We start from the raw sequence: 144,179 nt of genomic DNA, 5'->3' as shown, positions 1-144,179 counted from the left end.
ATAGTGATGGAATTTATGTTTCTTTTGTTAATCCTGCCAGGTTGCAATGGCACAGAGGACAGACTGTGTAGACTTGATAGTTGAAATGGACAGGGTAGTCTTTTAAATCCACTCACCAGTGCACAGCAGAAAATAATGGAGGTGCTTTTAGTGATTTACAGTTGTTAGTAAGATTTTGTGGCTGTATCAAATAGCATTTAACTTTTACATCACAGCAGTGAGATGGAGACTCAGAACATTAGAAGAGCATCTAATTTGGTTTAGTTAGCTCTCCATCATTTGGTATGGATCACAGTATCAGACAGAAGGTTTGAATAGTTAAAGGACCTCTTCAGTATGAACAATTTCCTTTGATGGTTGAAAATATACTTTTGTGTTGAAAAATGCTTAAGGGACTACATAGAGAGTAGAGTGGGAATAATTGCTACAGTACCTTTTTGGAAAGCCATATTAGCCGTTCTTCATATCTATTTTATTTCAGAACACAGAGACTTAGAATCGTTTAGGCTGGAAAACACCTCTAAGTCCATCAAGTCCAGCCGTTAACTGCTGCTCATGAGTGTGAAGGAGCTGGTACAGACAAGACACAGGTATAGTTCATGATCTCTCCTCTGGGACTCCCAAGCTGCTCCAGCTGTTTCTCCATCCAAAGTTCCTGAAACAAATAAGCAGTGATGCTCCACAGGTTATCACAGTATTCATTGCCAGCTACAAAGCTGACCATTTGTTTATGCCTCATGATACTGATTTCACTGCATTTTTACTGAACAAGAACAATCCTTCTGCTTTTTCTCTGTGTGATTTGTGATCATAACAGATTTGCCATGCAGCACGAACCTTTGATATAGAAGAACTATAAAGGACATGGACAAAGGCCAAGAAAGGATGGAAAGAACAGTTTGTTAAAACTGAAAAGACAAAATTGGACACAATATTTAGGTTTTGTAAAACTACATTTTACCAGTTATGTCTATTTGTTATGTATATGTCAGCTGGAATCAAGCAGTTTCAACATAAACAGATTCCACCATATTGCTCTGAAGCACACGTAGCAGCTCTCTCTGGCTCTGTTAGCCCTTGGTGTCAGCTGTGGCCAGACACAGAAAAAGGAAGCTCATGAAAGAAGAAACAGTAATTCAACCAAAAATGTGCAAAGCATGATATACAGGAAGAAATAATTGAGTGCCCTATATTTAACAATATGATGTGGTGAAGGTAGACGAACCAACACCCATAAATTGTGCTGGTAAATCTAGATTAACATATGGAAATAGAATCTGATTTTTTAGCAGTGAGTGCTCCCCCTTCTCAGGAGGTTTTGTGTTGGATGTAGCCACATCATTAACCAATTCTGATGTTGAGAAAAAATATATTTTTGGTAGCTTTTCCTAGGATTGATCAAATTCTTTCTGTTTAGAGTCTGATTCTTTTAATCCCTTTGCATTCTAATTTGACTCAGGTCATGAACTTCATTACTTTTCCCTAATCTTCAGGAAGCAATTTACTGCCAGCTACTGTGTACCAATACAAAAACTACAAAGGTATTTCTTTCAGATGACAAGGCCACATAAAAAGCTCCCATTTCACTTTGACTGATTTTCTTTTCACTAAAAATCTGCTTCTACAAAAATGTACTGCCAAAATTATCAAAATGCCAGAGCCAAATCCTCCCACTAACTGCTTCAGCATGTTCACTACCTCATTTAGAATGAAGGACAACAAAGCCACTGGAGAATGGTTCATCTGCAGCTAAACAGTCTTTTTCTTGCTGTTTATAGCCCTTGTCATTCTACAGCTCATGCATTCTGGAAACTAAGATTTCTCCCAATAAACATTTTATTTGAAAAAACATCACCCAAGAAGTAACTGAAAATACTGAGTGGAGTAGTTAAAAAATACATTTTGAGAGCTAATCTTCTCTAGAAATTCTGGAATAAACCTTTTCAAACTTCATCATTTTTGCATGGTATTAATCTGTCCTGCACCAGAGAAAGCTTTTATTTGATTTTTGTTTGTTTGTTGTTTTGGTTTAGTTTTGGGTTTTTGCTTATTTGTTTGTTTGTTTTTGGTTTCGTTTTTTTGTTGTTGTTGTTGTTTGTTGGTTTGGTTTGGGTTTTTTTGAGAGATGAAATTACACAATTTCAACCCAGTAGTTACCTCTTTTCATTCTTAAGGGACCTGTCAGTGTTTTATTTGTCCAGTCTTTTTGACAGCTGAGACATCTTTTACCTGCATTTCAGTTAGACATTTAGACATTATCTAGCTATCTACAGAGGGGACCCAAAACAAATGGAGCAAAATAAACCATCTCTTAAACAGTAACACCTGAAAACTGCTTTATAACGAAATCACATTACCTTTTAGAAATATTAACATCATGCCATGAATGCCTTACAGTGTAAGACTTCACAGATGATGTGGGTTGTTACTACTGCTATTCCAAACTTCATGTCAGAAGTGAGAATAGTTTACAGATGCTTTTGTTACTGAGAGAAGGTTACAGATACTGGCACATGACCAAAGAGGAAGGGAAGAGATACCACAAACCAGCTTGAACTCTTCACACAATAATTTGAAGAAGTTACAGGTAGTATATTTGAATCCTTCTGTAAATGTATTTCTGGTGCAAACTGTGTTAATAAACCAGTTATTAACTAGTTGTTAATAAAAGAATTTAGACGTTACATTCACAGACTAAGGCTGCTTTTTTTCCTAGTGTTTGTGTGTAGCAACAAATCTCAAGAAGCAGCTGAACTACATCTCTCTTGCTCTCGTTTTTTACTGTTTACCATTTTCTTGTCTCACATGTTTTTCCATTCTTCCATCTTCCAGCAGGTTCTTTACCAAATCAGGGAAGTAAATGCTACTGTAACTATTCTGTACAGGTTCAAGGTAAAAACCATGCAGAGATATTAAAACCAATATGTTTGGGGAAGGGGATTCTTCTACCTGGGTCTTTCATGTTACAGGTAATTTCATAATGGATGAGTTTGGAAAATACATGTGATAAAGAATACTCATATATAATAAATATAGAATCCATGGAAACCAGATTTTGAGCAAAACAATAGAAAAGAGGGGATACTTATACCAGCAGCATAGGCTATTTTATATCTGTTCCATTATTATTTCCTTACTTTCATATGTCTTTAAATTTATTTTTCTAATAATTCTAATTTGAAGTAGTCCAATCATTTGGTTAAATCACAGAATCATAGAAGGTTCAGAAAGGACCATAGAGATGTCCTAGTTTTAACCCCACTCCCATGGGCAGGGACACTTTCCATTAGATAAGATTGCTTAAAGCCCCATCCAGGCTGGCCTTGAACAGGACATCCACAATTTCTCTGGCCAGCCTGTCACAGTGCCTCATCACCCTCAGAACAGAGAGTTCTTTCCTAATATGTCTTTCTGTTTAAAGCCATTTCCCCTTGTGCTGTCACCACAGATCTTGGTAAAAAGTCTCTAGGTGTTCTTCTTCTAAGCCCCGTTTAAATAATGAAAAGATGCAACGTGTTGTCCTTGGAGCCTTCTCTCTGCCAGACTGAACAGCCTCAGTTCTCTCAGCCTTTCTTCAACAAAGAAAGGTGCTCCAGGTGGGGTCTCACCAGAGCAGAGCAGAGGAACAGGATCACCTCCCTCAGCCTTCTGGTCATGTTTCCCATGCTTTCATAGAGCCCAGGATACACCTGTTTTTCAGGACTGCAGTGCACACTGTTGACTCATATTTAATTTTTCCATCTACAAAAATCCCATGGAGCTATATTAAAATCCATAGGGTTTTTATATTTTTATACTGCTAGGGTTTTAATATAATTTATTGAAAGCAAAATAAATTAAAATACATAGACCTTCTTTGAAGGTAAATAGTAAATAAAACAACTCCTCCCAAGTTTGTGAGCAACCTGTATTTGTTACTCCGTGCAGCTTCTAATGATCTTTAGAGAACATACTTCTGATAAAAACCTATTAAAGATCAGCTCAAATTATATGCTGTTTACTGACTCCATTCTACAATAAAATGATAAAGAAAATTAAACATCACGTGAGCTGCAATAAATGTTTATATAGCAGCAAGAGCCTTTGCTAGTAATCACCAGTCAGTCATTTGCCACCTGCTTGAGCCAAACAGGCTTGAGTCCTTTTCTTTCACTCCAAATGGTGTTCAGGCACTTCAAAAAGTCATGTGCATAATTTAAATACTCAACTCACTCTAAAGAGCAATTTATTTATCACTTACGAAACTACAGGTAGTACAAGGAACTTGCAAAACTGTGGGTGGAACATTTTTCCAACAATGTGACTTAAATGTTGATGCAGTAAAATAAAGTGAATTCCATCCTCTTTTTGCAGGGGACCAAACCAGAATACTGAATTACTGATACACAAAAAATTAAAATTCTACTGCTATAAATAGACTTACCATCAGTATATTACTGCTGTTCACTTATTTACCAAAGAGACTAGATTTAGTTCACGTATAGTATTTCTTTAATTTTTTGTTTCAAGTGGGGAAAAAACCCAAGATACCCGATACTGATGCATAATTAAACAGAAATTTTTAAACCAGCACATTAAGACAGTTCATATATTAGTTTCCTTTGATAATTTTTGAACCTTTAACAGGAAAGAGAAATAAACTTGTTCTTCCAGTCAGAAATTTCTGTCACTCAAAATTACTAGAAGGCACATTAGCTGTAGAAATGTGAAGCATGAATTTGTGGCATGGTGTGAACTATTGCACTCAATTTATATGTTAAGAACATGAGCATCTTGCTACTGCCAAGAAGAATGTTGTAGACTATCTCCCATCTTAGTGGTAGAATATTTTTTTATTACTTTTCTGTACTTGCTTTAAGATATACCGTCCCTACTCCTTTTACTTAATTGCATTTCTCTCTCCCTTCCTAATACCTTCAAATGTGTGCCAAGTACTCATCTTGTGTGCATCCACCACAGGGAATGTGCACCAAAGGCCAGACCCTCAATACATTCTCAGGGAGAGGCAGAGTATGCACACACGTAGCAGAATGGTGACTTTGAGTTTAGATGTTGGTTTGGAAGGCTGGTGACTACAAACAATCAAAGGAAACAAACACCCTTGACAAATTGTCCATGGATTCATGTTGAACCAAAGTGAAAAAGCTGAATATGGCATGATTTTGAATTAAGGTATGGTTTCCCTCTAAGCATGTGGAAAAGTGAATCTCAGGGAAGATTTGCAAATCAAGGCTACATTATGTGTTTGAAACAAAAGTCCAAGGTGGATAAGGTGTGTGCAGGGGTCCATAATGGGACTTGCACAGTTTCTGACTCGGTTATCATGCCCCTCGGCCGGGAGTGCAAAGAGCCCCTGCATTCACCCTGGACCCCATCTTTAGCCCTTTTACAGACAGCTGTGAAGGCACAAGCCGCCGGCACGACCCGCAGAGCCCGGCGAGCGCTCCCCGGCAGCATCTCACCGCCCGCATCTCACCGCCCGCATCTCACCGCCCGCCTCCCTGCCCCGACGGGGCGTGTGCGGCCCGGGGAGCCGGCAGCGACAGGGACACGGGCTGCGTCCCACGGGCTGCGTGTGCCCCACGGGCTGTGCGGAGACTTTCTGCAGGCACAAACGCTCCCAAGCGCTTTAGGTGCCGGCAGCAGTGAAAGGCGAAGGGGCCCAAGGCTGTGCCTGGCTCCGCCGCCGTCGGGGGCGGGGAGCGCAGCGAGAACCGAAAGTGAAGGGAAGGCAGCGGCCGGCGGGGCATCCCCGGGGCTGCCGGCGGGGCCAGCACGCCAGGCTGAGCGCTCCCGGGCCGCGACTCCAGGGCGCTGCCGCCCAGCCGCCCATGCCCCGGGCAGGCGGCCCCGGCCATGCTGTGCTGCATGCCCGGCGTGGCTTTCGTGCCCGCTCTGCTCGTCAGCTGGTCCTCGGCCGCCTTCATCATCTCCTATGTGATCGCCGTGCTGGCGGGGCACGTCGAGCCCCTCGTCCCCTACATCAGGTGAGGCGGGGGAGCGGCCGAGGTGCGGGGCTCGTGTGTGTGTGAGCATGGGCGCTGTCCTGAGGGGCTTCCCGGAGGGTCCCGGGGCAGGAGAGGCGGTGGCGGCGGAGCCTGCCGGTGACAGGGGGACAGCCGGGCACTGCCGGCACCCATCACACCTCCAGCACCTCTGAGAGCCGCAGGACACAGACGCTGAAGACACCATGGAAAGGACGTGAAAGTTTTCTGCTGCAGCCAACGCAGGCCTGATCCCAGAAAAATGTTACAATTACATGGTGGAAGTGTAATTTTGTTTGTATAAGTCGAGAATTAGGCCAAAGTACGCTGGACGATGACTGGACTCGAAGCTCTGTAATGGCTTTTGCAATACACACATGCCCACAAACACGAATTATTTTCTATTTCGCTATAGAACCAATGGGTTTAAAATACTTTCCAAGAGATGCCTGGCATCTCTTTTCTATAACTTTTTCATTTAAGTGCGATTCTGTGTAAATCATTCTTTCTGCATGGCTTATGTTAACATTTAAAATACATATTTCAAGATATATCTAGACCTAATTCCTGGAAGGACTTTTTGGACATGCATAATTTCAGAAGACTGCTAATCTGATTGGCACATAAAAGAAAATTTGATTGAAAATTAGGGCTTATCATCATAGGCAAGAGCAAATGACACCACAACCCACAAGACAGCTGAGCTACATTCACATTGAGCCAGAGAGTGTTGGGCTTCATGCTTATATTAGCAAAACTTTTTAAGAGTCTCTGCAAAGACCTGGAAAGCTCTTGAAAAGCCTTCCTCTTGTACTTTAACAAATACCCTGCTGCTCATCCTTGATTACACACAAAGCTTTACTAACATGAAAGTGCTTGTGATCAGTGCAATTTATCCATTATTAACTAACAAAAATAAATAATATGATGTAACTGTACATGGTTTGGGTGCAGAAGTATTTTGAGACCCTGTAGTAAGAAATCTGACAAATTATGTCTCCTATGTTGAATCCATGTCATAGAATAAAATATACAAGAGATATGGATGTGGTTTTTATGTATAGTTTTGTTTGCAGCTAAGTTTTTGACAGCCCAGATATCTTAATTGTGTCATTCTTTCTAAAAGGGATGGACCAAACCTTTAAGTCACAACTGTACAACTCTAATTAATGTATCACAGCTGCTGTAGTTATATCAACTTAATGGAATAGCTCCCAGAAATCATCATTCTTATCCTTTAGCTATGGAATCACAATTAAAGTCCATATGCCCTAAAAAACCTAATCAAAACAGACAAAAGAGGCTGCACCAGTGATTCCCACTCACATCTCAGACCTTCTGCATTTACTAGTAAAGCTATTTAAAAGTCTTGTTTATGTTACATCCTTTTAACACCACATTTGGACTAAGGATATACTATTGGTGTTAATCAATTACTATTGACTATTGGTGAAGCATCTGCAATAATCCTAAGGGCACATGGTCTAAGCTTAAGAACTTCATAGAATATGCACTTGTGAATAATACAAGGTTTTCTTCTAAGTACTCAGGCCAGTAGTCATATCATATTCATATTCTTAATTTGCAGGTCGTTGCTTTAGGCTACAAATTTGAATCATATGATTGAGAATGTGATTTAGTAAAACTAAGAATGTTAAAAAAGAGGAAGAATGTTGCAACATTTCAGTTGTGCAATATCTGAAAATGGACTATAAGAATTAAATAGAGCTCATATGGGGAAATTCCAGTTACACAAAGGAGAAGAATACTTACCAATTTTAGTTCAACATTTCTGTAATTCTTATATACATTCCCCAAGTACTCTGTGTATACCTTAAAGTCACATTAATTTTATTTGCTTCCAATGTAGCAGTTGTCACAGCAGGAGACCACACCTAAATTTGTCATTGAGGCTGTGCTAATGTCTCATCAAGTAAACCATATAAATACGTTTCATGGTCGATAAAATGAATATGATTTTGTGTTTTCTAGCAGCTGGGTCCTAAAAAATGATGAGGCTGTGCCCAAATTAGTGCTATTACTCATACTGCTCAAAGTCCAAAAAATTTGGCTGTTTGCTCGTTTGGATTCTTAGTGAAAGAGTAATGAGAATTTTCCTGTAGGTATTTGTGATCAGTTGGTACCTTTGGAGAAATCAGAATCCCTGTAGGTGGAATAGAATCTTCCTATTTTAAAAATTTGGGACTTCAGTTTGAAGAGAAATAGTTCGTGATAGCTCTGAAAAAAAATCAATTATGATGAATCTTTTGGCCCTAAAATATTTATTGCTTGTCTCCTTCATCTTCTTGTCTTTCCACACTTCAGAAGACTGTTTTTATAATTCTACTGCATGAGATGGTGACACAAATGCTGTCATCTTTTCTATGGTGGTGAGCTCACCTATGCACCAGCTCCAATAAGTGAGCACCTTTTTGTTTCAAATACACCATTTCGGTTTTTTCTTTTTCATAAAAAGGAGGAGACTGTAATCAACACTTCGGTTTTTTGGTAATCATTTTATCCAAAGCAGCAGACTTGAAGAAAAATTAATATGAACCCAAGTCTTCATTTAGCTTCAGAGATTTTTTAATGGAAAATATAGCATTAAGATGATTGTATCCTTTAAAGCTAGTGCAGTACTTTATAAATGGATTGTGATATAATAATACTGGTATTAATTTTCTTTACAGCATAATCTAAGATTGTTGAGTTTAAAAATCCACAACAGCAAAAACCACCTACAAACCTTTAGCTTGAGAAAATATATTGTTAAAAAATTGAGTTCAGTGTAATTTCAGGTTATTTGGATTGCTCTTATGATGTGTTCCAAGAACTTCAAATGGTTTTCTATGTGTGTGCCAATTCCATTCTCTTCTCACCTAAAGCCCTTCAAAAGCTTTGAAGTGATTACAGTCCTGTACTTATCACAGAGTGGTTTCTGATTTGAAAAAGTCCTTGAAGATTGTCACAAGTGGCCTACATTTTAAATGGACTCCTTTGTCGTGTTAATGAAAACATTCCAGAAACAAAAAGAAAATATGAAGTTCAAGGTTAAAAAAGTGGCTAAATGAAACATGAAATAAGATGACTTTTAGCTGTGTCAAACAAACAAGAAAATATCTAGTTTACTGTTTTCATCAGTTCCACTGTCAAAGAGAAACAAGATTAATACAGACTACAAGATGGAACAAGTCTTCAGAAAGCATTACAACAAGAAAATCCAGGTCAATAGGGATTCCTAATGCCTGACAAGTTGCAAAAAACTTGTCTAAAAGCCTGGTCCAAATTTTGTTGTCTGAGAATTTAGAACCTATCTAGTAACAAGAAATACATGAATTTTCTCTATTTTTTTTTGCATCAGCTGTTCATAGAAAAAGATCCTACCTTTATCCTAAGCTTCCTGCTGTTGCTGATAAATCATCTTAGCAACGCTTGTTAAACAAATCCTTCTATAACATAGAAGGGGCTGGAGAGCAAACATGAATTTCTAAAATAATCAAGTCATTTGAGATGGTCACATCTTCTGTCCTGAGCTTAATGAAATTGTCACAATCCTTGAGAGTGATTGCTTAAGTAGAGAGTTCTTTCTCTTTTGCGTGTGAAGAGCATTCATGCTGAGGTCATTTTGGCTGTACTCAGTGGTAGCTTCGGAATCTTAGCACTGAAACCTAATTCAGCCTCACTGTTGGAATGAAGAGTATTCATCTTCTTGAATGACATAAAAAAATACCCCTAGCTAGTAGCTACTTGTCCCATTATACACAGAATTACAGAATCTACATAGGATGGAAAGACCTCTGAGGTTACTGAGTACAGCTTATGACTGAACTCTACCATGTCAACCAGACCATGATACTAAGTCCAGGCTTTCCTTTAGCATTTCCAGGAATGGTGACTCCAATACCACTCTGGGCTGTCCATTCCAATGTCTAAACACCCTTACTGTGGGGAAATTTTCCCTAATATCCAATTTAAATATCCCCTGGCACAACTTGAGGCCATTTCCTCTTGTCCCGTTGCTTGTTACCTTCGGAGGCCAACCTCCACCTGGCTACAGCCTTCTTTCAGGTGGTCTTAGCTAGTGGTAAGGTCACCCCTGAGCCTCCTCTTCTCCAGGCTGGACACCCCCAGCTCCCTCAGCTGCTCCTCACAGGACTTGTGCTCCAGACCCTTCCCCAGCTCTGCTCCCCTTCTCTGGACACGCTCCAGCCCCTCAGTGCCTTCCTTGCAGTGAGGGGCCCAAACTCATAACAGCACTCGAGGTGTGGCATCTCCAGAGCCAAGAACAGAGGAACAGTCACTGTCCTGCTCCTGCTGGCCACACTGTTGCTTATATAAGCCAGGATGCCATTGGCCTTCTTGGCCACCTGGGCACACACTGGCTCATGTTCAGCTGCTTCCAGCCAGGACCCCCAGGTTCTTTTCTGCTGGGAAGTTTTCCAGCCACTGCTCTCCAGGCTGTAGCACTGCCTGGGGTTGGTGTGGCCAAAGTGTAGGACCCAGCCCTTGGTCCTGCTGAACGTCCTGCCACTCATCTTGGCCCATCAATCCAGCCTGTCCAGATCCCTCTGCAGAGCCTTCCCACCCTCCAGCAGATCGACACTCCTGCTCTAGGAGAAAGGTTTGTTCTCAGTATCTTTGCTCAGTGTCCACTAAACTTTGGCATTAGCTAACACCCTTATGTGTTCACATATCTGATAGAATATCAGATCTGGTAGAATTTTTGGGTGCCTCAGTTCAAACACACTATCCTGCCTCTTGGCACTGCCCAATAGCTGAAAACTTAGTTCACATCCAAATTACGTAAATATTTAAGAACTAGATGTTTTTCATTGGCTTGACCAACAGAACCTGATCAAATAGTATCAACTGGTTGTATGTTAAACAAGAAAAAATAGACATCAGAGAAAAAAATATAGTGCAAAGATGTGGCAAGGTCATAGTACTGTTCTTTCAACAGAGCACTCACCTTCCACAGAAGAATTCTGCTTGAGGGGTCTTGAGCCCACATACTCACAGGAGTATGTTCATTCTGTGAGGAAAGGGCATTCTCTGGGGTGAGTGTTTGCACATAGGGAAAAGAGGGAAAAGGATTCTATGTTGAAGGTGTTCCATTTTCTACAAAACAAATATTTTTTATACATTGCATTTTTTCATATCCATAGACATGCAAGTAGATATGTATATAAATTCTGTATATATTCTCACACTCATGCTCCCTCTCTCTGTCCCACTGAACTTCTAATTGTTCCCTAGAAGGGTGAAGTGTTTCATCAGAAGAGAGTTACAACACCTTGGAGATAGAGTACTCTTAAGATGTATCTACATTAGTAAATTAAACAGTTGCTAGGAACATTCCTGGTCATTGGAACAAAATTTCTCTCATAGGGCAAAGTCTTTTTAAGGAAATTAAGCCAAATTCTCTCATATCTTAAGACAGTGACTGCCATTTTACTCAATCACTGTTAATTCAGCAGACAAAAGAAACATTAATTCTAAAATGTCATTTATGTAATGTCATTCATAAGCAAATTACAGGTCTGTCACATCTTTGCATATTGCATACAGAAATAGAAGAAATACAGTTCAAAGAGTATGCTTTCAAAATATGCTTTCTTTTTGGAAAGAAGTATTCTCTACTACAAATGGAGACTAAGTGTGCAGCAGAAGATGAATTGCCTTACACACGCAGCAGGAGTTCACACAAGTTGTATTTCTCCTGAGATTTCAATTGTCTCATTTATGTTTCAATTAACTTTTAATTTGTCTCTCTTTCCTGCTTTAGCGACACTGGAACTAAACCTCCTGAGAGTGGTGTCTTTGGTTTTATGATTAATATTTCAGCACTTCTAGGTATGTATAAGGTATTTGGGTTGACCAGAATAAAGAAATGAGAATTAGTGACAGCTACCTGCTTTAATTACAGAAATGTATTCATTATTCTGCAGAAAAACTTCACAGTCAAATGGCTGTCAGGTAGATGTAAGTAGTACCTGGAGAGCTGGGTCCTTAGGAGCAGTTAGTGCAGGCTTAGAGGCACTCGAGTCTCTTCAGAGCACCTCATCAGTGCAAAGGAGTCAACACTCTGGAAAGAAAAGTGGAACAAAGATGGCATAATTACTCGGCAAAATCTCTGATATAGGGAAACTTTAGGTTCTAAGATGCTGCAACAAAGTGAAGAACAGTATTGAAGCAACATGCCTACTTTTCTACAAAATAACTGATGTGAATCAGGAAGTTTGGCATTTTCTATTATCTTTTAAGAGGATGGAAGATCAAGAGCTGTGTACCCCTGTACATATACATGTAGCTATGACAGCCTTAAGGCAAAGTAAAAATCACATATTTTACCTTTTATAAGAGCCTTGTTCAGTCACACTATCTTGGAGTGTTTCATGTAACCTCATAGTGCCTGGGCAAAGTTACCTGATTTATTTTTCCAACTGTGGATAGACTGAAACTGTGTTCTATGTTATGGAACTGTGAAATTCAGTCTACAGCTTATTATATCCTGAAGAACCATGATTTCCTAATTCAGGTTACAGGTATTTTCCTGTAACTGCATATTAGTCAACTGTATATTAGGGCCAGACATGCAGTGACTACAAAAAGGAATTAATTCTTCAGCCCATCCATTATAAGGAGTTGTAGTTCTGGTACAAGACTGCATCTCAGAGCAGAATAAAGCCTCCCACTTCTAGCTCATGGTTCTTATCTCCCTGTAGCATCTTCTTCCTAATGTGGAATGGCAATGCCTCTGTGCCCAAAACACCCAGGAGAATGGGATTTAAATTAGTGCTTTTCTTGAACTGATGTGCAGTTAGTTCTAGATGGCGATGATGTGCAATTTTAAGACAAAGATAATCTTGAAGTTCTATCCGAAAGTTCATCTGAATTAACTTCTTCATTCCAGTAAAGGTAGTATTATTTATTGTATAATGTTTGCAATTTTATTCTGCATGTTGTCTTACAGGAAAATGTGTTAAAATGTAATCAATATGTAATTATTGAACAAAACACTTTGGGTTTTTTTTTCAGCTGCAATTACAATGTACATCAGATATTTATTAATAGAGAAGCAAAATGAATCATCACACTTCGTCAGGTCTTCATGCAATATGTTTACATTATGTGTGGGATTGATGGGCTGCACTGGAATGGGCATAGTTGCAACTTTTCAGGTATGACTGTAAATTTCATAACAAAAATGAAAATAAAATAAGATTGTTTTATCATTAAAAATTTCAACTAGGTAACAGTGATTAACGTAATCCCCAAAAGGATCCTTGGAAAATGAAGTAAGGATGCCTTTCTTGCTCTTGCCTTTTTTCAATAGCTTTACAGCAATAGATTTGTTTCCTCTTTATGCATGAGAATTTTTGCTTGTGCAGTTATGCCATTAAGGAGTTTTCTGTGTGCTTGTCTTGTAACAGGTCTGTACCATATGGGGTTTTTTGATGGAAATTTTTTTCTGTGAAAATTTGAATGTAAAAGACTTTGCTATTCCAAGTTTTGCTTATAATCAGGTGGGGCAGAATAAATCAGACTAACAAAAGCATCTGCATTTTTGGCTGAATGATGCCACACTCGCAGCATTTTCTACAAATCTTATCTTTCTACTAATCTTATCTGACAGGTTAGAACATTGGGCACAATATCAGCCTGTTAAACTTTTGAGTCTGTAGGAGATGGCATAACAACATGTTTTATCTTTTGATAGAGACATGTAGAACTACTGCTTGCTTTGCAAGAAAAGGTTAGACATCTCATTACAAACCAAAGTCCACCCCTCAGTGTCTGAAAAAAAAATCAATAGGGGGGAAAAAAATACTGAAACAGATTATTCACTTTACCTTTTCTAGTGAGGAAGTGTATAATAAGATAGATTCTGACACATGTATATGACACAATTGCACTGAAAGCTTCAGCCTAGAATCAAGTTAAATTTAATTGGCAGGCAGCTTGAGATATTGCCTTAAAATCTATGAAAATAGCTGCATTATTTATTTTAAAGGATGGGCTACCTTGGAACATTTTGTTAAATACTGTTGTGCTCATATGGTGACATGATGACATACAGAGAAATTGGAAATAAAGATTGTTGGGGCTTCAACAGCCAGTACAGTTTTACATGTAATGGAAATGGTATTTTCAGATGAAAAAACCCTCTGCCTTAGCATGATAACTTGCTCTTTTTAGCTTTGCATCCAAGCAGTGTGTGTGGATTGCAAACACCACAGGTAGTGCAGTCTATTCCAATAATATTTTACTTTAAAATACCTCTGTTCTTATTGATAGGATTTATATGTGGCAGAATAAAATGTTGAATGATGCCTGAATGAAATAGAAAACAAACTCGGCTTCAACAGGGAAAAGACAAATCAGGAATCCAAAATAATTTGTGAGAGTCAGGGAAGCAGAAACTTTGATCCTAATGTTTCCAAAGGGATTCCTTGACAGTTCCAATACTGATTCTTATCTAATCTCTGTGTCTCATTGCCATAAACTCCTTCCTCACCTAATTTGTATTTCCTCTGCTTTCACCATGCTTGCCATGTTAAGTGCAACTTGTAGGAAGGGTTCTGAGCATGATAAAGATCTAATTTAGCTAAGCATCCGATCTAGTAGATTTTCAAGCATCTTTAATTGCCCAGCAAGCTGGAAATGGTGGGTTCAATCTTTTCACCGTGTATGTACAACTAGTGAACAGTACATTCCCATCCCCATTTGCCAATAAGATAACAGACATGAAGAGGATGTGAGATTTGCTCAGGGTCAGGTGATGTTTCAAGTCAGGAGATCAAAGCAAAGCTGGAATTCAAAATTATTTCTTTGGTATTCAGTCTAGTTCCTCTAATCAGTATGTCATGCAGAAAACTTAAATTCATGTGCACTACCTGCTAGTTTCTTCAGGTAATAGCAGCTAACCATTGTGCTGATTCTCTTTCCAGGAGCTGGCTGTTCCCAGTGTCCATGACATAGGAGCTTTGGTGGCATTTGGCTCGGGTGTTGTATACATCACACTTCAGTCTATAATCTCTTACAAATCCTGCCCACGATGGAACACTTACTTTGTGTGTCACATAAGGATGGCCATATCTGTCTTATCATGCATTGCTTTCATTCCCAGTATCCTTTACCGTGTGTTCCGTGGTTTTCCCTTTATGATTTTCCTTTTAAGCTGAATCATTGCTGATAAGGAATAAAAATGAGGTCACTCTATTTACTTAGGGCTCTCTAATGTATATAATACATGTTGAGACACCATTAACAGCATAAAGATGAGTTTTGGGGGCTTCTAAAAAGCTTTATCTCATATTTCAGTGGTATATTTAAAAACAATGCACTAGTGTTCTTTACAGAATCATACAGTAGTGAAGCTAGAGCAACTTTCCAACCTCCTTCACTTGAAGGAGAGTAGGGAGGAAGGTCTGAAAAAGAGAGCCACTGCTTCTACAATGAACCAAACACACAGAAGTTAAAAAAACAGGTGGCATACAAGCCTAGGCAGATGATTTTGATCATGTTGCTTGGTTCTTGACCTCAGTAGTCACCTCTCTTAAAGTCACACTGCACAACTTCCTGGCTTTTCCCTTGGCATGCTATAATTAGAGTTATCTCACTTATTTTATTGGCCTTGGGTGATCTGCCAGTGTTGAAAAGTGTTTGCAGCAGCTCATCACATGAGTCAGCTAGCTACAGCCTGCTTTTGATTTCAGCAGCTGTGAAAGGGCTTTGAAAGAGGGCCTCAGTCCTAAGAGGAAGGTGTACAAAGAGATCAAGGCACTTCTTGTGCATCACTGGAAACCAACATTGTTCCACTTCCAGCACTGCAGGACTCTGCTGCCAAAGCTCTTGATCACAAATGTCACCTAAGTTTTGGAGTGTCTCCCTTACTGTCTATACTTTGAAAGAACTTACAGAAACCTTCATTTGTGCAGAAATGTTTTGATTGCTGCCAGTACTTCCCTTGTAATAATACTGTGTTTCATATACTTGTATTCTTAATACCTTGATTTGATATTCTAGTTGTTTAGGATCTCCTGTGCTACAGAAGGGGAAGATGGTCTGGGTTCTTTCTTTTTTTTTTTTGTGTAAGCAGACATTTTCACTTTTACTCACTAATATTGTATAGTTTCCTTTACACTGTTTTTCCCAGTGATTGTGTTTGCTTCAAAAATTTCCATGACAAAAATTGATTGGACTCCAGGGGAAAAGGTAAAATCTTACTAGGTAGCCTACTTACCTTGTGTGATACTATTTGGGAATGCTGTTATATTTATCTTAAAGCATTACAAACATGTCAGAAACTTCAAATAGTACATTATCATGAACAGTTTTGTGCAATGCTGGTGTCCAATCACTTCTTCATTAGAAAGGTATTTGTGGTGTGGGTAAGAAAACTTGTGATGGATGATCAATCTTCAAAGACTTAGACCTTCATTTTGACCAAGAATTTGAAAATTTCCCATAGAAAAAGACTACCAAAGGAAAAGGTATTCTGGAAATTGGTTGTTCTACTTTCTTTTATAGTCAATTTTCTTGAAAATTAACTTCTCACATGAAACAAAAAGTGCACCAATTTATTTCTGTAGTTTTTGAGGCTTTCTACAGCCTTGGTTTTCTCAGCTTTTTTATCATTCTTTATTACATAGTCTTTAATACTGTCATAACTATTTCGAGTCTGATGTAAAACATACTAACGTTAATTTTAGGTATTTGAATTTATTTCAGTGTTTTCAGAATGACAACTATGAAAATTAATTTTTCTTTTTGGACACATTTTGCTTAAAGGAGGCATTCAAAAAACAGATTAAATAATGCAGAGAGTATATCCTGCTTGAAGAGCTTGATAAGAGCACACTTAGCAAATGTACTTCAACCAAGCAGTGCCAAGGCAGCTGCGAGATAAATCTTTGCAAATTAGACAATCTTAGTAATATCTTCAGGGGTTTTGTGGGTTTTTATGAGATGCTAGAATGAAAAAATAGTTTTACTGAAAACAGATGGCATATTTGTTGATGACATATTAAGAGACACTTTGCATTCTGTTTGTGTTATGTGACATAGGTTTTCTATGACAGTCTTAAAAACAAAAGTTTTGTCAGCTGTCTTAAAGGGTAGCATTCCATTTCAAAACATAGTAAGAATTTGCTCAGATTTACTGAGCTCAGTGGTTCTGAGTGAAAGCTTGGAACATGGGCACCTCAGTAATCTTAATGTAAAAACTGAATGTTTTCAGGTTTATATGATATTCAACCTTTCTTTTGATACTGTGCTAATTGTAGTTTTCTTGTTCTGCCTTTTATGGTACTGCAGAAGACTTAATGTAACACATGCAACCTTGATAAATTTACTCACCATTCTGTAAAAACAAAATGTGAATTCACTTTGATACAACAGGGATGGTGAGTCATAAGTCTTACTTTTTGAATTTACAGAAGGAAATGTCTGTATCATTCCACCCATATTTTGTTTAGCTGTTTTATCCGAAAATTTGATTTCTGTCTCGTTCCATCAGGATTATACTTACCATTTCATGAGTGCAATCTGTGAATGGACCGTGGCCTTTGGTTTCATCTTCTTCTTTTTAACATTCATTAGAGATTTTCAGGTTGGTGGCTACATATTTTAGCAGTGACTAAGTGCTATGAATTGTATAACAGCAAATGCTATGAAAAATTGCCATTCTTTACCTAGATAGATGCATCAAAGCTCTACAGAAACAAATTTTACCAATCACAGAATTGACTTCTGTGTACATAACAAATATTATCCCCTTGATTATAAAACATAAAATTCAGTTTAATAGTTCCGTTTGTCTGTTCTTGAAAATTAATAGCAGTCAAATAATATATTCTTATTATTTACCAAAATTTTGTAGAAAGAGGCCCTCTAAAGGCAGCATAATAACAAAATTAATGATGCAAATAAAACTTCATTTCTTTCCACCTGAGGGATTTTACATAATTATCCAAAGCATTTCAACCATTGATGTTTTACACATTTATTTATATGTTTCCTCACAGTGCAAAGAATATTAAATACTTTTTGGAAAAGTATTGACACAAAAGCCTTCTGGTTTGGGTAGCTGGATTCAGAGTTAACATATATTTTGCTGACCTATGGCAAACATTTCCATGACTGTTTAGTTTTGACTTAGTACTGAATACACCATGGCTTTAGGGCTATTCCTTAATTATAAATAAATAAATAAATAAATAAATAAATAAAATAAAAAAGCTAGTTTCAGCAGAAATAAACACTTCTTTTGGAAAAAAAAAATTGGTTCAAAATTACGCAACACGTGATCTTAAAGGTACATAATTGCCTTCTAAAACTGACAGAATTATTGAAGAACTATTAAAAAATGTATGCATCATTTAATGCTTCATTTTTTGGGGGAGCTATTTATTGCTAGTCCATCACTCTCTGATGTCTATGTATATGATGGTATCTCTTTTATGAAAGGTCAGACCCTTTCCTTGGAGATAGAGATTTGCAGGACAATGCAGTAATTCTCAGAATATTTATCAACAATCCTTAGTTGATAATTCTGCTTCAGACACATAAAGACTTTTACTAAATATAAATATTATGAATATAAGATAAAATTATTAAATTAACCAAAATGGAATTGTGGACATTTTAAATTGCAGGTTATAAAATAGCATGAATCCAATGTTAGTGTTTGGTAATGACAGAAAAATCTTTTAGATTCTACCGTCTTTTTGTCATAACCAGCGTTCAGAGAAAACCAAACTATTAATTCAGTAAAAAAACCCTGCCACACTCTAAGAAAAATAATGCATTTTCCAATTTTCTCACAATATTTGTTTCACTTTAACACTTTTTTCTTTTGTTTTGTTTAATCTCCTTGTACTTTATGTTGCAGCACTGTAAAATTAAATTATTTTAAGTTGATCTTGCTTTATTTTCTTTTAGAGATTTTCTTTAAGGATATCAACAGAAATACATGAAGACACCTGATAGTGAAAAACCAATATTTTATATCTATGAATATTCAAGGTTTCTTTTTACTTATAGAAAAAGTGGCAGAGGGACAGTGATTAATGATGTTGTAATAGGAAACTCTTCCATTAACTCTGCACCTGCAACCACTAAAAATTTTTTAAAACTCAGAGCAAGGTTCCTCTTGGCTTTTTGAAATATTTCTAAATTTTTTTAATGGTTTGGTATATTAAAAATAATGTAATAAAAGCAATATCTGGAAGTACCAGAAAATCACTCAAGGACTTGATCTCCTTAGCTCTTCCATTTTGGACATATCTGTACTTTTTAATTTGCTGTAGTGTGACTAGTAGCATTAGTTTTAAACTTGAGAAAATACATTTTGCAAAGAGGGAAGCGTAAAGGGAATGAAAATCACTTGGACTCAATTCCTACTCTGTTAAGTTGCAAGGACTCAAGAAGATGGTGAGAGCAGGAGTGAGCATCTTTGTCTGAAGAAATGTGAAGGTAGTAGATGGCAACACTATGTTACATATTTCTGATACTGGGCACTGTAATGCAAATGCAAATCCTAAGAGAGATTTAAACTATGTTGCTTGAAAAATGTTTTCTAATCATCACTGCAGTACATATTGTGAAAATCCACCCCTTTTTCCCTTTTATGCACTGATGGCCACAGGAAACAAAAAACAGAAGTGGGAATAGAAAGTAAATTTACATTTAAGCATGATGTAATAAAGAGAAATCTTATTGCCATTTGGTTAAACAAAGCAAAGATTTCCAGCCCGTGTTTTAATCTACAATGGAGTGAATAAGGTCTCAAAAAAAGTCCTTGGGAATGAATGGAAAATAAGAGGCACCAGTAGTTTTCAGGTGCTTAGAAATAAATTTATGAGTATTATATACATAAAACTGAATTAAAAAACAAACCTGGAGAGCACCTGTAATGAAGATATTTGCTGCTATAGATTTTCTTCTGTAATTAAAGGCTTGGAAAGGAACTAATTGAGAAGTCAGATGTTAAAATTATCTGCAGGCAAAAGGTTCTTTCATGGTTGATTCATCACCTTCATTCAGTGCATTAACCACTTGGTTGTCAATTACGTTCTCTGAAAATTATATTTTCCACACTCTATCATAGTTTATGCAGAAATATTGATGATTTTCAGTTGCTAATATCCACTAATGTGTGTTTTGGAGAATGATGTCTTAAGATTATTCATCTTTTGATATTTCCTTTAATATGTATTTTGAACCGTATTAAATTCAATTGTTTCACAACTTAAAGAGTTGATGCTTTCTTTATAAGTTCTTCCAGATAAAAACAGTAAAAGTGTTTTTCACTGGCAGGTTTGCTTTCCATAGTATTCAGGTTATCTTGCAGAGGCTCATAGCTACAACCAAATTAAAAATCAAATCTAGTACTGGCTAAAGGAAGGACCTTATATCTTGCTGGTTGGGTATCCTGTAAGGGAAACATATTCCTTCAAGTGAAGGTCATAAAGAAAATGTGTACAAACCACAAAAAGTGACATCATGTTATTTTCCAGACTCTGTTAAGAAAAGACCCTATTTCCTAGTGCATTGTGTGTTATTCTTTTATTGCTTCTTATTTTTAGCTTTCATAAACTAACGTATAAGAAGCTTGAAGTTGTTATTTCAAATGATAGCCAACCTTTACAGTATCCTAAAGGGAAGAAAAAAAAATTTCAGAGAAAGTGGCTGAATCAGGATCACCTTGTTCCCTGAAGTCAACAGGTAAATTCAAGTACTGAATGAAATCTTTCCCATTTTTCTGAACTTTATTTTGATACATTTTAATATGAGTTATATTCATGACCAAAAGAATGCGCCAATAGTGCACCTTTTATTAAATCTGTTAGGTCTAAGACCTCAACTTGTATTGAGATGCAGACAGAGGCAATGGATTATTGCTCTTTTATTTGTGCAGTGAGCTATTGAAAACACTTTGATTATTCTCTGGCTCCAAGCAGATTTTCACTCAACAACTTAACTATTTTTTTCAGCTGAAATGTGAGTTGACAAATTGCAAGCAATTGCCAAAATAATATTATAGCAAGGTATAATTTAGCTGTGGCTGACTCCTGTTATGTACTGCACTTTAATTTTTTACAGGCAAGTGATCTCTAGGGGTCAGCACATATAATGTCAGAGCACATTTCTGTTGCTTTGCTACAGGTCCTTTCTTTCTATATTTTCATATTTCTTAGCAACAACAAATAGCTATTTTTGTTGGAAGCTATGCTAGAAATATTTTCATCATCTACTCTGCATGATATTCTCTATTTGTCAGCTCATCAGGAGTGATTGAGAAATTCCTTTTGCATAAACTACAGTAAATCACATGATAGTTGCTGTTATTTTTAGTGGTTATGCTAAATCATTCTAATGCTTCCAAAACTGCAAAAGCTAATTTTTCTAGGTTATGCAGCTTGATCTGCTGATGAAATACCACTGTTGTGGTCTCTGTCATAGTTCCAGATCGTGTAAGGATGAAACTTTATTCACTCAAAATATCTAAAACCCCCTTTGTTTTAGGACACTGTTACTTGCTCTGCTTTGCCTTCCAATGTGCACTAAGCCAATGATGACCTTATCATTGGCTTTTCTCATAGGCACTCTAAACTTTAATTTCTGGTCTGCTCAGTTTGCATACTGCCTTACCTGTGACAGCATCATATGTCTGACAGCAATACAATAATCTTGATGGCAAGGTATTTATTTCTTGCTTTTAATACTGGTAGCAAAACTTCCCAGCACATTAGAGGGATTATGGCAACATGTCAGTGAATTTTGGACATTCCAGCATGAAGTTTGCAAAGAAGTTCGAGAGCTTGGTATTTTAATCTTCTCTGTAAATACAGTCTTAGTCTCAATATTTTCACATTTTCACAAGCCTTCAGGCTTTAGAGCATCTGTTTGAAGCCTGTAGAGGGTTTTGAGTTGGTTCCCAGCGGTTTACAATGTCCACTGGAAATACTGTCTCTGGAAGAGGCTGGAAGAGCTGTTCTCCTCCAAGAAACAGTGAAAGGCAGCATGGTGTGTGTATTTTAGGAAGGGATAATGTTTGCTTCTTTGGAAGATGAGTTGATGCCCATTTATTTGGGATAAATGTAGGGAAGTAGCAATAGGCTTTAATTTATAAGTTCTCTGTAGCTTTGACTAAAACCTGTGAGAGCTGGGTCTGTCTTTCACTGCATTTGTGAGTTTGCCAGTGCCCTATGGCCACACATGCAGACACAGACAGTGCTGTCATGACGAGGCCTGGCAGGGGTCAGAGTCCTGCATGCTGCTGCAATACACAGAAATAAAAATACATGCTGTATTTTATAAGCAACTGCAATGATTTAATGAGCTCTTGCTATATTTTGGATTGGTAATGTAATTCAGAAAGAGCAGTTCTCTCATCTTAAGGAGAAAACAGGCAAGTCCTACATATGGTATCTGTATTTTTCCCTGTACACAATAGATGGCACTAGCAGACCACATGATTTCGGTTTATTTCTCACGTTCAGGCAAGCAAGTATAGTAGTTTTGTAGGTAGCTTTAGCTGAATTTAATAGTCATCTGGAGGCCCAGTTAAATGAGTTTTGTATTGTGCCTTTGTGGAAAACAAGTCAGATCTAAGTTTCTTTGCCATCCCTTCCTGCCTTCATCTAAGTAAATATGTTTTGCTACTGCAACGTGTACTTCAATTCCAAATTAATTTGTCTAAGTCATAGGAGTCACTTGCTGCAATTATCACTGGCACAAGCTGACATCCAGGTCTCGTTACTACACCACTTCTCTTGGGAAGTTTTTCTTACCCTATCACAAAGAAAGTGTATTTTACTCACTTGCTTCAGTAGAATCCTGCCAGTTTGTAGGATTGCAAAATACAGAAAGAAGATTTTAACATTTCAAAATTGCAGCCTGTCTGCACCCAGAAAAAGTGGCATGCCTGGTTGTAAAAAAAATTCAAAGGTAGCTACTGTATCTATTTTAAAATGAATTTTATATGTAAAATATCTTTTTTTTCCCCCAGTTATTTCCTTGCCTAACAGAACAGTTAGTATTGTCTTCTATGAAGTGTAGCAATAATGCAGGCTTTTGAACATTATCTTACCTGGAATGATACAAGTTTAGCATTCCCAATCTTAAATAAACTATGCTGAGCAGCATGGATGTTTCTCTAGAAACTCCCACCAAATGTTGCATGGATTTTTTAAAAATAAATGTAGAAAGTTCTCTGACAAAGTATGAAAGATTCATTATTGATACATCTTTAACACGGTAGAACTTTCTTACTCCACGAGCACTCTCCCAACACACACTCATAAAATTAATTACAGGTACATTTCAAAGAAGGTTTCTCTGATGAACATCTAGACTTTCATTATGACACCTGCAGGAACATTGTCTGTAGCTCTGCTTTTATTAGAGATATTAGCAGCTGATGGATCTCCATGCTGAGGTGTCTCTCCTTCCTCTCACACTGCATCAAGTGGCTGAAACACATTAGATTGTTTGCAGGGAGATTTTTCTTCTGGTTTGAATTATTCAAGAGGATTTTTTTTAATAATAAAATAATTTGTGGGGTTTTTTCCTTTAAAAATTTATAAATAGAATTTTATGCTCATTTGAAATTTCAATGGGATTACACATTAAATCTTGTCTACTACTTAGAAAGGATTTCAACATAGGTCTTGCTCTTCAGGCAAAAATGTAATGTTTAGAAAATCCACCAGATGAAATATCCCTCTTTTCTTATAGACATCTATTTTGCCTTTGAGCATAAAAATTCAATAGGAGATAAGAACCTTTACTTGAAGGAAAAGTTATCTGCTTGATTCTAATCAACTAAAATCAAATTACAAGCCTCCTACTGCCTTAACTGTTAGTATTTCTTGCTCTGCTGAGCAAGTGCATATGTTGTTCACACAGCCTGGGGATGTTTCCTGGACAGATTCTGGTATCAGCAGAATAATCTCAGGGATTAATTTGGAAAGCAAGTTACCTCCCTGTAAGCAGTTTGAAGGAGACATCAAGCTCTAAAATTCTGCTTGTTCTGCCTCTGCTCCTTAAACCCAGCTTGTTTTCTTACTGAAGAAACAGAAATTGAGGGGTCAAAATGAAGTATTTAGACCTGAGTTCTCAGAACCAATATAAGAAGTACAACAAGATGTAGTTCTGATTAAGCCTCTAATGACATTTAATTTGAAATTCAGTGCAACTGTGTGAAGATGGCACTGTGACAAGATCTGAGACATCCCCGAGTAGCTGTAGTCTTAGAAGCAACAGAGGAAGCAGGAGCCAAGCTTCAGCAAGCACTTGTTTTCTCAGGAGTGTGGAAGCTTTCCATTGGCTTGGCTTCCTCTGGGTTTTGGGGGCACAGAGATGGCGCCATTTCTTATTTCTCCCTTTGTCCTCTGTCCTTCTGTGTTACCTAATACTCAATTCACACAAATTGTGTTGGCAAACAGCTCTCCCAGTATGTTAGTATTAGGATGTGGTTTCTGTGATTCTGTTCCAGAAATCATCTTTCTTCATGACAGTCAACAAATTAGCCTTACTTTCCTCCATTTTGTGGTCTCAGTCTGATGTCTGGGGAATTTGAACGTATGCAGGTAGTAAGTCATGGGTGCTCTCTGACCTGACTGCAGACCAAAATCAACTCTCAGCTGAGATCCTGCCTACAGCTGGCATGGCTGGTTAGCTTAAAAGTGTTTAAACCAAATATTTGGGGTAATTATAGTATTATAGCAGATTTTAAAGGGTGATTGCCAGTGCTGTCAAAGGGTGAAGCTGACATTTTTTCAGTACCCCTCCTTGCCAAATAGCTTTAAAATTTGAAAGCTATTATTGTATTAGCATATTTCTTTAGTCTGAACTGAATTTAAAACATGCTTACTGTTTAGGGTAGGCAATACAAAATTTTGATCGCTACTTTCCTGGAATTTCAACCAAAAGGAATGGTACAACATTATATAATCATGTTTTTTAAAAATCAACTTGCAGTTTTACATGGCATCTTGTGTCTGCTCGTGGCAGCCAGAACTGAGCGTTGCCATTGAAAACAGAGAGTCATGGCAGTATATTCACTCCAAAAATACCTTCTGGTTGCAAAAATATTTAACAATGTTAAGACTAAAGAGGAGTGAGAGGAAACTAAAGAAAGACAGGATTGGAAACTGTTCATTGCACTGTCAGATAAAAATTCACCATGGAAAAATGCACAAACAGACAAATAAAAAACAATTTCTGGACTAAAAATGCAATCCAGCAGACCACTGAATCTTCTTGAGTAGGGTTGGAGGATGAAAGGGGGTGCCCTCAAACCACCCGATTAAATTCAGTGAGCAGAAAGCATTGGGCATCCGGCGTCCAGCTCAGGACTGGGGACAGATAAGTCTCTCATGGATTTCTAGGAAGAACAGAAACTCTGCCTTTGCATGTACCTCTTTTGGAAAAGAGGTTTAGGAAAAACCAGAAGTCTCAGAAACCAAAATCCTAGCAATATCTTGGATGGGTTATTGAAACCATCCCATAAATCACAGTAGCAGTTGGACAGCAAGGCAAAATGGGAATTAGTGATGTCTTTTTCTTCAAGGGGAGCTGGAGATGGGTCTTCATCTGGATTGTGTAACCATGTTGCAGAACCAGCAGTTCCTATCTGTTTGGGCCAGTTTTGTCTGCTACTTTCAAGGCACACAGACTCAGAAACATGGCTAAAGTTTGGAAGCTGAGAGAATGGCCAAGAAAAAGAGGAGTCCATGTTTAAGAAAAGAGGGGAAGGAAAAAGTAGTTTACCTCAGTCTGTGGAAATGAACATGACAGTTATCGCTGGCCTCAGTGGAAATAAAGAAACACAGAGAGCTCCCTTTATCACCCTGTAAAGAATGACATTAAATGACATCAAATTACACAGAGCAATCAGGAAGCACTTTTCCTCCATTTCCTCAACACTAAGGACCAATACCTTGATAGGTTTCTTGGGAGTCAAGTTGTAGTTGAAACCTCAGTCCCAGGACCTGGAGAAGAGGTTCCTGCACGCAGATTGCAGCAGGAGGAGTTCGCCTTTCTGTGGATTTTCAGTGTAGAATTTGAAATAACAGGAGGTTGTTCTTACTTGTAAAGGTCCCCACATTGCTTCTGGTGGGAAGACACCAGATTGTTTGGCAGTCCCACAAGGAACACAGGGGAGATTTTTATGCCAGCAAAATCACAGACTACAAGAGGAACAGAGTCTCTGTAATGAAACACTGAGGAGTAGGCTACATAAGATGGTTGTGGTGATCTGCTTTTGTCCCCAGAGTAATGTAGAAGACTCTGAATAGGGTGTCCCTGTGGGTGCAAGGAGAGTTTGCTTGATTGAGATGGGTTCTCCATTCCCACCAAGTCGTGGCTGAAATACATCTCAAAGAAGCATGGGAAAACTGAAACCTAAGTGAGGAGCCCTTTGCTCATCACTGAAATTAAAAAAAAAAAAAAAAAAAGAAAAAAAAAAGAAAAGAAAACCAGGGAAATTGGAAATACAACAGATGCAGATCTACAAACCTCCGGTCAGTCCAATGGACCAGTACCAGTCTGGGGATACATAAAGGGAAGAGAACTCTGCTGATGCAACTGGAAGAGCCTCAAGCTAAATGATCACCCACCAAATAATATGTAATGAAGTCTTAAAATACCTGTTGATGATCAGGAGGACAGAGACTCCCGCAGAAAAGGGAAAAGATGGCTTTTCTTACCAGTGTTTGCACTGGCCTGCATTAAGATCAATCAAATATACAGTTATCCTTCTTCCAACAAAGCCTATGGAATTAATGCTCATCTATGAAATACTCCACACAGGAGATAGTTCTGTTGGTCTACTGCTAAACCACTGCTTAACAGAAAATACTGCTAATCTGAACTCACTCCTTAGTGTATGTTTGTTGCTGCTCTTATAATTTCTTTTTGGGTTGTTGCGAATTTTCGGTATAATTTTCTTTAAACAAGAGAACACATTATTCAGAAAGTGCCAAACAACATCTTTATAATTATTATGAAATCTCCTATAGAGCGTTTCCTGTTAATTTTCATAGTGTTTTGAAGAAAATTCTTTTGAAGGCTTTTATAGGCTCTTGTCCAACATATCTGGGGAGTCTGTTTTTCAACATCTAGTTTTACTCTTTAACATTTATTTATGGCCACTTCAGTGCCTTTAACTTCCTAGGATTGTAAAATATTTTTTTAACCACCTTACTGATCTTAGATTTGCACAAATTTGGACAAAGGCCAGCTGATTCACTAGTAATTAAGATATATTCACAAAATTGTTCCTCAAACAACTTTGTTTACTGCTGGTGTTCTGCTTTGCAATGCTGTATGTGAAGAGGCACACAAGGCTAGCTTTGTCTGGGCTGCCTACAGCTACACCACATACTCTTTGTGCAGGGTACAGGCAGGAAGCTATAGAGGCTGAAGTTCACAGCAGATATTGTGAACAGGACATGAATTACAGTGCAAGCTCCTTTGAGAAGCTAGTCATTTTTGTCACCTTTTTCCTCACTAATTTTTTTTACTTTGCTTTTATACCTGCTTATTTTTAAAGAATTCCAGTTGGTGTCATCTTTTTCCCATCCCCTTAGCTGTGAGTGCTTATCAGGGTTGCAATGTCAGATCTAGAACAAACTGGAATGATTTAGGCTTCTGGTACTTCCTGGCTGCTTATAAAAGTAGCTGGCAACTTCTTCTATCTGTATTTACAGTGATGGGAGCAACTGTTTTTATAATGGATCCTCTTAAACTTGAAATATAAGTGGAAGTGTCTATTCCCTTGAGATTATGTCCTGTTGGCTGCTGCTTTTCATTCTACATATTGTTCATGGTAATTCTTCTGCTGATGCAGTAAGAAGTGGTTCTCCCTTGCCTTTCAACTCTGCCCATAATAGGCTGCTTTGTACACAGCTTATTATTTCTTTATGTCTGCTTCTACACAGGGACAGGGATTTTTCAAATAGGGCAGGAATGGCTAAGCCCATCATCCTACAGCCCAGGTAACCTCAATACTGTGTGTCTTTCTGCAGATCATAGTACAGCTGACATCTGGCATCCCACACAGAAAGAGAGGATTCTTTGGGTGAAATGTTCTCAACCAATAAATACATAAAGGTAGCTGGAAATTGGAAGTATTTTGGGGGTCTCCTGCTAAGTATGACATCTGTCTGTAGAATATTCCAAATGAAGGCCCTAGGAAAGAAAATTATGAAGTGAGAAACTGTTTGTGTTAAGGTTAAATTGTTAAAAAAATAAGCATTGTAATTAGTTCTGAATTAGCTCCTCTGATGTTACATCAAGCCTTATTAGCCTTCTTTTAGCAAAAAACTGAGGTTGTTGCTTAACTTTCTGGAACAAGCCATGGATTCCTGAATTCCATTGTTTTTCAGAGGCTGTGGTTTGATTCCCAGAACCAAAATGAATCTGATTCTTGAGCTGGCATATACCCTTAAAGCATTCCTAGATCAGGGTTCTGAAGAGAGAAGCTTTGGTTTCAAAATCTCTTCCACATTAATGGGTTCCTTATGAATGATAATGGTGCAATTATGAGACATGGAGAGCCAGACTGAGCAGTTGCCCTTCTCATGTTCATCGGAGGGGAAGGAGTAGACACTGGGAGTCATGGGGGCAAAATTTGGCCTAAGGAGGAAAACGAAATCTTCTAACCATGTTACATGGCATCTACCATGTTAAGAAGGCTGTTTACAACAGGACTCATTCAACAACATCGAAATCTTGCGGAATCTTTCTGTGCTGCTTGAATTTAAGTTGCATTCTGTTCCTGTCATGCTCATGTGCTCAATGCCTTTAGGGAAATTTGCAGAAAAAACCCTGTTGCTTACTATTTTTGGTTGACAGCAACTTGTGAGGCAAGTAATCAGTGGTTACCAACACTGCTTTTATCTAGAGTTCTGGAGTACTCAGTGCTCAATTGTTACAGTTGGTGGGGCTGGGCTCTGTAATTTCTGTTTTCTGTTCGTCATCACCTGTCAAGCAGTTGAATGCATTAATGAAAATTTGGCTCCCGTTGTACAAATTTATATGGGCTTATCATGGCCCCTACATGTGTTTGAACAACTGGCCGTGAGTTCTGTACACTGCTGTGAAAAACAAACATGAGCTTCTCCTGGAAAGAATAAACAACCTGTACTATACAATGACATAATAGTAAGGGTATCACAGAGATCAACTTGGTTGGCACCATGTCCCTGGGCTATCCACACACTGGGTTAATTAGCAAATTACAACTGGCACTTCATGTATCATCATTTCCAATCTCTTATCCAGAAATGGTGCTCCATGTATGGCAAGACCAATAACAAGTGTTCACGTGCAAGAAGAGCCAGAGCCGAAGCCAAAAAAAAGTTTTATGCACATTTACGTGCTGTCAAAAACTAAAGGCTTCCCTAAGGAACTTGCTGATACCTTCATGGTAACAGTGTGCAAATGCCCAGCAGAGCTGGCAGGCCAAGGGTTTAGCATTCATAAAGCTGCAGATTTACAAGTCTGGGACAGCTCTCTTTGTCAGTCCAGCCTGCACATGTGACTCCTTATTTGACCTGGCTGTTGGAGCAGTGTCAAAAAACATGTTACCTCATAGGTACTTATCAGAACTAATTAAATATGTGATGAACATGTGCTGTGCATGTATCCAGATTCAACAGTAAGGACTCCTGGATGGAAAATTTCAAAATTATCCTTTTTAGTGACTGATCATCAGATGTTATCTAATTAGTAGAAGCTCGTCTTGGTTTTGTGAAATGAAATCTCCAAATGGTTGTTTTCTCCCTTCAAAAAAGAAAAAAATTAATCAGTCCTGTGTTTAAAATTATACTCGATGGAGGCAGAAAACTAGAGAATAGAAGCCAAATTCCAGTGTATATCAGCTTTGATGGCATACCCAAACTCCACAGACTTCCACTGTAGTTATATTAGACTGAGAAAATTCTTTTATGTGCCAAAATGAAAACTGCTAAGTTCCTGTCTTCTAAAGCTATTTTGGGTAGCAGGTCTTCAATATTGTGGAAGAAGCCTTGGAAGGCTGCTAAGCAGGTGGGCTTTGAATCTTTTTGCCTTTTCTTAGTGGGCATCCTGAAGAGTAGAGGTGCCTTTCTCCCTTACTCAGCACTTGAGCTCTCTTGCAGTCTCAGAACAGAGTCATGAGGCACAGGTATCCCCTGTGAACAGAGTGCCCTCATTCAGAAAACAGATCTTGCAGTCTTCTTGCACAAGGGTGGAAGTAGCAGTAAAAAAATTCACTCTGGTTGTTTGTTGCATGCAATCCAATGCCATTCGGTGCCAAACCTGTTCTTGTCATAAAGAAGAAAAATAAGGTAGGTGATAAACTTCTCTTATGAAAATCTGCACCGCCAGCCACCAGCACTTAATTACCCTAGAACAGAAAAGTGCAGCATCAGACTTATTAATAAAGCCAAGGAAAGTCTTCCCTGGGAATGAGGGAGTTTTTGGGAGGTGACAATACAAGGCTACACCTCATGAGACAAAAGAGGAAAGATGTCCTTACAGGAATCATTTTGGGCTTTTTGAGGAACAAGTGGCATCAATCTGGGCAGAAAAGTCTATTAATTCTGAATGAGTACACCTAAACCCAAGAACTTTTCTGGAGAAAGGCCAACCAGATGAAGAAAATCGAACTATAAACTCCGTGAACTTTGTATGATGCTGAGATTTGTTTTTTTATAACAAAATGGAGAAAAAAGAGGCAGGAACACCTATCTTGTAACATGAACTTCAAAGTGCAAGATAAATATAAAGCTAAGAGTCAGTCAAGCCCAGGAATCCAAAACAAAGTTTGTTCAAAACGTGAGCAGCTGTCACAATGCTGACTTAGCACTCTTCAGGTTTCAAAGGAAAGTCAAGCCCATCAATATTTCCATATCCAAGTAAATCCATACCTAGTCTTAGCTGTAGACATTGCTCTCATTCACCAGAGAAAAACACAGAATGTCAGTTGTCCTTAGAGATAAGAAAACCCCCAACAAAACCAAATCAACCAACATGTGAATAATTGCATAGTGATATCATTTATTTCTGCCTGCGATATAGAAATCAAATTGGACTTAAAAGTTGTCATAATTTCAGTTATTATTTGGAAAAGTGATTCCCAAAAAGAGTTTTTGAGCCACTAGTCATCCACAGCAATCCCCAGAACCACTGATAATCTGGGCTCCTGACAGACAAAATCTGCAGGTTGGCAATAATTCATTGCTTTAATTTTTTAAATTATTACTGACTTGGAATATTTATTTCTCTCAATTCTTTTTCATAAGAGCAATTTTTTTCTGCAGTCAGTTAAGTATTTCACTGAGTTTGATCCACAGCATGCAGTTTGGGGAGCACATTTTTTTGTCCTTACTACCTAAATGACTACTGCAAATTGCCTGCAGGAAACTTCTAGAAATAAGACAGTTTTTGGTAGGTGAGTAATGCTTTACGTGGAGCACACAGGCTTTATTTTGCACTATGTATGTAATTTCTTTTACTAAATGGATGATTCTACAGAGTGTATTTCCGAAATGCTAATATGCTGACAGGTCAGTAAATACAAAAGTTGAGAAATGAGATTTTGAGTGATTCACTCCATTTAACTGGAAAGAGAATTTGCTCCCTGACTCTCTTTGAAGTTAGAGGTCAGTGGGGTTATTTTCCACAGGCTTGCTGACACATGAAGGAGGACAGGTGTTTCCATGGCTAGCCAGACTAACAGTGGCAGGAAGGATGGAACCACGCTACATTGACTTTATCTGAGCTCACCAAAACAAGGTTCCAGCTGCGGTTTTGAAGAAGCAGAAAACTTGAATGGCCAGTGGCAGCAGCAGCTAATGAGAAGCAGAGCAGAGAGCAGCCTGCTGTGAGATGGATGGATAGATGCATAGATGGATCAGTGGATGGATGGATGGATGGATGGATGGATGGATGGATGGATGGATGGATGGATGGATACGTGGGGCTGTCTCCAGTGGGGTCTCAAAAAACTGTGTCTAGGACGGACACCTGTGGGCTCCCAGCTGTCAGAAAAGTTCATGCCACTTGTGAAAGATGAGGACAGGAAGGACAAAATCCCAAAGGGGAGCCATTCTTGGGCACCATGAAAAAAAAAGCCAGTCTTCCTCACTGCTGCCTTCATCCTCACTTCAGTTCATCACTATGGCAGTCTTGGCAGGGGAAGCTGTTACAGTGCAAGACTTAGCAATATTTCTCCTCTCAGCTCCCATTCTTGTTCCTTGTTGCTGTTTCCAGTGTCTTCCTGACAACACTTAGCTTGGCAAATTAGCACAACTGCTCTATAAATCTCAGGTACAGCTCTGTTGTCTGCAAGTTAGACCAAATGGTAGCTCAAAATCTGGCAAGTCCCTGCAGCCTGCCTGCAGGAGGACTCCAACTTCTCCTGCCTTTGGTGGATTAAAATCAGTGGGAGGTAATTATTGTTATTTTTAGCAGAAAACTAAAGTACAGGAATCATAAACTGGCTGGAAAAGTCTGAAATGTGGAAAATCTGAAATTATTCTGAGGCTTTTTTCCAGTCTCCAGTTATTATCATAAAGCAGCAAAATCTGATTATCTATCAGTAAACTTTTCTTACTGACTCGTCTGCCACATTTCTGCTGGCACCTCTCAGCACACATGTCCTTGATCCAGCATTTGTATCTCTGATTCAAACAGTAACAAAATAATGCAGGTATTTAAAATCTGAATTAGTTTGGATTGAATGTGAATTTTTGAATACTTTTGGACAGATTTCCTTCGAAAAGAAGCAACATAGAAGCAAGGAAAAAAAAAGCAGCCCCACTCTACCTTTTAAATTCAGTTTTCTGCACTGAGGTGGTTGTCTATCTCCCATCCCACTCCCCCAGTCACCCTGTGTATTTACTCTAGTATTTGTAGCACCACTTTGAGAGTAAGTTTCTCATGATTTTGCTTTATGGAAAACTACACACCAACTTTAAAACTTCTACAGTCAGTTTTTATTTATGAGTCATTTATACCAAAACCAGACACTTTTGGAACTGAATGTTGCCCAGTTAGGACATTTAAGGAAAACAAAAATGTAAATTTAATATTAAATCTTTTTAAAGTTCCTTACAATGATCTGACAGCAGGAAAGCCCCTGCTTCACTTGATATCTAGAATTTCATGTTTTGTCATATACTCACCTAAATATATTGATACAGGTAGACATGATAATTTCTATTTAGGCAGCATGTCTGCACTTTTGCAACAGCTTAGGCATTATTACACTTCCTATTTCACAACAGGTGATAGCAAGAACATTTTTGGAGCGCTCACCCTTTGGCCACACGTCCACACATGCTGGTGTAGGACAAAGGTTTTCTCAGCTGGATCTCACACTTTCTGCTCTACCCTTACCTACTGGGGATCTCAAAGAACTTTTATCATGCTGGTCCAGGTGCTCTCTCTCTCTTTCTGTCTTGCCACGATGGGTGTATGACCAGAGCAAGTGATGGAAAGAATAAAAAAGTTCATACCTGCAACACACACAGTTCCACTTTTTCCTCGAGTATTTCTCTCCCATGTGGCAAATCATCTTCTACATCGATGAGAAAAGGAATTAATGCAATAATCAGTGGAACTTTGTTAACCAGAAATGCCTTCCAGTGGGCAATCCAAGCCATCCTTTTGCAAGTACAAGCCTTTTTATTTTTACTGCAAGGGTGCTGGGGGAAGTTAATAAGCAGATGTTGCAGATCTTAGACTGAATAAAGACTAGAAAGCCTCAGTTTTTAAAATAGGGAAAATCACATGAATCACGCTACACTTCCATCTCTGGCAGTGTTCAAGGCCAGGTTGGATGGGGCTCTCAGCAACCTGGTCTAGTGAAAAGTATCTCTGCCCATGTCTGGGGCAGTGGAACTGGGTGATCTTAAAGGTTCCTTGCAACCCAAACCATTCTGTGATTCCATGACTTGATGATATTTCCTAATTGCATGTTTTAAATATGAGACAAAGTATGGACTCTCTTGATCATTCAGTTCCTCTTTGGTAATAAACTTCTGGCTTAAGTGTGAATTATTCTAAAAGGCTACATAGGTAGAATAAATATGAGTCTCTCTACTCCTATTTTTAAATTTAAGACAAGATTGAGATGAAAAAGAAAGCCAAACCAACTCACAGTATAACATAAAGAGAATAAAATGCATCATATCTTCATTAAAGCGATATTAGCAGCTTTACACAAATATTTCTGACTGACCATAAAGATTTTCTAAAGGGAATGTGACAAAAATAATTGTTTTAAAGTTTCATGCATATCAATTACACCTCCTTGCAAGCAGCTTTAAGTCTTTCAAACCCAGAAAACTGGTTAAAAAGTGTTTTCTTCCAGAGCTTTCTATTAAATCTTTCCATCAAATCTTTGAAACTCACTGAAAACAAAATAGCTGCACAACCATAGATGAACATCTTTGAAGTTGTGGAATTCAAGCTACTGCTCCTGTAATGCTCAGACAAATGATAGAGTCATGCTGGCAGTTGTTTTGGTAAATCTCTTATTTGTTTGTTTGTGTGCTTTGTTACAAGGGAAGCACTAACTTTTCATGTCTCTGTGGTTCCACCTAACCAATTAGAGAAAACTTGCTACCATATGGGGCATATGTCACCACTTCTGTGTTTAATTATTTGCTACTATCTTTTTTCCTCATCAGGAATCCAAGTTAATCATGTCAGATGGAAAAATACAAGTTTACTGACAGCTGCAACTGAGTTTTGCCTCTGAGGAAATGCAGTTCTAACACATTGCCTCAAGTGCCTTCCTATATATTTAGAGATGGCCAAGATACACAATTTATACTGTTCAGGCACTCTCCAGACATTCAAAGTGGAATAGAATTTTCTTTAATCCTAAATTTGCCCATTTTTCCACTTCACCAGCCAAAAAAATGTGTTTAGAGGATGCGTTGTAGGTGCCTGTGGTAACTGGGTATATTTATCAGGGCATCAGATGTTGCACCTTTTTACTGCTCTGTCAGAAAAATATTTCCTTTCATTACAATTGGAGTTTTCTGTCAAGAAACCCCTCCAATATTCAGTCAGCTTTTCGGGGTGTACTACTGGTGCCAGAAAATAAAGTTTTACCAGACCTCTTCCCAACATCTAGTTTATATGCATCACTGCCTATTTTTTATTAGGTGTTATTTGGTATCTTTTCCACACTATCCCTCCTCACACAAGAAGAATGAGTCAACCCTTTTCTCCCATTCTCTGCTGCATATACGTATTACAGTTTCAAGCCAAAACTGGGCTTTGAGATCATTATGAGGTTTTTTTTCCCCTAAACATGCAAGCTGTAAATTGTCAGTTTTACAGCTACCTCTGCAACAGTATAACCTGAGATTCCTCTGCAAGTGCAGTGCCATTTGTGTTTTTATTTTGCAATTATGCTCTGCATTCCCATAGGGAACCTCCAATGTTGTTATCTTTCCTGGGGGGTGGTGTATAGTAGGACCCACAGCTGGGACCTGGAGGTTTGTTTTGAGAAGTATTCTCTGACCAAGGCTGTTGGCCTGGAGACCAAGCAGAGAAGTAGAAAAGAAGATAACTAGGGAGAAAAAAACCCACAGCTGTGGAAAGTATTTTTAGAAAGGTCCTGGGAAGAATAGGGGTGGAAAGACTTTCCACCAATGATTGTTATGTTGACTAATTGTGACTAATGAAGAAAAATGATGAAATATAGGACACAGCTGTGAATCAGGTGAAGGGTGCAAGAAGTTTAACACATAAACAGCTTTATCCAACCTCACTTGAGGTAGTTCCCCTTTAGTGGTTCAGGGCATCTATTACTTCCATGATTCTTGTACATGGTGTTCCGATGCTTTTAAGCCAAGGGGAGCTCAGCAGAAAATGTTGTAGCAGAAATGGACAAGGAAATCCCTGCTGTGGGCTGCTGCACAGGTCCTGTGTCCCTCTCACTCCTGCTGCTGTGGTGCCAGGCTGGGGTTACCAGGGGCACTGTCCTCACTGCACAAGGGGAAAAGTGAGGCTTACAAAGATTTTACTGAAGGTTGTGAAGTTCTGATGGGGCTAGATCTCTCTGGCAGGAAAGAGACAACTGAGGAGGCCAGTCACCAGTCTTGAAGCTCTTTAAGAAAATCCTCTGGTCTGATTTTCTAGCTTGGCTCCCTCCACAGGACAAATGTGCTTGGTGGTCAGTGCAATGTGCAATGACTCGGTGTTCTCTGGACTAGAATGTGAATTGCAAAGTTGACTTCACTTCAAACCTGCCTTGCCACTACAGATTTACCTGTGATCTGGACTTCCAGTTCAGCCTGGACCCAGTGTCTGGACCCTGCCTGCTCTCCTCTTGCATGGTCTGTGGGGCTGTGCTGCTGCTGACCAGCTCTGCTCCTGCCTTGCCACCAACCTCAGTTCCTGTCTTAGCCTCCCTCAGGGGAAGGGAACCTGCCCTTGGTGCTGCCTGGCAAAGGCCCTTCCTCTGATCTAAATGTGAGAACACCTAAACTTTTAAAATGTACTATTTAAAAAAAAAATACAGAAAAAAACCTGACTGAGTTTTTCCCCCTAACTTTCTCAAGAAATAATTTTGAATCAGAAGTTTCAGAAAAAAATCATCCCAAGCAGGGCATCTGATCTGGAATACTTCACCCCAATGGCTGGAACAGAGCAGGTCTAAAATCTGCTCTAAATGGGTCTGAAATGTTTAGAATTACTTCTCTGGCATTTTGCAGGAAATGGATGCAGAGGATGAGAGAAGCATAGAAAGAGGAGACTAGGCAAGTCAGTGAGGCATCAAGGAGCTGAAGGAAACAAAAGGAGGAGGTCAGTCTTTCCTCTCCAGGAGCTCCAGTCATTCCATTTCATGAAAGAAATATGAACTGAAAATTGGCTCAAGTTGCTGCAACCAGCTCAGATTCACCACCACAGTGTAAGAGCTGGTGGGAATTTCAAGTGGCATCTTGACCAGTTGTGCTCAGAGCTGATATACTTTTAGGAAGTATGGATAAACTCTCTGGTTTAGGGAGTTAAATATTATTCCTGCCATTGCCATGGGACTGTTTATGCAAATTAATGTCATGCAGAAAGGGTTTAGAAGGAATGAAAAACGTGACAGCCTGCAAGACAAAACACTAGGGGTAGTAGAATAGCTTCTTAAGTCAGGCTTTGAACTTTAGCCTTTGTTTAATCTCAGTGACTCCCTTAACTATGGGGAAAAGAAAGCATTTGCTCATGATGTATTCTTTGTCTTCTACTGAAAAAGCTTCTACATATAAGACACAAAAACCATAGAGAAACACTGAGAAATAGTAGCACTGGTGTTTCTTATATTTGCAGTCAATTATAAATGGAATTTATAAGTATATCTTGGGAGTAAAATGGAGCTGATAGTAGTTCAAGCAGCTGTAACTCTCCCCTCCTCTCACACTAGAGAACCAAGAATTGGAGATGTCCCTCCTTGAAAACCAAATATTTTCAAAAATACTTTACTGTGTCTTGTTCAACAATTTTTTTGGTGCTTTTTTTGTTGTTGTCTTTTTCCCCCCATTTCTTCCTTCCTTGTTTCACATGCAGCAAAGACCATTTACAAAGAGAATTACAGGTGGCTTCTTGAGATTAATAATCCAGGAGAAGAGGAAAGGGACAGCAGCCCTAGGATCTTTTCTATTTACAACCAAGAGGCTTCTGTTCCCTCTCAACTTTACAAAGCTGTCTTGTCTTTGTACAACAACAACCAAACCACAAAATTATTCTGCTACTGCTTTCCCAACATTACCATGAAATAATTGAGATATTGAACACCCTAGTGCTTTGGGTCTTGTGTTTTTCTTTTTACTTGTGTTTTGTTAAAGAACATTTTTTGTAAGGCTGACCTAACATATCTGTGATTTCTTCTGGGATTCTTGAATGGAGGAGAAAAGCTTTTATGTGGTTTTGCCTTCCCCAATTCTTCTTTCCTGATCTAGAACCATCTGATCTTGGCTTGTGGCTTAAGGCAAATAGACCAAAGCTGTAACTGCAGTGTAATGGTGTCAGTGATTTTACGGAACATTTCATCACAATATACCCCCTTCTTCCCAAATCTTGAGTAAAAAAAGCACTATAAACCAAAGGAAAAACCACTTCAGAGCAAGGTGAGGAGAAGCCAGAAAATCGTTTGTGATGGCAGGAATTTTGGAGAATAGTAATGTATATTGCCTTCACTCCCTGACTTAATGAACTTCAACTGATTATTGTTAAAGGCTCTTGGGACAGCAGCAAGAGATTTTCTGATCTCTGTACACACCAAAGAAGTTTACAGGGGGTGGTTTCCATCAGCTTACCAGCTGCTGCAGTTCAAAACCAAACCTGCCATAATCTATTTTGTTAATTCTTTGTTTTTAAAGAAAAGGAGAAGTCCTTGTAGACAAAAACCTCATGTAGGTCACTAAGGTTGCAAAAAATACTGTTAAAATGCTGTCATAAAACCAAACAAAGCAAAATTATTCTGCCCTGAATAACATGTGGTTACCATTTGTATACGATTTAATCCAGCTATCAAAACAAGCTAAACATTCTGCTAAACAGCTCACAGTCATTTTACAAAGAACACAGATTAGGGGAGGTGAATGTAGTATTTGCTCTTCTGGTGTCAGCAGCGCTGCTGAAGCTCTGCTCCCTGAGCCCGGGCATCAGGCAAGGTGCACAGGCTGATGTGTTTGCTGCTCACTGCGCTGTCCACCGAGCAGCTGATCCCACTGTAGCCACCCCAACATCTTAAAAGAAAAGAAAGAAGTGCAATGAATTAATTCCCTCTTCTTTTAATATCATCCTTTACAAATGAAAGGATTTAGAAAGAAGAGTGGGGGTCCGAGGTTGACAGCAAATCATTTTTCGTAGTACACAAATGATTTAAGACCAGGAATTGTAATTTGTCTGGAGGATAAACAGGGAAATGTTTTGCACGAAAGAGCTGTTGGAAGTGATGTGCAGAAGGGGAATGTCTGGTTGCCTGTGGAGGCTGAAGGGAGGCCTGCTTCAAAGCCAAGTTTCAAATATCATCTGTTTTCACTATAACACTATGTAACAAAACAAGCCTCAGTAAAATTTTCATAAGTGGGGGAGAATTTAGTCGTTTTGCTTTTCTTCATTGCCATTTCTTCTCTGATTCAGAAAGATGTTTGAAGGAATTTTATTTGCTTGGATCTGGAACATAAATAAAGAATGTGCACTGCTCAGGAACAGATGAAGTGTTACAAATTGGAACTGAAAATATAAATATGTTGGGAAGTTAGGAGTGTGCATGTGAGAACGCGTATGTGTGGATGCATTTTTTTTGCGATGTGAAAGAGCTCATGTAATAAAACCTTTCAAAATCTGAAGATAAAGATTCTGTCCATAATGAAGTTAGCATCAATGAATGTTTTTTTTCTCCCCCAGTTCACTGTGTTTTGATATGTAAGACAGAAAGAAAAAGTCAAGCAAAACTATTAAGTGACGACTGGGACTAAAGTGCTACACAAACCTAAAATCAGAAATGATGTCTACCCTCTAGCTAAGCTGAGGTGCATTGAAGAAAGGACATGAAATGCACTGATGACGACTGCTTGCAACTGACAGATAAAAAACCTGGAACTTGGAACCTGGATGAGCAAATGACTGCTTATCATAAGTTCCTCTTGTATGACAGGGCATTCCTCTTGGCAGGTGATTCCTGTGTGATAAGGAGTCTCCCACAACAAAGATACATACTAGAAAATGCCCAAAGTATGGCATCCAAAACTGCATGGTTGCTACCTCCGTTGATTGTGTGACATTAATTGTGGCTCTAGCTTGACTGTGTGCCCAGTGTGTGAATGAAATGGTAGGTGAGCTGCTCAACAGAGACATACTAACAGCTAACACACACACACTCACACACACACACACACACACACACAAAAACCATAACCTCTTTTCAAAAAGGAAGCCTCTCAGGGGAAGGTGGGGCTCATGGCTCCTGAAGTCAAATTTTTGGGTCAGCAGAGCCCCATTGTGTGTCACCTGGCAAAGCCTGCTCCTGACAGCATGTCCATTACTTATCACACTGTCCCAGCAAAGGCATCTGACAAAAGAATCCAGTGTCAAATACTTGGGCAAGATTGAGCAATTCGGCCCCCAGGAGAGGTGAGATTAGCAATACAGGGAGCAGCAGCCAGCTGGGGCCTGATGATGGGTAACTGTGTTTGGTGCTGCTGGTGGCTGAGGCTCATTGCAATGCCAGGACATCCTGTGGAGAGTAACAGCATGTAACGGAGCAAAGGGATGGATGCCCAGGAGGGACAAGTCCTGGAAAAAACAGCTAGTGCAGGGTAGACTGATATGTGTGAGAATATAGACACAATAACTGAAATGGAAAAAAACATCTCTAAAGCAGAAAGACAAGTTCAGTTATGCAATACACTGTTTATACGGCAAAAGGAAAGTTTGTACTCCCACCTGATTTCCTGAGGATTGCCTTGCACAACACCAGCACAGCATGGTCTGCTTGTGAGCACAATATAAGTAATTCCCAAAGAGAACTGTCCTATTGTTCCTGTCCTCTCTGCCAAGGCTTTAGTCACCACAAAAGCATGGCATCTCTCCTGATCCAAGCTGGTCACATTTTGAAATGTTTTCCGGTAACTGTATACTTAGAGCAAGAAGTTCAGGGAAAAGAACAGAAATTGACTTCCTAGGGAGCTCGAGCATGTGCCTGACTTTGGTTTCTAAGATGCAAGTCCACGTGTGCATTTCCTACAGCAGGGCTACAGACCACACAGCCTTATGCTCATAAAATGTTACAGGAGATCCTGGAAACAGAAAGCTCTGTTTACTGCACCCCCGGGTCTATCTGCTGGTCAGACCAGTGATCACTGGTCACCAGTGGTTATAACCTCACTGACAATGAATCAGTGCTGTGGGGTTCTGCTGATTAACACATGACTTAAATAAAGAAAATCCAGGTGACCATGCTATAGCTGAGTTAGGGCTGTAACCAGAGAGGATTAATGGCTTCTGTTGAGAGGGCCCAACCTCAGAGGAAAAACATGAATGGGCTACTGGGTATGGACCACTCAGGGTGTAAGAAGGCTTCAGCTAGGGATGCCTCAGCTCAAATGCTGTTACACCATCTCTCCTTTTTACTTGGCTGTTTATGTTTTATCAAATCCATAAGAACCCCACTCTTTGGGATACCTTCCTCTCCTCCCTACCCAAATGTGACTGAAACTAGCCAACAGGTTCTGAAAGTTGAGGGAAACTAAGGACAGACGTGTGTATAAAGTGATGGTTTTTCCATAGTAAATCAAGCTAAACACTTTTCACAATTAAAACATGCAGAAAGAATGACAGAGTTATGCTGTAAAATGGAAGAGCTCAAAAGACAGCTTGGTTACAAATATGGTAATAGGCCAGCTCAACAATTATTGAAGAGCAAGGATGCCAAGAGGCTGAAAGAACAGCAACAAAGTCTCACATTTTCAACAGAAGAGGAAGCAAATACAAAAGTCATGTAAGAGGCAAGTAGAAGCTACAGTAACAAAAATACTATTAATAAACTCCCACCCATGCTATTTTAACTGAATTCAGCTGTTTTGAAATTATCTTCTTGACATATGCTTTTGTGCAGGCAGGCAAACTTCTAACATCAGCTTCCTAAACCACAACAAACACATGATAAAGCATTATGAACCATTTTCCACCTAATCAATTTTTTACAAAAATACTGGCTGTCCCCTGAGGAAAAAGCAAATGATGAAACAGCTGAGAAAAAGACAACTAATTTTCTCTGTTAATTTCCCTCCCTACTTCTGATCTACTTTAAAAGTAGGTGAACTGGATCCAGAAGACCAAAGGATCGTCTCAGCACACAGAAGTGCTTTTTTTTCAAAGAGTTGTTGGGAAGCAGTAAAGAGAAATCAAGACTGCAAGATGTTCATTGTGAACAGTCTGGCTCTCACTGGGGAAAGATTCCCCATGTCCTGGACTGTGCTATAGAAAATCACACCAGGATTATGCAATCTGCTGGGAGCATGGGGTCAACTAAACACTAGAGGTCATTTGTTCGAAAGCAAAAAGGATAATCACAGTTCTTAGGAGAGGTATTATTTAAAACGGGCCTTGGAAGTTTATTTCCACTGGCCAATTCTTCACAGCAGGTTGGTTCACATGTACTCAGCTTCTCACCACTACCAGTGACTTAAAGGATAAGGTTTATCAAATAGTTGATGGTAATCATCTATAAAAAGAACTGTTCATATAAATGTAAAAAATTCCTCTCAGATCCCTTTGTTCTGCCTTGTATTTTCAGCACTCAGATACATGCTCTTTGACAAGACTGGCCTAGCATTTACTTTACTACAACTTCTGATTCTACAGACCAGGGCAGGAGGCCAAAGTGAAACCCAGGAAGGGATTTCTAGTACATATTCTAGAACATACAAGGGCTTGAGAGGCAAGGAGTGTACTACTTAGATCAGAGAATTCTATTACTTACCATTTCATTCCTTCAGGGAGAGGGCACGAGTTTTGAAGTCTAGAGCAAAGAAAATCAACTATTTGCAAAGTGAATGTTTATTCAGAATTTTCCTTTAAACCTATTATGAAAATAGGAAATACACTGAATGAGAAAATAATCCACTAGTTTAAGGTCACAAGACACAGCCCTAACTTTTTTTTTTTTTAAAAGCAGATAAAACAGTGCTTTGTGCTGCATCTGTCCTCACTCAATGATGTGCATTTTAATTTATGGCTATTCAAACTTTTTTCTTCAGAATGTGACACATCCTATGCTACGTTTGTTTCTGTCACTCATTTTTTTGTATGGAATGAGGAATATTAATTTAAATTTCTGCTTTGTTACCCTCATAATGAACAAGCCCATGGAACTCCCTTAAAACAATATTGTATTAGCAAAGTTAGTGAGTGGAGCACTAAGCAGGAATATACAAAGCTTCCCAAATTAATGAAATTATTTTTGGATGCCCCAACAAACTTGCAATTTAGTACTGAACATCAATCTCTGCTCGTGGCTGGAATGAAGTCTTGGTGGCAGGAAAACGGACTGCAGGAACACTGCAGTGCTCCTCACATCTTCCCTTAAGGCACTCAGTACTTTCAGCAGAGACAGAACTGCACAATTAAGCAAACCACAGGCCCCAGTTAATAAGACAGTTCCTGTTTTGCTTGCAAAGTGCCCTGAATGGAGACACCATCACATGAAGCATCAGGAGAGTAACACTTTGGACACCAGTGCAGTCATTTCAGACAGCAGGATGCAAAATTGGCAGAATAATAAGAAAATACATGTCCTTTTCTGCAGACAAGTTCATTGCATGGCTGTTACCTCAGATCAGCTTTTCAGAGAGAAAACTGGATCTCCAGACAGACTGAGTCCATGATGAACTAAAGTTTCTTGCTATGTACCACTATGGAAAGCAAAGCTGACCTGATCACACACAGCTCAAAGTGCTGATCTTAGTGATATTCTCTTTTTCCAAGTACAGGCTATAGTTTGTAATTTTTTTTTTTTTCACAGAACGCCAAACTATAGACTTACTCACTGGTGTAAATAACACACACTGGAAAGAAAAATAAGAGAGAGGAAGAGACTCAGCTTGGAAAAAGAACCATCAATTTTCATTTCAAATGTAGCTGAACAGAAGACTTGAGAGGGAACACATTAATGATTACAAATACTAAACCAGGACTTCACTATAAAGTTATCATGTCCAGATGTTGTTTTTGCCTTTGACAGTTTCTCGATGTTTTACTTACAAAAATACAGACATACATCTAGTCTAAGGGCATCTACATGCATTTAAAATGCCTGTAACACCATTAAGAAACTGACCTTTATGCATTCTGCACTGCCATTCACCTGCAAAATGAGGACTATGGTGATGGGGCTAAAAAAGCTTGTTTGAACAAAGAATATATAGTTTACTAGTAGTACATAATTAGTATTAAGAGATGCATTCAGTGATTATTCCAGCAATGCTCTGCAGTTTTCATGCCTACAAGCTGTAATACTGCCCCAGATGATGAGTTTAAATCCATGCAAAATTTGGGTGTATTAGACATGTATTATTGACACTTCTTAATGTACACTGCATCGTCTAAGAGTTCATTGCTGTTAGAAGCTTTTAAAAATAAAAATCTCTTAAAATTGGGCTTTTTCCCTTGAAAGTATTACATATATCTGATTACTGCGCTGCCAAGCTGAAATACTCCATCTTCTATCCCAAAACAGATGGCAAATAACGAGCACTTTGGAATATTCTCTGCTTATAGTATTTAGCTTCAGGTTAAGGACTTTCCAGCTTTCTGGGTTAGCACCACATCTCTAGAAAACTGCTGCAGATCAAGGAGCCCCAGCACAGCTGACATAATTCAGTCTCAAACCAACTTTCCCATACTTAATAGCTCCTTGTGTTAGTGTGTGTCCTAAGCTGAAACATCTCAGACTGAATTTAGCTACAGCTTAAGAGCAAAGGGATGTGTTTAGGAACAGAAGACCCTAAAGTGGTCAGAGCTTCCAAAGATAGTGGAAGCACTATGGCTGCTGAGACACTGAATGTAAAAAGGGATGGTTTTATCTTTCTTTTCCCCCAGCTCCTCACAATTTAGACATTTAGATTTTTTCTGTGAAGCGTGTCACCATTCAGCTGGGAGAGGAGAAAAAGTGGCAAGATTTTTCTTAATGTTTCTGCAAGTTTACCAAGGTTGCACTACTCCAAAGTAAACTTCTACCCTGAAAAAAATAATCCAATTCTTAAGCAGTTAAATTCACAATCCCTATTAATGAAACCATAATTCTGTGATATACATAATTACTGATTAGTGTCTGTAGGCCAGAGGCTTTCTTTTTCATTCCACATAAAAGTGGACTTGCACCTGCAATGGTGTAAAAGACAGCTGAATTTAGGTTTTTTTCCAAACTAAAATTATTTTACACAGAAAGTTTCTTCAGAATGTTAAACAACTGAAGCTATACCTTCTTAAATGTCTTTTGGTAACCTTGCTTATTTCTTTAGAAAAGTAACTAACTACTATGCCTCAATTCAACCCTAAATCATGCTACTTCCCTACAGACGTTCATGTCAGTCTGAAAGTATCAAACCTAAAATACTCATTCATTTCAGCCTTCCTTAAATTTGCTTTTTACAACAATGGCTATGGGATATTCAGTTCTCCTGCAATCAGAGTGCCATCATGGGTTAACTTTAATTCCAAACTCCAATTTCCAAAACTCTCCCCTTAAGCTAGCAGGTTGATACAATTTCAGCAAAGTTAGTTTTGGAGAAATATGAATTGCAGAGACTTTGGAAGAATTTTCATTGTCTTGTTTAGAACAAGATATAGGAATAAAATAAAATCACAACTTTGATTTACAAAGGATAGCTTTTATTATACAGACTGCTTAAATGAGTTTTCAAATATAGATTTTAAAAAGTCATGAGTGTTTCAATATACAGATTGTGAAATAACATTATCACATTTACATTTGAAATACTTATTGCTAATATGTTAATATTTTTGTGTTTTACCAAGTGTTAACTATTAAATGTATTTTTAAGTGCTCAGTACTAATTAACCCATCTCTAGTAAATACCATCTCTAGACATTCTCTAGTGCATATATGCTTTTGTAAGGATTCAGATATTACTCTGATTTACAGGTTATGGAGAGCATAAATATTTCTGCTAGGCTGAAATGGGAGCCTTGCTTAAGTTACAGAAAAAAAAAAGCAGGTAACCTACTGAAGTGGCACAAATAACTAAGAGAAGGTATTGACTCAGTCATAAAGGTTAACAAACTTATGTACTTGGAGCTTCAGTTTTAGTTTTCTCTTAGTTGCAACAAGAATGTGAAATACCAGAGAGTTAATGACTGCCTGGCACACAGCATTCTGGTATAATCACAACAATCTGGGGAATTCAAACAAATTGCAAAGGATTTCATGTGGAACATATTCTATTAAAGAAGATTCTTTAATGAAATATCATTTTTGAGCCATGGAGTACATCAAGTAATTTTGAGTGGAATCTTCAGGGCACATCAGGCACTTCTTTATGCTGTTCCTCAATGCATGCTTCAAGAGGTGCCAAGGTAGTTTTATCCTTATACAAAGTGAATTTTAGCTTCTTTGTTGAAATAATCACCAAAGGCACCAATTTGGAGGTGATTTCTCATTCTAAGCAAACTGCTCAGCCACAGCTTCTTTTGAATAAGACCAATGAAGTCAGAAAATGGTTTCAACTGATCCACATATCAGTGAACAAGTAGTGAGATTCCATTAATGATCTCCCAGTCCCTTGGTTTTTTCCCAGTGTCATTTTCAAACCAACCTTGCCACGTTTGTACCTTTCTACAACACCATAACCTGAAACTGATAAATCAACCCTTCAAAAATAGGAGTTCCTTTAACAGCTTCAGACTCTAATGAGGCATTGAATAGATTCAAAATGGGTTTTAATATATTTTTCACTTGTATTTTATTTTTTCTCAAATCTGAGTATCACTAATTTGCAATCACCAGAAGAGAGCTGACTCATCTGTAATTCTTGTTGCATCATTGCAGATATAGAATATTGAGAAAAAAGTCCGGTTCATCAATGAAACACTTTCATTTTCCAAAGTTAATTTACCTTTAAGTTATGGGGAAGAAAGAAGGCAACACAGGTTAAATGTGTTACACAGAAAAATCTAACAATGATTAGAATGCAGTTTTAGAGACATGGAGGTTTAGAGGTGTGGAATTCTTACAGCTTTACAAAGTAATTTCAGCAGAATCAGAAATGAATCCCATATAATGCAGCATAAAAACTGCAAGGATCTCATGATTCATTTTCATGGGGGAAGGGTTCAGGTTGAAACACACTGCCTGTTCAAACTTTCCAGAAGAGAACACGGAGGATCTTAGTTCTTAAAAACGCCATCAGATAAAACCATTGTCTGCCAAAACTCCAAACACAAGAGAACTTAACAAAGGCTTCCAAAGGCTGGAATCAGTCTCTTCAGTCACTGAATGAAGATTCACTATCAGAACTGTCTTCTGCTTTGCCATCGTCTCCCCAGGCAGGCACAGGGGCATCTGGGGTCCTGCAGGCAATAAAAACATTCACTGTTGCAAATCCAGCTGAGAACACAAGCAGCTCAGCACGTAACACCACGTCCTTGCAGGACAACTGCAGGCACTTTATTGCCACAACATTTAACACATTAACTGTTTATAGTTCACAAACTCACACCTTAGTGGTATTGCTTCACCTACAACTGAAAGGCAAACACTAGAAACTGTAACTCATTGAACATCAAAACTCTGTAGACACCAGTGTGAATGCACGCCTTTGATGCCATCAGAAATGATGACAGATCATTAAGAAGTGGCAAACACTTGTAGAAAGAGTTGAAAGCAGGCTATAATGATTAATTCAATTTTTTTCAATCTTCAGAGGTTCTAGGGCTGAAAGGAACATTCTGTACAACACTGAGCAGTGTAAATAGTACATGAAAAAAATAAGACAGGAAATGAACAATATTTTATCCAACTAAAACTGCAGGGATAATTTAGTGAAGCAAAAAAGAATTACTCAGAGTGGAATTTGGCTAGAACATTGGGTTAAATTTGACATGCAAGAGTAGCCATGGGATTTTTATTGACTACAAAGGATCAGACCTCTTGTATTTAGTTTTAAAGAGAATATTTAGGATGGATCTTAACACTGTAGCAATGTTTGCTTGGGGAATCTACTGGAAATGAAGGTGAGAGAAGCAAGCCATCTAAAGACTAACTAACATTACTGCTGGCTTTCCATGGACTCTCCCTCCTGAGTATATAATGAACCTGACATACAAGCAATACAGAGCCTGATAATGGCTGAAAACAAGGTAGAATATACACAAATAATTATACTTGGGGGAAAATGACATTCAGAGAAACTCACTTCCTGTATGACAGTTACCACCTCTTGGATAAAATATGGCATTTTAAACCAAGCTGACAGTTGTATTAATCATCTTGTTCTTATTTATCTTGGGGGTATGGAGTTTCTTTTCCAACATTAGTTCTGTTTAGTATTATTTCTCTGTTGGGAATCCCTAAGGTAACTTTAAAGTGTTCCTAAACATTTTCAGTGCAAAGATGAGAAGTGTGTTAAAGAACTGCAGAAGAGTCTTCTCCGTCCCCCTGCACACCTCTAAAACAAATGAAGAAAGCATTTGCTTTCTCATGCAAATACCACTTCACAATATTATTTTTTGTTGCCACGGTAATGACAAAACAGAAGAGCTGTGCAAAGACATGCGATCTGGAAAGATCAGTGCAAAATCACTCATTTATTAGGAAGAGGAAGATGGTGCTGACTTCCTTTAGTTCATGAGAACAGGACAAACTCTTGTGGAACTGAAGACAGGCAAGAGAGGAAGGATAAGAAACAAAAGTTAAAGACATGTAAATTGGGAGCTTGATAGAACAGGCAGTTATCAAACGCTGTAAAAATTTGAGAAAGGAGCAGTAAAAGAGGTGGAAAAGCCAAGAGGAGAGTGTAGAAATAATATTGTATCATTAGAATTAGCACATCTACAGCCACAAATAACCCATGCTCAGCCAGTGACAAGGACCTGGGGGAGTCTGGAGTAAGTGACTGAGCACACACTATGTGTACATTAATTTTCCTAATTTTCTCTGGGACTGAGTGAGCAGACCTAAGGAAGCTGAACACTCAAGAAATGCAGTGTGAATGGCAAGATACATATGAAGGAAAAAGCCTATAATACAAGAAAGCATGAAAATTGAAAGGTCACCACTGACACCTTAGTATGTTCCACATTATGCGCCCTGCCAATTAGTTTGTTTAACCAGTTTTCAAACCAGTAACATTTTAAAGAAAATCTGACTAAGCATTACTGTTGCACAGATCTTTGAAGATGGATTTTGAAATTTAACCCCAAACATATTCTTTGAGCCTCAATCCATCTGTCTTAACGCAAAATAGACAATCCAAAAGCAGACTTTTTAAAAAATAGCTTTTGAAATTTTAACCTATTATCTTTTTTTTTTTAATCTACTGTAAAAATCAACACAAACAAGAAGAAATGGCAGCATTTTTAGAAAGGTATGGACTTGAAAGCATGGCAAAAAAATACAATACATTTAACACACAAATAGAAAACCCATGTTTGTTAAACCTATCTCCAACTTGCACAGGGTCTTTCTTTTATTTCTCATTCAATCAAAAAAAAAAAAAACCAACTGAGGAATAACTACTTTAGGCTTATCTAGACAGGAAGTAGCTAGGAGCTAAAGTGACTCATCATATGATGATACTTCAGGTCTATTTTATTTAACAAGTAGCTAGTTTCAGAATAAGCCTTTACAAAATGTAAAAAGACTTCACTGAAATGGAAAAACGGACTTTTTAATACCCTGACAGTTTCTGAAAAGAATGCAAAAATACTTCAAACATTTTGGTGTCTATAATGTAAGAATGAAAATTAATACTTTCATCAGTTTAACAAATTCTGAAATAATACAGCAGAACTAAATTAAATGTCAACTGCAAAATAAGACTAAAATTAATGGCCAGACAAGAAGCTTAGAAAATTACTATCTATTCTTTGTAGTTTTCACATCAGGTTAAGTCAATCAACAGACAAAATTTTAAATTGCTCACTTCAATTTACACTGTCAATTTTGAAGTCAAGTTGTACACTACATCTACTGCGGGAATCTGGAAACAACTGTGCTGTCCTTCATGCATCCAGCAAAATAAGATTTAGTTTGTTCTTATTATTCTACAATAATGAAATTTTCTTAGTGGAATGTGGAAAGCAAGTATCTGGGAAAAGCCTCATAGTCTAAACAGGGTGGTGAAAATGGCTACTGACCTTTTATTTGAGTCCTCATTGCTAAATGCACATTGTCAACACCTGTCAACAGCTCACAACACCTTGAAAAACCTTTTCTAACCACATGTTTTTCCAAGTTTTTTAAACACACAGTTGCACTGCAGCCCTACTGGGAGCCACGAATTACTTACTCGAGAAGGTCTGGATTGAGCCCCTCAGAAATCATTTTGTTTCGTATTGCCATTACAGGAACACCCTGTGTAGCACAAGGAAGAATTATAAATCTATTGGACACAAACAGGTAAGTTAAATAACATAGGCACTTTTAAACCACACTTTCATATAAATTTATGCACGTCACTTGTCAAACAACAGCATGGAACAACAATCTCAGTTGCCATCAATATGAACCTAGAAGCAAGAAATGATTGCGATTAGAGGCCCTTTAAATCCATCTCATATTTATGGTAAAACATCTAGAGAAAGTTCCAGGGAGAGAACCAAGACTGGATAGATATACTTGCAATTCGTGCAGACAAAATCATGAAGCTGAAGTGATCTGTACGGGTAAGAACGCAGAGAAAGCACAAAGTAGCACAAAAACAGCAGAGAAGTTGTGCTAGGAAAGACTTGGGCATGCTGAAGGTATACCCAAGTGAGAGAGAGGAAAACCAGGAAAGTGCATCTGCTACCACTCCAGAAGGATCTCTTAAGGCAGTGCTAAAAATTGGAGAAGTCTAAAATGCAGGGAGAAAAAGGCAAATAGGACATGAGAAGAGAAGCACAATTTAAAAGTGACTTCTCTGAATACAACTGCTTGTGCAGTCAGGCTTGAATCTTCTGTGACTTGAGGACAGATTTCAGCCAACTATGTATGTGTTAAAAAAATTCCTTCCCTTCACTGCAAGTCCTTCCACAGCTTCTGTACTTTATTTTATTCATCAACACCTAAACATTCTCTTATCTTGGATCACATATCCAAGACCCATGTCCTCTCATGAGATACATTCCAACAAACTGCTCCTGTGCTTCCACTAGAGTTGCTCAAAGGCAACTTGTTGCTTTGCCATCTCCTGTTGGAAACCATCAGAAACACCATCTGGATCACTCCATGCCAATGTAAGATAAGGGAAAAAAACCCAAACCAAATGAGGATACAATTTCTGATTTGAAAGGGACTGGTGGTCTAAGAAATTCTAAATGAAAAGTGGTGTAGGATTAGTACCTTTTGTCCAAAAGCAAGTAAAATAATGATAAAATAAAGGGTAGCCATGACTAATGTTCCAGAGAAAGATGTGATTCTAGTGCCAATTCCACAGTAAGAGTCACAATCAAGGCTTGTGCATGAGCATTGTGGAGCAGCACACACACAGGTACAGAATTCTAGCAATCTATCAGGCATAATGTCAAAAAAGGTCACTCAAATAGCTGCAATGTAATAGCTTGAAATAAAAGAACATCTCAGTACTTCACAGCTAATGTGCATTACAAAGGTGAGTATTTTGAATATTTATTTGAGTATTTCATGAAGGTTTAAAAATTCAGTTATTCTAGTATAGATCTGGACATCAGGGATTGTGTGTCTACACACCATCTTGTACTAATGCTTTTTCCCTGCTTGACTGCTCTTAGGGTACTTGTCCTCATCTCAGAAGTCACTGATGAGTTGTTTATGCACCAACTCAAACCAGGTGAAAACAGAATTGAGTCAGATCAGGCAAAGCAGAATTCATACTTGATTTCAATCAGAGGGAACTTGGTATAGGACTTCTAAGAATGGATTGGTTTTTATGTTCGCACTTGGAGTATGTTTTATTCCAACAACACTGTGTGCATTAAAATCTGTGAGAAAAAATCCTCAGTACCCTCATATATCACAGATTCACAAAACTAATCTGAAGTTTAATCAAAATGCCCTTTTAGACTTCTTATCTGAAGGAAAACAATTAAGATTGTACCTATATCTGTTTATAATACAATCAAGGCATTACAATTACTTTACCTTTCATGCTTTCCTAAATTTTAATCTGTAAATATGGTACTGCTTTTGTATGATTTCTTGGAATATTGTTGTAAATTTTAAAAATTAAGGATTTTGTATCCTCAACTGCACTCCACCAAAATGAGTTTGTCACATTTCCATGGAAGAGCTACTTTTAGTGTAGAATGGTGCTCTTTTATACTACAAACATGGTGAGTAATAAATAAATTATCAGTTCAAACAAATCTTCAGTTAGAAACTTAATTTGGAAAAATAAATGACACTAACTGAAATACTTGACCGGACAAGGAGACAAGTTTGGCAAATACAAAAATACACATTAATTTGTAGTATGTTAGTTTGACTTTCCTACCACACTGTTTACAGCTGGCAGAGGAGTCACCAGGAACTGCCAGTACACAGGAGAAATGTGGAAAGTGAGATCTCACCCCTCTAGCAGTAATTAGACCATCCAGCACTTTCAAATCCACTTTGAAGTCTGGCATTAAATCAATACAGTAACATAGTGTTCTACTCTCTGCTACTATCCCACTGCTAGATTTTCCAAATGGTTTGTAATAAGCTACCCATAAAGAGCCAATTTGTGATTCAAGTGAAGAGCAAGATTTGGAACATCATTCAAGGGATGAAGCAGACCAATTGTAATAATTTCTCTGAATACTGAGTGAAACCATGAAGTTAGTTTTAACTTAAGCAATATTTTATTAATACTCTGACACAGTCATACTTCCCAGAATTTTCATATATATTTTAGAGGAAAATTTCCACAGACAAATTGAAAATAAATTGAAATAAACTCTTTGTTTCCAATCTCATTTTTAAGTTTGTGGATGTGAAACAATCTCTTAAAAATATCACAAATAGTCTCCCACTCACCTTCTCATTCCTTCATTGTATTTCACACGTGTTAATATTGAGATAACAATAATTTATTTCCTATTTATCTGTAGCATAAACCACAGATAAAGACGTAAACAAAATCTGCATCATGAATAACAGGAAACTGGAGTGGAACCAGATAGTGAAGCAATCTCTATTTTGGTCCTTACAGAAATATCAAGTACTCCTGCTCTGGACTATACTTGCAAAGCTGTATTTTGTACCCTACAGTAAATTCAGACTGTAATCAGTCTGTATGCAGGGAATGACTCCAATTTGCCAGGACAACTCCACTTTCAGTGGCATCTTCTGTGCCTCCAGCTGATATCACTTTGCATTTACACATTTCACACCTTCAGTTCACAAGTCTACCAGCAGAATTCTGTGGAAAGATCTTGCCAGAAGCTGAGGGAATATATAACATTAATTCATTTATTAGGGAAGATCTGCTAGAATATTGTGTTGTTACCTTACCTTAAAGAACACTGTTGCAATATATGTTTTCAGACATTTAAGGCTCACTTACAGCTGTGTGGAACATTCCACCAAAAATTAACATCCTAGCCAAAAAATGACACGGGAACTGACTTACCACTTGTACCATTTTGAGATATCTGGCGTATCTTGGATCCTTGGCTACAGTTATGACATTTTCTGTTACTACCTCCGTTTTCTGTAACCCTTCTTCTTGCGTATTGTTCTGCTGTATGTGAAGAACAAACTCTTTAGTGGTTACAGGTACACACCACACTCATGGAGAGAGTCCAGTACATAAAACTCGGTATTTTACTGTATCACGCAACTCTTCTTCATCAAGATTATTCTGATCTACACTCACAAAATTAGAGGTTTCCTAGATGCATGAAATCACAAAATCCAGTTCTTTTATTGTTCACTGTTACAAGAGTGCCTTTCTACTTTTAGAAATAATTTTAAATTACTGAACAACACATAAAAAACCAAAAAGCCCCTAATAACCCTGTTAAGTTGTATTTAATGAGTAACATAGTACCAAATGTAAACGGTCTTTATATAAAAAACATTTAAAAGGAGTATATCTATAAATTTCCTCCAGTACTCCAATGCCTTTTTCCCTCAAAATATTTGATTCCCTGAAAAAGGTTTCATCCAGATCATGTAACTTCTAAACTATACTTTTGAGTATAAATCATTGCTTAAAGGGTAATTTAATGAAATCATAGGTTCCTTGAAAGTGTTTAATTTAAATGAAATTAAAAATGACAAGAAGTTCTAGTACTTTTAAAAGAGCATAGAAAACTATATTTTTTCTACAAAACTCATCACTTGAAAGCAGTATTTGGAACATCCTTTCAGATATATATGAACTTTATATACTTAAATATACTTTATGTACTTTAATGTCTGAGAGGAGGAACATTTTAAAGAAAATTAACTCAGTGAGTCATTCTCTAATGTGGCTGGAACACTCAATGCTGTCCCAGTGTCTCCTCTACTGCTGCCTGCAAATCAGAGTTACAACCATTGAGAGGCAGGCAAAAGCAGCAGAGTGCATCAGCTACTGCTTCTCCACAGCAACTTCCACCAAATAAGAGAATGAGCAGAGATCAGAATTGAGGATTCCATGAGAAGAAACTGTAAGAGGAAACCGGGAAAAGAACTCAGTCTACAAATGGGCCAGAAAGCCTCACTTAGTTAAGTGGTGATCATGGGATTTACATGTCTGGGATAAAAAAATCAACCAACCACATACATTAAACTCCCCAAAATGACAGAAAGTTAGTTGCAGGGATAGTATCTCAATGCTGATTGCTTGTAATAAGCTGACATTTTCTGTACATGGAGGATAATATACAGAAAACCGTCAATGCAATAAACTCTTTAGAATAAAGCATGCTAGAAATTCCAACTTGAGCTAAAAGCTCACATTCTGAAGAAAGGAGAAAAGAGTTGCAATGATGTCATTTGAACTGTTGTTTTCATTCATGACCTTCCCAGCCCCCTGATGTAATTCATGTTCATATTTAAGTGTGATTGAAGAAAAGGAAGGAGAAATTTAGCATTATATTTGAGTTAGTTCTAATTATTTAAGTCACATAGTTAAGAAGGGTATAGCCTTTTTTGTTTTAAGTCACTTGTTCAAACAGTGTCTTAGACTTAGACTAGACTTGGACTTTTATAGTTTATTGCTCACTTCCATAGACTTGCTTCTTCTATCTCCTTCAAATGACATTAAAAACTTGACCTGGAGAGCTCTGTTCCTTCAAGGTGTGAGTTATGCTTCATTACTTACTCCAGACTGAGGTGATTCAGCTGTCTGTTGATCTGTAGCAGCCTGTGCCATGGGACCATTTGTAACGCTGTTAACATTTGCACTGGACACTTCAAATTTGACATCTTCTAGGCCAGGAATTGAGGATAACTGAATGCAAAAAAAATTATCAAATAAGCAATGAGCACTTCATAAGACTACATGTACAACAAAATCCGCAGCATGCTGCTTGCCACTTACTGTCCAGGTAGGTTTTACAATTTACAAAATTGTAACTTTTTGCCCCTAGTGTTGGTATTTTGATTGGGGAAAAAAAAAATCTTTCTATTCAGCTGCCTTCTACAATAAAAGCTTTCACTGTTAACACAGGGTTGCAAAGAAGGAAAGGCTTCCACACCTTCCCAGCATTTTGCTACTGCACTTATCAACCACATGAGAGCCATGCAATCTCTGCTATTTCCCCTACAGTGATAGAAATCATGGCAAGAACAGCTCTATCACCTAACAGATGGGAGACTGGTTACAAATTTTTCCATTTTCTACATCTTTCACTTTTTTTTTTAAGGAAATGCTGCAAATGGATATTAAACACACTACAAATCTATTTGAAGGAAATGCTATTTAATGTGATTATGACGAATTCTGCAAAAATCATCAATTCCGATCATCCCCAAATATTTTGAAATAAATAAGAGTTAGTTAGCTCTGTTTGTATTATTAGACTATTTTTCCCCATAAAGATCTTAATGAACACTTTCAAAAGATCCCACCCTTGCTCCAAGAAAAGCCAACCGAAATTGCCTCCATCATTATTGAAAGAAGAACTTGTTAAAATTTTATAGTGAGTGATTTACTGACTTTGGGATTTTGTTGTTTTTTTTCTTCTAGTAAATGATATACTATATTTCCTATATAAGACCGCCTATATAAGATATAAAGATTATATCCTTCTGTCATTTCAGCTAAAGCAGATAAATCAAACACATTTACGTTAGCTTAGATCCAGTTCAGGTCACATTTCAATATCAATAGATTTACAAGGCTTTTATCTTTTATCAGCTGAAGTCCTTACAGTCCAGTAGCATACAAAGATACCTTTGTTTTACAAAGTGGGTAAGAATTTCCCTATTAGAGTCTGTATGGCAAAAAGTGTTCCTTTCCTGTTCTACATGCCTAACAAACTCAAATTTTCCACTAGGTACTGCTGGTTCCTTTCTTCTGTATCAAATACATATTCAAATGTTGCACAGTGTAAGTAGCAAGACATTCAGAGAGAGAACTTTTGATATCAGGATTTTATATTAGCTCCTTCAAATAATTTATGAAAACTTCTTTGCTCAATTCAGAAAGTAAAAAGGAAGCAAGTTCACATAATCTAGCAGGCTGTTACTGTTAGAAGATGAAGTCTATATCCATACAAACCTTTGCATCCAGAATATTGAGTGTGGTTTCAATTTGCTGGATACGGAGAGAGAGTGCTGACAACTTCTACAACAGAAAACAATCAGGATGTGAAAACACTCCCCTATGCACTTACACATACAAAACAGTTTGCATCTAGTCAAAAAAATCTCTTTTGTCTTCTTCCTGCTGAAGGCAGAGTACAGTGTAAATGAAATTTTTACATTATGAAATAAATGGAGCAATGACAACCCTTTTTATTACAGTAGCTACAGCAGTTCAAATTTTAAACAAATTTACTCTGCAGTTGATTTTCCCATATAATGACAGAAATGAAGACAGAAAAGAAAGCCAAATAGGGTTTTACTTTGGGCAACTGGAGAATAATGGTAGAATAATGGTAGACATATTGTACTCTCCCAGTTACCAAAAGATCTCTCTTCAAAGCTTTTCCCAAACGTGGAAGATGAAAAGAGATGATGTGTGTGTATGTAACTGAGCAAATACAAAGAGAAAAATCTGATAATTAATACAGCAGATGATTCAAAGTCCTATACGGTCAAAATCCACAATGAATCAGAACTAACCAGACACTTTATATGCTCCAGGTGCACCTCAATCAAATTTTGACTTTTTTTTTAAAATACAACTTAAGTTTTTCTAAATTACTCCATAAGAACTGCCAGTCTTTTAGCTAATCACTACCATACTCCACCAGACCTGTCCAAGTGAAGTTGGCTAGAGTGCTGGCTGGCAGATATGTACCATTCTGACAGCTTTCTGGCACCTTGGCAAGATTCTGCCTGGCTCTGAAGCAGAACTTTAACACCCTAAGAAAATGGCAGTTCTGCCAATATGCTAGAAAAAGTAGAAGGAGACTGACAGGAGTTAGTCTTTTTGGATAGTGCAACGACTTGTTTACAGATGGTCCTTTGTTCATGAAAAGGAGTCAGTTCCTATTGGAAGGAACTGTGTGTCCTACATTTAACTGGATAAGGGGGAGGAAAGATGTACCAAAGACAATTATGCAATTTTACGGGTCTATTTGACTAGACATGAGCCAAGAAATTTGGAGTTAAGGATGGTGTCAGCCCTGATTTTGAGTTTCTTGGCTTCTGTTGACTTACACCGTGACCTTTCACATTAAAAACACTTCTGTAGTTCATGAATATGAAAAGCTTCTCAAGGAGTATATAAAGTAACTATTTAGTCTCTTGGGTAACAAGACAATTTGGTTAACTAATAACTGTTTTATTAGGCAGACTTCACAGCAGACTTCACAGCGCTGCTGCATGCTCAAGGTGGCTTTAAATATCTGTGTTCTGATTTCCACAGGGAAGAGGGAATACTGAGATCAGGTGACAACTGAGTTTTGGACAACTGACAACAGCATCATCAGGCGGGTACACTGTCCTACCTATCAAGTTACATGAAGTTTAAAATCCTAGGAAAAATTACTTTTTTTCCTCTGAAGCTCCATATATTCATGTAGTAGCCAAATTTTATACTTGTCACGAGTCTGGCTCTAAACTTCACCAACAAATAACAGAATTTCTCAGATTACATGGCTTAGTCTAATTGGATTTGACTGCTGCTCTAGCTGGCTAGAGCTATATAGCATTCTTAGTTGAATAAACTAATGAAAAAGTACAAAAAAATCTCTAAAAACAAAAAGGTTGCATTCAAAGCCACATTAGAAAACACCCTTTTTACAAGGAGGACTCTTGTCCTGTTCAGTGGACAATTCTAATCTTGTTGGTCTGGTGTATTTCCATTGACTCTAAAGTCATCACATAAACTCACTAATCCTAAATATTTTTATTTTTCTTTCTTTTTGCAGGAAACTGTAGTTAAGGGCTTAATAAATGATTAGTTCTATACTAACCACTTGCCAAATATGTCCTTTTTTCAACATAAAAACTATTTACATTCAGTGCTTAGTAAGTTTTGATGCACCACAAGAACATGGCATCCTTCTCTCATAACAAGATAAGAGCCAGAGATGAAGCTGCTCAGAATAAAATCTCTGTATCAAAAAGTTCAAAGAGTGTGCCAAATGCAAAAGCTTAAGGGAAACAGGACTGAGTGCGGCACAATCAGGAGTTCATTTGGATCCCTTGGGGAAAAATTCTGTCTTAAGCACTTATTCAAGAGAAACCTTGAACAGAAAGCAGACTACATTTTTTGGTTTAAGCTACCAGCATTACTGCATCAAAAATATTTAAATGAATGGTTCTCATTTCTTAAACTTTTGAAATTGTATAAAGGGACAGCTGGGAAAGTAATAAACATACCTCTTCACAAACAGTAGAAAAGCGGTTGAGAAACTGTACTGTGTGAACCACAAACTGGTTTAAAAATGCTACAGTTCTTTTCTGCTGAATAGCAGGAACCTGCATTAAAAAATATAAGACAATCAGGTTACACATCAGTGTCAATTTTCGCATTTGGACTGAAATATCAGTTTAAAAATGCATATTTTTACAAGAAATTATTTGGAAATCTGTCTTAAGTGTGCCTGCTATGAATGTTTACGTACACAAACCATTTTCTAATACACATATGCGTTCATACAAATCCTTTGCCACTAAAAGTGAACTAAGATGACAGCTGAGAATTTACAGGACTCATAGAAAAGGCAACAAGACCCAAGAAATGAAGGATTGTAATCTTATAGAAAACACCTTTAGATGAAATTGTGAATATTCCTGAAAATAAGTGTTAATGTTTTTTAAAAACAGTAAGGAAATTGGAATCTTTCCTTCTGGAGTTTAAGAAGGAAAAGCAAACTTGACCAGCCATACTAATACTCATTTACAACTAACAGCATGACCAAAACTAAAGTGTAGTGATGTTGCTGCCTAAGTATTTAGTGGCTACCCTACTGGTTCTCATTTGCAAGTCCGGACTCCCCTAAATTTAACTAGAATTATCCTCCACATCAGTTTCGATGCTCACATACTTTTCAGATTAAATTGTATAATCCTATGTTTGCAAAAAAGAACGGTGGCCGTATTCTAAAACACAGCTGGCATTTTTATTTAAACCATTACAGAAGACTGGAATCAGGAACGTTCACACAAAAGTTTATGTATAAAATTTTAGCTCCTCTCGGTTAATAACCTTGGACAATTGCTTTAAGTCTTAAGCTCTGCAGAGGAAATTAGCCTGTGAAATTGTCACTGATTTAAGTGGACGATTTATAAGGAATATTATTGGCAGCCAACATTCTGCTGCACTTTTTTTGTGTATACAGTGACTCTCTAGTCCTTCACCTCTTCCTTAGTCGCTGATTTATCAGTGCATTCAATACACAGTTCATTATGGCCATCTTAAAACATCCTGACTCTTTGTGAGACATTTGTTGCTGCTATCTCGAGCCTTCAGCCTTTGCACCTGTACAACAGCAACTGCTGAAGTTCAATTCTGTGGTTCCAAAATTTGCCAAGCAGTGCTTATGACCTTGGCAGAAATCTGTGGGGTGACGCAGAGCATGAAAGAATCACTGGGTCAGCTGGAACAGTCCTATGCTCTGTACTGAGGAAACGGTAAGTTTAAAAAGAAAGCTTCTGCAACACTGAAAGAAATGAATAAACAGCTTTGCGCGGGATTTGCTCCCTGATCGATGTTTGAAACGGATTAGTGTTTAAATACAACGCTATCACAGAACTTGCAGCAGAACGCCTCTGGAGAAGAGCTGGAGTCGCAGGTAAGGTGCAGAGCCCGCTCGTTGCCGGGTGCGAGGGCGGCACCGTCCCCGCACGGGGAGCTCGCCATGCCCGCTGCTACCGGGGGGACGCGGGGCTCGCCCAGCACCAGGGCCAGCGCAGCCACATGGGGCAGGAGGAGCGGCAGCCGCGGAGCGCCGGGCGAGCGCAGCCCGTACCTTGGTGAGGTCAATGCCGGAGCCCACGATGGGCAGCCCGTCCTCGTCCATGCCCGCGGGCCGCGGCGGGCGCAGCCCCGCTCCGCAGCTCGGCCGCGCTCCGCAGCTCGGCCCGGAAACAAAACCCGAGCGCTGCGGGGCGGGGCTGCCCCGCGCTTCCTCCTGGGAAACGCAGTCCCGGGCCCTCACGGCCGGCTGTGCCCCGGGATAAACCCCGAGCGTAAAGCCCGAGCTTCTGGGGTGCCTGCTTCGGCACTCGCCTTGCCGTGCAAGTGCTGGGAGCCGCTGAGGGGCCCGGCCATGCCGGTGGCGGTGACACTGACACCCGGCGCTGCACAGGCCTCAAGACGTGGCCCTGCCTAGCGGTGCTCGGGAAGTGTCGTATCCTGCGGTCAAACAGCAAGGGAAGAATGAGAAAAGCCAGTGAAGGAACTGTTCCTGTGCTCAAACGCATAATTGGAGTGGGGAAGTGCCACACTTTAGATGTGGGAAGTAAAAATAAGGAGTACGGAATGTCCCTGGGCTTTTCTGAAAAAGACAAATACGGGGTGGAGTCCCTGTTTACAACAGTAAATCCAAATAAATTGTAGTAGATTTCCATATTTAATGGAAATTCTCCATGGTTACATCTAAAAACTGTTGCATTTAATAAACCCTCCTAAATTCAGGGCAGTTAAGGAACCATCTTAGTCTGAGGCTGTCAGGTGGAAACTTCTCTTGTGATGAGATTAATAGAGACGCAGTAATTATTGTAATACTTTGAAGATTAGACCCCAAATGTACTATGCTAATTTTGGTTTAAAATTTACCAAAATTCTCCGTTTACTTCCAAATCACTACAGTTTGCTAAAGCGTTCTAAAAATCCATATACAGACTCAATGGTGGCTATACACAGCACTTCGTTCTGTTACTCAAGTTGCCATAAAACTCTCATTTATTTACTGAAGCAGCTTTTTTGGACTTTATTACTTTCACAATGAATCTGCTGCCATATGCACAATATTATTACTCTCTTACTAAGATAGTATAGCAAAGATTTTGTCCATATTAATTGAATTATTGAACAACCTGTGATTCATACTCTGCTTTGGAGCACTGACATGTTGTTGGCTCAATTTCTCACCTCTCCCAAAGGAAGAGCAGCAGGCTAACCTACAAAATTCAGTGGGTTTAGCTTTCAATTCTTAGCTTACAGGAGTTGTGCAAATTTGCCTTGGGCAATGGAGCTGTTTGTTTAACTTATTTTTTCCACCTTAATTACCTTAAAATTCCAACTAAATTGCATTTGAGAAGATTTAATCTCATTTATCATAAGTGTCTATAATACAATCTTTCCAGGCAATGGCACTGAAAATTTATGTAAATGCATAGTCAGATCTTATCTGAATGTCTTGGTCTGTAAAGCTGGATAAGAAATCTTCCAAGAATATGGTCTTACTGTGAACTTTCTGGTACTTCCTACTTTTAATTTGCCCAAAAATACTGCATAGAAAAGTGCAACACAGCACTTTTTTCCTCCCAGATGGAGTTAAGAAATGCAGGGTGTGAAAAGTGCAAAACAGAGAATGGAGGAAAATGATCCAAATTTTCCAAAACCTCTTAAAAAAACTTTTAATTTAACTAACTTGTTCAGCTGTAAATATAATGACTGAACTCCCATGGAGAAGATTTATAAAAAATAATTGAGTGATAGATAACATGCAGATTTATAGTGTGTACAATTTGAAAATGTATTTTTTACCAGCACCCATGCTGGATGATGAATGTCAGACTGTACAGTATTTAACTGCTGGCAGTTTATGTATGTGTACAATATATATGCTGGCATTAAAGGCCCTGTCATGTAGCTCCACCTTCCAGTGAAGGAAAAGAGATTAAAGAGTGATTAAGAGTTACCAAAATGAAGTTTGGTTGAACATCAGTATCTTGAAGCTGTCAACTTTCCAGATGCTGAGGCTAACTTGGAGTGAGAAATCTGTGTGCACAGAAAACTGATCAGAGCTCTTTCTTCACCATTAGTAAAAAAATACCTGACTTGTGATTAGGGTACAGAGAAAAGTAAAGGCAAGAACGCAGGTTTCAAAGCGTTGAAACTGATCTGCCCCATGTATTGCACATAATTGGAGCCTCGGGTCAACCGCAAAACAAAACTGCACAAGCTGAGAAAAACTGGCAAGTGCTACTGTAGCTTACAATGTTCATATGCATCTCGTGTGCTTATATACTGTTACAGGTCCCACGACACCACATTCAGGTTAGAATCAGCCCAGAACTCAAATAGCTATACAACTGAGAGACAAGTTAAACAGAAACAAAAAAAGCTGATCCAAAAAAATTTCCAGACATGGTGTCACCTGATCCTCCACAAGGGGAATAGTTGTTTTAATTAGGTGGTCCAATGAACAACTGAAAAGATCACTGTGGATTAACATTTGCTTGATTTCCCATGGAGTCTTCTAAATCCATGCTTGCAAAGGGTATTCTAGTAGTTTTCTCTATGAAACTGATATTGCCTCAATGATTTTTCTCTACACTGAATTTGTACAAATCTTGCAAGCAGTTCAGAGAATTATCGACCTTTCCCAGTTAAATAGTCTGAGAAATACAAATGTTAGGTATTATGTAGATTTAAAAAAAAAAAAAAGAAAAGAAAACTAAATGATACATGGTTTGCAGTTCTCTGAAAATGGTTTGTCAAGTTTCAGTTTTCCAACTACTTTTCTAAGGTAACATGAGAGGATTAACTAATTATTTTGTTCTGTACAAAACAGCATGGAGAACATGCTAAAAGCATTAGCTGCTCTTCCTCATTTATTTATTTATTTTAAATATCCATATTAGTTTTTTCCAGTATAAAATGAAGAGCCTTGAATTTGGCAAGATCATTCCTGGGTAAACAGTTTTAAGTAATCCTTAAGAACAGAGTATAAACAGCAAACATCCTGGTTTCTGAATTAACTACAAAACAATAGAATTTCTGTCCTTTGCTCTCTTGGGTCTTAAGCAATTCTAAACCAAAAAAGTCTCACTCAAGAGTGCACTTGCACATACCAGGTGCAAATTGCCCTTGTCGGTATGGGCCTGATTATAGTGGATATATTCTGCATAGGCATGAGCTGTGTGAAGTTTGAGGACTGAAGAACCCATATCGGTTTCAGTTTCACTACACAGCAAAAGGATAACAGTGCCTCAGGCCAATCCTTCCTCACAGATTTTTAGCTACAAGTGAATTAAACCTCCCCTTAAGGCTGCTATCTCTGGTCACACAATGGATACAAGATAAGCAGAGCGCTGTTGTCTTGAAACATCTGCTTATTTTACAGTTTAGGCACACACCAGTCCACTGGAACATAAAAGGAACTTTATATTCATGTTAGGTAAATTTTGGTGGCATCTGGAAAGCAAAAGTTCTCAAGGATAAAGCATTATGAGAAATATAATATGGTCTTCAAAAGGTGACTGTAATCTCACTTACTGATGTCCTGCTTCTGAACTGGTTTTATGTGTCCCACATAAATAGGAACAAACAAAAGAATATTTTAAAATCTAACTACAGCTGTTAAGGATGGCTATGATGCTGTAAGGAGCTGTTACACTAGCTGAAACATCCTGACATCCCTTCACTTGCAAAAGCATGCAAAAAAGATACTTAAGATAGGAGTTATCTCTGTCTTCTTTTACCTCAGGTCTTGTATGGGAAGGACAGAAAAAATAAGTTTCTAGAAAGCAGAATGCCTTTGATTTTCCTGTAAAGACTGGAAGTAAAAGGCTGCAAGCAGATACGCTGTTTGACAGGCTTGAAGTAAATCTCTCTGGCATCTTTAGAGAAATAAAACTGCTACAAATTATCATTCTGATTTATTTTACCATTAGCTTCTTCACTAGTAGTGATAACTAGTTTATTCAAAAACGTCCAGGAACAACATTTTATGACAGTACACTATTGCATTATATTTTTTCTTATAAGATAGTCATGGTTGGGAACATTAATATAGAGAGGTGGTTCTTTCTGTAGGTACTCTGCACAATTTCAGATATTTGAGCTGTGTTAACTGAGTGAGACTGTCAGACTGAGATGCTGGGACACAAAATCTCTTTAAAAACCCACTAAAATTAATTTCATAGCAAATACGATGTTTAAAAAGTACATTTTATTTTAATAGAAACAACTAAGAACTGGATGTATGATAATCAATTTTACAAAAGCTCTTGTACTTTCAAGCTAAAAATAAAACACAAACGATTCATATCTTGCTTGCTTCTTTCTTCTGTTGTCCAAGTGAAAACCATTACAAAGAGTAAGATTCTTCGTTTTACTAGAAAAAAGGCATTATGCCATCGAGTTTCATATTGAAGGCAAATGCTTATTTTACATTTCAGTAACCCAAAAGAAAATTTTATGGTCTCCTCCGACTGCACATAATGGAAGAGTTCTGTGCCATGTCAAACCTGATCCTACAGCTGCAGTTCCAGTAAGAATGGGCTTTAAAAAAAACAAGAGAGAAAGAAAAATATCAATACAACTTCCCTTATAAATGACTTCTATACTGCGGACACCAAGTTGCATAGACAAATAAACACCACAGATTAAATGCTCCTCAATAAATATAGTTAAAATACAACAGAAATTCTACTGAAAAATGTGATACTCAGCTACATAGTTGCAGTAGCTACTGACTACATTTAAGTAACATGCAGCAAAATAATCCCTAATAACAAATAGTTTCAACTCTTTACATTATAACATGTATAAGGTATAAACACTAGTATTATAAAGGCACGATCTCAAACTTAGAAACTTTTAAAACTGAAATTACTTCTAGTTATTTCAATGTACTCATAACTAGTATGTTTGGAGGTAATATTTTTACTATAAGCATTACAAATACATACTGACTCCAGCAAAACCAAAATATTTCCTATGCTTTGCATTTTCATTAATGATTTAAAATATAATTAGTTAAAACCAGAAAAATACACCATTAGGTGTTTTTAGCCTCCTTAGAACTAGAAATATTGCCAGATTTATTAAATATCAAGTTAAAGGTGTTTTTTTCCCCTTGGAAGTAATATGGCAAAGCAAACTAAAACGTAGAGATCAAGCAGCTTTTAAAATAGCAGTTTAAGTGTGCAGCAATTTTTTTTCCTTAGCATGAATGCCACAAACCAAAATAAAACAAAATAGGTACACCAAGCAGCAGTTTCTGGATGGTTTGGGCTAGTTTTTAATTATGAGTCTGATCTGAGGAGAACAGATGTAACTCCAGTCAAAAAATTTACCTGGGGATGTCCTAAATGATGAACCAACAATTGAGTAGTTGTCTTTCCTGGATATCCAGTGGTTGCAAACAGATTTTCATTCACTCGGGACCACCTATGAATAAAATGAATGGACTTTCCAAATACCCCTGTCATACCAGCAGAAGGGCACACATAGGGGAGTTCTCTCCCTTGGGACTAACTGTTTGAAGATGTCACATATTCTACTAACAGCAGAGAAATAGATTTAGTGAATTAGCTTGCAAATGATTCCCCACCCACCATATGCACAGTGTTGTAAAACAAAGAAAAGTATCACATGAATGCCACACATATACTAAATGTGGGTCATTCACAAATTTCACATAGTTTGTAGGCCCAGTCCTGCTAAAAATGACTTAAGTGAGACACAGTCAGGTTACTAGACTCACAACTGTTTGCACAGACATAGATTTAAATAGATAAACCCCACAAAATAGAGACAACATTTATACCTGAATAATCTGGCTCGATCAACATGGACAGGTCTCTTATCCTGTGGATAACTAAAACAGACATTCAGAGTAAAAACTGTTCTGCAAAAAACTACAGCTCATACTATAAATACAAAAGTACAGTGAAGAGAACACATTGTCTACTCTCTGTTAAGCAGCTGAGGGAAAACCAGAGCATTCCTGCAGCTTGAATCTCAATTTGGAGTGGGAAAAATGAAGTAGTTGTCTATGACATAGAATCAAATTTTAACAAACACATACAGTGAGAGGTAAACAGTAGTGAGATGCTATCTCAAATGGACAAAAAGGCAGACAATGTTATAACTTTAACAGAAAATATTGCTAAAGATGAAACAAAGAATACCATTGGATGATCTGTATCAATATCGTAATTGCTGATAATTGTTCATTTATTTAACTTATGCATGGGGCCTACAAAGATGAGTATGGGGCTGGAGCATCTCTTACAAGGAAAGGCTGGAGGAGCTGGGCCTGTTCAGCCTCAAGAAGAGATGACTGAGAGGGGACCTCCTCAATGTCCATCAGTACCTGGAGGGAGGGTGTCAAGGGGATGGAGCCAGGCTCTGCTCCGTGCTGCAAGCAATGGGATGAGAGGTGATGGGCACAAACTGATGCACTGGAAGTTCCTGAACGTGAGGAAGAAATTCTTTATTCTGCAAGTGACCAGGCACTAGAACAGGTTGCCCAGAGAGGGTGTGGAGTCTCCCTCATTGGAGATATTCACAATCCTGTGCCTTGTGCTCTAGGATGACCCTTCTTGAGCAGGGAGGTTGGACCAGAAGACACACTGTGGTCTCTTCCAGCCTGACCCTATTGTGGTTCTGTGGCTGCCATGCTCTATTAGCCAAGCACCTGCATTTCCTCATGTACTGATTAGGAAGAGAATAAAGAAACCTATCCCATGGATATAAAAGTACCTGGAGCGAGTGATATCCCAGATCAGCCAATCGTTTCCAGCAACTGCTCCAATTTTAAGAGTATTTTTTAAACACCAGTCTGCTGACATCAGTGGTATTTGTTCACACTCCAGGGAGAGAATGGCTTGCTGTGTAATCAGGTCATAGAATCGTATTGTCCCATTCTTCTCTGCCACCATCAGCTGTTAACAGAAATTCATAGAATGTGGTAAACTTAGCATGTAATGGAAATTAAATTTTGAAATGCAAGCAAGGTTTCCCTGAAGTCTTAGGTATATATTTATGTAAATGTTTTATATGTATAGATTAACATACTCTTAAAATCTGATTGCACATACTGAAACTGCTGTTCAATAGTTGAATGTTTTCCATGTGACCCCCGTGGCGTCAGGTGGGCACAACCCCCCTGGGCATGTGACCCCCTAGGTGTCACTAAATGAATACTAAATGATGTACAGTTTTTCACTTCATACCAGAAAACCTTCTCCTGGACACTCTTTAGCCAATAAATAAAAACTACGTTAATCTATACTGCTGTTACACTGTTATACATAATGATTACATTATTTTATTTTTATATATCTATAAATAGCTATATGTAAAATTTTGGTGATTAGAAACATCACAACCACCAAAGCAATGTGCTTTTATACAGCAAAATTTTATTGTTTTAACATTCAACAGCTTCTGTTCTGAGTACAAAGGACTGACACAGTGCTGTAAAAAAGAAAGGGTTGTCAAGCACTTGAACTGCCAGGGAAGCACTTGGGCTGCCCAGGGAAGTGGTGGAGTCACCATCCCTGGAAGTGTTCAAGAAATGACTGTATATGGCACTTAGTGCTACGGTTTGGTCGATATGCTGGTGTTCATTTAAAGGTTGGATTCGAGGATCTTAGAGGTCTTTTCCAACCTAAATCATTCCAACCTATCATTCTAAGAAAGTCTTAATTAGTGTGGCTGTAGAATCTGTAGAATTACTCTTACTGATTTTATATAATATCTCTTACTTCATCCTGTAACAGTTTGCAACAGATTTTATCTACTTTTTCCATTAAAGTAATACACTCAAGCAGTTGTTTTTTAAGTATTGTAGAAAGAGCTTCCTGATTAAATTATAGAATCATAGAAGGATTGGGTTGGAAGGGAACTTAAAAATCCTCTAGTTCCAATCCTCTGCCATGGGCAGGGACACCCTCCACTAGGCCTGATTGCTCAGGGCTCCATGCAACCTGGTCTGGAACACTTCAAGGAGTGAGCCTTCACAACTTCTTTGGGCAGCCCATTCCAATGCCCAGATGATGAAATTAGATTTTTCTTCATTCTTCATGAGGAGAAATGGTTTTCAGATAGTGATGAACAGTAATTAAGAAAGTCAAAGAAGCATAAAAAATACTCCACTGATACCAGTTTGTTTGGAAAAACAGAACTGTCACCAAAATCATGCTTTCCTGCAAACTAAAGGTCATGGTGAAGTAAGCATTTTGACCTGCGATAAGCTTTTCAGCAAGAACTAAGTCTATCAAGTTTTATGAGCTTTTGGAATGGGCTTTATTTTTAAAATAAAAAACAAACAACAAAATATCCTGTGCCTGTCTTTGATAATGGTCAAAGAAAAGACATGCTAATAATATGTAAGACTGGCGTAATACTGTAGTATTTTGGGGAAAACCTATTAATTTTGTTGAGCTAACAAAGTTGCCCAGTAGCAAACAGCAGCTAACCCATTAAATTCTGATGCCACCTGAATCAACAGTTTTCCTAGTTTACAGTTTCCTTTCTTAGTAAGGACGGATATTGATGTTGGTGGAAATCATGAAGAGATTAGAGATCCTTCTTCCCTATTGCTGTGTAAATATTTTGATATCTTACTTGACTGCTTTTCTCTGTTTTAAGTATGTGTTTTTGTGGTAACCTGAACAACCATTTGTAGCTGCTTAAGGCAATTATTGATAGGCACAATAGGAATAATAAATCCAAGACTGCAGGGACTAGACCATTAATGAAGCTGGATATTTGGGTACATACCAGCTGATTAATCCTCCCCAGTACAAATAACGAGATAAGTTTAAAATTGTCTATTGATTTGATTTTTCAGAACATATTTCATACACTTCAAGCAAGAACAACAAAAAAGTCCCTTGTTAACCTCAAGTAGATCCTTTTCAAAGCTTGGCAAGTTCTATAAAGGGTCTGTATTATTGGTGAACCGTGTTACCACGACTGAGAAAAACTTGAGCTCTTCTCTGGTAACTGTCAGTTAATATGCAATCAGCAGATTAGTTATCAACAACTGATGTACATAATCAAGAAGGAATATTTCTGATGGGAGGAGTAAGGGACTGAGGGTAAAATGACAAGAATGGCAATGAGAATTCATTTACAGTCACTCCACATTAGCAGATCCAACTAATATCCAGTTATAGTGTAAACTAGGTCCCCAAACTTCAATGTGACTACACCATCAAAGATTCATACTTTAGGTGTGTCTCCCCACCCATTATTTTAGAGGTAATAAGGGCAAAAAGCTGAAAACCACAACCTTAAAAGCCTCCTCAGGATGCCAGCAAACACTCATTCCAGGAGAACGTAAAACAAAATGGGCCTTCTCATTTCCTTCCAAATCCCAGACCCTGGGGAGAAAAGAAAGAAAGAAAGAAAGAAAAAAGTAAAGTACTAAACTATTGCCATTGACTGCAAATACATTAACTTTCAGTGCCTTGCTACGTTCACAGAGGAAGTGACCAAATGAAATGGTATTCATGCTGTATCATTTGAAGGTCAGTGAAAGTAGCCAGTGCTGCAGATCAGAGCCTCTATTTAATTATTCAAATAATTTGATAATTTAGTTCTCTAGACATGAAATTTCAGTGAGATGTTCCCATGTTTTCATAACTCAAGACTACAGCTTTGTACTGTACCATAAATAGCAACGAGGCAGTAGAAAGCAGGAAAGTCACTGTTGGTCCAGTTGATACAAGGAACCTAAAGTGAGGTACCAAACAAATCATCCAAGTTACCATGCAAAGGGCAAGACCCTTTATTGAAGTATTTTGGCTGCCTAATATAAGAGTTTCCCGTATTTCCTGGTAAGACAAGATTGAGTAATGGAAATATAAGAAACCAGAAAGGAAGCTAAATCAAACAGAAGGATGTGTGGCAGAGGTAACACTAGCCAACAAAGGGTCTTGGAGAGCTTTCAATAGATAAATCACATGTGCCAGTTTAACCTTTTCCTTTAGAAACACCTACAGTACATATCTGGCAGCTATAAAAATTTAAAATTTTCAACAGTATTTGGTCAATATGGATTGACAGGAAAGTGTATGCTGAAACACCAAAACTAGGTTAGGTGATGGGTGAGTTTTCTTTGGATGTGTTCAATATGAGTGGTAATGAGCCATGGAGCTACTTTATTCCTAAAATGCAACAAAACCAAAACTGAGCCTATTTTACCTCACAGCCACTGCTCATCTCCCTCTTTTCCTACAAAACTGATAGCTTAGTTGTAGAACAAAAACATCACAGTTGTGAACATCAGTCTGAACCACAAAGCTACATATTATTTATACACATTTGGATACTGAAACATATACATATATCCTTCCTCTCTGAAATGCAAAACTTGAGAAACAGCCAGTTTTTAAAGTAGTGTTTTGGTGCCCAGTCTTTTGAGCTAGATGAGTGGCTACGTACTATTATTGTTTATTCTAGAGGATTTTTGCTGACTTCCTCCAGACTTTCTCAGTTTATATCTCACCAGGGTGCTTAGACCCTTATATTTAAGAGATTTAAAAAAACTCTTAACTAATACATCATAAGTCTAGACAAAATATATGGGAATAAAGTAAATATATTTAATGAACAATGTTGTTTTCTTATGCCAAACCACAACAGATCAAATATTTGTTCTCCCTGTAGAAAACACAGGGTCTCTAATCTTGAAGAATCAGTGTCCTTACTAAAAAAAGTCAAAACAAAAACCTGACAAGTGTTTAAAAAATGAAATATCTACTTGATTAGGTAATTTAGAAACATACAATACTTTCTTCTACTGCCAAAAATTTTGCCTTGTAGATTTGTCCAAGTCAAATCAACACTTCCCATGTGTATTTACTGTGCAGGGAGAAAATTATGATACAACTGAAGATGGTGAATCATTTTGGCAAAAGGAATATGCCATTATGTTTCCTTTCCTGAAGTGAGTGATGTTATTAGGTGTTGAGACAGAAATTTATGCTTTTTACCTCCATAACTTTGTTATTTATAAAGTTAACAAGTTTGTACTTTTACTTTGTGAGAACGGCAGGACTGTTAGTAAGAAACAGTATGGGGAGGAGAAGGGATAAAAGCCTCTTTTATATTTTCTTTATTGATACCAAAGATGATATTGTTGGGAAGGATGAAAGTTTAACAGAAAAGTTTTACAGATATACAGAAGATTCTACAGAAATGAAAGCAAGTTTTGACATATAAAAGATGCTTTTAGGCCCAGTTGTTGCTGAAATAGCTGAAAGAACAAAGGTTTAGTCGAGTTGGAAGGAGTTTTATAACTAAAGTCCAAAGACTAAGTGGCCTTGAAACAAAAGGATAAGTCTTCCTCAAATAAGGCATGTTTTCTACCAAGCAAAAAAGCATAGGCAGACAGAAAGATGTTTTTACCAAAGCTAGAAGACATTTCCACTGCACAACAAGTCATAAAGTTTAACATGTAACTGCTAACTCAGATGATTGGCTAGTCACTAACATAATATGGTAATTTTAGCAGTTTTGATAGGTTATATGTAAATGTAAAAGGTATTGTGTATGATGTTGATTGGTTGTCATGTAATAAGATGCACAGCAGAGAAAGAGATATAATGCTTTGTAACATGAATAGAATTGGGCTTCAGGACACACGGCTTGCCTACAGCCAGCAGCTATAGACTCACTCACAACTCTCAACTGCTGTAACTTCGTCTATGCAATAAACAGCATTTTAAGAGCTGTCTGAAGTCTCCATCTCTCTGTCAGGCTCTTACATGATATAATTTAGTTTTGGGGAAAAAAATCCCCAAAACCCTCAAAACACAATCCAGGCAATACATATCAAGATAGATCCTTGCCTGAGTGCATCATGTCTATAGAATTACATGTGTGTTTTCAATATTTCTTTGTGAAAAACCCAAGTAAAAAATGTGCAAACCCCAAAAATTTAGCCAAACTGATTTTCAGTTCCTAAATTACTCAGGAATCATAACTAAATCAGCTACAGATGCTGTCCCCCCATTTTGTCCACATTCCTATCACGTAAATCAATCCAAAAAGACAGGATTTTCCATGCAAAGCTCTTGAAACTTTACTAATACTCCCATGATTTTATACCGAAGTAAAATACTGTCTATTTTTCTCCAATTATCCTTATCTTTTGTAATCCTGCAATGTGTTACTCTCTTACTTCTCCTTCTCTTCCAACCATCTTGGTATAGATGTCACTTGTCACTGAGCTTGGAGTATTTTTTTCTGATATTAAAAAAAAATTCCACAAAAATTTTATTGGAGAAAAGTTTGAATAAACACAGCTAAAGTAAGTACCCAGGTTTGATTAATGTATAGTCTTAAAAATAACATGGAATCTTCTCAGTAAAATAATTATTTTTTAAGTAACTAAAACTGAGAAATTATTTACTTCAGTACTAAGAAAATTTAAACTAACTCCAAGACAGGTAGTTGCAAATGCTGCTAAAGAAAATTCTTGAGATACTAGTACCTTTCTCTTGTTACTCAAATCCTGTAACTAACAAACAAATGAAAACTGCTGTTATCTTATAGCTTGAAGATATTAAAATTCCATTGCATCAACTATATTATATTTCGTAGGCATGAATATGGATGCATATGTGCAGCAATTTCATCATACAGTTGACTTTTTTTACAGCTGGAAAAGTACCTCATTAGAACTCTGAAAACTTGTAGCAATGGAGATGATCCTTATTTTATTTTCTAATTTTCTGAATTATGAATAATTCTAACTAGCAGAACCAACTGCTAACTGGACAAAAATCATCACTTGCAATAGTAAAAGAACTAAACCAGATTGCAATCTTCAGGCATTTCTCAAATCCCCAGAAGATAGAAGTAAAAATGCAAATTCTTCAAATAAAATATTTCTAACAGTTTTAGCGAGTGGGTGGGGGCTAGAAGAAAACTTGACATCTGATTCCCAACCACAAAGCACGATCAACTATACTTGATCCATTTCTCAAAGATTACTCCTGTCCAACATGGTTTTGTTGTGGTTTTTTTTTAATATCTAAATTTAATACATTTATTTACATCTCCATCAGATGTATTCCATGGAAAATCCTATCACTTTTGAAAAGCCTAGAGGACAACAGGGCAAGATTCCTGTTCCTGAGATCACACAACAAAGGTGTTCCTCACAGAGCATGAGGAGTGAGGAAAAGATTGCAGAAAAGGAACATGAAAGTGCAGAGATTAGGAAATACTGCAGAGAATACAACCAACTGGCTTTCTCTAAGATCTTCTGCCAACTCCATATGGATTTGGCTATCACAGATCTGGAGGGTACTAGGCAGGACATGAAAGGCTGAAGTGGAACTGTGGAAATTCCTCTGTCTGGTCAGAAGAAGAGAAAGGTGTAATATTCAAGATAATTTCTAGTAATTTATTTTATTTTACTGACAAAGAATTTAAGTTTTTATGAAGTCTTTTCACAGAGGAAATGTACAAATATTCTTTCAGAAAGCTGACCCATGTTCACCATTTTCTTTTGGTAATCAAAGGAAATGTCACTGTACCTAAAGAATTAGCAATAGAGTATTTTGGATCTTGGCATTAAAAAACATGTTATCTCTAGCTTCTTGTAATATCTACTTGGATATGCCAGCATTGATCTATTTCTCACTGCTAACTGTGGGCTGCAGTTCTACCCTGCAGTGTTGGTAGAGATGCAGTGCAGTATCTCCCCTTCACTCATACACATTTCAGGCCACACACACAGAACTAAGTCCAAGAAATACACATTTCTACTACTACTACTGAAATACCTTTAGTTATCTAATGCAAAACCAGAAACCATGCAGTATTTTTGAAAAAAATGTGAAGCTTCAGTTCTGTCCTTTCATTTCCTTTAAATGGATGTTAAAAGCTATCAGTTTGTTGTTCCCAATGTAGATATAAAACGAAATGCTTCTGTGATATGACTGCTACTGAGAAACTCAACTACCAATTCTGTTGATGGTTTTCTAAAGTAGAAAACTTCTAAACAAATCTAATGCAATGATTTCTATTTAGAAACAATTTATAGGCTAGACTACATTCTAGGGCTGTGTGACTCTTAACATAAGCCATAATGTGTCACAAAGTAAATTACTACATCATCCTCATATTTTGAAGACTTCCTAACTAAAAGTTTAAGACCAGACTGAAATAATGTTCCAAACATTTGATCTTGCACTGTCCAACACCACTTGGTTAGTACTTGCATAGTGGCTGTACAATGTAACAGAATTGTGTAAGACTACATTTAGGGAACATAGAGGGAATGCATACAAAAAGTGTGCAAATTCAAAGACTGGACTGAAAAAAATTCAAGACTTCTTTATTTTCATAAATTATTATGCAGAACTAGCTTGATAAAATGTAACTAGCATACTTCAGAAATATTTTGGTATGACATTTTTTATATGAAGGGACACCGGAAAATCCAATCATACAAACAGATGAAGAAAGAACAACATGAAATAAGACAACTTTTATAAAAATTCTGACAGGAATCCATACCTGACTGCACTAGGAGTTGGAAGATGCAAATAGAATACGGTTTTGGAAGCAGAAATAAGTGATAATGACCAACTGAAGACTGAAATATTTATTGAATAAACAAGGTAAGATTCAAGTGCAACGTGTGCTGGCAAAAAATTAAAGAAAACAAGAACAAAAAAAAATAAACAGGATTTACCATTAGCATTCCTTCATATTGTCTGGAGAAAAATCTACACAAAATAGAGCATGAGACTACCATGTAAAAAAATACGCTACAGATAAACCCCCCTAAAACCAGATGAAACACTAGAATATATTCTAAGACTCTAGTTAATTTAGCTTTCAGTGACATCAAACCTTTCCCCCTAATCCCTGTTTAGGGAGCAAAACTAACCTTCTCATGGACTGGCATTTATTTTACATGCAACAGAGGAAGATGAACTTCAGTGACTGATAAATTCACATAGTCCTCTATGAAGTGATGTGAGCCATGGCCTAAGGAAATGAACAGAACTCTGAAAGGACTCAAAGGATCTGACACTGTCAGTAACCTTTCAGTTCCACCTGAGGAGGGAGTATAAGGTGATTATTAATCAGACTGAATTAACCTTTTGACAGTCAAGAGGTTCATTTTTAGCATGGATATGAGATTAGTGGGTTTTGACAGGATGGTATTTTGCATTAAGTAATTCCAGAAACATATTAGATAGTGTCTATAACCACCAACAGCAGAGGGGGTCAGTTGAACTCATGCTATTTTCCAAACATTTCCCACAATTTTTGGGGGAAATTTTTATTAAGTATCAGAACAAAATGATTTGTATATCTGAATCTGTGCAGACTCCTAGACTGTATTTCCAAATCACAATGAAAAAGCCAGTAATAATTTTTTGTTTGAAGAGTGGTGCACAGGGAGTCGTACACACACAGATCTCATTAAGAAAGTGGGATGCACGCATTCCTACACTTAATGCAAAGAAGTGTATAATGACTCACTATTTCAAGGAATTCAATGAAATATTCTTTAAAGCTATCACAACACAGATGACCACTGGAATTATTTTTATTCGAGAGCATTTTTAGTCCAGTTCTACTTCACAGCTGCAAAAAAGTTTATAGTTGTGAGATCAAGGTGCAAGAAGTAACAACGTTTCCTGAATAACACAGCAGCAATTTGTAGGTAAGAACATTAGATATAACCAGTATCCAACTTACAGTCTGTCCTTCAACCAAAACGACTGAACTCCACTCTGAGATGCCACAGTTGCAGCAGCTCATGGCAAGACTATTTAGTGGATGAAAACTCAGTCTCACTTCCTTAGAGGTCTCTGATGAACTTAAACCTACACTTTGTCTTGAGTGAAAACCAGGGAAGACTGAACCATGCTTGTATATATTCAGTAAATACTGAAAAGCTGTTTTAAAACTTTATTAAGACTTAGAAGTGGAACTCAAGACTTGTTCTAGAGCTTTATTCCACAGGCATTAGCAGATTTTGTATCCTAAGAACAATTTCAGGATAGAAATTCAGTACAGACAGAAGAATTATTCCTCTTCTTACATTACTACTGAAGCAAATTACAGAGTAAGTAAAGAATGATTTTGGTAAGTCCCAAGGAATGTATTTTCCATTCGTTTTGAAAGTGTAACCTTTAAATTCAATAGAAAAAGTCTTCATGCCCCACATGCATGAATGGAAAAAATAAGAACTCAAGTAGCCAAAAAAAATCCTACTTATTTCCCATGGCTTTTAACCAAAGACTTTATGGTTTATGGCATAAAATGTCCTTCACAGTTACTAAGCTGAAATCTTAGTGTATATTAATTACATAAATTTTATTTCCTGTTAAATTAGTATCAATTAGACAATTGGTTTTAAAACAGTTTTCTGTATCCCAGGAAAAGGCCACAGAGTCAAACAGTTTTTTGCTGAATAAGCCAAATACGAGTTTAGATTTAACAACAAAATCACGGATAGGAAAAAACTCAGAAGAAGATACAGGTAAGTCATACATTTCTACTATTCATTCCTACTTTGTTGGAAATATTGACCAGACATCTATGGAAAAACTGCCTACTCAGCAGAGTAAAGAAAGTCAAGGATGATGCTTTTCCAACTCTCTTGCTGCTCTACTGTGATGACCTGAAAAGCCTGCATAGCTGCCCTCCTGATGTCTCCAACTGTACTGGAGGGGTAAGAAGAGCAGCTCAGAAGATTCATGCACACTACAAGTAGAAGATGGGTGACCTTTTGACAAGGACAAACTCCTGCATCAAAAACCTTGCCTCAGCATGCTTCAAAGCATTAAACCGTGCTTCCCTTCTACTTCCGCTTATAAATATCCAAGCACCTGGATTTGAAGCAGCTGTAATCATGGTATTTTGAGCTGCCAGTACCACTGTATTAGGATGGTGCTGTCTTCAGGCTATGTCACCCCACCCCCTGGTAAGGCTAATACATTTTGGTAAATGGACAAGTTCACATATGTATGCCGGTTTTAAACTTGACCCTGATGACAGAATACATAAAAAGGGTCTGTGTAATTCACTGCTGAGCTATGCATATCTGCTCTCTCCTATTCTCATTTTATTCCTATCCCAGAAGGGGGAAAATAGTGTATGCAAATCCAAGACAACAGTCTCCTTCATTTTGAATCTAGCTGGTTCAAAATATTGCTTTGAAAAAAGATGACACACAAATCACAACAAAAAGACAGTCCACAACTTAAGTTAACAAGAATAGCTCATTTCTCATCTTGTTAGTGGACTAGTCTTGTTAGAAGGCCATGAAGACACACTAAAATAAAAATATAAATGCTTATTTAAGTGGACATATAAAACATTCACAGATAGAAAAAGTCATAGTTTTGGAATAGTGTTTTGAAGAAAATGCATACCTGCAGGTGTGATCATCACTTACACTTGCAATTTCTTGACCTTCGTTGGGAGCAAAGACCAGATCATTAATGTAATCTGAGTGGCCATCAAATATCTGCCAACCAGAAAAGAGAAACACTTTTACCTTAGAGCTGACTGTTCCACCAATGTACTTAACAGACCTGCTAATGGAAAGATGTGTTTCAATTAGTAGAAGGTGAAAAAAGTTTTTATCGGTAACTGGATTTCTTTAAAGTACCTAATCCATGTGTAGATTCATACTGCAGATGAAAAGACCTCCCCCCTCCACTACTCCTTGTAGTTACCACAGAGGTCATTTTGATGCTTTTGCTTGACAGAGATCAGTGAATCACACCAGAACTTTTAATCATTTTTTCAACCACAGAATTTTGAAGGTAGAAGATAGTAAATCTCAGAAAGGATAAGGAGAATGACCAGGCAATGAATGCCTGACCTACTCACATTAAAGAACTCTGATTACTGGTAAGTAACACTGATCTCAGTATCTCTCATTAAATACATCTATGGTGTTTTTGAAAGAAATCTCACAAAATTTTAAGTCAGGCAAATTTCCATGTGTAGATGTATCTGTTACTGTTCCACCCTCTTCATTCAGTTCCACTGATTAAGTCTCAAGGCACAGCTGCTTTTGTTTTGCCCAGCAAGGTATCATAAAAATGAGACAAAAATATCCTCTCAATAACAGCATGAGACCAAGAGATTGCAGAGGAAAACAAGGTCAAATGAAAACAAGTTCCACAGTTTTCTGAAAGAAAAACACACCACCTTTAAGTGTAGCTATTCTGAGGAACAAATGCAGAACTGATAAAAAAAAAAAAATCTCTCACACACAAGAACTAAATCCCCCCCTTTAAAAGTTTTAAGAATACTTCATCAATTCAATACAGAAACATTTTCAGCAGCCAACTTATTTTTTCCAGTAAATCATTATTTTATTAAAACCTAATGGATTATACTAGAACTAATAGGCCCTAAGATGATGCTAAACTATTTAGACAGAATGCCAAGACTTTTGACAATTTTCAGCATTCTGAATTCAAATATCCTGCCTCATTTTACTTCTAGTTCTGAAGAAATATGCTTTTTATTAAGCAAAATTTGAAGCAGGACAAGGAAGCCATAATTCATTTCCAAATGAAAACCTCAAAAGAAGAAAAAGGTTTCATGAAGATCCATCAGTCGTATTTTACCTTTTGGGTTTTTTTTTTGTTCTGGGCTTGATCCAACCCATAAATTTTGGATTAGTTGTGTCGACAAAGTAATGGAAAACTCAAATGTGCTTCAAGTTCCTTGTTGATAATTACATCAAGACAGCTTTTCCACAGGGAAAACAGAGTAAGATTACTCCATCTGTCCCTCCAGAAGCAACACGTACTAATTGTTTACTATAAAAGACAAAATGTTCGGAGATTACATTCTGAATGTAGTCACATACTTCCTTCAGCTTTGTTTCCATGTTCTGGACCTCTCCTGAAGATCCCATGTGTCAAGTATGCACTGTATAATGGATCAAAATTTTCCATGTGTTCATCGTGAGTTCAACCTCAGGTTTATGAAATAGGTTTTCTGAGGTATCAGTGAACTTTTAATAAGAAGCCACTGTATCAAACTTTATTGAAAGCCAGATCAGCATAGCTCACCCAGAATTTGTAATCATCTGGGATTTTGCATGTGCTTTAAATCAGAGTTAGGTGTTACTTTTATTAACAAGAAATCTAGAGTACAATGATTGTCCAGATATAAGAAATTAAGATGATTGCCAGAAAGAGTTTTCCACACTTTTTAACAAAAAACCCCAGAAAACAGTCTCAAATACAACTTTTACTCACATATACACACTAGTTCACATTCTTTCTTTTTGTTAATGAGTTCCTCACTAATTGGTAAAAATATGTATTTTTAGCTGTTTTAAAATTATTTTTAACATTAGACCAAGCTTGACTCAGTAACAATATGTATTTTTACTTTTTCCTCAGCCAGAGTACATCCTTAATAAAGTTCTTATACAGCTAATTTCAGTGGTGGAGCTGGCATAAACAAAGCTAATAGCTTTACTGTTAAATTCAGGCCAGCACTTCTCATTTGTATTGTATATGCAATAAGCAATCATAGAATCATTAAGGCTGGAAAAGACTCCTGAGATCATTGAGTCCAAACACTACTTTAACACTGCCAAGTCTGTCCCTAAGCACCACATCTATATGGTTTTTGAATACAGTGATCACTCTGCTTCCCTGGGCAGCCTATTCCAATGCTAGACCACCCTTTTAGAGAAGAGTTTTTTCCTAATACCCAGTCTGAACCTCCTCTAGGAAAACTTGAGGCCATTTCCTCTTGTCCTGTCACTGTTGGCTGGGAGACTGACCCCCACCTGGCTACAGCCTTCTTTCAGGTGGTTGCAGAGAGAAATAAGGTCCCTCCCGAACCTTCTTTTCTCCAGGCTGAACAACCCCAGTTCTCTCAGCTGCTCCTCATAGGACTTTTGCTCCAGACCCCTCACCAACTCCAATGCCTTCTCTGGACATGCTCCAGCACCTCAGTGTCTTCCTTGTCCTGACTGGCACAAAACTGAACAAAGGATTCAAGGTGCCAAGTATAGAAGGGCAAACACTTCCTTACTCCTGCTGGCCACAGTACTTCTCGTGGCCTTATTAACCCAACAAATTTAAAAATTAGAATTTAGATGTTGTATTTAACTTGCTAGAGTCTGTAGTGCCAAATTTATCTCACTGCTTTGTTACTTCAACTTACAAACAATACATTAGCTAATGCTAAAGAAACTTTACATTCTAAAAGTTGAAATATTTAATTCACAGCTTAACATTAAAGCCCATGGTCTGAAATTCACAAACTGGCAGATATTACATAAATAGGTAACTTTAATATGGAATGGCAGACATCAACTCATAAGCAAAGAGCATAAAGAACTTTTAGAACTATTTTGTCAGAAAGCCCACCAAGATAACTGTGTCAGTTATCCCACTGCTCAGTGGCAAAATCATGTAAGATGACCAATGCTGAAAGAAGGAAATAAAAATATGTGCATGTATGAAGCAACACAAAAAGCATTTTCTTTCAAGACATTTAGTAGCATCCATCTTTACTTCTTATACCCTGCCTTCATTCTATTATCAGTATGGCCACATAAGCGACATTCACAATTCACTTAATTTCTGTATTTCAAATCTCATTGTCTTACTAACACAAATTAACACACCAAAAATAAAAGTCTATTTGTTTCTTCTTTATACAGAATAAGCCACTCTCATCAAAAGAGGCATTATCATATTCTAAAGCAGTAAAAGCCAAGGAAGACTCTTCCCCAATTTTCTTTATTAATTAGCTTTGCTTATTGTTAGGTAAGATTGAGATCTTAGCCAAAAAAACCTTCAAACTGGATAGCACAAACATCTAATTAACAGTAGTTCTTGGACTGGGACATTGTTTCAAAGGAAGAGTTTTTAAGGAAATCAGAAAATCATACAGATGATAATTAGTCAGTCCCACCTGAAAAATAGAAAGGTATTTGCAATACAATGATTATCCTTAGAGATTATGGATCTAGGATCTGTTACAAATGGAGCAGAAAAATAGTTAAAGGTTAGACTTCACTAAAAACTAAATAATCTTTTAAAAATCACATTAGCTGCCCTTACCTTAAATTCATTCTTGTCCTGTAAGTCAGAGGTAAAGAGCCGTAACTTCCTATCAGAAGCTGCAGTACAAAACCTACACTCAAGAGACAAAAAAAAAAAAAAAGCCCTTCAGTCAATCAACATTGCAATAGTTGACTTTTTATCAGTTTTCCTTCATTTTAAAAATGCAAAGTGAGATGCAAAGAAAAAAATCAGATTTTGAAAAAAACCCAAAAGCATCTATCTTTTCTGCTTTGGCAACAAGCAGAATTATATATAACTGGAGCTCATGTGTAAAATAGTGTGCATAAAGTGCCAAGAATACTTATTCAGAGAAAGAAATGCAAGACATTTTACAAAGCTAAATCTGGATCAATTACCAATTACCTGAAATATCTCCCGTAAATGCTGCTGAAACTTTAATTGGAAGATGTTAGGTAGGGCACAAAAAAACCTATCTGCTTTATGAGGGTTTAAAAATACTGAAATATAAAATTCATAAACCAATTTCTAATCAACATATTTTAACCCAAAAGACTGTACAAAAATGGAGTAGTAAGCAACTATGGTAATTTTGAAGAATCAAGCAAACTTGAGTATATTTTAATTCAGAAGTTCACATTTAATAGCTAAATATCTTTCTGGATTTTCTAGATTTACACCTCAATGGCTCTCACAAATAGTATCTAACCTACATTGAAACACAACACACATATTATGCAAATAAGTATAAATAGCTTTATAAAGGAGGCCATTCAAATGATCTCACATTTACTAAAGCTCTTAAAAGAAATGCTTCTTCACAAAGAACAAAGTACAAAGAATGAAACTATGTCTGAGGTCCATAAAAATAATGAAAAAAATGTTATTTACTGCTTGTTCACTGGGATAGAGTCAAGGGGTACAAGAAGTAGGGCAACAAACAAGCAAAATGAACAAAAAAAACCAAACTGTAAGAATAAAAATGCTCAACTGAAAAATTCAGAGACTTCATCAGTGATTTCTAAGGAGTTAGATTTCACTCATAAGCTTTCAACAGTCCAATACTAAGGACTTAGGGAAAACAGGTAAGAGACAGGATTCACTGTAGCTGTTTATTGTTAAGTACCTTATCTGGGGAGGTATAGCATCAAGCCTAGTTTCAGGACTCCACGCTATGGCATCAACTCTGATTCCATGGTGAAATGTTCTTAGTGTCTTATATTGTATGCCTTCCACTTCTGCATCCTCCTCCTATAGAAATATTGCAGTTAATGGTTCATAACAAGGTCTTGGTGACTTCTAACAAATCATATTGCTATAAAATGAAAAGGCTTTCAAAATTGCAGATATTGGGATCTTTTCAGATCAAAACACCTTCAAAGTGAAAACTTGGAACATAGAGAAAGCAATAACTTGAAATATTTAAGTACTTAGAAACACATTAAATGACTGCAGTCTCAAGTCAGAGTCCAATGAAGAGCAGAAAAATCAGAACTGAGCTATGAAGATGAGCTCATTCTCTGTACAAGTAATATCTTCAGAGATACAACTAAAGCCACTTAAAACAGCATGGGAATTTAACACACACTGCAGTGAGAAGAAGCAATGCAAACAAAAACAAGCATGTAATTCAAGCTGTCTTCTCTCTGAGTTGTTTTTACACCATGGAAAAATGCTGCCACTTCCAGAGCATCACTCTTCAAACAGCAGGAGATAAAAAGGTGCCCTTTGTCATCTAATCATCATTACGAGCTTGCTTATTCTTACCACCGGTAAGAACACCAGATAACAGGAAAAATAAAACAAGAGTTGGGATTATGGACTCCATCAATAAGTTGACCTCTAAAAAGCTTTTCCAAGCTTTCAGAACATCCAATGGAGCACCTCAAAGGATATTCCTACACAATATTCTCTACGTCACAATTCTGCTTTAAGGTAAAGAACCTCTTTGAATGCCCTCTACATAACGTAGAGGCCAAGCAGAACCTAGCTGAGGATGCATGAAATTACCCACAGTTTTTCAATGCTTCTCAACAGGAACAAAGAATAACATTTTCCTCTCCTACTCTGAAATACTCATTGACTCCACATGTGGAAGGGAGGATATGAAAATTATAGAGAATACACCTTGTGCCAGTGGTTGTCAAAATTTTAATTACTTCCTTTTCAAGGCCTACACCAGAAACAAGGTAGAGAGCAACACAAGTGTCAGTAGATTTTTGTGGTTAGCACTAGGTGCTCTTCAGAAAATTTCCAACAGTAAGACCATGGGGGATAACAATAATAATAATAAAAGTATCAGCTGCGCTATTATTCATAATAGATGAATTATAAAAATAATGTTGTATAATAAACCAGCAAGATGAAGGAAAAAAGCTTAGAAATCCCAAGGAATTGTCTCCAATTGATTGTCAAACATCTAGGCAAAAAATCCCATCTAATGAAAAACATTTTATCCAGTATAAAAATATACAATACTCAGTATTTTGCATTTTAAATTTTTTCACAATATAAGTCTAAATAACTTCATGGTAAGAAATTTTACTGTTTCCAACAGTCTGTGAGGGAGATCCAATAAAAACAATTGGGAGGAAAAAAGCCTAGGTAAGTATTTCTACAATTCATCCCTAAAAAGAAAAACCCATAAAATTAGCACAGACGTATCAGTGGGTATTTTACTTTTTTTTTTTTCTTGAAGAACAAGTATCCTAGACTTGTTAGTGTCATAAACAAGTAAAATTCCCCCTCGTTTACCACAGGGAGAGGAGGAAACAAGAAAGTGACTAGAGCAAAAACAATGATAACACACACTAACCTGAAATCTGCAAGTCCCAACAACCACGTAATTGTTGCCACCATAAGCAATGAGGGAACATGAATCTCCGCTGTCAAATGGATTGAATTTTACCACATGCACATAATCCTCACAATCCACAGTGTAAGAAATGTTTCTAGTAGAATCTTGCTTCATTTTCAGTGAACTAAGTCAAGGTAACACGGAAGTGATGTCTTCTCCAGGACAAAAATCTACATTCCTACACAAAAATTTAAAAAAGCACAGATGACTCATTTGCATAAATAATAAATAACGACAAGAAACAATACATCACGACCTTCAAATTCTCTTTACAGACTGTGTGTCTAACTAAAAACCGAGTTAACTAAGTTTGCAAAATTGTAAATGAAAATACTGTCATGCATTCAACCAGTTTTCATGAAAATCAGGTTTCTGTGCTAGAACACAAGAGGCCAAGATACATAATTGATTTCAGAATGAATTCCTTTTAGACGCAGTACAGATTTGACATTCGTTTATGTCTTTTTGGGAAATCAGATCTTTAACTACACCCCATGTGGAAAACCAGCTTGAAATCTCAGACCTTTGACAGATTTTGATGTATAAGGGATATGAAGGTTTCAGCATCCAAGACCGAACATTTTGCCTGGAGCCTGTCAGGTTTGAGAGAGGCATCACTCAAACATGGAGAAGCTCTCGATAGCTGTGTGTTTATTTATTAATTCATACAACAAACCACCATACTTTACCATAAATACTTTAGCCATCCATATAACTTGCACAGCTTTGCTCCTAACGCCAAATGCAAGTTTTAACCCTACCAGAAGTTTTCTTCCTCCAAAGCTTCCCATGAACACAAGCCATGACAGAACCTTAGAATGTTAAGGGGTTGGAATGGACCTTGAAGATCCCGTAGTCGCAAACCTCGCTGCCATGGGCAGGGATATCTCCCATTACACCAGGCTGTCAATGCCTCATCCAGCCTGGCCCTGAACACTGCCAGGGTTGCGGCATCCACATCCTCCCCGGGCAACCTGTTCCAGGGGCTAACCATCCTCACCGTAGAGAATTTCTTCCTCACATGTAACTAAAGCTTCCCCTCTTTCAGTTTGTACCCATTGCTCCTCCTCCCACCACTACAGTTCCAGACGAAGCCCCTCCCCGGCTTCCCTGCAGTGCCACTTGGGATGCTGGAAGGTGCTAGGAGCTCTCCACGCGTGCTTGTCTTCTCCAGGCTGATCAACCCCAACTTTCTCAGCCTGAATTATCTGTCACCAGAACAGCTTAAAAACACCAAGAGTATTACTACCTTCATTTCTTTAGGAAACGCAATTAGGGCAACCGAGCCGCGTGGGTGCGCGTTACCTCCCCCCCTGCATGCGCATCCTTTGCCCTCCTACTCCCTCTTTTCCCCTTCAAGACCCAGCTGCTGCTCCCCAGCCACGCTGCCCCAGTTCCGGCGGGCCGGGGGTGGCGCAGCCCGGCCCCACACGCACCTCCGCGCCTCCCGCACCGGCCGCGGCTCCCGCCCCGCCGTTCCCCGGCAGCGCCCGCCCCAGGGCGGCGGGAGCGCCGCGGCTGCTTCCGGGGCAGGGGCCCTGCGCCCATTGGCCGCGCGCCGCGTTTGAACGGCAGCGGCAGCGCCCAGCCCTGCCGGCCCGGCCCGGCCCCGCTAGCCCAACCTGGCCCGGCCCGGCCCCGCCGCAGCGCTCCGGGACCGCGCTGAGGGGACGGCAGCGGGGCCTTGGGCGGCCGCAGCCGGGAGCAATCGGCGGCAATGGTAATGCCAATTGCAGCTTGTGGGAGTTAGGGGCGGCTTCGCAGAGATTTGAACTTGTTCGGGCTGTTGGGAGCGACAGGTGTGGTCCCTCGGGAAGCTTTCAGGGAGGGCAGAAAGAAAAGGCTCCGGAGAGGTTTTTTTTCTGCCCCACGCTAACGTGCAGCCCACCTGTTTCATCCCCTGTGACTCCCATATGGCATTTACATTATAAAACGGGTTGTCTTTTTCAAACATTTTGGAGAGTGCGAACTTGCTGTTGCAGTCGTGCTTGTTTCCCGATGTCTTCTGTCCTCCCTGCCCCTTGCCCACGATTCCTCGCTTTTTACAGTCCTGCCAATAACGCAAAAAACAAACGCGGTGTGGGCTCTGCCTCAGCTGTATGGAAAAAGATCAAAGGTTGAGTTTTGTCTTCTGGAAGTAAACGGGATGGGTATTGCCCCTGTACTGTCAGTGCATTGTTAGGGAACTTCGTTTCAGAAAAAAAGTTTAAAGGCAAACTTGTACTACATTGTCACGTACCTTGTTTTGACAAATGCAAGAAGGTGAGACCAAAGCATGAAGTAGTCTGATTATTGACAGAGAATGTAATGGCTTCTTGAATTTACAACCCACGAATTAAAAAAAAGGTAAAAGACTATATCAGTAACAAAGGTGTTTAGAGTTGTCTGTGTTAGTAAGCCTTAGAAATATTAAATCTCTTTTTTCCAGGTTTAAAACATCCTCATAGACACTCATCTGAATGAATAGCGAAAGCAGAAAGTACTGAATACGCTCTGAGGCTGCTTTTGGAGACAAAGACTCATATTTGTGATAACATTCCTTTATGTTGGCATAATGTACAAGGAAAGTCAAGGCTTCATGAAGGCGTGACATACATAAGCACTTTTAACTCCTGATCTTCACAATTATTCTGTCACCGTGAGGCAAGTCTGGTTTAGTTGGAAGAGTTTATTCTAGGAACTTGGTCTTTAAGAAGATACAACTGGGTTTGCACAGCTTGTTGGGAGGTGAAGACTTGCATATGCCTCTGGCCTAGTTATATTCATTTTTCTCTTGATTATCTGTCTTCTATTCTGGACAATGGTTTCTTTCCAGCAAAAAATTTTACACGTGGTCAAGTGTTTCAGAAGACAATGGCCTTTATTTTCCAACTCTGAAAGGACTACTGTGTGTGGAGCAGACTGCATGTTGATGGCGTTACAACTGTCCATGGCTGAAGTCAATAAACAGGTTAGAATTCTTTTCAGTATGTTCTTGGTACACCTCAGACTTGGTTCCCTGGCGGCACTTAGTGCTTAGGCACCAACTTGAAATTACTTTTTTGGTCACTTTGTTGCTGTTTGTTAAAACAAGGTGTATCAGAGGCCAGGTGCTGCAAGCCAAGAAAATCAATATGATTAAGTACACTATTGAATCAGGGCTTAGAAAGAGGAACTGCAAGAGAGATGGGGGGATGGAGTGCTTTATGTGTACATTTGAGCACCAAACTTTAAACACGAGTGTATTTCTGCTGACCATGTAACTTCTATTTTTTATCATCCAATGTTTCTTCTGTGCTGTGGATCAGGGTGGGAGAACTGTGGCATTCAGGGTTCGTTTTTTCTTCTGCGTGCCCTGAAAATGTTTTGGAGTGACATGTGAAGATCATGGGTATAAAACTAATCTGGTGTAGTCTGCGTGAGTTGTACCTGCCACATTCCATTCTTGGCTGCTCCTTTTTTTTGTCAGACACTCATCAGGTGCAGACCTATATGTACATGTAAGTTGTGAGTATGTATCCACTACTGGTAGGGATTATATGGCTTTCTCTGTGTGTGTACATGAAGTGTCTGTCAAGTGGTGAAGAGGATCTGCAACCCTGAAGTGTCTCTGAAAGAAGTGCTATGGCTTTATCCAAGCTGGAGGATGTCTGAAACATACCATAAACAGTTGCAAGATACAACCAGGCCTTTGCCTGTGTCCCATCTAAGGAGAACTATTGCAATACTTGTTTGATAACCTAAAGATACCTTTTTAGGTCAATTAACCTAATTATTGATGAAAACAATACTGACTGTTGTTGGAAGACTTACTCAAGTGTTGCGTAGTAAGTCAAACATGTAGTACAAAGCTTTAGTTTAAGAAAACCAAAATATACCAGAAACAACAGAACCACATCCAAGTGAAATCCCTAAGCCAATAAAAAAACCAACCAAACAGAAAACCTGATTTAGTTTGTGCATCAGAAAAAAATTTGTAGTCTACAATGTGCAGATTGGGGGGTATCTCTTGTCTTAACATTAAATATAAAATTGGTTAAATCATCCTCCACTGTCAGAAACATTTCAGCAAAGATGCTAGAATCCCAGGATAAGACATTTGTACTTCACAGAATGTAGTATATTCCAGCTAGGGGCCTGGTGTCCTCAACAATACCAGTGTAGGTAAAATGAGAAAATTAGTCTGCATCAAAATTAACTCTTGGAGAACTGATAAGACAATGATGCAAAACTACCTAGGGAGCAGGTGACTGTTTGTCATGTTTGTTATGATTCCCAAGGCAGAACTATGACAGTTTTCCAAAGCCAGCTCTGGAAATTGTGGTGCTCCGTTGTGTGCCAAAACTTACAGACATGAAAAGGTTATGGTTCATTGCTCCCTGTTTTCCTTACAATAAGTTTTTCCCTTCCACTAGAGGTAATTAGTTTATTCTACTTTTTCCTTTCTTTTCCTCTTCCAGATACTGTTCCTCTCTTCCATAAATATCTTTTCTTTCAGAGATGATATGACAAAAGTTACAGCAGTTATTTTCAACTAATTTAATTTTGAAATGTTTAGCTTAGCTTCTCCTTCAGATCTGAAGAAAGAACAAGTTTTCAAAAACCTGATTTGTTTTTTTCTGGTTATACTAGTTGCTCTAGTAAGACAAATCTTGGCTTGCATATGCGGATTAAAACTAATTTAGCATTTATATGTGCTGCCTCTGAAGCAAAACTTCTTTAGATGGTATGCATTTGGGATTCTTGAAGCAAAATATGTCTGGTTTATTTTGTTGAGAACTGAAGCTTCAAACTAAGATGCAGAGTATAAAGTTGTAGGCATATCCCTTATTAAGTTTGATTTAAATACAATAATTTTGAATTGTTAACGCCTGTGGAATGGAAATTTACTTTAATAAAATCAATTACTGCAATAAAAATAATTTCATTAATAGGCTGTGGAGTGGCTGTATTGAGAAAAACCCAACACATCCAACCTATCACAAACAACCAAAATACACTTGTCTTCCTTTAGAAGCCTAGACAATTTTAATGGATTTGTTGTTTTAACTGGTAGCTATATCTGCAGTGGAAATGAAAAATAATGAAGCTTTTTGGAGAACTCTAGGAAAGTTTAAAAGCTTCATAATCTATTAATCTTAAATTTCACAAGAATAAGGGTAGCAAAAGGGTGATAAACCCTGATCAAACAGCAGGGATGAAAGGTAAAAAAAAATCTGTACTTTGAATCGCTCTGAAAATACTTTGGTTTGTAGCACAGTTGTACCATGTGGCATAAAGACAAGTAGCGTAAGGTCTATGGTGGAAGCAAATACCTTTCACCTGATTAATCAGTATAGATCTAAAATACATTTTCAAGGAGAAGAACCTTCCTCAAGGTTTGAAATAGTAATAACAGTTTTCAAGATGAAGTTCAGCTGTAATTGCTTTAATTTGACTGGCTGTACCTGTGGATCAAAAGGGGGCTATTAGTTATTAGGTCAAATAATCACCTATCGTTTTCAGACTATGGCTATTTTAGCTAGTGGCATGGGAAACTGAGGTGTATAAAACAGTTATTTTTCCAGAATCTGCGAGTTTAATTTGTCAGACTTAAATGCATTGTAAATCTCTTATTGAATGAGAGCTTTGATAGTGGAAGAGAACCTGCTTCATTTTTGATTTTGGAAATATATCTTCCCTTTAGAAATTTGTGTTTGTATGTTTCTGATACTGTATAAAAGCAGTTTTGGTGTGTGGTTTAGTTCTGTTCTGTGCTTCCATGAGTGCATTTTATATGCTGACTGAAGAATATTATATTCTGTTTTGGTGTCTTGTATTTCTTGAAATTATTTTCTAAATTGTCCTGTTTCCATGTCGGCAAATGAAGAAAAATGCAGCCTTTTGCAGTGTTACTTCCTTAAACTGTATCCCTTTTGGTAATGAGATACTCCTTACTAACTTTGTAGCAATTTTATGTGATATGTTGCTTGTGATGATGCTGCTAAGAGAGGTTGTCTTGGCTGTTGTTCACTGTGATTAATTTTTCAGAGAATCACAGAAGAGTTGAAGTTGGAAGGGAGCTCTGGAGGTCACCCAGCCTCCTTCAAGTAGGGCAAACTAGCAGAGCCGGTTGTCCAGGACTATGTCCAGGTGTCTTTCAAATTGTCTCTGAGGATGGAGACTCCATAACCTCCCTGAACAGCCTGTGCTAGTACTCAGGCATCCTCAAAGTAAAAAAGTGTTTCCTGATGTTCAGAGGAACCTTCTGTGTATTTGTTTGTGCCCATTGCCTCTGTTCCTACCACTGGGTACCTTAGGAAAGAGCCTGGCTCCATCCCTTTTGTACCCAGCCTTCAGATATTTGTATGCATTGAGGAGATCTTTCCTGAGCATTCTTTTCTCCAGACTAAACAGCCCCAGCTTTGTCAGCCTTTCCTCATACCTGAGGTGCTCCTGTCCTATCATGATATTTGTGGATGATGCGTGACCTTTGTTGGACTTCTCTCCAGTGTGTCTGTGTCTCACTCATACTGAGGAGCCCTGAACTGGACACAGTAGTTAAATGTGGTCTCACCAGTGCTGAGTAACCTTCTCTTTAGAAAAAAAAGATTGGAGCAATAATTATTTCCCTGGATCTTTTTTAAAGGAAATTATATACTGAGACTGTTCTACTGTCTTTCCCTGTAATATGTAATCAAATCATAACTCTAAGTTAGTTTCATGTGTTTTTGTTTTGCTTAACAACTGGAGTTGTTTTAATGGTGTTAAAACTCTTGCTACTTGATGCATCTTCCTTTCCTTATCAATAGGACTTTTTCTTCTCCCTCCCACTCTTCTCTATAGTATTACAGGTGCCTGTTTTGAGGGGTAGAAGAGGAAGCAAACATGTGGGGTTTTTTATTTATTTATTTCTAGCCAGCAGGGTTCTAAATCTTCAATATTTTGTTTTTATTACCATTATAACTGAGAGTGCTGGCTTTAGAAAGTGCTGGTTTGTTGTTTGGGTGAGCACAGTTTTTACTTTGCCTGTTCCGTGATTCTGCTGTTCTACTGACCCATGCATCCAATACCTCTCTTGTCCTCCTTAAACAGAGAATATCTCTACTCTCTTGTGCCCTGGTACTGTTTCCATTGGCACCACCGACCCAAAGAAAAAGGTGTTGAGTACCCATGCCGTTGTCGTTTTAGTTATTATTATTTTATAATATTGTCATTTCTCTAAGCTTGGGCTATCGACCTGTAGCTTCACTGCTTCTGCACCTTGCAACCTATCAACTGCCAGATGTCCATGCACTTGTATTCACATGAACCAGTTTCTCAATCTGTGCACAGCACTATCAGCATGATGGAGAACTTATTAAAAACACTGCTTTATCCTATGTTAATGTGCTTTATGTTCCATTTGGAGTTTGGGGACTCCTCTGCTGTGTGAGAGTGTAGGGAAGCAAGGAAGGCTGAGCAGGACTAGAGGTGACAGGAGTGTAGAATTGCAAAACTCAAGGACAAAGCCAGAAAACAATGCTGCAGTCTAGGATGTGCCTGGGACGAATAGACCCAGCACAGACGTGGTGGTTAAGCACAGCATTCCTAAAAGGGTGGGTGAGCCTTAGTTTGGGGAAGGTGGAAGCCAACATTTTGATGCTGAAATGCACAACTTTCTGATTTCTAAAACAATTTGCCGTCCAAGTAAAAATTGTTTTGCTATATAGTTAGCACTAGAAAACTTACAATACCCACAAAATAGTAAAAAGTGGTGTCTTTAAGCATGACATGTTGCTACTGGATTCCAAAACAAGAATCCCCAGGTAACTTAATATGCTGCATTACCAGGAACTGAAGATGCAATACCTTATGTGTTCTATTCCTATGAAATAGAATACTTGCACTGCCTATAATAGAATGAAAACATGGGACTTTTTGAACTTCCTTAAGCTATTAGCCAGTTGACAAATGCTTACTGCAAAACCCCACAATATTTTTAAAGTTAATTTTAAAACCAGAGAGTTGAGAAATTGACTGTGTAAGTAATGGAATATGCCATCACAGTGAATGCCTGATCACAAAGGTTAATATCTGGAATGCAATATTTGGATTTAAAATATTTTTGCAGAACTAACGTGAACTTTGCTAATCTCTGCAGGCCCTTGATCTGGTGAGGAAAGGTTTTGATTTATTAGACACCTTATGAAGTTGTACTTTAACTTGGTACTCCTAGAGGATTTTGATTCAAAATAAAGTGAGAAAACAACTTTTTTTTCCCATCTACTGCTGCTTTGGTCTGTTTAAATTGGATTATAATATGATATGTTTAGTTTTTTAGGGGCTGAAATGAAAATCAGGTGCTTTTCAGAAAACACATAGGCACTTTTAATATTCAGGTGATAGGTGGAATAATATCTAAGTTCGTAGTGCTGATTTATCAGCACAGATTAGAAGGCAAGAAAGTGCTCTGAAGCTAATATGCATGAGTTCTAGATGTGTTCTAGAATTTTCACTCCTAGTTCTTTGCCTAGACACTATCAAAGTGGTTGACTTTCAGGATTTTGGAATTGTGTTTTTAACGATGTCTACTGACAAGGTTTTGGTAAATATGTTAGAACCCAAAGGAGGGATCGTTTGGGCTGGAACAACTTATATTATTAGTATTTCTCATATTTTCTTATTTCATGTGTTCTGTTGTTAATGCTGTTTATAAGCAATTAATTTCCTTAATGTGGAAATGTCGTAAAATAGAATTAAACCTTTGCTCTAGACAGGAGCCATCTGTCATTATGCACAGTGCAATGCAAGGCTCGTTACTTGGTCACAGGGCATTTATCTCATGTTGCATAGTGAAAAGCACCTTTTTTGCTGCCATATATTGGGGAATGCTTTAGATAACAGTAATGTGGACAAAATTAAAGAGCAGGGTGTGGACAAAAATGAGAAGGACAAGTTCTAAAAGAGAAGGTGGTAAGAGCAAGTAGTTGGAGGAGAAGGCAGAGGGGAACATGGAACATTACTCTTCTTTCAAAATTATTAGATTTAGTCTATACTGTATAGTTAATGTTAATTATAGTAGTAGTAACAGATGGGTGTGTGTGGCTTTAATGTATTTACTAGAACTGTGTAGTAACACTGTCAATGTTATGATAAAATATAACTGTAAACACAAGAAATAAAACCTCTTATTTTTAAATTGATATCTATTTTCTCAGTTTACTGCTTGAAACAAAGTAAAGGAGCCATATTTACTACCTTTGGGAAGTAAATGCCTGCCGTGCTGAAAACTTTATTTCTGCAAATAAAGAACTTTATGCAAGGAGTAGTCCTGCAACATTCACTGTATTTTCTCATGAGTAAAGTTTGATATACATGCCTGGTATTTTAAAGACCAGGAACAAATGCTGACAGAATACAACAAAATTCAACTGTTAATGCAAAGCAGTGGAGGAACTTCAACTATAAGTAAGACTTTGTGATAAATTTAGATTATGACAGATTTTCAAATATATATGCAGCTTGTTTTATATTTATTTTCAAAGCTATGCTGAATATCAAACATATTTTTTGCTTTTTTTGTCTATTAGTACCATGGAGACTTCACAGTATCACTCAGTGATGTGTTGGAAACTTGGAACTATTTGTTACATGACAAACTGGGATTATATGAAAACATGAAAGAACCTGAATATTATGCTGATGTGAAAAAAGCCTATCATGCCTTCTTAGCAAGAAGCAATATGTTAGATTTAATAGACATTTATCAGAAGTGCTGTAGTCTTGGACTTTTAGCTGAAGATGAAAGCATATCCCCTGTAAGTATTGTTTGTTTGACCTCTTATATTGTTTTGACATATTTTTGGTTCCAGCAATGGATTTATGACACTTCTGATAATACACAGAAGCTCTGGATTATTAACAAGTTAATTTGTTTTTCTTTTGGGGAAGCACTTGAGTTTAAATTGCTAAATATTTGAAAGGGGTCTTAAATTCACTCAAAAATTATTTCTCTCTGTTGTCCTGTTGGATTGTGAAGTCACGCAACTCTTCTATGAATAAATGACTCCTTGCCATAAATTGGACTGAGAAATAAACTGTAGAGATTAGATAAAACTGAAACAAAACTTAGTTATTAACACATCATGAAGTTTTAGTTATATGTTGATGTGCAGCCAAAATATTTTTAATTATTATGATTTGAAAACACCATGCTCTTTAAACAAAACTATATAATACACGTGTTACTGTGTTAGGGGTTTTTTTCAGAAGTTCCTGTTCAGCCACTCAGTCACAGCTCCATTTTATTTTATTGTAGGTCTTTTGTTTGTCTGGGGTTTTTAATGTGTTTTTCTTTTCCTCCTGCTTTTTGTGAGTAAGATAGAGAACTTGGGTGGGTTAATGAGCTCTTCCTAAACTCGGCATAACATATTAAATTTTCTCTAAAATGTAAGCAGCGGCTTTTAATGTAAATGCGTGACATAATTGGTTGAGATAATTTCTAAGTTAATTTTAATCTTAAACCTAATTTTTCTACTAGAAAAGTTGTACTACCTTTTAAAGACTAAAACTAAAAGTTGTAAGGGCTGTGCTAACCTCAAATACTAGCAAAGTGACAGGTTTACAGCAGATTTTAAAATCACTTTTGCTTTCTAGTCATCTTCATATTTAAGCTTATTCTGATCTCTTTATTAAAGGTTCAACTATTGGAATTTATTTCTGGTGTAATGAATGCACAAGAAAGTAATGGTTCTGTTCTTTCTACTCCTACACAAATCAACAGGCAGGGCCAGGAGCATATGAAGGTAAAAATTGTTTTTGTCTCTTGTATCTGTTGAAAAGATGAAATATCACACAGTTTTATTTTCCAATTATTGGTATTCAGTTGTGGCTGGGATAAAAAAAAATGAAAACCTGTGTATCCAAACTCTGCATAACTTGAGTATATTGTTGGTGTGTATGAGGCTCTGTGCTGAAATTTATATTCTGGAAGACAGTCCAGAATGGAAGACACTAGATGCAGAACAAATTTTTCTACAAATACACCCGTCACTCAAACATTGTCTTAACTTTAAATAAATGAAGTAATCTTTGATTTGATTTTATTAGCTTGTACTCTCTTACATATGGAAGAAATCTGAATAGCTGCTGTAGTGGTAGCTGTACCAAAGCAGCAAGGTTTGGCTGTCCCAATAGAGGACTTGAGGACTTTACCCTTTCAACCACCAAAATAAGAATCTCTGAGTACTTTCTAGCAGTGTTTGAAATACTTGGGCTTTAGTAATTTCCAAAGTTACTTTTCTCATAATAAATGGCATTTTCAAATCGGTATTTAGGTGTAATTCAAAGTATTTCTGAACAAGAAAATATTTTCTGAACTGAGGTTCTCCCCTAAGCAGCACTACCACAGTGGATTTCTTGCTGCTCTGACTTGTGCAGTAAAAATATTATTTGCTCTTTTTCCTCCTCTGAGGACTGTTTGCAGACTGTCACATGTACTTGTTTGGTTTTGTAACTATATTTTGTTTTATATATCCTGTGGTATGAGAAGATGTTCCATAGCAGGTATGAATTTTCTTGTTATATGTTCTTCTGTTAATGGCCTTTTTTTTTTTTTTTTTTTTTTTTTTTTTTTTTTTTTTTTTTCCTTAACTTGCAACAAAACTGCAAATTATTCTGTTCTGGAGCTGTTGTTCTCCAAGGGTCCAGAACAGTGCTGCAGTATTAGCAATTAGAATGTTATCTATTGGTTGTGTGGGTGGGGGTGGGTCACAATTTATGTCCAAACTGAGTCAGTGGAGTTTCTTTGCTTTAAATTACCTGGAAGCCAAGAGAAAAAAAACTACAGAATCTGTGGCAGAGCTGGCAAGTAATTTAAAATTTTTGTCTTCTTGAGGTTAATGACACATTCTTACATGGTTTAACAGTGCTAGTATTTACCTTGAGATAGAAAAAAGAAGTCTTTGAGGAGCTTTCTAAACAGAAACTTTTAACTGATTTTAATAACTCTCAAACACCTTGTGGATATTCAGGTACATTAGCAATTCTAACTTATTTATCATGTTTGTTTTCCTCAAGACTTCAGGATTCTCATGCATAAAGTAACATTTTGAGATGATGCAAGGTGAATTTTTACTCTTCCAAAAATTACATCAGTACGTGTCTAATTAACTTTAAAATAAAATGGAACAGAATTTAACAGTGGCATGACCAATTTGTGTGATGTTTTCTTATGCAGGTGACAATCCTGGCAAAGAAGTTTGTCTGTTCATATTTAAGCCTTTTGGTGAATTCTAAGGATGATCTGGCAGTGGCTTATATTCTAAATGTTCCTGACAGAGGACTTGGTAGAGAAGCCTTCACTAACCTGAAGCATGCCTCACAGGAGAGAAAAATGTCAGTTTTCCTGGTATGTGGGTCAAATGAATCTTCCTGGAGGTCAGGGTCAACGAATTAAATCTCTAAAAAATGGCTTCAATCTAATATGACAACACTGATGTTTGCAAGCCAAGTCAAATACCATCATGAACACTATTTTAAAGCTAAAAAGACAATAGGCTCCCTGGGGAGAAACGGGTTCTTGTTTGATCATGGGCTCTCAGAATGGACAGAAGAAGTAATTTCTGTGTGTATCTCAAGAGTTGTAAAATGGCATCTTGCAGTAGTTGCTGTCAGCACAGATGTGTCCCAAAAATAGTTGAAATAAGGTAAATAAGAAGTCTCTCTCCAAAGAGTCACTGTAGTCCCTCATACTCAAAACAGTCATTAAATTTTGCATGCAGTATAGCCTCAGTACAGACAACAGTAGTATGAGTTAAAAACAATATGGGTATATAGTCACTGAAGTAGCTGCGTTCTCAAACTTTAATGGTTGAATAAATACGGAAAACTTGTGAAATCTCTGTTCCAGGCTTAATTATTTTAGGTCCTAATGCTCTGTTAACATGGTTTAAAAATCTGTGTGTTTGGACTGGGTTTACTATGTCTTCTTCACAGTTGCCAGAGGGGAAACTTCTCTACTGTGTAAAGAAATAATCTTTTCTGGCATCTGTGTCTTGTAGATATCTTGAAAACTGGAGTGTTTTCCATTGGGAAGGGAAGGTCCTATGAACTATGTACTTGATCCATAGGAAATCTTTAGCACAAAGACAGGAATACTGGCAAACAGACAGCAAGTTTGCTTTCTGTGCTAGAGTAATTTGAGTTTTTCTCTTTCCAGTCCTAATAGCTTTATGGTCTAGCTCTGTACTCTGAAATTAAAATTTATGTGTAGAATTAACATTTCTGCATCTGTGTCAAGTGTATTGGATTGCTATCCTTACTTTCACCTTCCTGGAAATCTGCTAGGGTTTTTGTTCTTATTGTTGCTTTAAAATTTTGAGGGTTGAGGTTGAGCACACTCTAAGGTATGCTTTTGGCAGGTCTTTTCATTGCCTTACAGCATATAAAAATATATAGACACTTTCAGAATGACAGAAGCTTTAGTTTTCATTATTTTTGATAAGATTTGAGTATACATTATTTGCATGTCTGAAAATTGTTATAAGCTGAAGTCAATTTTTACATGCTTATGTTAAAATTGTCCTTGAATCACAGAGAACACTCTGAATATAAGAGTAGTTTTTGTGAGACCGGCAGGAACATTTAAACAGCCACAACAATAAAGGAGTTCTGTCCCACGTTTTAGTAAGTTTTTTGTCCTAAGCTTTCAAAAGGCTGATGTAAACATAAAATTAGCTGGGTTATTTTTGCTATGTTTTGTGGTTTTTGTTCTTGGGTTTTTTTTGGTTTTTTTTGGTTTTTTTTTAATGCATCTGTACTATTTTAGTCTTGATCTTGCAAATATTTATGGTGAGATGTACAAAGCTTGCAATTAAGAGCCGTTGTTTGATTTCAGGTAAGTTATTTCTGCTATCAGCCAGCTGTTACACAATCTGTAGCCCTATAGGAAAGGCTCACTTCAGCATATGTACAGTCCATGTCTGTCTACAATTTGACATTTCTGTTTCTCCTAATAGATGGCAACATCTTTTATCCGGACCATAGAACTGGGAGGAAGAGCCTCTGCATCTTCTTTGTATGATCCTTTAAGAGCCTATGTAAAAGGGCTTTCCGACTTTGTTAATTTTATTGACAAGCTGCAAGAGATTGTTGGTGAAATCTTAAATACAAGGTAATAGATTTTCTATTAGATTTTTTTTGTCTTGGTGAACACCTCCTTTTCTTGTGCTTGAACAAAAAGAACAAAAGAAAATCAAATAACGTACTTACTAAAGAATTCAGAGTAAACATTTAAAAATTAAACCTGATTTGAAAATATAATTGAAAAACCATTAGGGTAAGCTTATGAATTTTTGAAGGATTTTTTTTGTATTAAATTTTTATCAAATCTATGTATGTATGGTGGTTTGGTTACTTCCCTAGTTGTAAATGAAGTTACGAAGGTTTCCATCTTGTGAGTCTGGTAAGTACATAAACTGATATATGCCTTACTTGCTATTAAATTCCTTTCTTTTGGTCATTTCATTCTGTTTACCCTTATGTAAAGGAGTCTTTCTTGCTGCTAACAAATGACAATGTTGGTTATTTAGACTTTTCTTTCATTCATTTTAGCTATGTAAGTGAAGCATAATAATTATTGCTTAGGGAGTCTCTGGTGGGGTTGCTGATTTTGAATGTGTTTGAAGAACTGAAGTTAGTCTTTTGGGCAGTCTTATAAATGTTTGATTAATTAGGAAAGTGTAAATATATCCAGGAGTTTAAATTGATAAGTGCTGGCATTATTACAGAGAGAAGAGCTATTTTCTTAAGCTTCATAGAAATCAATAATTTTGTCATTTATAGTAAGTAATTTTTCCATACAAATCTTTGGCAAATCAGCTGTAATAGTTCTGTCCTTGATACTAAAGAATCGGGTTTTTTTACGTTTGAATTGAGTCTAATCCTCACAGTGGAAAACAAAATGTTTTAAGTAAGCATTATTTAAGTTAACGTTCAGTTTCCATTGAAGCTGGAAGTGAGAAGTATTTCTGAAGTTGTTTTGCAGTTTTGTCTTTTTTATTCCACTTTTTTGTTCTTTTATTTCAACATCCTGGATGCCAGAGACATACTGTCTGTGCTGGTGATTAAAGAAGACTATTAGCTCAACATATAGTATATGCTATTTTTCTTTGTTTAAATTGTATCTGGCACTGTATGTTAATAAATATTTTTCCATGTCTAATTTTTTATGTGCATGAACTTTTTTTTAGGATGAAAATACTTTTTCAGGTAAATACAGTTGAGAAAAGTGTGACCTAAAGTGCTGTATCTTTTTAATTACTTCTCTGTTTAAAAGTAAATGTTTAAATGTGGGAAAAAGCAGAGTGGGATAGTTGCTGGGAGTTACCAGTTTCTCACTGGGTGAATGTTCTGGAGCTTGGAAATGCTTTTTAGCATTCAGATATTTTGTGTAGCTTTCCCTGCTGTGCCATTTATTTTGCAATATAAATCTTGTTAGTGTCAGATGCTGGTGTGTGCATTAAATTGACTGTACACATGTAAGTATTGCTGTTTGTCTTGCTGACCAGGAGTGGAAGATGGCTGTACTGTGCTGTTGGTAGTACCTCTCGTACTCCCCATGGGCTTTATACCCTTGCTATGTAAGCTATGGTTTTTATCTATGTATCTATAGACGTTTTCAAGTGTTTGGTATGTCGCATGGATGAGCACTCTGTGTCCTGCCTGTCCTGTCAGTTGTTGGGAGTTCCAGGGGATCCAGTTCTATGCAAAAAATGTTCTCTAGTTCTGTTACTGCTGCAAAGTAGAGCCCAGAGAGGGGGAAAAGGCAACAATGCAGCAGACTCCCGAGTTGCTTCATCTGTAGAAGCTTGCTGACACATCCAAGGGCAAACTAGACAACCTGTCTGCAGCATTGCTGTTTCTCTGATGCAGAGATTAGCCAACCTGCATTAACCAGGTCTCTGTATTGCCTATGCCACAAGAAAAAACTCTGTTTTAAACTTAATGATTAGAAATCTGTTATTTTGTTATAATTTTGTTACAGTGGAGATCTCATGAAACTTGGAATTGCACAAAATACAAAGTAGCCAAATAAGTGGTGGGTCACTGTGGGACACATCTTGAAAAGAGGCTTTCTTCATTGGCCTGATTCCTTTGCTTTGGAAATCTAGGAACCAAGTAGAAGATCTTGGACAGTGCTTAAGAATATTTTGAACTTAGGAGATGTTATTGCGCAACCAAGTATCTGCTAACCTACGGGGAAAACCAAAGATGTGTTTCTCATCTCCCCATCATTCAGCTAAGAAAGTGAACAGCAGATTAGATGAACAAAGGGAATTCTGTCAGAGTGGAAGTTTTGTTCCAATATGTCACTCCTGATAGCAGGAGAATGGAAAGAAGAGGAAATTCGGTAGTTTCTAGGTGTATTCACTGAAGACTGAGCATTCCTACAGGTCTCTGGCATGTTGAACTTGCCTCTCCTCATCCTTTAGATGTCTAATATTAGAAGACATCACTAATCTTTCAAGAATCAGTAGCATGAATATTCGTTAATATTTGGGGGTGCTGTAAAACTTCTAATGCTAAAGCTGTTTATAGATTTGTGCATGTAAGACTTAGACAATGTAAAAACAGTAAATGGAGAACTTGGATGTTTCTACTTTTTTACACCTGTTTCTTGACAAGGAGCATATCAATGTTGTATTTGTCAGCAAAAGAGATGATTATTATACACCTTAGGATCTGAAAACTCTTTCCAGTTGGTATAAATGAAAAGCTGAAGTTCTAATCCATCATTGTGGAAACTTTTTTTTAGGCCAGAAGAACTCCTGAAATGACTTTTCCCAAGTTTGTTAAGAAAGTGTGACTTAAAACTGAAGGACAGAAGGTCATTTGTCACGTTGGTTACTGTGCTCGATGGTTAGCATGGGGGTTAGTGTATACGTATACATACGCTCTAAGAATCCCCACTGATTTTATAGAATAGCAAAGTTGGGAGCTGGCAGCAAGTTTTCCCCTCCGTTGGGCGCTGCCCTGGGCGCAGGCAGCGGCCGCTGGGTGTCAGCATCGCCCAGCTCACGCCGGAGCCAGATCGCGCTCGCTGCTCCCTCTCGCCCCATCGGAGCGAGCGCGGCGCTGCGGAGCGGCCCCGCATCGCGGGAACCCTGCAGCCCGCCGGAGTGTCACACAGCTCGCCTTCACCATGTGGATTAGTGCTCTCTGCTTCCCTCAACAGGGAAAATGCTGTTTCTTATGTGCTTCCTTTGGGAAGCCGTGACTGCATCTCGAGGCGCGGTCGTATTTGGGGAGCGAAAGCACGTTGGACTCTATCTAGGCTTGTGCTGGATGTTTGAGTTAATTGGACAGTGTTCACACAGCCCTGGAGGTTTGTGGTCTAAAGTTGCTGGAAAGTTGTGCAAGCATATGCAAAACATTGTATATAGGATTGCTTAAATTTAGGATTATAGAATAATTCAGGTTGGAAGGAACATCAGAAAGTTTTTGGTCCAACATCCCGCTCAAAGCAGGGTCGATTATGGAGTCAGCTCAGGTTAATCAGGGCTTTATCCAGACAAGCTTTGTACAGTCTCCATCCTTGGAGGTTTTTAATCTCCCTCTTGGCAGCCTATTTGACTGCTTTTGACCTCACGGTGAAAAGTTGTGGGGTTTTTTTCCTTGTATTGAGTTGGGACCTCTCTTCTTTCAGTTTATGCCTATTGTCTTTTTTCACTGTCTGCCAACATGAGGAGTCTGGCTCCATCTTCTTGGTTGCCACCCTGTAGGTAAAAAAAACCGCTGTTAGTAAATCCCCCTGAAGCCTTTTCTTCTGCAGCCTGAACAAGCTGTTCCCGTAGCTGCTTCTCACAGGGCATGTCTCCCTGACCAGCTTGGCAGCCCTTTGCTGAACTTGCTCCAGTTTATCAGTGTCTTTCCTGGACTGGGGGCCCAAAACTGGACACAGTATTCTAAATTTGGTCCAACGAGTGCTGATTAGAGAGGGATAATCACATTCCTCAGACTACTGGCTACGCTACTGTTGATGCAGCCAAGGATACTGTAGGCCTTCTTTGCTGCCAAGGCATGCTCCTGGCTTGCAGCTCACTTGCTGAACATGCACCAAGGTTTTTTACACAGAGCTGCTCCCTGGCCTGTATCGTTGCAAGGGGTTATTCCTTTCCAAGACTTTGCATGTCTTGTTGAATTTCATATGGTTCCTGTCAGCCCATTCCTTTTGTCTGTTTAGGTATCTTTGCTTGGCAGCTCTGCCTTCGAGCATATTGACTGTTCCATCCAATTTGGTGTCATCTGTGAACTGGATGAGCATGTAATTTTAGAGAGTCACTGCCAAAGATAATAGGACAAAACCCAGGTTTCAGGATAGGCCCCTATATTACTCCATTGTTACAACATTTGCTACCTTCTGAGCATGATGATCCAACCAGCTGTTAACTCCTCTAATTGTCCATCCATCCAGACTGTAGCATCAATACTCCTCTGTTGAGAGTATTCTCTGACATTGTTGATAAGCCTTGCTGCGACCAAGGGGAATGGCACCTGCTGTTCTCCCTGCTCTGCAAATCGAGTCATTTTATTGTAGGGGAAAATAGATTGGTCAGGCATAACTTACATTTGATAACTATATGCTTAGGGTTACCGGCTCCCTCTTAATCCTTCATATGCCCAGATATGTGTTCTTAGAACAATTTGCATTATTTTCTTGAGGAACAAAGTGAGGCTGATGAACTTGTGGTCCCCTAAACTGTCCTTTGGGGTTTTTTAGTGTTTTGGTTTTTGTTGGCTTTTTTTTTGTTTGTTTGTGGGGGTGTTTGTTTGTTTGCTTGTTGTTTGTTTTGTTTTGGGTTTGTTTGTTTGTTGGTTTGGTTTGGGGTTTTTTTTTGTTTTGCTTTCAGGCAATGGTTTATTTTTCTCCATTTGTCAGGGACCTTACCTGTTCACCATGACTTTTCAAAGATGATAAAGTTGTCTGATGAGGGTATTTGCCAGTTCTAGAAAGGCTCTTGGATGCAATCTGTTTGGTTCAATGTTCTTGAATGTACTCAGTACTTTCAAGTGAAACCTGTTTTGATCTTTCTCTACTGCTGGCAGTTCTTTCCTGAAAAATTTCTCTAATGAGAGTGTTGGTAAAGACTGAGGCAAAGAAGGCTGGAGTACTCCTGTTCTATCTGTATCCACGCTGTTGCAAAATCTCCCTTTCAGCAAAGGTCCCTCATTTTCTTTGTTCGGCAGGTGAAGCTCCTTTAACATTCTTTGTAATTCTCAACTCCAGCTGAGCTTTGGTTTTCCTGATAACATTCCTAAATGCCTGGGTGATGTTTCTAGATCGTTTGTTATCTGTCCCTTCTTCACCATTCTGTGTGAAGCTCTTTTGCATTCAAGCTCTGTCATCAGTTCACTGTTTAGCCAAGCTGGTCTGCTGATATTTCTACATATTTTCCTAAGTATTGTGATGGAATGGCCTGGTGCTCATAATATTATTATAGTATAATATAATTTATGTTATTATAATTAATAACAGCTTGCCTGAGTGCCTTTGCCTTTTAGAACTTTCTCGCAGAGAATTCAATGGCTGCTTATCAAGACTTATTCTGGGAAGAATACTACTTTACTTTTATAGTAACATTGTCACCAGACTTGGGTAGCAAAGCTTGGGATGGAGAATATGAAGAGTCACTCTAGTTTCCTCCACCAAGCTGAAGGAGAAATTTTAGCCAATACAGCAAAAGCAGCAGCAGCAAGATGGAAAAATACTCAGCAACAAGTTTCTTTTTTTGCTGTATTTTTTGTTATGGATCTAATAATCTGTGAAACTCCAAAGGGTCTAAGGAAGAGTCTTCACTTAATGTTGATATCTGTTAGAAAATTAGATTAGTAATCATACAGCAATTGCTGAAGGTGGATTTTTGAATACTATGTGTGTTTTGATATAGTTTTTTAATAGATATGTTTAAAATCTAGGTAAGTTCACTGCTATAATTTTATTGATGAAATTTTGAAATCTGAATGAACATGAACTGCTATTTTTTTAAATTTATGCCTATAACGTAAGAAATAAGCCTTTAGATTTACTTCAAAAGCACAGTTACTGCTCTGTTAAAAGCACTTGTGTTGCATTGCTTCCTAGTTAAATTTTGTCCCACTCTTCTACCCAAGTAAATTGAGCTCTAGTTGACAACTTGTTTTGTGTTTTAGAATGGAAGTACTGCTTTTCTCTTCCTATAGCTCCAAATTAAAAAATTGGAAAACTGATCAGTTATTGTCAAGTTCTAAAGCATCTTTTAAATCCATAACAAGGAAAAAAGGCTGTGATCTCCTCCCACCCTGTGATCACTGGGTGTTTGTGAGTTCTTTTAAGAAACTACCTAAGTCAGATAGCTATATATTTGTCATCTATTTTTTACCTCTGTTGAAGTTGAAATGAATGAATAAAAATGTTGACCTTAGTATAATAGAATCTTGATATATTCTTTTCTGTTCCTGGAATAAACTTCAGGACTGTGCTCTGCTTTTTTTCAGGTTTTGAATATTGTCCATATCCTCAACAATTTTTTCCTTGTTTATGCTATTTTAGTCTCTTCCAAAAAATATGTATTTTCAGAAAATAAATAAAAGTGCTCCTGCATCATATTAGCTTTTCACACTAAGGCCTGAGTTTTGGAGGAAGAGCTCTTGCTGATGTAATTTAGATTTTTGATAAGCCCAGGAACTTGTTTATATGATGATCTCAGGGGCAAAATAGACAAGGTGTGCTATTAGTTTCTTCTACATAAAAAAGATGGTTTGATAAGGAAAATGAGATAAAAAGGGTAAAGCTGGGACTCAGATGATGTAGGGCAAAAAGAGTTCCAGTGTGCACAAAATCTGTGACTATTTTTAGTAGAAGTAGCCAATGACAGATCAGATTTGTCCAGTGCCTGGGTAACAGATGGAGTTTTACATTGCACTATTTTTTAAAAACTCTCTTTAGAAGCACTGGTCCAAATAATGGGTTTTTAACATATGATTCATTTTATCTATATGTAGACATTTGTTTTTCTCTAGCTATGAGGCAGGTGAGCTGAATCCTGCTTGAACTGTCCACTGTTTTAGTACTGTTAGTGCTGTTTAAAGCTGAAGAAGGTAAGCCACTCCTGTCAGTTGATCTAAGATATTTGTGTTTTCATGCTCACATGGTCACATTTGGACTTGACTGAATCCATTCATTGGAGGATTGCCACTGTATTACTGACTTCAGGCATCTGTCTTTAAACATTGTTGGACAGTGGAAGTCGGTTGTTTCTAAAGTGTTAGGGTTTTCTTTCCATTTATAATTATACTGATGAATTTTCTTTGGTTTTATCACGGGAATTTATCACAGAATTTGGTTTTGTAGTTGATTTTTTTTTTTTTCAATTCATACTTTTTGAACAAAGAAATGCTGCATGTGACTCTGAACAGCATTATATTACAAGGGTTTTTAAAAATCCTATTTTGCAACCTCTGCCATAGTGGCAACTGATGACTATATTTGCTGACTGGTTTTGGTAAGAGTCCTCCTTCAATATAGTTGAAAAGACTATGGATGTGATGCTGAGGCACTTTATCCTGGAGTACCTCATATCAGTAGCTTGTGATCTGAATGGAATATCACAGAAAGCTTTTTAGCAGGAGCACTGACTAGAAGGGATAAAGGTCTTTCCAATTGCCTTAGACAAATGGCATTGCTTTGTTTAATGTATCGAGTTCATTCTTGAATGCAACTAGGTTTTTTGCTCCTCTTTCAGAATTAAAAAGAACAAAAATTCTTAACTTTTAAGAGATGCCCATGCCATTCTGTATTTAAAACAAACCTTTGTGGTTCTTTTGGCTGTTAGGAGCTGCTAAGTGGATAAGAGTTTCCAACTTCATTTTAGTCCTATAAATTTTTTAAGTGTAATATCAGATATTTTAAAGTTCATTCAAGTTCAACTGATCTTCTGAGTAATATAAATCTACAAAAGAGCAATATCAGAGCAATCTGTAATAGGGTGTCATCTTTGTAAAATAAACAAACAAAATCCCAAACACCCCAGATGCTTTTTAACCACATTTTCCTTTTATCCTGCTTTTAGTTAATAATTTTGAACCTTACTAGAACTGGCTCTAATAACTAGATTCAACATTTTATATATATATTTATGAATATATATATATACACATGAATATATATGACTAATGACACAACACAATTTATGTTATGTTCTGGTGTAAAATGGCATAAGTGTGGCAGGGCTTTTCAGTCCTAATCCATGCAGGCTGAATCAGCATTTTATGTCTTGGCCTGTTGATATAAATTCTAGTTGAAGTATAAATAAACTTTTCCTTTTCCTTGCTCCAGTTAGTACTCTGTATATCTGATAGGAGACTGGAACTCGTTCCTGGAAAAGGAGAAGGAATATGGGGAGAAGAAGAGATTAAATGAACTTTATTTCTACTAGCAAATAGCTTTAGTTGGCATTGGACAATAGAGGCAAAAAAATAAACATAGAATTTTTTTTTGTGAAAAGTTTGTTATTTTTTCTCATTGAAAATCTATGAATCTCTAATTGAGTTACATGCAGAGCAAAGCATTTAAATTAAGGGCATACTAATGTTAATTAACTGTGCTGTTGCCCAGTAATAGTTGTATAATTTTTTTTTTCTTCCAGCATACATATGGATATATATGTTAAATATGCGGAAATGATAAATTTATTACATATTTGCAAATAAGTTCAACATATCTGTAGACAGAAATAACTGAACCTGGTGTTCACAGGGAATTTTGGTCAATCCCTTCACCTTCTTATTTGTCTTGAAGTTCTAGTTTCAGTTCTCATTTAATACAATACTTTTCTTATTTGAGGATATGATTTTGGAAAATGTAAGTTTAGGATTGAGGAAAACAGATCAGTCTGGCAAGAATTATCAGGAGACTTGGCTACAGTTTATATATGCTTCTCTGAAACAACTCTTCTTCAACAGTGCTCTCCCCTTACTTTTTGACAACTTGTAGTGGATTTTTTTTCTTCCCTTTGAACTTTTCATTCTTTTGTTATTAGATTGAATTGTGGGGTTTGGAAAAGTGGTATCATAGATTTTTAAATTTTTTCTTTTAAACTCTTTTCTGAGATCTGGATGAGTCTTGACCTATCTACAGAGACTTGACATTGTGATTTTTCTTTTGGCCAAGTGTATACACTGTGCTTTAATTTCTTCAAAGCATAAGATTTGCTGTTTAATGAAGCCTGAAAATCTAATGTGAATTGTATGATCTTTAGTCTGTAAAAGTTGAAGTTGAGAATTGTGTGGAAATATTTTTTTTCCTGTTTAAAAAAAAGCCAATAAAAACAACAAAAATCCCCCCCAAAGTTTCATGTTAATGTCAGGTTTTTCAAGTTATTTACAGGAGTCTTGTTCAGCCAGAATAAGCCAAAACAGTAAGGTCCCTGGCCCAGTTCCCTCCATGTATTTTAAGTGGAAATAATATAAACTATTTTTTTCTGATTCAATACCTATTCTTACCTAGTTCTTCCTAATTATTTTATATTTTATAAGAATGTAGACCTGCAGAGTTTCATTTGATGAAGGTTCTCCCAACTGGAATTCTAAAATTTATCTTTAGAATTTAATGTGTACAAAACACATCTTTATTTGCATTTGCAAGATATCCTTTTAGGGCAACCTGGCAGGAGCATGAAGGAAACTAGTGAGGATGGAGGAAGCTGAAAACTGAGTCATCATGTCACTCTTGGCTATGTGACCTGGTGTAATGAAGCCATTGCTTTGGGATTTTGACAGAACTGTCATTTGCAGCATCATAAATGTGTCTAAAAATTCTACTGTAGGTGCTAAGGATGCTGCATTTCTGCTTTGATATGGACTGCAAACCTCATTTGGGAAAAAAACCCAGCTTTTGGGAAGAGATGTATTATTATATAGGAAGGCTGAGTGGTTCTTGTAATGCTTTATTTTCTTTACTCAAGTTAAAGTAATGGTAAAACATACTTACCATTTTGTTTAGGTACTGGAAAAAAATTGTTAAGCTTTTAACTCAAGGAGCTTATTCTTTTTCACAAAATCTTAATTAAAGTAGTCAGATGCATTTGCTGAAGAAAGAGATTAATGGAGTGTGCCTTTATAGCTAATAGCGATGTTCATGTGGTATAATTGCTATCTATTCGAATAAAACTGAAAGAAGATTGGTATTTTGAAGCACCTTCACAAAGCACAAGAGAGTCAAATCTAATGGGGTATTAAACAGGAATGCATGTTTGAGTGAAAAAATTTGTTTACACTTAACAGTTTATGAGCAAAAATGTAAATATGGGTTTAAAGAAAGTACTTTCCTTTGAACTTCTAAGGAGGAGTTAGTTTTGTATTGTATCTCAGAGCATTACTAAATACTGAATTCATTACCTTGCCTAATAATCCCCTTTTTTTTAGCAAACTATTGTGTTGGACAATACATCTACACTGCTGTTTGATTTAAAAGATGAAAGCTGTTCTCTCTGATGAGCAGTGAAGGCTGGCTATGTTCAGCATTAATAGGTATACTAAAGTGTTGCCAAGATTAATGTGGAGATGACCCTGTGCCTATTTTCAGAATTGCAGGGGGCCGAATTCTGTCAACAGTGAAGATGCATTTGATAAAAGGCCGAAGCAGTGGGGATCCTTTCTGTCAGGCAGTAGAGGAAGTTGTACAAGATTTGGATTTGAAGATTAAAAATATTGTCAATTCACAACAGGAAACCTTGACTGCTAGCACTACTGGAGTCAGTCCAGCACGGGTAATGGGACTTCTTTTGTTCTTTTTACTATTTAGCTTTATAAGAAAGCAAATATCTTTTGCCTGTTTTATTTCTTTTTCATTTTTAAGGGCCTATCTACAGAGTATAATCTTTTTCCTAACTGTATAAAACTAGTCATTTCCTCTACGCTATGATTTTAAACTTGTTGAAATACTTATCCTTGAGGATTACACTGTGGATATCAAACAGCTGATTTACATCAACTAAATTTCTTACCTTAAAATTGAAAATAAAATACTCTTCAAAGCTTAATTCGCTTGTGCAGTTATTATAAATGTAGATACTTAGAAGTGTCAGATTTTCCATTAATTTCAAAGCAGTAAATCTATAACATATTTCCAAACAAAAGAACCTCATGAAAGTAAAATTAAGATTTGAGAACATGTACCAGTAATTTTTTAAATTCAAATACACACGTTTCAATTAGTACAGCATCAAGTATTTCAAAGTGTGAGGCTTTTAAAGTAAGGTTAAATAGGTAAGAAATCTAAAATATGGTAAAATGAGGAAGGGAATTAAAGCCCAAACAATCATGTGTAAGCTTTTCTCTTTTGGTGTTTTAAGTCATTAATGAAACTATTAATGGATTTGTTTTCATGGAAGGAATCAGGATATTTAAAGTTCTGTAAGTTAGGTGCTGAGGGCATAATACAGGATTTCTATTTGTGGTTCACATACTGTGAATGTACTCAGGTTTAGATTATAATCTTTTTATGATGAAAAACTCAACCAACTTTATTTTACGTGGTTGATGTATAAGATATCTAGCAAATTTAAGAAAAAATTATAGACATCTTGAATGTGTTTAGAATTGCTAGGATGCTTTGTTTTGTGAGATCATTGGTTTTATGTCATGGTAGCAAAAGATTTAAAACAAATTTTAATCAAACCTTCAGTATCCTTTTTCTCTTTTACGACAGCTGAAGCTAGCCAGACCCCATTGGCTAGTTAAGCTGGTTTAAATGTGTGTTTCTACTGAGTATGTTGAATATATATTTCATCCTAATATTTCTGTTTGCTATGAATATTTGTGCAGTGTACTTCTTTGTTTCCCTTTCATAGCCTTCTATTTATTTCTCTTTCTAAGCTGAGAAAATTTAACTATCATCAGTTCTGTCTTTAGTTAGTTACTTGTGTAACCAATAAAATTTAAAGAAATTATGTAGATCATTATAAGCCAGGTAAAAGCATTTTATTAAAATGTCATTCTTTAGGGAAATTCACTATTGATCTTCCAAAATGATGTTTGTTTCCTACTGTTCTCCAGAAGTTCATAGTCTAATGACTCTGTAGAAATGTTTACCAGTATCCTTGTTGAGGCAGAAGATAGCAAAGATGGTTGTATCCTGATGATGTGGGGAGGACCTACATTGGAGAATTCATGAAGGGCTGTATCCCATGGGAGGTATCTCACACAGAGGAGAAGAGGAAGAGTGTAAGGAAGAAGCAGCAGGGACAAAGTGTTAGGAACTGGCTCATTCATCTTCTTCCTTTGAGGGAAGGAGGTGGAAAAGTTGAGAGCGAAGTTGAGTTCAGGAAGAAAGAAGGGGTCGCATTATGATTAAAAGGCAATAAATTGCATTAATTTCAGGAAGTCTGTTTTGCCTATGATTTGTAAGTGAACAACCTGTCCTCATCTTACTCCCATGAGCTTTTTTTCAAGATTTTTTTCACTTCCTGTTCTGTTTAGGTAGAGCAGCTTGGTGAGCACCTGGCAGCTAACCAGGGTCAACCAGCACAGTTCTTTGTGGAGCCTGAGGAATTAGAGATAAGGACAGTAGTTGAGAGAGGAAATGGCCAAAATGTGGATCAAACATTGGTAGAGAGCAGACTAAGTGTAGGAAACTTAATTTTTTTTGTAATTGTGGAGGGATGAGGGGTAGAATATGTGTAAATTGTTTGCTTTTGTCAGCATTGTTTGTTATTTTGGTGTAGGAAATTCTTTTTGTTGATGTAAGTGAAGTCTGTGAAGATTGTGATGAATGTCTATTTTAACAATTATCCTTAAGGATATGATTCAGAGACCTGAGAGGTAGAAGAGGGCGCTTAGACAAATGTTAAGATAGTGACATCAAATGACTTATTTTGGTGGAACTTGGTGTTGGAGGAATGTTTTACTAAACATATGGAGGGATAGGTTGCCTTTTGCAATGAAAAAAGAAAGCAAAATTGAAAAAGTCCAATAAGTTTTCCAAATTAATTCAAGCTCTATTAGAAATTATAGCATCTATATTGTTCTATTAGGATCTTAGGACAGAAAATATTAATGCTTTGTTCTGATTCCTACATAGAGCTTGGGGATTTTGTTTTGATTTCCCTTAATAAGGAAACTTCCCTGATGCTACAGTTTTTCAGAAAAAAAGTATCTATATTCAGTTCAAGTTTTGATTTGATAGGATATTAGGGTTTTTTCTGATGCAAGAAATTGAATAATTTCTTTGAATGCAAATTTAAAATATGATCTTCAGTATAGAGGTGAAAATTATGCCTCCACTAGCTCCTGGTAAGTCTGCTTCCTCATAAAATATACCTGAAAAGCATAACTTTGTTAGAAAAATATTTGCTTTTCTCCTGGCAATGGCATTTTTCTTCCATCATTGCTCAGTTTTCCTGAAAATACCTGTTTTATAAGAATCTAGAGCTCCAGGAAAAGTTATTACTTTATGCAGCAGGAAGCACCATTTTGTGTTGAAGCCTGCACGAGTGATTAATAGGAATTATTTATATCTTCCTAAGAAAATTACTGTTGTAAATGGAATCTAGCTGGTGTTTCTGGATGGAACTAACCAGAATAGGCTGGAGTAGCTAATGGTCACTATGCTTCAAAAACTGGGCAACTATTTTTATTTTTTAAAAAATATTGTTTATAAGTAAGCTTTATCATGAAACATGATAAAGCTTATTTATAAACAAGTTTTTTTGGTTTTTTTTTGGTCTTACTGAGATCTCTTTGTCTTACCTGGAATTCTTATTTTGCCTTGGACTTTTGTCCATGTTTAGTACACAGAATGAATGTCTGTAGTACTTGAGATTTCTGAAAGTTATTTCTAAAGAGTTTTTCCCCTTGTGTATCGTCAGTCAGGATGATGCCATATTTGTACTTTTTTCATTAAGACAAAATCACAGTGCCACACATGACATTTAATAAAAAAATCTATAGTATGGTGATGTAATGACAAAAGAGGCTCAGAAATAAAATTTGAGGAAATTAAATGGTACTGAAATAGGCCAATTCTGTAAAGCCAAGTAACAACCATTTCTGTAATTGCTATTTCTAGCTATTGATTATAACTTATAGTAGCTGACTGACGTGTTGCTATGGTTTCTTGAAAGCTACATACACTAATTGGTGTATCCAAATAGAGAGAAAAATAGAATTTGATATTTTCGAGACTGTGTTTAAAAGCAGTTAACTGATTAGATAAATGCTTTCATTGCTTGTCTTGCCCTTCAGAATAAAGTCAGAGTATTCAGTGTTCCTATGCATTAGTAAATAAGAGAGCCAATAGTTTTCAAAAAACTACCACTGTGTATAAAGCCGTAAATTTCTCTGTGGAATTCCTAGTACCTTTAAAGAAAAATATAGCAAACTTTCATTTTTTTTTAAGTCCCATAGTGGCTATGGATTTCTCCATCTGTACTGCTGACTGTTGCATTGAGCACTTCCAGATGCGGATTGGTTTCTTTCTTTAAGGAATTATTTATTCTTGGGGAAAGTCATGAGGAATTCACCCAAACAACAGGAAATTGTGCCAAGTACCTCTATTTTCAAATCTTGATGGAAATCTTACTTTTAACCAACTACTTTAGCAGACTGTTAGTCAGAGTAGCTAGACTTCACCAGAACATGTTTGTATACCAGAAAATAATGTTCATTTCTGCTGCACAGTTGCAGCATAGATTTGTATGTTTTTCTGCGTGACTTGCTCATCGGTGTATACATGTAGCTGTCAGTGATCTAAACTCTATTAACTACTTGGGATGAGAAAAACTTTGCTATGGAGAAACTCCCCATAAATGCTTACTGCAAAGGGAAGGAGGGGTTCCTCACACCTTGTGCTGATGTGGATTGATTTTGGAGGTGAGCTATTGGTCTGGCTTGTTGAACTTTGCTATTTCATGTTCCTTTTTTATTTCCTTTCAGCCAAAATTGCATTCCATAAATCACGGCACTGCTTATTGTGGCAGAGATACTGTAAAGGTCTTGCTAGTTCTTCTGGATGAAGAAGCTGTCAATCCTCCTACCCAGAACAAAGCAGATCTGTTGTGTGACAATGAAAGCTTAAATATGTGTGGCATCACCTCTGTTTTGACACTCTTCAGGTGAGTATTGGGAGGTTGCTTTTGTTGTGCTACTTTGTTTGGGCTTTTTTTAAGGATCTGAGAGTCTAGCAAAGCATTGATGTTGCTTACACAGAGCAAATAACCAACATACAATCTGCCGTGAGATTAGGTGTAAAGGGAAAGCAATTTTAGAACAGTTTTGAGTTTTCAAAAGTTTTCTAAGTCTTCATTTGCATTTTCTATATTTTCAAGATACTTTTGTAACATGGATTTTTTGAGATTGTGCAGCTCAGAAATGTACTAACTCTATGAAGGATGCTTGAAAACCCATTTCTGTGGGCACCAACAAGGAAATTCGCCGACCCATGCACTGAAGAAGCAGTGATGATTTACTTAGTCACTGGTCCTGAGGAAATATCAGTGGTTGAAAAAACAGGATGCTGAGAATTTTGGCATTATTGGTTAGAAAGAAGATTCATGAACCAGAACAATAATGTAGACAGTAACATGATGAAGCTATTTTGAAGCTATATATTTTGGTAATAAAAATAGGAGAACCATTGCAAAGCTGGCAGAGATTTTGCACCACAAACAGCTAGAAATAAATAAAATAAAAACCAAGCTAAATAAACCAAATTTTATTTATGAATAAATTGGATAAAATTAGCAAAATAAATGAAGAATAAATTACTGTTGAAAAACCTGTCCTCATATGCACGTTGAGTCTCCATGACCTTAAACAGAGAAATAATTACTTATAAATGCATAGATTAATTCTTATTTCAGGACCAAAAAGCTATCTTTTATATGCATCATTAATTTTTTGAATTATAGGCATCAAACTTTTTCATTGATGTACATAACTACTTGCATAATGGCATGTAAGAGAGTGGAAACATTTTGTGTGAATATTTCTGTTGAGAAGTCTGCAAATACATGTAAAATTATATTGAATATCAACCAGATGCTATTCAAGAGCATGTAAGTAGAATGGTGGCTTAGAAGTGGTCACCAGCATTACTACAACTAGTAGTAATACTGTGTCTTGAGAGCTACAATATTGGAAACATGCTGCAAAATGAGTACCAGAAATTAGAACTCTAGGTTTGGTTTCTTTATGCTCTCTTCAGTTGTTGCACTACATGTGGTTCCTTAAGAAGGTAAAGTTAAGTTTGGAGAGTAAAGATATTTGCCTTTCTGTTTCTGAGGAACTTGGTGTGGCAACAGTTTTTATTAATGAATTGCTTTTACATGCTCTAAATACTTATCTCTTTTCAATATAGCTCTCCAATACGATCCAATGGATCTTCTCCAAAACCTCTTAGACAACGTATTCTGAAATCTATGGATGAAAAAGTCATTAAGGTACTCTGTAGGAATTGCTATGCAGCTATAGAGACATTGTTATAATAGTGATAAAAGTGTTAGATTTCAGCCAGGTATTTGAGATTTTCATCCCATAGCTAAAGAAATGTAATTGTGATTAACCTGCAGTAATTTGCCCAACTAGAGCAGTATTGTGATATTAATAGAAATATCTAAAACTCCAGAAGAGAGAGACTTTAAACTTAAAAGTACTTCCTAATGAAGATTTCTTAGTGAAGGTGTTCTGAATTAATCTCTCTCTATTTTCCTATCTGTGTATTTCAGGACCATAGAAATCAACCAGGCAATCTCAAAACAGAAATAAAACTGAGTACAGGCACCTGATTTTAGCTCTGATAAAACAGACATTGAGAAAGTGCAATAATGATGGTTTCACTGCTTTTTTTTTTTCTTCCGATGCTTTTTATTTATACTAATCTGCAGACATTTCTATAACATTGCTTTGTGAATAATAAAATAAAGATGCTAATGTTTGCTTTTTGTAGATGAAATGGAACTTTACAAGAGCACATTGGTATCGTGAGGGCCTCTGTTCAAAAGAACAATGTTTTTGAAAATTGCTGTCTTTCAGTGCATTGCATTTTACATAGTAGTTTTCCTAAAAATTGGCGAACTTGAATGTTGGGACTATGGAGGGAGGCAGAGCTTGTGTTCTGCAGTATTTCAACAGAAAGCTAAATAAGAGTAGAGGCATAAAATTTTTCCAGACTTGGTCCTGACAATATGTAAAAGCACAAATTAATTAGTATGTAAGAAAGAGATGTTCTAAGCCATCAGAACTGATTCTAGAGCAGCACAATCGAAAATATCTTTCACTGAACATTTGATAAACTTGAACATGTAATGCATGTCTAAGAAGTAGAAAGATATCAAAATGAAAAGCACTGTCAGTATTTTCAGCATGCATTTTAAATATGCTTCAACTTAATTTTGAGTCCTTTTTTGTGGATTGGGTCAATGAGGAGCATTTTGGATACATGCACTGATTAGGGAGAAATTTAGTTTAAAACTCATAGGCAAATTACGAAAAATTGTTAAAGGATCTTTATGTAAACAGCATTTAAATTGCAGCTTTACTCATCAAATAGCAGCAATGTATCATGATGTTTGCATAAAATATTGAAATAAATCATTATTACCTTAATGAAGGTTTTGTAATTGGATGCATGAGCAGCTGTGCTCAGTATCAAAGCACAAAAACTATTATTTAAAAGTAATTACCTGTCACATTTGAGACATTTGCTGGTTTGACATGTTTTTGACAGAAACAAGCAAAATGAATCAACTAAAATGGTTGTTGCTGCACAACTAATGACTTTTATAAATAAAACTCAGTTCTCTGCTATTCATATTGGATTTCTGCCTTCTCATAAAATCCTACTTTCTTAAAACGTTGATCTTTCATTTTATTTTTTTTTTCTTTCTACCTCTCTAACTATTTTGGCCAGGGTTTTTTTTGCATATTTCTACCCTTCCATATTTTTTTTTATGAAGAGATTTAAGCCCCTTTCTTTCTCCTCTTTTCTCTTTCTGTACCTTCTTTGTGGCTGCATACACCTACCAGCAGAACTTCAGCTATCAACAATTGACAGATCTGGAGTGACCTAAGTGTCCCTTTTGTCAAAATTGATATCTTCTGTTAATTCCACACTATCCTGTGGATACTCAGCTCTCTTGATCTTGAGGTGATAGGTCTGTCTTTCCTGGTAAATTTATATAACACAGAAGAAGGTATTGTGCGTGTTATATTTTTCCTCCTTGACACTTCTGGAATATTTTTCTCTATCTCTGTCTACTCAAGTGTAATTTATTAGGTATTCATTTTACTTTTGATGTACTGTTGTGTGTTTTTCTTGGACTTGATAGTTGCAACTTTTGCCTACATTCCTTCACTGAGATTGCTGTTCAAAAAATTATCAAAGTGATTAGACAGTAGATGAGATCCTACTACTTGCATCTCAGTCTGTTCCTTTAAGTTGTAGTACATATAAACTACTTGTTTTAGCCTGAGCCCATTGATTATTTGATTTGCTGCTTTGCCCTGTCCTTGCTTATATTCAGACTGCAATACCAGTCTTTGTTCATTTGTTAATTTTCAGATAAACCCTTGAAGCTTTTACACTGTTTCTTATGGCTGAAGGGATTTCCTATAGATATCTGCAGAACTCATTATATTCCTTTCTAACCTTTTTCAGGACCTGTAAATCAACCTCTCTCCAAATCTTAGTAGTGCTTTTTGTTGAGATAAATGCCCATTACAGTGACTAATTTCAGTTCTTTTCTCTGTGAATCCACATATTTCTTGTCTAGGATTGTAATGTCTCTTGGTAGAAATAAATTTTGTTTCATCCTTACTGTACAGCACATAGAACAAAGAATTCCTTATCCATTGCTACAGATCTCAAGTGCTGTAATAATATTTACCACCTTGTCACATTGAATGTCAGCCTCCATTATTTTTCCATGCAACCATTTTGAAATGTTTACAGTTGCTTGTAAAATTCAGTGACAAATTTTGTTATGCACAGTGCACTCACGTTAGCAATTGATTCAGAAGAGATACAGATATTTGTTTTTTAAATAAGGGAATATCAATATGATGTTTCTTCTCAATATCTATGATCCTTCAGAGAAGTTTATTTTGCTGTATGTGTGATGGTAGCTTTAGTTCCAATAGATTGCTCTAAGGGCCTTTTTACCTTTTGACACTGATAGGTGATTAGTCTACAGTATAAATTAGGGTGGTCTCATTAGGCTTTGTCCCATAAAAGTTACCTTTCTATGATATTTGAGAAGGGAATTAAAAAACAGTAGCAGTGATTAGTTTGGTTATATGCTGAGTCCCTATAGCTAAATGAAGAAGTATAGGAAAATTTAGGAAAAAGAGAAACACCTAAATTAAAAATACTATTTTTAAAAAGCAAGAGATAAAAAATTGTTGTGCCTACTCTTTCCTAAGAGGAACCGATTTCTCAGCTTCTGTGGAATTATGTGGAGGAATGCAGATTGATAATATTTAGACCTAGGGCACATCGTCAGTATGTGTTTTAGTATCTAAAAATAAGGACAGTGGATAAAATAAACAGGTAGCTATGAACTGGAATTGGTGTTCAGAAATAAAATAAATCTTGTGGATATTTCCATTGTGCCAAAACAAATTCCTGGCAAAAGTGGATGACAAAGAAGTATTTTTTTGTCTTTCAAACCTCATTAAATACTGGAAGAAACACAGATAGATCAGCTAACTATAATGACATTTGTTCGGAAGCAAAGCTGTTGCTCTTATTGCTTGATGAGAAAGAAGTCTGGGGGACAAGCATGTTGCATTGTTTCATTTCTTCTAGCAGAAGTAGGTAAGAATAAGAATATGAAACTTGGTTTTCCTTTGGAAGACAACTTAGTTTCAAGTTTATCTATTAAGTGAAGTGTGTTCTGGTGAATGGTATTTTGTAGATGGAGTCTTTAATTCAGAAAGTTCTGTGGAAAATGTATTGAGTTTTGCTTCTTGTGAGCCATCCTTACCACTTCTTTCTGCTTTATAGTAATACATAAGAAACTTCATTGCACAGGAGAGAATTATTTTATCTGAAAAGGGTTCATCCAGCCTTATGTCTTCTTTTTTGAATCATATTTCTGTTTATGTGAAATGAGTAGATACCCTGGTGTTGACTAGTTATTTTTTTATTTCAATGGGTTATTAAAGCCCTGCTTAGTTGTGTGGGAGGGGAATGAGCAGGCTTTGTTTATAACCTGCTTTGTTTAACCTGAGGAGCAGCATAGGACAACAAAAATGTTGCATAATAGGTTTTCCATCTTTGTTCTGCACTGCAAAATATTAATAAAACTTTAAAATTGTAGGTGAAATACTGTTCCTGAGCTAATGGGATTGAGTGAAATGGAGAACTTTAGGAGTTAAGAATGGAAGAACCAAAGTTATTAGACTGTAAGCATGAGATATATGAGATAATATATGAGTAACAGATCTTCTTTTGTAAAGTTAAGATTGTTTTGGCCTTTTGATATATAGTTTTAGAAATCCTGCTGCATTGTTAGCAGACTTAGCCTGAAACAGCTGCAAGGACTTTCAGTAGTTCGGTGTGTTTTTTTTCTAAGTGTAACCAGAGACAACCTTTCCTATATGAGGCACTATTTCCCTCCAGTTGGGAACATAGCTGCAGTTCTAGTTTTAAGAATTTGTGGCTTAAGAACTCTAACAAATTTTGGCCTGCTTGAAGTTCATTGTAATTTTACTGTGTATAGAAATCCTTCCAAGAAAAAAGCTCCACAAAGCAAAAATCCTGGTCTGCCTTTCTCATGTGACTTTTTCATGTCTCTATAAAATGACTTAATATCTAGCTTCATGCACTGCTGTTATTTTTCATTGCTTTGTTCTCTAAATACTGTTACTTGAGAGAATTGTTTTGCCTATTTGTGATTCCAGTACAAATAAACTGTGACTTGGAAAACTATCAACAGGAAGTTACCAAGAGTTTTCTTGTATGCCCACTGTAATTGTGAACAGAAGGGTCATAGTAATAGAGAAAACAGTCTTCTTCAGGTAGCAGTCTCATCTATTGCTGCATGAAATATTTATTTCCTAAGCGGAATGTAACTACAGGGAACATCAAAGTAGTTTAGTAGAGGAGGGAAGTGAAGGGAATGAAAAGATTACATGTTCAGCACAAAATCTGAGGAAAGACTTGGTGTCTGTTGATAAACCACATTTGTGTAGAAAATACCATTTTTATTTCTGCAAGATCCCTAAACTACTTTGTTTAGTATCCATAGCTGTGAATTTTGTTTGAAAGCCAATAATGAGGTGATTTGAGGTTTATGTTCTCAAAACAGTAGCAGGTTGTTTTGGGATAGCAAAGGGCTTGTACCATATAATTCTAAATAATAAAAAAAATCGATCGTTTCAGTACAATAAAAGCTTGGTACTACCTGAACTATCCAGGATATTTTTTTAATAACATGCCTTGTTTTGTTACTCTTCCCTTTGTACTCCTTTCCCTTTTTCAACTTCCTCTTTCAACTTACCTTGAATATTTTTTTCTTCCTCAAAGGACAAGGGTAAGGATGGAGAAAATAAATTTTCTTTTTCTGTTCCAAATAGTACTCTGGTTGTTTGGCTAGAAAATAAAAACATGTGTTTGTTGTTACTGATGTAGGTTTTCAAATTCTATTATGCCATTCCAGTGTATAAAAACCAAATCTCAACATTCTTAGTGACTAAATATTGGCAGAACTGTGTGTATGCAGATGCTGGAAGGAGATCTGGAACAGATTATAATCTAACTTTTAGAAATAAATAGAGCATGCACCATTAATATTTCACATAAAAGTGAATGTTTTATATGGGCATCTTGAACAACTGAAACATTTCTCTAGATACAGATGTCAAGGTGGGAGAATGTCCTGCTTTATCTGCTTATTAGGATATCTAGTTGGCCTGCTTGTGGTGAAACAGTTGTAAATTCTACCCTATTTTCTCCCAGCTGAGGAGTAGTAACAGTGAACCTTTTTTTTTCTGAAATGCAGCAGAATTTCTTTCATCGTATGGGGATAAGAGCAACATCTGACTTGCTTGTGAGAGGAGAAGCAATAGTAAGGCTGAATTCATTGGATGCCATTTGTGTGCAGCTACTCACTTAGCAAACTGATCTCCAAACATTTTTTTCTCTCCCAGAGCTGTGGTCATTGAAGTGGTGCTCTTAAAGGAGTGAATTTTAAGCAATTTATTGTAAAAGAACGTTAAGGGCTTTTTTTTTCCTGAGAGCTTTTTCAAGCTGTTGACAGGCTTCATTGTGTACTTTAAAAGTAAATTTTAGGTTGAGCTTTCTTCTTTAAACCATTCCAGTGAAGCTCTACTTTCTAATTCCATACTAGACTCGTGCTCCTCTGTGCTGCCTTCAGGCTGTTAAAATTTGCTCATTGCTACTTCACCCAATGTAATACAGTTCTGTACAGAACTGTGATACAGTTCTTTATACTAGTGAATATGTGTTTTTAGACTGGTCGAAAAGTTTGACTGCTTCAACAAGTTGTCTTACCCTATATAAACACCTTCTAGATTAGTTCTAGCATCCACAATTGGATGTGGTAGAGCTTTGTGTACTGTTTGCAAATGCCTGAGTGGTATGTGATGCAATAGACATATTTCAAGCTTCAGTGAAGTTGAAACACAGTTTGTTGTGAGTTTTACAGTATTTGAGCTTGACTTCTGTCCTTTGACTCCACATATTCTTTCCCTACAAACTAAATTAGTGAAGCGTCAGATGGGAGTGGTAAAAAGAAACACTGCTCTTTATAAAAAACCCTGCATTTATTGTTGGTTATAGAATGGTAACTATTAGGCTTGCTTGCTCCAATTTTACATTCTTGATGCTGTATTTATTATGGAGTCATCAACTTTGCGAAATTGCAGCTTATTTGTCTCTTGCAGTATGAATGCAATAGAAAGCTGTTCAAGTTGGTGCATACTTTTTGATGTGTGTCGTTTACTGAGCAGTTATTGAGAATTGAAGAATTTGTAAAGGATTAAGTCGAAATTTTTCAGAAACATATCAAATATTGGAAAATATTTTTCATTAATATTACAGTAACCTGAAGCTTTAAAGGAAGTGCATGCCCCCTTCTTAATATTGTAATTGTACAATATGATGTTCACTAAATTTAAACTAGACAGCTGCTCTATCTTTCAAAACACTTTCTGAGAAGAGTATAATGACATATACAGCCTACAGCTTCCTCACAAGGGGAAGAGGAGGTGCAGACTGATCTCTTCTCTCAAGTGACCAGCAATACGACACAAGGGAATGGCATGAAGCTTTTTGAGGGGGGTGGGTATTAGGAAAAAAATGTTCACCTGAATGTTGATTGAGGACTGGAACGGGCTCCCCAGGGCAGTGGTCACACCGCTAAGCCTGATAGAATTCAAGAAGTGTTTAGACAATGTTCTCTGGCACGTGGTGTGATTCTTTGGGGTGTCCTGTGCATGGCCATGATTTGGACTCAGTGGTCCCTTCCATCTTGCTGTATTCTATAATTATACTTACAGTCACTGAGCTGAGGCATAATGTTGAAGACTATGTATATAGTCTTATTTCATGGTAAATATTTTAAAGTACAAAGTAGATTAACACTAGAAAGAGATTTGAGTTGTTAAGAGTCAGGCTTGCTAGTTTGCCCTGTTAATTCTCCCTTTCTTTCCCAGTCTGTTATCTGGCCCAAATTAATTGCAGTTTGGGAGTGATAGACGACAAGGAAAGCCTGGTCTTTTTGACTCTTGAAGGGAATACTGAGTATTAAAGTAAAACCATGTATGTCCAGGAGTATTAAACCAGAAGGAACGACTATGTTTCTGTAAATGAATGAAGTATTTTTTTCCAAGTATTTAGGGTATTCACTTGGCCAACAGCAGTACCATGAAGAGATATCTAGGTTGCAACTCAGATAAACTCAGATCTGTTACTCTATATGTATGAATGCAGGGTCTGATCAAAGTGGCATCAGTTGTGGCTCATTTCGTGGATGAAGTCCTCTGTGAAAGGAGGTTTCTGGGAAAATTATTCTCTTGAGAATAAATCTGAGAATTTGAGTTAGAAGAAAATTATATCTCTAAGGGTCAAATCTGAACTGTAAGATTTAATCTTGCTTGTGCTAAGAAGAAAAGTAGACTTGCATAATGTGAATCTTTTCATCAGAAAAGTGACTGTAAACCTCTTATTCAGCAAATCACTCCTGCTATCTATTTATGTAGTAATATTTATTTTGTAACAGTGTTTATTACTTGTTCTCTTCTCTGATGTTTTTATTGTAGCACCTGTTCAGCTCAAATTGATTTAAATTCATCTGTGCTTCTGTGATAGAATTATTAGCTAAAAATCCGGATATTGTAGCTATCTATTCTGTGCTACGTCTTTGAGTATAATTTGTATAATCCAGTGCACTCTCAAATGGAAGTGAGGGCAGAATTTGTCTTGCAAAACCTATAGCATTTATAAGAAAGTACCAAGCTTGACCTGAAATTCTTAGCTGATATGAAACTGTAACTTAAGAATAAGATGAGGAAATTTTACCTGTGACTCGAACTAAATGGTATGTTTTGGCAAATGTGGAGTTAGACATTGGCATTCAATGGTAAAATGGCTTTATTTTGTGAATAAAAGGGAAATCAGAAATAGTACTTGATATTTCTTTTTCAGATAGAGGTATAGATGATGAGCTGCAGAAGTTTGAAAACTGACTAGTAGCTATGATACCTACTCAAAACAGTGGAGTCTATCAGAAGATGGGGCTAGCTTAAGAAAAAACTTTAATTTGGAGCTCTAAGAGTTAATGTGTACCTTTCTGAAAGAGCTGAAAAAAATTTTTTTTAAATTATTTTAGTACTTCTAATAGAATAAATTATTATTATTGAAAGCCCTTATGCTTTCTAAATTAATATCTAATTTTCTTTTTTAATGTGAGCATATCTATTTTTCAGATTTTATGTGAAAAGAATGAGAAAGCTTATTATTGTACAAATCTTGCAGGTGTTGTCTTTCAGCTTTGTAGATAATAAAAGCTAACAGCAGATTGGTATTTGCAGATGAAGCAATCTTCAATTAAATCCCAATTTGCCTGTACGTATAAAAATGATTTGAGTGAAATGAGAGGTCAGCATTCCCATGGAATTCCAACCTGCAAACATCCTGTTGTACCAAAGCAACATTTAAAAGCTGGAAAGTGCACAGGTAAGCTGTGGTAGGATTGAGTAAGTAAATGTGATGGGTAATACTTTAAATGCTATCCAAAAAGCGTTTGTACTAAAAGCTTTAGTAGAACACAAAATTTTTTTCAAGGAAAAGAACAAAAAAGTTCATTGTTCTCAATGTCTCATATGCCAGTTAAATCTTTTTGCAATAAAATTGTAATGCCAATGCTTTGAAAATATAAATGTTTGAAAAAAAAGAAGTGTTGGTGCAACCTTTAGGTAAAAAAGTGATATATGTTGCACATATGACATATTTGTTCTTATTCTACAAAAGTAAGGCAAATGAAATTTATATTTTTGCCATTAAAAGGGGGGAGAATTTGTTTCACTGCACTGTAAACTATATAATATATAAGATTTCTATGCCCTTTAACCCTCTCTTACAATATCTTAAAGTTTTAAATCTGCTTCCCTAAGTTAGTTATTGCGTGTTTTTGAGCAATGTAATTTTAAATTGGCAATCCACTTATGAACACATAGCAAATGTTAATAGCAATGACCAGCATAGCTTTGTTTTATGGGTAATACATTAGTTTTGATTTAAAAAAAAAAAAACATGGCAGCCCTTATAGAAAAAGGATGTATGTTCCCAGGTAACTTTTTATTTCCTCACATATGTTTTTGATATTCTTGCATGACAGAAGGTACAAATTCATGTCTTGATGTACCAGGGCTTGGAACTATTTCTGAAAGTGTTCACCAGACTAGAAGTTATGCAGAAATGGGAAAGCTGAGTTGTCTGCCAAGGAACAAGAACTCCGAGAATGAACAGATGGATTTGAATAACGACAAAATAATCTGTGACAAGGAAAGTGAACCATCTTTGCAAAAAAATACTAAAAGACTTAAGACTTCAAACAGCTCTGAGAAGGAATTGGACAGCAAAATTGGTGGAAAAAGAAAACAGACCAAAGCTGCACGTAAGAATAAGTTGATTGCTGGTCAGGCAAAATTAACTCGCTTTTTTCAAGTCTAAGTTTTTTTTTTCACGTACACAGTATGTTGACAGTTGTAAAATTTTGCAAGAGAATGAGTGGAGTTATTGAATGACTTGCTTTCATATGTAAATAGTTGAAAGTAGCTTGTATATCTTATTAGACAACTAGTTACAACTCTGGATTATGCTGAAGTATTTTATTTTTTAATAACAGTACATTGTTAATTACACTGTTATTTTTGGTAATGAATTATGTAACCCTCTACAATGCAATGGGAAATTATTTTTGGAAGCGTTTGGACAATTACACTAACACTCAGTAACCTAAAATTACATTAAATTCAGAATAAAATGTTTAATCTTCAAAGAAGGTGGTGGAGATTGAGTAGTTTTCACACTTGCCAACACGGTCGATAGACTCTTCCAAGCATACACCTGAGAACTACAGGAGGTAAAAAAAAAAAGAGCCTGAAAATTTAAATCATCAAAGAACCAGCATTCTTATGGCTTCTGGAAATACTAATTTAACAAATACTCCCTCCCCCGTGCATCAAATCATAGCAATCATGGAGTCTCTAAATTAACCTTTTACCAAATTGCTATATTGACATTGCAGTGTAATTTACCAGAATCAAATAATTTTTTGTGTAAAAATAAAATATATTTACTGTCAAAATCCCTTCTTCCTATAGGGAATTTAGCTGAATTTTCTTCATCTGTGGTCTCTCTTTCCTGTATTGACTCAGTATTTTGAATTTCAGTTTCAGCTGGAAAAGCCATGGCACCCTTCAGTGCAGGATAAGGTAGTTGCTTTCTACCTAAGTTGGTTGGCATAACATGATTGAAGAAATAATTTCTGGAACTTCTGTCCTGTTTTGAGGGAACACAAGAGGTTTATCTTTAAATAAAGTCAGTTGTGTTCACATTTTGTATTTTATTCTTCAACAGTGCAGTTATTTTATGCTTCAAAATCATACCTTAAAAATAATGACCTGCATTACATCTTTGGCCAAAATGGTTTGATGGACATAATTAAATAATGAGTCTCCTGTTGGGCAAAATTAAAACCCTGTTGCCACATATAGGGACATGCATCAAATATAAATACAACTTTCTCCCCCCACCCCAATCCTCCAAGTTTTGGCTACTATCCGTGAAAATCAGATTTAATTCAACCCTCCAAGTTTACACATTTAGATTATTGGCATTAGATATATAACTTGAATTTTTTTCTTGACTATGTTATGTTAAACATATTTTTGTATGTTTATCTGGTTATTGCTTGAAATTGTTGTTCTTGTTTTCTAAAGGAGTATAAATTAATTTCAATTTTGCAATTAAATGAAAATTTAAAACTGAACTCACCAAAAACTTCATGTTTCCAGCATTCTTATCATTGAAAACACTGCTGTCTTCAGTCTTATAGTGCTTTAGCAAAGGTATAGCTCCCCTGTTCATAGTTTTATCTCCATTTGGTAGACTTTTTCCTAGATTTAATGTAGCTAGCAAGATATCTTCATCTTCTATCTCTTGCAGAGATTTTGAGAGTAGGAAACCTTGAGAAAAAAGAGATAGAAGGGAGAGAATTAGGATATATGATGATATGCACATTTTTTAGTTATTTAATGCTTGCATAGAGGTTCTGCACTTCTCGAATTCTAAGAAAGCTTTTCCATCGGTAAATAATTGTTTTCCATTTCTAGGATGGCACACTTTATATATTTTACACGTTGAATGGAAACTACTTCAATGGCTGATGAGATCATTCTTTTAAAATGACTCATATTAAGGGAGTGACCTTTTCTATAATCCTTCTAATCCCACCTGTTTAGAACTAAAACATTTATTTGTCATGCCTAATTTGTTTCTTTGTATGTTTTTAGAACAGATTAGTTCTTTCTGATGAATCAGTATAACAAAGATCACAGAAAAAGTGATGCCCATTTGTCTTGTTTATAAAGCCTTACCTCTGGTTAAGGCAGTTTAAGAAGAGAAACTAATCTGCATAAGTAAGCAGGATTGTTGTTAACGTGTGATGTATCATAGATTTTGATCAAAACAAGATTCACTAAAAAGCTGAAATTCTTGAAATTTGATGATAGCTTACACTGTTACCATGTTGAAGCTGAAATAATTAGTTTGTATTTTGATGTCTATTATGTCAGGTTGGATTATACTGAGTTAAGGGCTAGAAATATTTGTTAGTACTTAATTAACTATGTTTGTATTTTCTTACTGAAAATGGACCTTTCTCTGCTACAAATGTGACATTAGTCAAATATGCTTGCTAAGAATGTAGAAAGAAAAGTAAGCTTCAGTTTTTCATTTAAAATTACTTTGAAATGTATCAATTACCCTGTGGAAGGAAATATATAAGTTTCTGCATACTGTGTTGTTTTGTTGGGCTGGAGTTCTTTTGTTTGTGTTTTTTTGTTGTTGTTTGTTTGGGGGGTTTTTGTGGTGTGTTGTTGTTGTTGGCTGTTTTTTTGTTTGGTTTGGGGTTTTCTGCCATATCTTGAAAGCAAATAGGGCCAGCTGAAATTTAGCTGATCTGTTAATGTCAGTGATAGAAACCACACATTCAGTGGCTGTGTGCCTCTTAGCTAGTACATCATGTTTCATCCTTTAGCTTAGTTCGGGGAACCAAACATCCTGCTATTCAAGGCAAAGCACTAGGAAATTAGCCACTGTTCCCTGCTAAACTTCCTGGAAAAGCACCTGCCTTGCCAAAGTGACTTCTTAGTATATTTTACAGGAAGATATGTCATGCCGGACTAAGCAGATTTTGACTAAGAAACGTTTTGCTGTACCCTCTCTTCTCCAAATGAGGAAAGTGCATTTAATCCTTTCTGGGCAAAGCATCTCTCACAAACAGGAATGTTGCTTCTCGTTGTTTTCATTTCCTTGCTGTAGAGCCTGTACTTGCCTTTGGGCAATTGAAGTGTTTTCTTTCCTTTGACTTTAATTGCCTGGTTACAGAGGAGACAAATTTGAGAGATGGTTGTATATGGTTTAATACTTCTCAGCCAATCTGTTTGCTAATTTGTATTTTTCCCTCACATTAAGTATTTGTACAGTTTTGTTCAATTAATAAAGCAGAAGCCATGTATGCTCTGTTGCAGGTACTTTTTGTTTAGCTCAACCTTGACAGAGCAGGAGTGCTTTGGAGCTGTGTTGGCAACAAGCTGTTCTTTTTTATATGTTGTTCTATCAATTAAGAGTTGGAGAACAAGCCATCAACCCAGTAATTAGGTAGGTGACAGGAGTGTCTGTTCCTCTGCTCTGGCACCCACAGGTGTGCAGCATCTCACACGAGGCTCAGTTTCAAATTTCTGTCATTGAATAAAAAGCACAGCTACAATGAGTACAACTGAACTGGATCATTCAGAAAGTCCATCTACAGTATCTGTCTTGTTGTGAGACACAAGCTGATGTCTGTGGAAGAATATGAAGGTACTTGTTCCAGGATCTTTTACTGCTTTTTGAAGTAGTTTTTAATTTTTAAGGTTTATTGAAGCTCCAAGGTGATTTTAGTGATATTGAGTAGAAACTTGTAATCAGGCTGCTTAGAAATCCAGAGTACATGTCTGTAAATTCAGTTACTTGTCAACTGTTCTGAATAGGCAGAAAACATTTATTGCAGATTTGCAATGTGTGTGTTGTGCACAGCTCTTCATGATGCCTTTGGGAATTCTAGCACTCTGATATCTACACTTTTATTTCTTCATCCTGCAACTTTCAATTTTAGTGAACATGTAAAATGTTTTAATAAATCAGCTTCTAAGTTTTTACTATTATTTGGGAACTTTTTAAAAAAAATTCTTAAATAGTATATATTAATCCAGTAGGGCTTTTAGAACAATAACAATTATTTTGAGAAATTCTTCTTGTTTCTACTTTGCATCTAGTTACAACAAAATATGACCTCTTAACATCTGAATGTATAAGTAAATTAAATTTAGGTGATAATATGCCTGGAATTTCTCTTATTCTCATTTTTTGAATTTTTCTAGGAATGGGTTACAAAACAAGTGTGATAGTTTTATTTGGTCTTGTAACTACTGTAACTGCCATGTACAACTGCTTGAATCTAATTCCTAGTATTGACTGAAGAATAAATAAAGCAGGTATGTATTGTGTAAAGTCAATTATTTTCTATTATCAGAATTGAAAAACTTCATAATGCAAGAGAAGTTGTTTAGGTAACATTAATAAATCGTTTTAGTGACTCTTAAAATAGCACAAAAATAATTGCTCAATGTTAAGTTGCCCAGTGGCTTTCTACTTCTGTTTTTAAAAGGTGATTGGGCTTGTTTGTTTCATTTTTAGTTTGGGTGTTGTACGTTTTATACAAACAGCTGTATTTCAGCCTGAGTTGTAGAAATACTAATCCCTTCTTGTGTGTTGGTCTAAGTACCTCAGTGTTTTAGTTCCAAACCCAACAAGCAGGTGTTAAAGTGGAGACTCTCTGTGCCAATAATGGAAAGAGCATATCAGCAGTTCACAGGGCAGATAAGAGGTAATTAGCACACTTCATTATTGACTGTAGGAAATTAAGACTCTTGCCTAACATGTTTTGTTGTTCCTCCTGCAATTGGTAGTCACCTGGAATCAGTAAATTGATTTAGTGTGAAATAGGTACAATGCTGCATGAAACAGGAGAACTCTGGAGTTCTGCAGGAGCACAGCTCTAATTACTTGGAGAACCTGAAAGCCATCTTCTGTAAATACGTCAGGAGAATGTACAAGAAAAGGATGGAGGTGAAACCCTACAAACTAGGTAACTTTTTCCAAATTTCTGCCCAAGATCCAGGGTATCCGTCTCACTCCTCTGTTGAATTACAGTCTGTGTATTTATAGAATTAAATATTATATTTGCTTGGTGTATTTATAGAATTAAATATTATATTTGCTTGTGTTAAAAATTAATTTCACAGTTGGGAAGACTTTAAAATATTTTCTGCTGTTTGTTTTGAAAGGCATTTCAGAATTTCATTTGGAGGAAGTGCATAAAGATGCAAATACTTCTTAAGGAATTGTGCAGCAGCAGAAGAGAACAATTTATGCATAATTTCTTCTAGCAAAGTTAGTGATAAGGGTATTGGTCACTGTGTCTGTCCTTTTTTAGAATTATTTATATTATATGAAATGATCTGTTATTGTAGGAATAATTTGCCGGTACACTATGTTTAGAATTAACTGAGTTGCTGTTTAAAAACAAATTAATCCCTCCTAAAATGTACCTCCACGCCCCCCCACCCCCAACAACTAAGTTTCTTCTTAGCAAAACAGTCTATGTGTAAGTCTATTAAGGATGTCAAATTAATCAGTGAAGTGGAAAGAGGAAAAGAGAGAAATTCCTCAAGCCATAGTAGCTTCTTAGTTTAGAAAAATACAGTGGTGATAGTGAAATAGTCTGTTTTCATGTAAAAATCTGCATTTCTGATAGAAATTCACAAAATTGTTATGGACAAGGCACAGTGCATTATTCTGTAACCAACCAAGAGCAGGAAAATTCCTTATGAGAGTCATAAAGAGGATGAGAAAGACTGGGCCCCTTTGCTTTGCAGGCAGATGAGAGGATTTCAGCCAAGGAAAAAATACAGCAAAAAGCAGGAGGTGCAACTGCAATTTTGAGCTTCATTTGAGCACAGGATGTCTGTGAGAGGCTTTGAAGCTGGCTATCCAGAGCAAGCCTGCTAAAATGCCTGTGATTTCTACTCTTCACCATTACCGTTCATATGGTTTTGATAGCACTAGGGTGAGTCATTTGTTTTTCATAACTAACATGAAGGCAGGAGAACTTTTTTAGGAATATTGATTCTTGACAGTTCTTTACCAATGGTACTGGAACCATTGGTGGGCTGAGCCCCCTAAAGGGCAGTGAGTGCTCTTGTTGGTACACAGGGATTGTGAGACTGACCACAGCTGGTGTTTGAGAGGAACAGCAGTTCTTCTCTTTGCTATTATGTGAAAGGAGTCAGGGTAAGGTAAAGGAATGTTATTATCAATATTGTCCATATTATCTGTCAATCCTATTGGTGATGTAGTTATGTCCCACACACGTCAGTACAGGTTCTCTTACTGAGCTGGATCCTCTGAGTCAATTTGTGTGGTAGATGCTGCTCTCGTGGAGATAGAAGAATGAATCCAACTCTACACATTTTATTTTTAGCAGAGTAAGTGTTCAGTAAATGCACTTGAGCAAAATCCAAATAATTTACTGTTTGTCACCTGGGTGTTTTTACCAATAATATCAATTTTTATTTAGGATTTATTTTGTTTGGTTGCTTGGTTTTTTTGTTTTAATTTTTACATTTCAGTCTCAAACACAATTGCATTTTCATCTGAATTGTTTTTACTAATGCTTTTTTCTTATAACAGTTGTTGGGAATCTTGGTAGTTATAGAACAATAATGTTGCAGTGTGAGTCCATGAAATATTTTTACACTGTTTTGGTGTTAGGTACGTTTTTGAGATATGCTAGTTTGTAAATTATTCTTTAAATAAACACAGAAGTCAGAGATGTTTACTCACAGAAATGCTCTAGTATAGTTTTCACATAGTAAGGTGAGCCACATACTTAAGGTGGGGGTCTGGGTTTCTCCTTGTGCATTCTGGAAAAGGAATCAGTTATCTTTTAATTCTGTTACTGTCAATTAAAATTTAAAACCTACAAAGGATCTGCCAGGTATTCTCTCTTGTTTGCCATACCAGTCTGTGATTTTGGCTGTTCTACTGTTTACTTAAGCAACAAGGAGTTGGAACCAGATAATCTTTGGTCCTTTCCAAACAAAACCATTCTGTGATGCTACTCCTGCCATTCATATGGTGTTAGCACAATGGTGTACAGAATGTTACAATGTGTGTTCTCTTAATTGTTACAATGCTTGTGGTTGTTTTCCAAGGACTAGGAGTGATGTTATGATTTAGTGACTCTCGAATCCTTGAACCTATTTTCTTTATTATCTATGCCAGCAATCTAACCAAATTGTACCTGCTTCTGTTATATCAATTCCAGTCAGGTCTTTTTCATTCCCAAGTATGTGAACTTTGTGTATGATTGAAACATCTGTCTCAAAGACTCTGAGGAAGAGGAATGCAGGCTGTTAATCATACAGTTTCTAGTGTGTATTACCTTTGTCTGCAGAAGAGACTGTGCTACTGTTGATAGTAAAAAGTACAGCCAGATACTTACAAAAGCTCTCAGGAGTTCCTGCACAGAATGGCAGTCACACTGAAGATTCTGGTGGAAGCTGTCCAGGAGAAATCAACTAAGTTTTGGGACATACCATGTCCCTCTACACCAGCATGCCTGGTATTTCCAATAAATGAGGGCCTGTCGGAGTCAGCCAAATCACTTTGGCAAATGTCTGCTTCTTTAGTGTTGACAGTCCAGATAGGGTGGATTGTTGTTATCCAGTGCTTTCTGCAGGCTTTGAAAAAGTCCATATATGCTGGTGCCAGGACTGTTAGCCATGGCAGCACTCCACTGCACAGATGAGCATCAAGGTCTACAAAGAACAATGGCACAAGGTAAAGAATTGCACCAGATGTTGTCAATTAGAAGCAAAACCAACCTGCTTTAAATTATCTTATTCTAGCTACGATCTAGTGCTGCTTTAATCAGACATGTCTTTTATGAACTTTTATGTCCTGATAGCACTGCTGCCAGTGACATATCAATCATCATTTGCATTGATATAGGATCATTAAAGGTTTACCTTAGCCAGAGTTTATTTTATAAGACTCGGTTATTTCCAAGCCCAAAATTAAAATGGTTACCCTGGGATATCCCTATGTTTAGCACTTGTTTTACATGCCTCGTATTTTGAATATTAAGTGTCACTTTCCCAAAGGGAATCAACAAGAGCTACCTTTTTTGATAAATGTCCTGCTGCAATGGCCTTTGCCAAACATTATGACTTCAATTTGGTCATTAATTTAGTAGCCAGGTTTTGGTTAAAAGTATTATGTGTAGCTGAAATTATTCTGTCTCACTCTTTTGGAGGATGCTGTCTGCCATTCAGCATTGCATCCACCTTGACTCATGCTCAAAGAATAATAATTTCCTGACAGCATGTCTGATCCTCTGAGATGTTATCAGCACACTTCATATTCTGTTTTCATTTCTGCTGGCACTGCCTGCTGTGGACATTGAGTTGTAAGTGATTAAGTGAGCAAAGTGAGCAAGGGTTCCTGTCCTTTTTGCTCTACTTACTGGTATGAGGCAGCTGAGTACTTATGATAGTTCTGTGCGAGATCATGATTTTTACAAGTGGAAGTGCTAAATGTAGGCAAAGAATAGAACCAATGAGGGTTACAGCTTCTGCCAGAAGACTTGTTGCTGTTTTCTGTGGATAGTAGTTCTTTCTAGATCTATTGTGATTTGTCAGTGTCGTTGTACATAAGATCTGAATGTTCCTTATCATGTATTGAGTCCTTGTTTACAGTATCACACTGCTAACTAGTTAGCCCTTCAAAATAATGGGGCCACTGAGGGGAAAAAAACCATCTCATTACTGTCTTAATTATGTGGGGATATATTATGGAGATACAGCCTTGGAATCTCATTGACATACTTTTTTTTGGCCAAAATGTGAGGCAGAGTTTACATTTACCCATTACTTACCCATGCCAAAGTAAAAATATGTGTAAACTTGAGGTACTAATAATACTAATTTCATAGATTTTGTGCATAAATTGTGTTTATGGAATCTTCAGCCGTTAGCTATTTTTCTGAACTGCTAAGATTGGATTCAGTTGAACTAGTTTACAATTGCTGCAATATTACTAATATACAGTCACGATGAAGTTTGGTGGCCACCACCTGTTGGTTCAGTGTTGCCATCTATAACTGCAAACATTAATTTTAAATAAACGTGTTAGGCAATTTCTAGCAAGGAACAATCAGGTTTTAAGATTGGATTTTATGATAAAATGTATAAACTCCTTCCTACTGCAAGGACAACAAAGCAAGTCACACGCATTCCAGGTGACATCTGATGATGACTTCTTGACACAGGCTGACTTAAGGCTGATGAGGCAGAGGGCTCTAATGGGCTTGGTGCCAATAATTAGGAACTGGGTATGAAGATTATCTTAGCTTTGTCTGCAGGGACCATAAAATGGTGGTGTTCAGGACCCTGGAAGAAAGAATGGGGCAAATAACATCACAACGTTGAATTTCAGAGGAATAAACTTTCCTTGGGTTAGAGTTCTGTTTGGGACAAACATATGTGATGGTCCTGGAGAGAAGAGGGATCTAGAATTCACTTTTATACCACAGGGGAATATGTTTGCTAAATTTAGATTTTCCTAAATGTTAGTATGCCATTAGTTTAACTTTCATTTATATCTCCTGTTTCAGCAGATATATATTTAACTTGCATTGTCTACCTAATTTATTAGTTCATCTAGCAAATAATCTGTAATATTCAACAAAAACATTTTCTTCAGGGTGTAAAAGTGAGTAGAAACAAGTTCTAAAACACTATCTGTAAGTGATTAGAATGAGTTGGCTTCCTTTCTGATCTTTTGTAGTGAAAATTATTCTAGTTCACTTAATGAATGTTTAACATTTAGCATAAGTAGTTTTAACCTGAAGTGATAAACCTGTACTCTGTCTTGCAAGTAAAAAATTTGTCTTGCAATATCACGGGTTACTGCATGAACAGTTTTAACCATTTAAAACTTTTCTCAGTATTTGTGTGTTCTAATTAATACACATTTATCATGATGTTTATTGTAAAGTTTAATAGCATTAACATATTTTATGTTACTATATTTAATAAAGCCATAGAACATTCCAGAAAACGTAACATAAGACTTTTGACTGTGGAAACATTAAATGTTTTAGTGGGAAATGATGAAATGCCACATATTTAGCCATATATTCATTGGTGGAAAGTGGTGAAGAGCTTTTTTCTTTTCATATTTAATGAATGTGCAACAAGTTCATATTTATTACGTATTTATTCCATGGAGTTGTTGAGCATGATTAGAAAGAGAAGTTGAAAAAAATAAAGAGCATTTAATTCATGTGGTATAGTTCTATGCTTCTGGGCAATTTTATACAAAGAATATACCATAACCGACTTCTGAATCTGACTTGATTTCTGATTTATGTATAATATGCAATATTGTCTCTAAACTGAATATTTTTGTTCTCAGAGTCATGGAGTAATATCTTAAGAACTCTGTGGTAAGATATGAAAATGTCCAGGTTAGATGCCAAGCTGTTTTATTTGCCTCCTCCTTGCATATGTAATCTGAAAGAGAAAAAAGGTTGCTAAGCATTATTATGATACTTTGATAGTAAGCTGCTGCTTAAGCACAATTGCGTATTAGTCCTTTTTTGGCATTCTCCTTTACACTTTTATTTCTGATTACATAATCTCTTGAGTATTTTTGTAGATGAAGTCACAGATAATCCAAAAAACCAACAGTGTTTTTATGTTAGGAAAATGTGTCAATTGCAATCATCTAGATTTTTTCCTGTTGTCAAATTCTTTCATAAACAGGCAAACATTTCTAGAATGGTAAGGAAATTGTTTATCATCAGCATCCTAAAATGGGTACAAAAGCTAAACAGTTACATATGACATTGATTATATTGAATAAGATCATCCCTGCAGTATTTTCTACATGATGATTATGCAAAATCATGTTTCCGATGACTTAATTGCAGTTCTTTACATAATTTTTCATTAGAAATAATCAAGCTCTACATTTTGCTAGGTATTGTCATTAACTTTACATATTTTTGTGAGAGCTGTAGTGCTTAATGAAAAATTGGTTTTAATTACCAAGAGAAGCTGAGTAACATTTCCTCCCAATTTTAAACACTACCTTATTTCATCTTATAACAATTTGGAAATGAAGCTTGTTAAATCAGTAAGCATTTTATCAACCAGAAGAGATGATTGAAGTTAAAATTACAATTAGATCTAGACATATACCTGTTCTAGGAAACAGTAGAATTTGACCATCAGATATTGAACTAGAATACTGAAAAGGTAGAGAAATAGGAGGGTTTATTAATGTTAAAAAGTAACTGGGAATTACAGTTTAAAATACAAATAAAAGAAATTTATGTGGATGATGTATTTTGTGGTTTATTTTGAAAAATACGATAGATGTTGAATTAAGTCTGCAAATGAAAATTCAGTGTTATGTAACCTGTGTGTCTGTGCCAAGATTTACAATAATTTGCAAACATAGGGAGTCTGTCATATAGAAACTTTAGTGTTGGAGGCTGAGATCTTAGGGTCTTAAAAATGTCAAATCCATGACATACATAAGTGGGGTCGTTGAATGCATTCCCTAGATACCATCTGCTATAGAACAATTGTTTTAAGAATTAAAAGGTCTGAATGCATCTTTCTTCCATTCCTTGGTCAAAAAGCCGACAATATTTAATTAGTAGTAGTCCAAAAGACCTCATAGGTAGAAAATGAATATGAATCCAAGCTACTTCTTGTACTGACCAGCAATAGCTTTTCCTTAAAGTAAAACCATCTGTGAACAAATAGACATATTAAAAACCATAGTAACATTAGTTTTCTTTGAGTATTCTGGGACTGAAAAATGAGTCTCATTGAGATTTTTTGCCCTGACATTTTTAGCTAGCCAGACCATGAAATATCTCATCTTGCATGTTAAAATGTCACAAGCTTAATAAACAAATGTTGTTGGTATATGACTGAATAGAACTCAGGCTGGAGTCAGAATATTTGGAGGGAAATTCACATGGAGCAGTGTCATGTAGTTTATGAAATTAATAACAGCTATTATTGGAATCCTCAAATGCTGAGCACGTTAATGTTGACAAAGGGTGTCCAAAGGTAGATAATGCAAAGGTCAGTAATAAATTTTGTTACACTGCTTCCCCTTTGAGTGTCTGGCAATACTAGATCTTGGAGACAGCTGGCTACTTTTCTAAAGACAAGTAAGATACCAGATAAGTGTGTAAGTGTTGATTGTAATTGTGAGCACTCTTGTTTGTAGGAAAGGGTTATGTTCACTACTCTGGGCACAAGAACATGTGTCCTTGGAGGCTTCCAAGGGGAAAGCCTAGAAGATCATTTCTGCCAGCTGGTGCTGAGGAAAAGCATCAAGTCAGGAGCTTATAAGGTTAATTTGTGATTTAGAGAGGCTCTAAGATATTGCTGATAAGGAAAGGTTATGCTGTGAATTAAATGTAACTTTTTCCCTTTCAAGGTGATCATATGCTGTGCCCTGTTTGGAGAAGAATGCTTTTTTGTTTGAGGGTTTTTTTTCCCTTGTTTGAGTTATAGTGATTCTCTTCATTATTGCTGATTTTTTTTCTGTTCATCTCGAAGTCCATTCTTGATGTGACCCCTGCATGCTGAGCAAACAGAACTTCTCTGTACTTACAGATAGTACCTTGTACCTGCATATCTGACATTATTTTTGTATGTGCAAAGAGGACCATGGCTTCCTTTATTCTTTACCTTCACAAAAATTATCCTTTTCCTTCATTTTTCTCTAATCTTTTCTTATGACATAGCTTGCTTTTAAATTGTATGTTCTTTCCAAATGCTCCTTGCTCGTCTGTAAATTTAAAACAAGAATTCTGGAACTGTATCTTGTTTAATGATATTCTGTTTGCTGAACCTAGGAAAGAAATGCAGTTTTCAAATTGGCATTGAGTTGAAAATGCAAGATAACTCTGGATGTTCATGGCCCTGTGCTTTTGGGAATAAAAAAGTGAGATATCAATGCTTTCTTTGCTAGAGAAGTCAAAGTTTAATCAGAGGTTCTTATTGAACACCTATGGTAAATTATGCGCTTTCTGTTCCTGTAGATTTTCCAATTAGGAAGGAGATTTAATTTACAAGTCAATTTTAACACCTAAGATAAATTCAGAAATTTTTTTTTTTTCTATTTTGCCTTATAAAGCTTGGGTCAGCATGAAGTATCCTATGTAGTTTTTCATGTGCTTGATATTCACAAAACTAATGAGAAATCAACCCTCTTCAGTCTGTGCAGTCCCTGTATTTGGATAGTGAAGTGTCTGAATGACTGCACTAAAGCTGCACAGCAGCTGCCTGACAGTCAATCCTCTTTTAGCATGACTGACTGCGTATTCACCCGCTGGAAAGTGTATGTTGTAAACAGAAGAAATACCTGCAAAGGCAATTAAGTGCTTGCACAACATATCTGAGAGTGTGACTGCGGCCCAGTATTTGATTTTTTTTTTTTTTTTAATATATAAGCAAAACTCCTTGAAGTAAAGAGAATAGAGGCTATATTTTTAAATTTTAACAGTAATAACCAGAACCTTGCTGTTTTTTCATTTGCCATAGGTAGGTATGCAAGAGGTACTACATTTGATTTTGTTTCTGGCATGCAACATACAAAATTATGTTTCCAGATGCTAAGAACCATTCTTTCTCTTCTACAGCCTAATCTTTCTTTATGTCTATTATCATTTTTTCATTACTCTAATATGGTCCACTGCTTCTTTATTGTTTATTCCTAGAATTGGGATGTTCTCTCCAATACAGCATTCTTGTATTTTTCATAAGAAACATTGTAGTTTTAAGGTTTCCTGATAATTTCTGGCAGTTTTGTTTGCATTTTTTTTCTGTGTGTGTAATAAAGTTTGTGAAATGCTCTACATAATTTCTGTATCTGCTCTAGTAATTTGGCATTATTTTAGCATATTTCAAATTCAGTTTCAAAGATGTTAAAATAAGGGTTAGATTGTTTTAGCTTTAGGCTAGTGAAGGAAACACTAGGATTTTTTAGTAGCCCATGTATGCGATACCTATTTGTAAGATAAAGGAAAAGAGGTTACAAATACTATGATAATTTTAAAATGATGAATTAAAATAGGTTAAAAAGGGAATTGGGGGATAATTTGGAAAAAAAACCCCAAAACCAAAACAACTCTGGGAAACTATAGAATACATTTTATTATTTTTTTAATTCGTCTACCACAAAATATATCTGTAGTCCTTGCAAATATTCTGAGTTTGGATAATTATGCCTCCAAACTAATAAGGCAATGACTAAATCAGTGGTAGGAGTTTAAACTATGAGTGGCAAAGTTTAAAATAGGAGCTGGGCCTGTTCTTAGCTAATAAGAGGTAAATAATTTAATTTCATTATTTTATTCTTCACTTCCCTGATGTCTATAGTGGCTTGGGTGAGGAAAATACAACAGGATTTTGTGTAATTTATTCATGGGGTTCATTTGTCACTTTCAGAAGTGAAATGTGTTAGTTAAGCACTAAATAAAAGAATCAAAATATGGTCTGTCTGAAGCATTCACGGATGTACAGTTATCACATTTTAACAAGAACACTTGCTATATTGTGATCTTTCATGTAGAATACATATAAACACAGCCGTAAAAATAACTTTTAAGAATTGATTCTGTATTTGTGCTAAGTGCTTCTGAAACTGATAAACTACAGTAGCAGAAATACTATTTATGAAAGGGGTGACAAAGAACTGCTACAAATGAGATGGTAAATAATCACATTTGCTTCATCCTGGTTTAGAGAATAAAAAGTAAAGTAGATTTATATCAACAAGTACTTAAACCCATTTCTACCTTAGTCATTTCAACAGTAGAAATGGTGATTAACTCTGGTAACTCCTGCATTTTGCAGCAGTGGTGCTGTGTTAACATTCCATGTTATGAGGATTACACTTTTGTGTTGCCATCAAGGTTCCTAAAAATGTTTTTTAATGTTAGTGTATATCTGCTCATCAACTGCTGTTTTGTAGCTGAGACAGGTAGTATACTACAGCGATATTGCCAGCAACATCTTTGATTTTGTATGTTATCAGGCAAATTTAGTATAATGATGGTGAATAGTAGTTCCTGTCACTGGCATGTAGTTTTGCCCTAAAACAAAATTGCAATAAAGTAATACTAGCTAACATTGATTTGAAAAAACACTATTATTTAGCAGAAGGCTGGGGAAGAGTACTTTTCTCTGGCACCCACCATCCTGTTCAGTTCTTAAGTTTATACCTATCTGGCTCCAAAAACTGATGAGAAGTGAGCACATTTGCTCTGCATGTTTTACATGTGCCTCACTAGACCTAAGTAATTTATTCACCTGTAGGTTATTCACTGAGAAATGTACTTGTGGTTTAACATTGTATCGGAATAGAAACTGAATTTATTACCTAACATTGTCTGATTTGAAAATAGTGGGAAAAAGGCACAAAATAGTGTTGCTACTCTTCTACCTGTGGCCCAAGGGTGAGGTGATCTGCATGCTGTTTAGTTTTGTGGTAACATCTTTTACTTTTCACTGACTGCAAATAGTACCCCTGGTCAGAGCTCCTGTTCTAGCTGCACAAGGTCTCTTGTGCTTGCTTTTCCTTGCCAGGTAGCCTAAAGCAGACATCCAGTGTTATGTCACCCACACTGGACTGCTCTTTAATGCTCTCAGTTGCCTCCATACATTCCAAGTGTTCTGTCATGTAAAGGACATCTCCACTTGGTCATCTTCATGGCTTGTCCTTTGTGAAGAGTCTGTTTCCATCTGTTTCAACACGGTGGATGGATGAGCCATCATACCGTGTCTCCATGAGTATAGCAATATCATGGTCCTGCAACTGCGTGCAGATCTCTTAATTCCTTTATTCTAAATTCAACAGGTATCAGTGTACAGGCTGATTTTGCAGAAGTTGTTCCTCACAATAAGGCAAATACTTTGAAACGGTAGAGTCATAAAAATAATAGAAATATACTTAGAAAGGAAAAGCATTTGTTGTGTTCTTCTGGTACCTGTTCAAGTATATAAAAGATATGTTAACTCTGTGAAGCAGTGTGTCATATACAAGAATCCTACTCTTTTCCAAATATTATATCACAGCTATTCAGTATGACAATAGCTTTAGGCATGAGATAAAACTTTGGGTGCCATTAGTTTAAACTTATGTGCAGAGATGTTTATGGCACTGCTGGAAATACTGCATTGAATTGCATTTGTTTCCTAGGTTTGTATTAGACTAAAAGAAGCAATTTGCATTTTGAGAGCATTGTTGATACAATATGGTGGTGTGAGTCACCAGAAGCTTAGTGGCATAAAGAACTGTAGCCTGAAGGCAAAAATAATAATAGTTGGCCTAGAGTCCTGCCTCTCATTTAGTATATTATAATCATTGGCTTTTTATGTCTTGTTTTTCCAAATATGAATTTAGTGCTGGTAAAAGGTACTGACTCAGTTTTGAATCTTTTCCTCTGTCCTTGAACAGACACAGCACAGGCAGCAGAACTGTGATCTTCCTCCCATACCTTGAATATGGCTTTAGTTTGGTGATAAATGCACATCAACTTCTGGTTTAGGTTGCAAGTCAAAGTTGTGTTCCCATGGTCAATAGGATAAAGTGGTGCCTCTACTGCTGCTGTGTCAGAGTTCACTTTTCCATTTTCTGTTGCTTTAATGGGCTAAATGGACTGGTATGATCATGATGGCAATATTGACAGGTAGTTAAATAAAGTTATTCCTCAGTTAACCCTGAGTTCCTTTATGTGGCAAGGTAACATTTTAAGGAGACTGGGCATACCTCCATTTCTGACTTACTGTTTGCTTTTTTAGGCAGCCTTAACTGGAAATATGAGAAGTGTAGCCTCTATTGCTTTCTGATATACATAGATCATTCCCTAGAATTCACTATGTAGATAGTTTTTCATGTAAGATTATTTAAAAGAAAGCAAGCATTAATTTGGAAGTGGAGTGAAAGAGACTGTGATTTCACCTATAGAGAGCAAAAAAAATTAGGGTCCATCCCATGGAACTATAGTTTCTGTAAATTGAGTAAGTTACAGTAGTTTGGCCAAGTACAGATAAAACAAATTCTTTTGGCAAAGTTATAAGTTTTAATTATCCTACAATGGAATTGATGCAACATCCCCATACATTATGATTTTTTTCTATATGGGGAATATTCAGTATAAACAGATGTGAACCTAATTTAGCAGCTGATAGTTCAGGATCATGAATCTAGATGAAGTTGTTTCTAGAGTTTTGTTTACTAAAAGCAGTTACATGTTGTATGAAGATATTTCAGATTCATGTCTTATGAAAAACTGAGAGGATATCCCCCACACCAATTTTAACTTTTTAGTTCTTTCTACTCCAAACTTCAAAAACTCTTATTGTGCCCGGTGTTCATAACACTATCATGGTTAGTTCTTTTTTTCCCCCCGGAGACTTCTTGTGCTTGCAGCCATATAGAGCATGAAATAAGGAATATATCAGCCTTTTTATCTTTGCCTAGACACTTAAAACACAAGAAGTTATACTATTCTACCATCTCATACAGTATGCTTATGTGCTGGCTTATTTAAAAAAAATTTTCATTTGTTAAACAGGAAAACAAAAATTATAACCCAGCCCCCAATATCCCTACCTTTACCACATCAGCCTGGGTCAGCGTAGCTTGGGTAGGCCAGAGATGCTTAAAACTAAATTTAAACTGGGCTCCAAATCTTGTTTAAAAGTGCTCAAGTATAGTCCAAAAATATTTCTTTGGAACTTGAGTAAACTCACAGTACTTGGAAGCATAAATAATTACTCCTTCTGAAGTTACTATGACTTTTAAATATATTACTTTTACAAGCAAGGATATTAACGTCTCTGTAGCTACTTGCTGCTGCTATGTACTGGTGAATTTGGATGACTGTCAAAAATCTAAAAAGTTACTAGAAGTCTAAGAAAGAAAAAAGCATTCTTAAAATACTGAGTTTTTCAGATTAATAGCTGCTGAAACAGAAAATCCACATGTCTTTTTTGTAAGTTCTATTTATGACTTATGACTCTGAGACTTCTTGATCTGTGTGACAAAACTAATTTTCTTCATGGTTTTTTGCTTCTTATCACTTAAGTTTGTTATTTGTCATGGTGGCATTTTGATAGCAACAAAGATGAGCGTTTTCTTTATTTAATGATGATGAAAAATTTATTTAAGTTGTCAGTAATTGAAAGTAGGAGGTTTTTTTTTTGTTTGTTTGTTTGTTTTTGTTTTTTTTGTTGAGACTTAACCTTTCTCCAATTTAGCAACAAAGATCTAGTCAGAAGAGCTGCCTTTTGCACTACTCTGGCTACTTTGTATTAAGTAGAAGAATAATATGTTTCTTTTCTTGGAGTAATGTGGATTTCAGTGTGATGGATAAAACACTGAAAAAGATTGTAGGGGAAGGACTGTCTTAGATTTTGAATTTTTTTTGTGCCAGAGACATTAATATCTCTTTTCCAGATGAATACATAGTTATGACAATAAATAATATATTTAGCCATATTTTGTGCCAAAAATAATTCAAATAACTTTAGTTAGAATGTAGACCCAACTACTAGATTTAGTTTCTTGCATTATTTCATAATTCTGACTCATTATGTCCTCTTTAAATTTTGGATTCAAGCATGAGAAGTCTATCTGTCTTGTCTCTCTACAATAACCTTTACTAAGCAAATGTCCTAAAATTTAAAGAATTCATTAAAGCAGTAAACAATTTTAGATGCAGTAAGAATTAATCATTTGTGTGTATGTATATATATAAAGTGACAATTGTTTTAATTGAAGTCTTGACTTTTATGAAAATGTAAGCAAATTGCAGTTGGAAGAAATATTCTGAAGCAATTTACCATCATAAGGAAAAACCTACCTTTGACAGTTTCTCTTTTAGAGTTACTGTGTAGAATTTTGTTAGAGTAGTTCTTTGTTTCAGCTGAGAGCCACCTGCTTCTACTGCATGATCTGATTTTTGGATGAGGATTTGGGTTCCCAAAGGCATGAGGCAGGACCTGCAGTTATAAAACATGAAAGAGAGAAGTGTCTGGAAATGCTAATTAAATAATGTAAAGCAGGTAATGGGTTTAAAAATCAGGGTTTCCCTTTTTAATCATCTATTTTTCTTTTAGAATTTAGGAAGCAACTTCCCCATGTGAACAGCTAAGTCAGCAAGAAGGAGCTTGTGCTTTGGAATGCTTCAGCTACCAAGGTGGAATTCTCATGAGTGAATCGAAATTATTTAAGGTCACTGAAGTTTTATTGCATCTCATATGCAATCAGTGGATGGGGGAAAAAAAAGATTATCAGGAACAAAGGAATAATAAGGTCAAGTGAGCGCTGTCAAAGATATCTAGTGCAGTATGTTGGCCAAGTGCAATCCTTACAACTAAGATGCAGAAGAAAGTTAAAAGACTTTAAATCAAGCCTCAGTTTCTGCCTGCCTCTGTCGAGATCTGTATAAAGTCTGGCAGCACCTTTGACCTTGGTGATAGTGGAAATATACCTGCAGAACCACCAAAACTAATCTAATTTTGGGAGGTTCATATATTATTGACCTATCCAAAACCAGGTACAGACAGCACAGAGAGGTGATATTTCTCTCGGGGATAAACAGTACAGCTTCACCCCAAAGGGTCCCTGATCTTTATGTGTCATCAGTCAGGGAATTAAGTGCTAAGAGATTGAAACTGCTGTGACATAACTCAGTCAAAACAAGATTGAAGAGTCCTTTTCTTGATTTGGCATTCAACTACAAAATAACTGCATCTTGGACTTCAATAAGCTTTAAAAAGGCTACCTGTCAGGTTTGTCACTGATCTCAAAACTGAGGTTTTTTTGGCAGAAAATGTTGCTTTTCCCTTTTCAGATTGATTGCCCTTAGAAAGATTAGACCGAGGGAGGATGTTGTTCTGTCATGCTGCTGATTCCATCAGGTTTGTGTTATATCAACTGCAGTAGATGTATGAAAAATTCCAATTGTAGTTTGTATTAGAAATCTAGGAGCCAAGAGAGATAAATTCTTTACATGCCCTTTGGTGACATGATTTTGTTCTTGGTACTTGAGTTTGTCTGAAATAATTCCCACTTTTTGCCCTCCCTTTTTGTTATTAAATGTTTCTTTGTAGTTTAGCCAATGGTCATTTACTAATCAGAGATGTA

General features: G+C 36.9%; 5 protein-coding genes across 9 annotated transcripts; 2 read left to right on the top strand and 3 right to left on the bottom strand.

The window, feature by feature from the left end:
* The first annotated feature begins 5,709 nt into the window (after positions 1-5,709).
* On the top strand, positions 5,710-20,243 carry DRAM1 (DNA damage regulated autophagy modulator 1). Of its 2 annotated transcripts, XM_014877055.2 has the most exons (7): positions 5,710-5,987; positions 11,770-11,837; positions 13,023-13,165; positions 14,936-15,113; positions 16,144-16,202; positions 17,506-17,598; positions 18,930-20,243. In XM_014877055.2, the coding sequence occupies exons 1-7, from the start codon at positions 5,857-5,859 to the stop codon at positions 18,972-18,974; spliced, it is 717 nt and encodes a 238-aa protein (XP_014732541.2). In that variant the 5' UTR covers positions 5,710-5,856; the 3' UTR covers positions 18,975-20,243. The 2 variants fall into 2 exon arrangements, with proteins under 2 accessions (XP_014732541.2, XP_088021539.1); XM_088165413.1 differs by lacking the exons at positions 17,506-17,598; positions 18,930-20,243 and adding an exon at positions 17,304-17,446 and having other exon boundaries at positions 5,717-5,987.
* A 25,124-nt stretch (positions 20,244-45,367) lies between these two features.
* On the bottom strand, positions 45,368-60,393 carry WASHC3 (WASH complex subunit 3). Of its 2 annotated transcripts, none has more exons than XM_014877053.2 (7): positions 60,255-60,393; positions 58,663-58,761; positions 56,390-56,455; positions 54,989-55,117; positions 53,309-53,419; positions 50,027-50,091; positions 45,368-47,087 (listed from the first exon to the last, which is right to left on the bottom strand). In XM_014877053.2, exons 1-7 carry the CDS (start codon positions 60,303-60,305, stop codon positions 47,003-47,005), a joined length of 606 nt encoding a protein of 201 aa, XP_014732539.1. In that variant the 5' UTR covers positions 60,306-60,393; the 3' UTR covers positions 45,368-47,002. The 2 variants fall into 2 exon arrangements, with proteins under 2 accessions (XP_014732539.1, XP_014732540.1); XM_014877054.2 differs by having other exon boundaries at positions 53,309-53,416; positions 60,255-60,389.
* A 3,991-nt stretch (positions 60,394-64,384) lies between these two features.
* Positions 64,385-85,609, bottom strand: NUP37 (nucleoporin 37). The gene is made up of 10 exons (XM_014877023.2): positions 85,540-85,609; positions 84,062-84,281; positions 82,373-82,497; positions 81,286-81,358; positions 77,608-77,702; positions 69,486-69,576; positions 66,947-67,128; positions 66,009-66,059; positions 65,536-65,629; positions 64,385-64,738 (listed from the first exon to the last, which is right to left on the bottom strand). Exons 2-10 carry the CDS (start codon positions 84,215-84,217, stop codon positions 64,625-64,627), a joined length of 981 nt encoding a protein of 326 aa, XP_014732509.1. The 5' UTR covers positions 84,218-84,281; positions 85,540-85,609; the 3' UTR covers positions 64,385-64,624.
* Positions 85,610-85,730: 121 nt separating this feature from the next.
* PARPBP (PARP1 binding protein) lies at positions 85,731-127,344 on the top strand. 3 transcript variants are annotated; one of them, XM_014877021.2, is made up of 11 exons: positions 85,731-85,823; positions 86,532-87,053; positions 93,634-93,861; positions 94,741-94,848; positions 96,282-96,452; positions 98,062-98,216; positions 108,666-108,849; positions 113,015-113,193; positions 114,438-114,519; positions 123,134-123,278; positions 123,970-127,344. In XM_014877021.2, exons 2-11 carry the CDS (start codon positions 86,904-86,906, stop codon positions 124,272-124,274), a joined length of 1,707 nt encoding a protein of 568 aa, XP_014732507.1. In that variant the 5' UTR covers positions 85,731-85,823; positions 86,532-86,903; the 3' UTR covers positions 124,275-127,344. The 3 variants fall into 3 exon arrangements, with proteins under 3 accessions (XP_014732507.1, XP_014732506.1, XP_088021538.1); XM_014877020.2 differs by having other exon boundaries at positions 123,940-127,344; XM_088165412.1 differs by lacking the exons at positions 85,731-85,823; positions 86,532-87,053 and adding an exon at positions 92,224-92,300 and having other exon boundaries at positions 123,940-127,344.
* On the bottom strand, positions 124,552-132,871 carry PMCH (pro-melanin concentrating hormone). Its single transcript, XM_088166106.1, has 6 exons — positions 132,868-132,871; positions 131,458-131,749; positions 130,159-130,163; positions 125,601-125,791; positions 124,904-125,105; positions 124,552-124,559 (listed from the first exon to the last, which is right to left on the bottom strand). The coding sequence occupies exons 1-6, from the start codon at positions 132,869-132,871 to the stop codon at positions 124,552-124,554; spliced, it is 702 nt and encodes a 233-aa protein (XP_088022232.1).
* Between the last annotated feature and the right edge of the window lie 11,308 nt (positions 132,872-144,179).

This window comes from Sturnus vulgaris, chromosome 5, assembly GCF_052056855.1.
Source record: "Sturnus vulgaris isolate bStuVul1 chromosome 5, bStuVul1.hap1, whole genome shotgun sequence".
Classification (NCBI taxonomy): Eukaryota; Metazoa; Chordata; class Aves; order Passeriformes; family Sturnidae; genus Sturnus; species Sturnus vulgaris.
This window is presented reverse-complemented; position numbering and strand designations above follow the sequence as displayed.

What these genes read in the sequence shown, in the direction of transcription:
- PMCH (XM_088166106.1), bottom strand. An exon ending in CTGGAAACATGAAGTTTTTG is followed by an intron (nt 125,106 to 125,600) that starts GTGAGTTCAGTT and finishes CCCTCAAAACAG; the next exon opens with GACAGAAGTTCCAGAAATTA.
- DRAM1 (XM_014877055.2), top strand. Translation starts at nt 5,857, where the DNA reads ATGCTGTGCTGCATGCCCGGCGTGGCTTTCGTGCCCGCTCTGCTCGTC. An exon ending in CCCCTCGTCCCCTACATCAG is followed by an intron (nt 5,988 to 11,769) that starts GTGAGGCGGGGG and finishes TTCCTGCTTTAG; the next exon opens with CGACACTGGAACTAAACCTC. An exon ending in TAATATTTCAGCACTTCTAG is followed by an intron (nt 11,838 to 13,022) that starts GTATGTATAAGG and finishes TTTTTTTTTCAG; the next exon opens with CTGCAATTACAATGTACATC.
- PARPBP (XM_014877020.2), top strand. Translation starts at nt 86,904, where the DNA reads ATGGTTTCTTTCCAGCAAAAAATTTTACACGTGGTCAAGTGTTTCAGA. An exon ending in AAGATGAAAGCATATCCCCT is followed by an intron (nt 93,862 to 94,740) that starts GTAAGTATTGTT and finishes TCTTTATTAAAG; the next exon opens with GTTCAACTATTGGAATTTAT. An exon ending in CTGGAGTCAGTCCAGCACGG is followed by an intron (nt 108,850 to 113,014) that starts GTAATGGGACTT and finishes ATTTCCTTTCAG; the next exon opens with CCAAAATTGCATTCCATAAA.
- NUP37 (XM_014877023.2), bottom strand. Translation starts at nt 84,217, where the DNA reads ATGAAGCAAGATTCTACTAGAAACATTTCTTACACTGTGGATTGTGAG. An exon ending in AGGACAAGAATGAATTTAAG is followed by an intron (nt 77,703 to 81,285) that starts GTAAGGGCAGCT and finishes TCTGGTTGGCAG; the next exon opens with ATATTTGATGGCCACTCAGA. An exon ending in ATCCTGAGGAGGCTTTTAAG is followed by an intron (nt 67,129 to 69,485) that starts GTTGTGGTTTTC and finishes TTCTGTTAACAG; the next exon opens with CTGATGGTGGCAGAGAAGAA.
- WASHC3 (XM_014877053.2), bottom strand. Translation starts at nt 60,305, where the DNA reads ATGGACGAGGACGGGCTGCCCATCGTGGGCTCCGGCATTGACCTCACC. An exon ending in TCAATATTCTGGATGCAAAG is followed by an intron (nt 55,118 to 56,389) that starts GTTTGTATGGAT and finishes TTTTGCATTCAG; the next exon opens with TTATCCTCAATTCCTGGCCT. An exon ending in CTCAATCCAGACCTTCTCGA is followed by an intron (nt 47,088 to 50,026) that starts GTAAGTAATTCG and finishes TATTGCCTGCAG; the next exon opens with GACCCCAGATGCCCCTGTGC.